General features: G+C 41.0%; 2 protein-coding genes and 1 long non-coding RNA gene across 10 annotated transcripts; 2 read left to right on the top strand and 1 right to left on the bottom strand.

The window, feature by feature from the left end:
* The first annotated feature begins 46532 nt into the window (after positions 1-46532).
* On the top strand, positions 46533-92568 carry MBNL3 (muscleblind like splicing regulator 3). 6 transcript variants are annotated; one of them, XM_072122926.1, is made up of 9 exons: positions 46533-47334; positions 63895-64059; positions 68506-68706; positions 69997-70233; positions 75778-75831; positions 81474-81624; positions 85386-85480; positions 88035-88102; positions 91026-92568. In XM_072122926.1, exons 1-9 carry the CDS (start codon positions 47161-47163, stop codon positions 91036-91038), a joined length of 1158 nt encoding a protein of 385 aa, XP_071979027.1. In that variant the 5' UTR covers positions 46533-47160; the 3' UTR covers positions 91039-92568. The 6 variants fall into 6 exon arrangements, with proteins under 6 accessions (XP_071979027.1, XP_071979030.1, XP_071979032.1 ...); XM_072122929.1 differs by lacking the exon at positions 75778-75831; XM_072122931.1 differs by lacking the exon at positions 88035-88102 and having other exon boundaries at positions 91026-91161.
* LOC140076403 (uncharacterized) lies at positions 90788-121283 on the bottom strand. 3 transcript variants are annotated; one of them, XR_011849594.1, is made up of 4 exons: positions 98822-98886; positions 97347-97535; positions 96824-96905; positions 90788-91157 (listed from the first exon to the last, which is right to left on the bottom strand). It is a non-coding gene; the product is annotated as an uncharacterized lncRNA (long non-coding RNA). The 3 variants fall into 3 exon arrangements; XR_011849595.1 differs by lacking the exons at positions 96824-96905; positions 98822-98886 and adding an exon at positions 121180-121283; XR_011849593.1 differs by lacking the exon at positions 96824-96905.
* On the top strand, positions 121257-135776 carry RAP2C (RAP2C, member of RAS oncogene family). The gene is made up of 4 exons (XM_072122932.1): positions 121257-121408; positions 125964-126446; positions 129879-130196; positions 135639-135776. The coding sequence occupies exons 2-3, from the start codon at positions 126174-126176 to the stop codon at positions 130155-130157; spliced, it is 552 nt and encodes a 183-aa protein (XP_071979033.1). The 5' UTR covers positions 121257-121408; positions 125964-126173; the 3' UTR covers positions 130158-130196; positions 135639-135776.
* The last annotated feature ends 8403 nt before the right edge of the window (positions 135777-144179 follow it).

The following is a 144179-nucleotide window of genomic DNA, read 5'->3' as shown; positions in this document are numbered from 1 at the left end:
CAGCTGCCAGGATTTTAGTTTCCTCATTGGCCCCTTTTGAAGGCTATAAAATTTTCGCTTTTTCGTTATTGGGGCCATGTGATGCCATTTTTTTTGCGGGATGAGATGCTTTTTCCAATGTTACCATTTTGGGGTTTGTATCACCTATTGTTGAAAATTTAGGAACGTTTTTTGAGGACAGGAGTAGAAAAGCATCAATTCTGTACTGGATTTTTTACTTCTTTTTTTTTTGGTGTTCACCGTATAGACTAATAATCATGTTATCTTTATTCTATGGGTTGATACGATTACGGGGATACCAAACATGAATATATTTTCTTACGTTTTACTAAATTTGTCAAACAAAACCCTAATGTGGGGAAAAATCTATCATTTATGTATTGCCGTCTTCCAAGTGGCATAACGTTGTTACTTTTTTGGCTACGGAGCTGGTTGATGGCTTGTTTTTTGCGGGACATGTTGTACATTGCACCAGTATCATGTCGCAGTACATATGGTTTTTTGATCACATTTTATAGCATTTTTTGTGGGATTGAAAAGGTAAAAATCATAATTTTTGGAGGGTTTATAACAGTTTTTTTTTACGGCGTTTATCGTGCGGGTTCAATAATGATTTACTTTTATTCTACGGGTTGTTACGGACGCGGTGATACTATATATGTGGGGTTTGTGTTATGATTTAGACTTTTTTTTGAGTTATATGTCTCTTTATATGTTTTGGGGGTTTGGGGCATTTTTAGTGATTTGACTTTATTTTTTTATTGAATAACTTTTTTTTTTTACTTTTTCACTTTTATACCATGGGACATGAAGAAGCAATCATCTGATTGCTTCTTCATGATAATATTCTGCAATACTCATGTATTGCAGAGTATTATCAGTGTCAGCCTATGCACTTGCATAGGCTGGCACTGTGCCAGTAAGATGACGTCACAGACGCCATCTTACTGGCAATTCTTGCAGGTAACTCTGGGGTCCAGATCGGACCCCAGAGTTACTATAGCAACGATCGGCGCACCCCGAAAACGGTTCGGGGGGGCCGATCGTGGGGGAAAGATCCCCCAGATACATGTTAGATGCCGCGGTCGCGCTGACCGCGGCATTTAACGGGTTAAGCACCCGCGATCGGAGACAACTCCGATCGCGGGTGTTACACTGGGGTGCCGGCTATCAGTCACAGCCGGCACCCCGTCTTTCCCGATGCCGGTTCGGCTCAGATCTTGAGCTGAACCGGCATCAGCTCAGCGTCCGATATATCGGACGCTGAGCGCTAAGTCACTGCGCTCAGCGTCCGATATATCGGACGCTGAGCGTTAAGAGGTTAAACACCTTGGAGACCACTATATGACAATATACAGGCAGTCCTCGGGTTAAGCACAATATAGGTTCAATAGGTTGAAACTGTACATTTTATAATTGTAGATCCAGACATAACATTTTTTGCCCCAGTGACAATTGGAGTTTCAAAATTTTTTGCTGTAATGGGACCAAGGATTATCAATAAAACTTCATTACAGACGCCTTACAGCTGATCATTGCAGTCTAGGACTATAGTAACATCCAGAGAGCTTCGCCAGAGGTCAAAGGGCAGAGGGGTCCTCAAGTAGGGGACTGCCTGTACTACTATGACAGTATGCTGAAGAACAACGAGGAGTCGTCCCGTTCTGGAGGCGCTGTCACACTCGGATAATAGACTGGGATGGTGTATCCATAAAACCAGTTTTAATAAAAAGTAAAAGGTAAAACACTACTGGGGCTGGAGCCTTCGTCAGGTGGATAATTACATCCACAACGGGACGACTCCTCGTGGTTCTTCAGCACACAGCCAAGTCTGTCAACTCTGGTTTGCCCGGACCTGAGTCCCGTCGGCAGCAGTCCCTCCATCTATTTTACGCTCTATCTTTCACTGAACCGGGTGAGAGACATTCTATTATATATTTTCCTTATCAAACAACACACTTGAATCCTTTGCGCTTTTTGTCTCCCCCTCCTATTAGCCACGTTGACGCATACCTGTGGATCCCCACATTAACGCATCTAACACCAGCCCTCCATTTGTTACTATGACAGTATGTCACTAAATGAAGGTATACCTCTATGCTTTATGATGGCATTCCACTGTATGACATTATATATCTATACTATATGATGGCATGCCTCTAAATGACAGTATATAACGCTATCTGAAGGTATACCTCTATACTGTATGACAGTATACGTCTATACTATATGATGGGACTAGGGACACAACTCTGCATACAGAAATCTAAACTTTGATGTAACTTTTGAAAAAAGCTAGTTTTACTATAAAAACGCTTTGGCAATGCACACACTATTTTCTATGGGGGCATGGGAGAGTCAGAAAAAGAGCTCCTGATGACAGGCTCCTTTTAAGACCGTAATACCGTAATATACAGGTAAAATAGAGTAGATAGAATAGATAAAAATACAATAAGCCATACAGATTTTTTTTTTTCTCCACTAATAATCATTTCGTCAGCAACTTCTGCTTTACGCCAATCTGTGTATGAACTTAATCACTATTAATTATTGACCTGACTTGAATCTTGGAGCTGATTCCTGTGATCCTAAAAAATATATATCCCACTCCAATATAGAACTTTGGATCTTCTTAAATGTGTGCTCCAGCTATTTTTTTTTTCCTTAATCCTACTATGATGACATTACTTATAGTTTAGTAATGGTTGGGGATCACCTTACATATCAAGCAGGAGTCAATTACACTACATGTTCTACCTGCTATTTGATCCTGTAATTAAAGGGAAGCAGCCACTGAGTCTTATTCACACTGCTGAACGTCTCTAAGAGCCTGCCAGACCTCTCCCAGACCTGTCTGCTACTGACTAATATATATCTCAAGTTTGATTGTTATCTTCTAAACACAGGATAGGGGAAAACATTTTGTTTGTTGGAGTTCAATCCGCCAAAATTAGTGATTGTATGCTCATATACTTTTAGTTAATGGAAGTTTGATAATTCCCGAAAAAACATAATAAATAGATGGACCTCCAGCTCCGAATGCCAGGTCTCCGCACACATGTACAGTATACAAGCCTTTCAATGAAGGTCCTCCGAAGCTCCTTAAACTTCAAAACTTAACATGAACAGAAGGGATTCCCCTTCCTTCCCCAAGAAGCTTAGTTCTTGTTCTGCATGTGTAGGCAGTAAATATCAAACCAAGACCCACCACCATCTTAATCTGCCCCTGCCCACCAATCCCCGTTCTCCGTAATTGAAAAAGGTGACAGGTTGAGCATTTGCAACACCCCTACCAATGCATAGACAAGGTGGTTGTTGCGAATAGCACCCTCTCCTTGTCAGGATCTATCTGGTGAGCCTGCGCAACTCATCCAGAAGCTACTGCTAGGTAAATTTAGTAATTGCAACTTGAAGCCACTGCCTGGTAAGGCAAGCATTAAGCATGCCAAATGTTATTGTCCAATGATATTCCTTGTAATAGTGTAAAGGAAGCTGGTTGGAGGATGCTACCACCTGACCAAGGGAGTATAAAAACCCCTGGTGGGCAGGAGCACAGGTCAGAGAGAAGTGAGAGACTCCATCTTGGAGCACATGTCGGCAAAGCAAGCAGAGGAGAGTGCAGCTCCTACAGAGCCGAAGCAGCCAGTGCCATAATACCAGGAAACAGAGGTGCCTCGGGCAACTGCCTGGCACCCAAGGCAAGTCAGGAGACTAAGCCCCAGAGCAGAGGTCTAGGATTCGGACTCCATCTTTACCAGCCCAGCATGAAGTTATTACCAGGCTGAGAGCTATCCTTTCTGCAGACCAGCCATCTCCATCAACCTTCCTGCTCGCTGATTCTGCTGCTACTGTTAAGGCCGTTGCCTGCCGTTTGGAGTTGAATAAAGATCTGTAAGTTGTTATTGCACAACATGCCTCCATGTAATCCCTGGATGGAGCTGCTTCACCATCACGAGCTCCCCATCCTCCATTATCCTGGGACTCCTATATATACCTCAGGGTTTGCCCCAGGGAGAAACCTCCTCCATCAGCCTCTCCCTTTACTTTTCTTGCACACACCACCTGCTGGAGACCTGCCAGGCTGTAGGCCCATCCTCCCTTCCCAATACCAAGCACCGTGACCATAGCGTGCTCAAGGCCACATAAGCCAGCCACTCCGGTATTCTGGGCTCCAGCTGTCTACAGCCACCAAAAAAATGCCAGGCCCCGGTGGGGGATGTTGAACATTCATTCCTCCATGCTCTATTCACTGGCTATTAGCGTGCCACGGATACTTTGAGGACATCTACCACCAGGATGAAAGACTGTATGCAAATTAGGGGCTCCAGGTTGTAATAAGTCTCAGGCTCATTTGCACACAGTCCTTCATCCTGGTGGTAGATGCCCTAATGCACTGTGCTTGGCAATTTCCGACACACCCATAGTATTGAATGGAGCGGCAGAACACCATGGTAGGCATTTATCATCGCCTTTCAAATGGAAAACTGGAGGATTTTCTTTTCCCTTGCTGCGCCTCTTGCGCCTTATTTGTGAAGTGTAGGCGCCACAATTTTGGTGGCTTTCCTCACCTCTCGTTCCACGCACCATTTACGACTTGTTCTTTTTTTGGCTGCAAAATTGTGGTGCCGATTTGTGAATTCATCTAGATATTTCAACTTCTTGAATGTGGAGTCAGTTCTTAACCTTTTGGTTCGTGTGCCAAATCATTAATCCCTTGCGCTACAAACTTAGATTTCATTGGAAAATATAGCATGTTTCCAACACCAACCTTGGCCCAAATTTGACAAATGCCCCACCTTGTATGTCTTCTATTAGTGAGAACAGGACCCTCCTTGTGATTGGTGAGGATCCATTGTTTTGATTGGTGGGGTCCCAGCAATCTGATTTAAGTTTTTAGCTCCAGGGGGATAACAATGGAATGTGGTACAGCCCCTTTAAAGGGTTTTCCAGACAGTAAACCTGGAAAGCAGCTAAATGATAGACAAAGCTCTCTGTTTCAGTCCATTCTGGCAGTACGGGTACAGGATTAAGAAGTTCACTTATTAGTCATCTATTCTAGAAAACGGTGAATAATAGCTAAAGCCTGCAAAACTCATTTAATACAGAAAAGTGCCATGAAATACAATTTTTCATACAAATCGGCACCCATCTATCCCTGTTTACCCCATATGTTTTAATAGTTTTTCCATTATTGATGTTCATTGACGTTGAATTGTCTGTGTTAAAGGGGCTTCCTATAATTTAGAATTTCATTATGTGGTCATAATGTGTGGTCATAATGTGGTCAATCACCAGATGAATTACTGCAGCAAGATCCAAATGGAGCCTCTGATGTAGGTATGGAAAAGCCCTATCAGTATACAGCTATAGATATAAATATAGATATATAATATTTGTTTATAATCTGGAGATTGATTTTAAGACCTGCAAATTACTGTACTTCCTGTTTAGGAAATATCAGAGATATCATTCTGTAAAGCAGACATCTTCCTCTCCCTTATCTATGTGGAGGGCCTGGTTCCTGTCTCACATGCTGCATGTCTTAAGCTACAAAGCTCTGGACCAGATGTGACAGGATCTGTATCAGCAAATAATGTCACCTAGTTCATTGCTGCAGTGTCTGGCAGACTGGAAAGAGGAGCGATTTTTCCACCTGGATTATCCTATACATAAATGAAATGTTGAGAATTTGGAATATTTATATAAAGCCATCAGTCAAGTAGGATAGCAGACATAGGAGCTGCAAGGGAGCCATAGGGGCCCGACAGCCTAAGGAGCTAAGGAGAGTAGAACAGAGCCCCTGGAAGGTAGGTAACCACGTAACTCAATTGATTTATAAACAAAAATGTGTGAAGAAATCGAATGATCGCAAGAGGAGATATCCCCATGCTTGTATGGTATCATGAAGAACATTTCATGGTTTATTTGCATGTAGATTTGTATGTTCTACAGACAAATAAAAGCCTCAGAGATGATGTCTGGATATCTGAGAGTCCAGACTATGACAGATGTCGCCACACTTTGTTAAAAACCAATATATAATATAATATATAACCAATATAATTTCACCATATGCTAACGTAACCTGTGACAGGTTGCAGTCCACAATTCAAGCACTGGGTGCCCCAATTAGACTTTGATAGACATAATATTGCAAAATCGCATCTTTATAGTATAATCTATAGTATGAGTCATTGAGAACCATTAGAGATCTACGTATGTATCTACTGGATGTATGGTTTGCTTTTTTAACTACCAGATACAAATATACTAGGGTTACATTCCATCAACCACCAAACTGGGTTGTCTTCTGCTGGACTCTGTTAACAAGACACTTTGCTTGACAGATGTAGTCTGGAGGGATGAAACTAGTGTCCAGACGGCGAAAGAGCTGCAGACTCTGAGCTAACCTAGTACCCCTGTGTACTTGCCAGACCCTGTGCTAAACCACAGGCGGAAACTGGATGACAGTCCCTACTGATTATGTGATCAGAAGAGAGGACAGACCAACAGAATAAATTAGAATAACTGGGTCAAAACCAAGATGGCGGCAAGGTACAGAATCTAAAAAAAAGGAGTTAGATAACAAGACAGGGGTCCAAAAACAAAATAGAGATAATAGCACTACAAGAAGCAAGAGACTATTATAACCAGGCATCTTATGAATTGAGGAGTAGGTATTTGTGGAGTTCATAGGTACTGGCGCACCCTGTGTACTCCACTTTTTGGTAAATGTGGACCATTATGTTCATCGATTTTAGAATACACACATCAAGTGATCTATCTTCCAGGTACTGAAACTGTGAATTATCCATAGTTCTAGTTCTTTTAATACTGACATATCTTTGCATAGGAATTAAAGATGCATTTTGTAGTCATTTAGAGTCAAGAAACGTGTGTGCAAAGCAGTACAAGAATCTGGAAGTTATGGCTTTGATCAGAGCTGCCTGAGCCCATACATATTTTAATGAATTTGTCTGGATGTGGCTGAAACTATAAAACAGAAAATTAGAGGTTTTCTCACTATTGCAAAAACAGGATTAATGATAATCTAAATTTATATAGCCCCACCATATTCTATATCGCTTTACAAATCATAGGGGGCATATACAAATAAAATTAGAGTACAAACGGTTATTTGGGGGTGTGACACAAGATCTTACCGTCTATGAGGATGAGGGGATGACACAAGAGCTTACAAAGTCCAAGGTTAATGGGACTGCAAGGAAGTGTAGAGCTTGGTTTCTGGTGATTGCCGTATAACCGACATGTGGAGGACACAGGATGGATTAGTAAAGGGAGAGTTGACGTTTCATGCAGTTAGCGAGTGTGATAGGCTTTGCCTAAAGAAATGGGTTTTAAGAGCATGTTTGAAACTTCAGAGGTTGAGTATAAGTCTGATAGCTTGGGGCAGAGCATCCCAGGGAATTGGCACAGCTCAGGAGGTTCGAATTAAGGTACAGATTAATCTAAGAAATTATAGTCTGTGTCCACGGCAACCAATCACGGTGCTGCTTACATTTTTAAAGAGCCGAATATGAAATAAAAGTTCCATTGTGATTGGTTTCTATGGAGAATGAAGCCAGACTTTCATAAATTCCCCCCCCCCAATCGCCTTAGACCCCCCTGTTAAGTCTCATATTCTTCTTTGTGCGTTTGTATTATTGTTACATGTACATGCGTGACATAGCCTTTCTAATACTTGACATGATGGTTTCCATGACAACGATTTTTACGTATGAGACAGATACCTCGGTGGACCCTGCGTTTATAAAGAATTTCTCTGTTTGTTGTCAAGTATGTCATTTGATCAGTGATGTAATGGGCCGGAGAAAGAAGCATTGTTTGTCAGAAGGAGAAATCACTCTGGAGGTTGATGAATGCCAGGTCTACATACTGTGTCATGGAATTACTCTACCACCGACCTCAGAGTACCAAGACTTTTATAATGTGTCTATAGTGTGTCACATGTGATATCCAAAACTACAAGATGTTTCAGAATGTAGGGGGAAAAATGATGATCTACAGGACTAGGTTAGTCAGGGATAGCCTGACTAAGAGTCAACACTTTACCAGTTGATGTATGGGGAAACTTTTTGGAACATGAAAAGATATTTCAATTCTAGAAGCATTTTTGGTTCCGATATAAATTGCATTTGGGGGTCTTCGGAAGCCTATCTATCCAATTACGGTAATAACATACACAGTCACCTCATCCATCCCTGGCTTGGATGCCGCCGCCAGTCGCTGCCTCAATAGACAGGATAAAAGGTACATGTAAGTTATCAGAATCGGCCAGAAGAGCCCTTTGTGCTCTGGCTTCACAGGCTGGTACACTGTGCGGCATCACCTCCCCCCCCCCCCCCCCACTCCTACAACTGTATGAGATTATGGCAGGCAACGAAAGGGGGAAGTGCTGAGGGAGAAGGGTCGAGGGGATACAGGTTAAGTCTGTGAAGCTATTGTACAGTGGGGCTCTGATAACACCCTATAGCCCTTCTAGCTCATTAGCATAATCTGAAAGTTGATTTTAGAAGGAAGAAGGCCATGGATAAAAAAAAAAAAATTAAATTGAGCACAGTCATGGTGCCTGGATCTCTGAGTGAGTGTCCCTGGTTTATCATGCTTGGTTTTGGTCTAACCAAAGAAAAACGTTAAGCTATATATCAGCGCTCTGATACCATTTTCACTAAAAAGCAGAAAGAAGGGTTAATTCCATTTTGTTTCTATGTAGTACCCATTACTTTAAAGGGGTGTTTCTTGGATCTGTCACAAAGACGGGTCCAGGTAGAGGGCAAGTAGTACCAGGGGGCGCTGGTGTGCAGGGGGCGCTGGTGCACACACTTTGATGGGACATCTGGGACTTGCAGGTCTACAAGTCTGGTGATCACTAGGGTCCCAGTGGTCAGAGCCCAATATATGGGTCCGACCATTGATCAATCACTAAAAGTATCATATGTATCCAAACTCTTATAAGCTCCCTACACAGATCTGTCCATAACATTGTGGCAATATGTGGTACATTGCAGTGAAGTTAATGGAACTAAAGTTGGCTCTAGTTCCTGACTGATTAGAGTGTCACTGTGTTGTTTGCTACGGCAATGTGACAAGCGGTTCATAGGACCCTAATATTCAAGCATTGATGATCTATACCAAGGAGCAGTCATCAATGTTAAAGTCCGGATAGGATCGATCAACAGGCATCTTACATCTATATATTTTTTTTTTTTTCTGTATTGGTAATTAATAAAATGCTTATCCGCCCCCTTGTACACCTTGGATGGTAAAACCGGCCAACTAGATTAACTAAGAACGGAGAGGGCGATTGTGCTGCTTTTGCTTTTAAACTTGGACAAAAGCCAAGGTCAAGGCAATGTAGAATTGTTTGCACACATCCTATAATGCCTACTTACCATGAGCATTTACCAAACCTATAAACAGCCCCCCAGCTGGTTATATTATATCTAAAAGACTATTGTTAGAGGATTTATCTGGCGCTTACAGCTCTATAAAGGCCTGCCAAGCCAAGTGCGAGGGTCACTGTGCAACTGCAGATCTGAGAGTCTTCTCCGGCTTTATGTCGGATCAAAGATTCCCCAAGTGGATCACCCAATTAATAGAACTGTTTGGACCGCCTTCAATAAGTAGGATATCCTGGCACCAGTAAAGAGGTCACCTCAATGTAAGTTTTTGCTCTTTGATAATATTATTTGCAGATTTTCTTGGCGAGCTTCAGGATCTTGGAATAAATATATTCCTAGTTGACAAAAATGTGTTTCACATGTGGCAAATGGAGAAGCAATATATAAAGAGACCTGTTTTTCAGCTGTATCTAAGGGAAATGATTCACGCAGGAATTCAGTTAATTGTTCTTTTATTTTACAAAAAATTTTCAATGGTTTTATTTTTATTTTGTTTACTTCTCTGTATTTCTAAAAAAGAAAAATACTTCACTTAGCATAAGAATTTATGGATATGTTACAATATTGGTACTAAATCAATGTGATATTGGCATCACAGGTTCCATTGAGGCTGCAATGGCGGATCCCATAATTCTGAGGGTTTCGGGGTCCTCGCTTATCAGAAAGTGATGGCATTAATAAGCAGCATCTCAGAAATCAGCATGGTTGATTGTAACAAGGGAACCTTCTAATGTTTGGGCAACATGAATCCTCTGAAAAATTGCCTTTTAAAGGAGTTTTGTAAATTTATTTCAGATCTACAAATGATACCAATAAGCCCTAATAGACATTGGTGAACCACAAATTAATATCGGACCACCTCTTCAGCACCCATGGTTATCATGATTTATTCTAAAATCATACAACCCAGGGTGCCAGTCAGGTGGTCAACATCTCTGGGTGCATAAGTAAGAAGTAATTTTTGAGCAAAACCACTCAGATTAAACAAGATGTGTTTCTGCATCAAAGTTTGGTTTACAATGTATAATAACAAATGGTAGATTTCCTTGAGGTACTTTACCTCATGTTGTTTGTGATTCTGTGGGGGTAAGTAAATCAGGTATTTAACCAACATCTATTTTAATGTCTTGCACCGCTTTCTTGAAATGTAAAGTCCAATGGTTCAGAAATTGTGTTTTTCCTCATCGGCTGCCATTCCTGTTGATAGAATGATAGAAATGGAGGATCAGCTCATCTCAAACTGGACATGACCGATCTACCTTCCAGGACCTTAACAATGTATTCAGGAATTCTAAAATAAGGTCCTGAAAGGTAGATTGGCTGGCACCGAACTCCACATTGTACATCCGCCATAATCAGGAACCCCATGTGTGAATGTGCCCAGGTAAAACAACTTTCTCTTGGGGGGTGGGTCACACAAAACAATTGGAGTCCTTTATTCTTACTAGTCGTATTTTACAATAAATCTTCCGTCACTGGGAATGAGTACAGCAAGCATAGGGATTTCATGCTTGCCTTTAAAAGAACTCATTCCACAGTATAGTATTTATGGAAAGGGATTGAGTGATTTTTTTCCAAACCATAAATGAGGACAAATACATGATTTTCCCTAATTTAGAAGATCTCAAAATAATCATGGACGCCTGTAAAATTTATATATAGCTTTATTGTTTCCTTGTCTGTCAGTGTCATGCTTCCCTGAAGTGGGGACATTACACAGATGTCTGTTTCACCTCTGTAATTAGTGTCTCGCATATTTCATGGTGGATATTTTCTCTGTTATAGTCTTATGGATAAGACAGTACGTGCTCTTCAGTAGGTTTTTTATTGGGATACATAAGTTGGTAGTTTTAGTAGATGTGTATCATTTTTCACATGTTGGATGATGATTTCCACTCCTGACCAATCAAAGTTTTTGCTCATTTTGAACATTTTTGATAGTTGCCTCCTATACAATAATTTTGTAATAAAGGACTGCTTACAATAAGGAGACTTTTCTTTCATTTATTTCGGGGTTACAAAGCTCCACCATATTCCACAGATGTCACCTTCTTGTATTGTCCCAAGTGGGGTTCACAGTCTAGAGCAGAATAAGTAAGCTCTCCTCAGTACAGTGGTGACTTGGGGGCGAGATCTCCTCAGTACAGTGGTGACTTGGGGGCTAGATCTCCTCAGTAAAGAGATGGCTTGGGGGCTGGATCTCTTCAGTACACTGGTGACTTGGGGACTGGATCTCCTCAGTACAGCGGTGACTTGGGGGCGAGATCTCCTCAGTACAGCGGTGACTTGGGGGCGAGATCTCCTCAGTACAGCGGTGACTTGGGGACTGGATCTCCTCAGTACAGCGGTGACTTGGGGGCGAGATCTCCTCAGTACAGCGGTGACTTGGGGGCGGGATCTCCTCAGTGCAGCGGTGACTTGGGGGCGGGATCTCCTCAGTGCAGCGGTGACTTGGGGGCGGGATCTCCTCAGTGCAGCGGTGACTTGGGGGCGGGATCTCCTCAGTGCAGCGGTGACTTGGGGGCGGGATCTCCTCAGTGCAGCGGTGACTTGGGGGCGGGATCTCCTCAGTGCAGCGGTGACTTGGGGGCGGGATCTCCTCAGTGCAGCGGTGACTTGGGGGCGGGATCTCCTCAGTGCAGCGGTGACTTGGGGGCGGGATCTCCTCAGTGCAGCGGTGACTTGGGGGCGGGATCTCCTCAGTATATCAGCTTGAATCTGGCCCCTGTCACATGGTGTATTGACACACAAACTGTTAGGCAGCAAATACCACACGACTTCAAGTCAGCACATCATTACAAGAGCAACTCTTCATAGTCTTAGAAAGGGAGTTGAGATAAGATAGAAATATCCAGAACAAAAATACATCTGTGTGTAGTACATATAGGACATCTGCGAGTACAATGTGGCTAGGTGGTGGTTAGTCTGCAGTCTGGCACAGCAATGCTTTCTCTATCTACAATGTTTTATTCAGATCTATAGATAAGGCAGGTTTCTTTTTGCTCACACTGATAAGAGTCAAGGTCATTTATGAATAGAAACGCAATAGAAGCAATAAGTCACAGCCCATCCGTCAGGGTTTATAACTACAGCTGGACGTTATATTAGAACAGGTGAAAGCTTCACCATAAACCATGACCCATAATGACTTTTGCCCCACAACCTTTGATTGTACATAGTCATACTCTTATTATCTCTACACGGCTTTCTCTTATCTAGAAAATGTATGGAAGTAGAAAAGTCATGACAACATATGTTTAGATTGCTTTATATGAGCATTGAATGTTGGTTAGTACTGATTATTAGCTTATACAGGGCATATTTAAGTATCTCTTACCTAGCCAGGTCTGGTATTGTGCATTATTGTGTGAATGTCAGGCACCGAATCAAATCAGAATATTTTCTGATTCTTTTTTTACACGCTACACTACACTTCACACTACATCCATTATTATCATTTTAGCGAAAACTAGGTAAACGAGATATAAACTTTTTAAAATATATATGTGTTTTAAATTAAATCGGTCATTAAAATTCATCATGATAAACCAGAGACACTGACTCATAGATCCAGGCACTGTGACTGTGGTAACATTCTTATATTTGTTATTCATGGCTATCTTCCTTCTAAAATCAACTTTTAAAAGTATGCTAATGAACCATAGACTCTGGTGGGTGTTACCACTGGCTGTGGGGCAGCACAGCGGCATAGTGGTTAGCATTACAGCCTTGCAGCGCTGGGGTCCTGGGTTCAAGTCCCAGGGTCAACATCTGCAAAGAGTTTGTATGTTCTCTCTGTGTTTGCAAGGGTTTCCTCCAGGTCCTCTGGTTTCCTCCCACACTCCAAAACATACTGGTAGGGTGATTAGATTGTGAGCCCCATTGGGGACAGGGACAAGCGCCGTGCCGTGCTGCGTAATCTGTAGGCGCTATATAAATAAAATATTATTATTACGCTATACACCGGTGGGCAACCATTTGGTTTTGGATTGAAATTTCTTTAATCGGACATTGATAAAATAATAACTAATTATTACGCTATACAGGAGCTCTTCCCCCCCCCCCCCCTCCCACTGTGAGCTGAAACTTCCTCTACTGTAGTAAAATTGCATCAGGCTGAGGGAGAAGGGAAGTGCTGAGGGGGGAGGGTGAGAAAGTGTAACACCCTGTGAAGACAGAGAATGGAGGGGCTCTGGTAACACCCCCTGGAATCCTTCTGGCTCATTAGAATAATTTTAAAAGTTGATTTTAAAGGCCGGAGGCCATGGATAACAAGTATAATATTTCCACATTCGCATTACCTGGATCCATTAGTGAGTGTGAAGGTTTATCATGCTGGAGTTTAATAATAATAATAATAATAAGAGTTTGATAGATTTCCTTCCAAGGACTAGACGGGGTATATACCAATTTCCAGGACAATCGATGCAACGTCATATCAGAACAAAAAATATTCTGACACAAATCAACAAAAAATTTGGCAAAGCTTCAGAGTAGTGAATCCTGAATGATTTGATCATCACTGGCTGTAACATTTCACCTGTTATCAGCTCTGCTTTTGAAAATGTTACAGACCCTATCAAATGGGCTGGCAGAGGGTCTTTGTAGAGTAACAAGAAATTACCGTATTTTCCGGACTATAAGGCACACATAAAAGCCTTGGATTTCCTTACAAATCCAAAGTGCGCCTTATAGTCCGGTGCGCCCTATGTATGGCGCAGGGCAGCGGACCCTACTTACATAGGTCCCCGCTACCGGAGACAGCAGATCTCCAGCGGGAACTGCAGACCACGCGGCACGAACAACTTCTGCCGCGTCGGTCTGCAGTTCCCGCTGGAGATCTGCTGTCTCCGGTAGTGGGGACCTATGTAAGTAGGGTCCGCTGCCATCCTCCACCTCCCCCTCACCTTCCCTGCGTTCCGCGTCTCGTCTCGTCCCGTCGGGTCTCCGCTCCGCCCCCGGACCTCCGCCACGCCCCCGACCCGCGCCTTATAGTCCGATGCGCCTTATATATGGAATTATTACATATATAAGGCGCATCGGACTAATGCGCCTTATATTCCAGTGCGCCTAATGGCCCGAAAAATACGGTATGTAGAAAATTCCTTTAACCTTGTAGCTTTCCTCCTTTTAAGGACACATTTACATGGTGTGCTTTCTGTTTTGAGATGCAATTTTGGGAAGCCTTAGGGTTGCATCTCAAAATGCACGGTGTAAACGTGGCCTTAAGGGGGGTGGAAGCTACAAGGGCTTAAAGGAATTTTCTATATAATTTCTTGTTACTGGAATTTCAATCCTAAAATCTGACACTAATAGACAGGAAGTTCATATATAAATGTTGTATAAAGTTATAAAAATTTCATAACAGTAAACACAATAAATACAATATATTGTATGTAAATGTTATACATGTATTGCGTGTATTGTGTGTGTATATATTTAAATATTATATTGTTATATTATTTTAAGCATATTTGTATTGAGTTGTGTGTATAATACAATAACTTTTTTGATTTTCATTACTCATGGCAATGTTTCAGACCTGAATCATTCAGAATTATCATGCAGTTTGTATCTGAAAAAAGTTCCTGATTATCGGAATTTGCGGATTATCAGATGCCAAAAGTATTTTAAGTATAAGTATATTTTAAATATGTCCCAATCCTTTCAGATATATAAGAATACAATATATGTCACGTCTGCGATCTTTTTCCGTAATGTGAAGTTTGACAACCTTAGTCTTTGTTCACACTTGAGCTGGTTATACGCGTCCCTCCCCTATACGTTGCTGCGTTCTATGGCTTTGTGTGCACTGTATAAACACTAGTCAATGGTTAAGATTTATTTTGTGGCTGCCTAAAAATGTATTCTGGGTAAAGCTTGTATTTTATGGCCGCCCCTGGATGCAGAAGGGGAGAGAGGCTGTGTAATTTGATCTGTTCTTGAAAGCTTTGCTGAGGGTAGCATGCTGCAGACCTAAGCTGTGTCAATAGGAACTCTATTCAGTCTGAGCAAACAGCCTCGTGACCCATGCTTGATTGGCAGCCTGTCTAAGGGAGGGCCTTTCTTTAGAAAGAGCTCACATTTTGGCGGCACTTCTGACTGATTTCCTGACTGCTTACTTATTTTCGCCTTCTCGGACTGGGGAGACTTTGTGCACGCTTGTATATCTCGCTTTGGGGAGCGATCGCTGGGGATACGGCACGTTGGAGTTTGCAGAAGATGGTGGTTGCTTTCTGTTCATGCTAATCCCCTGGAAAATGCTGCTTTGGCTAATGAAAGGTTTCCAGTCGGAGAAGAGAATGAGGTACGGGGTTTACTTTAGGTGTCCGGTTGTTGCTCAGTCGTTGCCTGGATTGTGCGAGAGCTGAGAGGGGCGAAGGATTGTGAGTGTGGAAAAAGTATCTGAGTTATGGAGAGATTTCTTGTGCCTGTGTTTGTGTGTGTTCTCGGGCTGCATAGACCTCACCTTTACTACAACACGCGCTCATAAAGCGTACGCTGGACTGCGACGCAGCTGGAACAGCTCTGTATATGGATTCTATACCATATGCCGTATCATACGATATATACGAAACTATATCAAATCTCAAACTTAGAAACCCTCAGACCGTACAGTAATACGAAACCCAGACATGCCTTTAAATCTATTCTGTATGTTCTTGTATATGTATATTTTTTAATGTATCATTTCTACACAATTACGTAAAAACAGGACCGATTAGTGATCCAATATGCAAGCAAAAAAGTTACCCATGATCCAGTGTCGCTTTAATGGACGGATTGTGCAGGCTCCTGTATAATTCCAATATGGCGTAGGGCGGTAAAAAAGTTGCAAAATTCGGAACCTCTAACCAGCTGCCTTCCTGATGTTAAAAAGAAAACCTAATTTGTAACCGGCGCTGAAAATGGGGCAAATACATTATTTTTATGGAGAATGATGCAATTAAATAATTGCGGCAAAGCGTCGTTACTAAATATAGTAAAAGCGTATGGGAGGGTGTGGGAGCTGGGGCCACAACAGTTGTATTATACGTGCCTTGCGCAGGGCGTTCAGTCCAGCTGTGCAAACGTGCGAGTCTGCGGTGGACCTAGATATCATTAACCTGTTTTAGTGCGTGAAGAATGAGGAGATTGTGTGCAGACAGGGCTGGGCAGGACGGAGTTAATCACAATCTGCTGGGAGAGGTGCTGGGAGAAGCCGCCTGTTATTTATATGTTTACTGTTGTGTAGAAGTGAGGTCTGCAGGAGGAAGTGCTGGGATCAGCGTGAGCGGAAACGTGTGTGTGTGTGTGTGTGTGTGTGTGTGTGTGTGTGTGTGTGTGTATTATATGTGTGTGCGCGCTCCTGCAGCTTGTCTGGGAGGCCTGAACTGGGATATTGTTTCTCGCTTTCTCTTCTGTTTAGTATTAGGATCCCTACACACGAAGTGATCCGTGTTTGCGGTCCCTGTGTGTTCCGTTTCCAAACCGTCTGTTTTGTGGATCCACAACAGAAACGGAAAGCGATGTCATTAGCTCATCCCAACCTCCTGAAGGGGAACATGATTGTGTTAAATAGCAACTGCAGTGCAAATACTGACCGCATGCAGATGACACCAGTGTGTCACATCCGTATTTTTCAGTCGCACATAGGAAAGAATTTCATTGCTTCTACGCCAGGCGTGGAAGCACTGAATTAATCACAATTTGTTGAACACTACAAGTAATTGCGATTATTTTTGCGTCCACCTGGGAAGTAGGCCAGCACCGGACGTTCCCGCAGACGTAGTTTTGCCTGTAGGCGATGTTGCCCGACGGATGCACGGACGTCTTGATGCATCCACTACGACGGGGGGGGGGGGGGGGGAATCCCCTTTATTATAAACCGGCCCATTAAGTTTGGAGCCACAAACCTGGGCAGAAAGTGGACCTGCTCTGAGATTTCTACACTCTCCTAACGGATCAGGGAAACGCACGTTTCTGTACAGAAGTCCATTGAAACCAATGGGGCACTTTTACTAAGCTCCAGTTTTCTGTCGGACTTTGCAGGTTCTTTTCTGTTCAAACTTCTTGCACAGGTATCTAAGAATGGCCTGCACCACATTTGTCATACATGACCCTTTTGTGGCGCAGCTGCGCTGTTTTTCACGCAACAAAATTTTGTCCGTGAAATCGGCATTCAGGTGCTCAGTCTGACAGTGGGCCATTTTTAACATGCAAAATCTGAGAGAAGTTTGTAGAACGCCCCATGTTAAAGGTGCCCAAAGAAAGGTTGGTGCACTCTGTCGGCGCAGTACAGGGAGCGCCAGATTCGTGAAGAATGGGCGCCACAATTCCTGAATCTCACTCTGCACATAGTACAGTCTGCACTGGTCTTTGACACATTGGGGCACATTTACTATGTGCTCTCAGTTAAAAAAAAATGTATAGAACACAGACAAAAACAACATTTGAGTGTATGTATGGTTATTCATAGTTATTATTCTGTCCGTCTTTGTATTGCATAAAATGTAATCTCTTTTTTTCACTTTCACATAGTTTGTACCATCTTTGCAAGAACTGTGATACAGGTTTCATTGCTGGTAGACGTGATAGAAATTCTAATGATAGCACAGCCTAAGGGCGGCTTCACACACATGGTCCAAGATGTGCACATGAAGTGCGTTGGGGTGTTTTTAGTCTTAGAATGGGCTTTACATTTGACGAATTCTGTCTGTGAACCCACAGACTGTGCAAGGTCCTCTTCACGGATGAAATGTACTCCTAAGGACGGGACTCCCAGCACCATTTTGATATATGCTACACTCTAATGATTACGGTGTTGGCTCTGCTGAATATCAGGGATGCAGGAATTCTTTGAAGCGTATATCACTGTGATGCTTCAAGTTTGCTACTCAGGAGTGAATTTGACCCATGAAGCAGGACCCTGCAAGGTCCGTAAACTCGGCAAGTGTTAAAGGAAATCTACCACTAGGATGAAGGATTGTAAATCAAGCACACTGACATACTGGTGCATGCCCCCTTAGGCAAGATCTGCTCTTCTTTAAGCTTCTTATGCCATTGTTTTTAAGAAAAAATTGCTTTAAATATTATGCAAAGGAGTCTAAGGGGCTCCAGGCTCCATTACCACCTATGAAACCTGAGGCCCCCAGATTCTATTTGCATAATTTTAAAAGCCTTTTTAAAACCAAAAAAAAAAACAAAAAAAAAAAAACATGGCTAACGAACCTTAAAGAAGAGCAGTTCCTGCCCACACATCGGTATGTCAGTGTGCTTGGTCTACAGTCCTTGATCCTGGTGGTAGATGTCCTTTAAGTCGCCCTAAAACTTTATGCAAATTAAGTGCAGATGTTGTTTATCTCAGACCATGTGGTTTCTGGATTTCAGCATCATAGTTCTATATGATACAAGGAGCCCCTGCCTTCCCGGGGAACATTTGCGCTGAACTGTGGTCATGTTCACAGTACTCTGCTGTGGCAGTGGCTCCTTGCATCATGTATAACTATTATAACTATGGTGCTTGAAGTCCCATCCCTGGCACAGTGTTTAATGTAAGAAATGTAGCCATTACACTGTCTGGGATTCGCAGACTGAGCATGTTCATGTTAGTAGCCTAAGGGCTTATTTACATGGGCAATGATCTCGTCCAAGTCCTCTTTGTGTGTGACAGAACTTGGACTGAGCGCTGATATAGTCAATTCTAATGGTTTATTCACAATCCCAGTCACTGGCCCGACAGACAGTGCACGACTGATTGCACTTAGCTCCACTAAGCATTCACAATCATTGGAGGTACGAGCCTATATATCTGAGTTTGGTTTCCCACCAGAGACTCTGATGGCATACCAACAGCAAGTAGTTGGACACAAATCCATATCTGTGACATAGACCGGTGACATTTTACCTACATTGTAATTCAAGCATTCATATAAATATGAATCTGGACATCACCTAACATGGATCTGTGGGATCATACACTGATGGTATGTCCTTCAACAAGTCATCAGTGAGTTTGGTGGAAAAACCCGGACCACATATTCCCTGAGGGTATATCTTATTTGTATATGGAGTGCCTAGCTCTTCCCCTACAGATGAAGATATGGAACAATGGATCAAGCAATAGATCAATTTCAACATGTCTGTCAGTTTATTTATAGAGAAGCTGAGCAGCCGCCTTACTTCTATTTCCCCATAAAGAGCATTACTACCAATATTAAGAGCTATAGAGATTGTGCCAGTACCAGTAATCTTTCCTTCTGCACTTCATGGCGCTCCAGTAAAGATTACAGATTAACTGGACAAGACCTAATATTGTGACCGCTCCTCTGGGCGAGACTGTGAGTCATCCAGTGATTCATGCAGATTGTTATTCGCTTCATAGACCTCTATGGATTCAACAAGTTGTCATGAATGACAGTCTTGTAGATTGTTGCTGAATGTTTCTTCTGCTACTGGAATTAGAAAACACAAATGGAGACCCAAAAATAATCTGTGTTATGCATAGTAACCACAATGTATCATGAACTATTGAAAATCAGATCATTTGGAAAGTACCTTATGGTGTAACCCGGTCAACAACACATGTACTGGCAAGAGCGCTTGATTTTCGGTACTTTACGGTTATATGTGGCACAGGTTGAAGCAGTACTCATAAAAACGTCTCTATCTAATCCTTATGGATGCAACAAGATGTATAGAAGCTACATTCATACAAAGACAATTGTCACATAAGGAGGTAGACCATTATTAAATGCCAGATGGTAGGGGCCACCATTGTAGAATTTTGATTTTTGGCGAGACCAAAGCGGCCCTATGAATGAAGGGGCTACTGAGCTGAATCAGGACATAGGTTGGGCTTCCACCAAGTATAACCAAAATCGAAAAAACATCATCAACAACATAGAAACTTTTATGTAGGGCCTAAAGAGAGAGCCCAGTCTTGGTCAGACCAATTTTTTTTTTGCAGTGGAAACCTGTGAAGAACTCTCTTATCCATATGCAAACAAAAAAGTGAGGCACTAGCACCATGGAAAGGAAATGTGGAGGGCAAACAAGGGCAAAGGAAAGTTCATACTGTCAGACGAGGCATGGAAGAGAAAAGCATTAAGCTCTGGTCTACTCATCGCTCTGCTCCAACAGATGTGACTACAGTCGTAACCCAGAGATGTACACATGTGGCTGGCACAATGGCTGCCTCCGCTATTAAATGTAATGTATATTGATTTTTCTTAGAAAAGGTCAGTGTAAAAAAAAAAAAAAAACCTGGTCAGAAATTAGATTTCTGGCTATTTTTATAATCAAATAAAAAGTTTGATATGAACCATAAATCCAAACTCTTCTGGGAATGGTGGGGAAGGAAGTACAGTGTAATTGGGCATCGAGGCTTCGTATTATCTCTCGCTTTCTGATTTAATCAATGTGTATTGGGAAATATTTGTTATATATCTAGCTATCATGATCTTTCTATTCAGAGGTTAGGCAGTAACAGATTACCGTCTGGAAGATGTGAAGTATCTATATTACTATGGTGCCCTTGAGCTATAGACTTGGAGAGGTTGTGTCTAGATCAAGGTATAGACAGCTGATTGTGGCCAGCTATGTTTCCTCTGCAGCCGTATAACAAATGTGGCATCTTGTATCTTGGCTGTAATAAGTCTGACATGTGTGGGTCAAATCTGATTAACCTTCCCCATCCTATTTCCTCCTTGCAGAGGAAAGGTAGTTTGTCTGACAGTAATGGCAAGGAGCTGTCTAAAGATACTTAAAGTAGTTATTTATGTTATAATGTTCCATTCCGACAAAACTAAACTAAGTTGAGTTTTTGGGGCTTGCAAAATAGATTATATATCTAAAATTTTAAGTTGGCCGATCCAGTTTTTGAAAATCTTTTAATAGTTCTTAGAAATTAGTCAAATTAAATGGTTGTAGTGTTATTAGGGCATACAATTATCCTGAATAAGGGGGTCCCCATGCTGGGGACCACCCTGCAGGCAAAGCAAAGGTCCATTAGCAAGTGGAGACTCTCGCTCTATTCTACTAATTTATTATTGCATTTTCGAGGATAAATGCAATATTACATCTATTGGCCACTATACAGAAAAAAATCAGCCAATGGGAACTTTCCACTGTAGCTTTCTTATTAAACAACTTGTCTGTGATGAGTAAACTTAATTATAAGACATATTAGATATGTAAAATGATCATTAGAGATGAATCTTTTTGGATGGAATCTGCTTATTTTCGCGGCCTTAAATCAAATAAAAAATTATATTTTTTTTCTGACTTTGCTTTGGACTAACCAATGTTGCTCCAATTATCCTCTAAGTAAGTGTATAACCTTCTTTTTAATAAAGGGTCCATTTTGTTAATTTTCTCTCATTAACTTTTTTGTTAGGTTTAGCATTCGGGTTAAAGGGGTTTTCCCACCAAAGAAAGTTGGGCCTTATCCTATCACCGTCAGCTCCATAGAGATTAATAGAGCAGAACGGTCATCCGCGGCTTTCTGCTCCATTAATCTGCAAAGAGTTTGTATGTTCTCTCCGTGTTTGCGTGGGTTTCCCCCGGGTTCTCTGGTTTCCTCCCACACTCCAAAACATACTGGTAGGTTGTTTAGATTGTGAGCCCCATTGGGGACAGGGACCAATTTGACATGCTTTGTGCAGCGCTGCGTAATCTGTGTGCGCTATATAAGTAAAGAATTATTATTAATCTGATGGAGCGATGAGGGGTCTGACGGACCCCACGTTTTAGTTCTGCGGGGGTCTCGGCAAGTTAGGCCCCATCTTTCCTTTGTGGAAAAACCCCTTTAATCCTAATTTAACCCCTAGCACTAACCCTAATTAGAAAATTTGTTGAAAATGAGTGAAGCAATATATCAATTAATGCTTTAGAGGACTGGAGGAGTTGATATACCAATTTACAGAACAATTGGAGCAACATCCAGATTCGGACTCCAAAGGAATCTTCTGGAAAAATTCAACAAATCTTAAATGCTTCACTCATCTCTAGTGCCCATGAGCCTTGGCTACTTATAAGAAATATTTCTATATGAGAAAATTTGACCTACCCACACCAAGCACATATTCCAAAATTTCAAAAAACATTTAGATTCCAAAACCCCCTGAAAAACACATTATTTGTCATGTTTAAAGTGAAGCCCATGTGCAGCTCATTGTTTGTAATATCAAAATTTACATATGTATTGTGCAAGGACAATAATGTAAGAGAATAGCGGGATGTGCATTTTCCTTGTTTCCTCATTCCCCTCATGTACAAGATCTCTGGTGACATTTTCAGGATTGCCAGCCAAAGACGTAAGAGAAAATTGGAAAACTGAATAGTCTTGAGCTGAGCTTGAGCAGTCTTTCTAATTCCTTTATCAGTTCAGTCACGGATGTCATGTCACCAAACCTTTCAGCCTTGTTGCTCGTCCAGCTGGGCTTTGTCCAGGTTTATTATATTTGGCTTCCCCATTCCCTGAGTACTCAGTACATCCCCTTAGATAGTCTCTACTATTATCAACCCCACAAAAGATTTTCATTTGCTCAACTAGAATTAAAACGTCTTGAAACCTTTTAAGATTTTTTTCTATATGGGCTCTTTTCATGGGTCAAGCAACTGTTGGGCCCCCAATGACATCTACATTGTATTACCAACATTTTCGACAAATGCATTTTGGTATAATTGTTGTATTAGTAATCTTACTCTTGAGTAATTTAAGGTATTTCTGATAGTATTTTATTAAAGGGAATGTTTCTCAATTAAAGAAAATACTGTATTTAAAAAATCATAGAAAATCCTGCAGAGTTATAACATTTACTAATATAATATGGCGCCACCTAGCTTTCGATATGTGTAATCATGTGCACGTCCACATTCTGAGCTAAATGCTGCAGGACAGGCATGCTCAGTAACATTCTATATAAGCAGATGTCTGAGTAGTAATCCTCTGTTTAATTCAGAGCAACCAATAGAAATAGCTATATGCCCTGCTTGTCAGGAAAGGAGCATAGTTTATGTAGTAGCATGGCAGTGTAGAAGAAGACTGGAGTTACGGAAGGATTTGAAAAACTGTCAGATGGTGAAAAAGACTGATTCAGGTTCGAGCATACTCCCGGTGAAAATAGTAGACCAACATTATATGTGAGATATGTTTGAATACAGTTTTTCCGACTGTATACTGCTACATTGCCTTGTATAAGTACAGGCAGTCCCTGGATTACTTACAAAATAGGTTCTGTAGGTTTGTTCTTAAGATGAATTAGGATGTAAATCTGATCTGTATATTTTATAATTGTAGCTCCAGGCAATTTTTTTTCTTTGGTCTTTTTGAGAGTTGTATTTTAAAAATGTTGGATTGTAATAAGAACAGGGATAAACAATAAAGCTTCATTACAGACCCCAATGATAACTGTTATAGCTGATCATTGTAGCCTTAGACTAAAGTACAATAAATTACCAACATCCAGAGGTCTGTTTTTAAGTAGCGGACTACCCTTTTTGCATATTTTTTCTCTAAGAAGGAAGGTAAAATGAGTCAATTGGGAATGGGCAAAAATTTTCCTTTTGGCCCAATCCTTAAAAAAGCAACTCTAAATTTTCATAATAAATTTACAAAATGATGAATTGATTTGCTAATCTCTTAGGCAACAAATTGAAATGTGAATCTTTTCTGATTCACTTTAGATGGCTAGAGGGAGAGGGATGGGCTAAGGAAAATTCATAAATTTTGTGAAAAAAATGAGATCGGAACACTTATGAAAAATCTGTGTTTTCAGATGACTAAATGGGGGTTATACACTAATATCCAGGACAATTGAAGCAACATCAGTTCAAACCGAAGAAATTTGGACCCAAACTGATTCATGAAAAACTCCAATAAAGTTTTTATGAATTGAAAATTGGAGGATTTGTTCATCACTAACCAAAAAACAATTTGCGTTACATTGAAGGATGACTTTGTGCATTACAACCTGTTACTAATAAAAAGTTCTTGTACTTTGTAAAGTGGCGTGTTGAAATATGTGCTGGTGATCGAAATAGTGTTGTCAGCAAGCTGGAAAAAATTATAAATGATGATCACGAGAGAAGCATATTATATTACAAGAATGAATGGCCTTGAGGAAAAATCTAAAAAAAGAACTAGTCTTTAAAAAAAAAAAAAACTTTACCAAATGGTTTCAATTTCATGTTCTCAAGATGGGCTTAGAGATGAGAACCTGTTTCCCCCCCCACCACACAAGGCTTATTCAGACGAGGTGTTCTAGTGTAACGTGCAGGATTCTCAATACACAACTGAATAGGCCGATTGTTACGTTTTGGACAAGGTTTTGTATGTGTGGCAGCTCGTACAATTGCAGAGAAAAAAAATTTCAAAAAGTTACCAACGGTTTTTAGTGTCTCTACCATGTAAGGTAAATGAACTCAAGGTTATTGTACTAGTTCAGTAGAATGAAATGTTTAAGGGAATCGTCAGAATAACGAATGTAAAATGTTGGAGAGGAGATCACTTTTAGCCTTGGTCTTGTATGAAGAATGTAAGGTATGCGCTGAAAGAATGCCGAATCGGAACTATGACAATTGAATGTGGAATCCGGCAGTGCAAGTAGAGCTGTATCTAGGCACTTCCTAATCCCTACTGGGAGTTCTTCTACGAGCTGCAGAGACCCTTGAATATCACCTCTTTTTATATTTCTGGTCTGACATCCCATTTTCTTTTTAGTAATGGTGTTCATAATGTAAGATCTTATTTTCAACTTCCTTTTTTTCTCTCTCTGTTAATAAATCCTGTTTTCATGCTTCTCTATTGCTAGGGTTATTGCTAGAGTGTTGACCTATTCCACTGATTGGTCCATTGACGAGAGTTGTGGTCACCACAGAGGCTCAGTCTGTTTTATTTCACTGTCTAAAAGATTGCTGAGCTCTGTGCCGATCCATCAATTAGAGGCGGTCCCCTACTTAAGGACACCCGACTTACAGACAACCCATAGTTACAGACAGACACCTCTGAAGCTTTCTAAATGCTTTACTATAGTCCCAGACTGCAATGATCAGCTGTAAGGTGTCTGTAATGAAGCTTTATTGATAATCCTTGGTCCCATTACAGCAAAAAATGTTTAAACTCCAATTGTCAAAGGGGCCAATTTTTTTTTTTTGTCTGGATCTACAATTATAAAATATACAGTTTCGACTTGCATACAAATTCAGCTTAAGAACAAACCTCCGGACCCTATCTTGTACGTAACCTGGGGACTGCCTGTATATTCCGCCCCATCAATAAGTGAGAACGGCTCACCTGGTCTAGTGATTGGTGGGCTCTCCACAGTCGGACCCCATAAATCAGATTTTTGTCTCCTATTTTGCGTATAGGTTAGGCTACATTCATACGATGTATGCACATGGAGAGGAGGAGGGGATGAGTGTTGCTCACCATCTCTCCATAGCGATATATGGCCGCGGTACCTTATTACGGGGAAACATAGGACATGTCCTATCTTTCTCCCAGCTACGGAACAGTACGGTGTCCCCCGTACATGGGGGGCATATATACGTTGGACGTATATACATCCCCTATACGTTCGTGTGAATATAACCTAAGTCTGTAACTGTGTTTCTTTTTTTGGTGGTGCAGGAGATATTTTCTCTTTATCCCATATAATTGCATCCAGCGGGTCCTTTTTGTTCCATTTTGTACACTATCCAGCAAAGTCATACAGAAAATTATTTCATGCAAAAATTTTTTCTTTCCTGATGTGCTGCATCACAAATGGTGCACTGGTTTTCCTCTGGAATGAAATGTGACCTATGCGATCACCGCCTTAATGGAGTTGATCCAAGTCTTTTAATTTATAGCCCATCTGCAGATTAAGGTATAAGAAGGGTAATTGAGAGGGTCGGACTGATGGGACCCGCATGCAGTCTGTTTTCACTAATTGGTGTGAGCATATGTCCTTCTGCTAAATGTCATTGCCATTCTTTTTGGACTCTTACCAATCACCTGGATATCCCCTGTCAAGTGGATACTGTAAAGACTTGGACAACTCTTCCAGGTTATTGATATTGGTGACCTACAACAGTAGTAGTGAACATATGGCAAGAGTTCAGGAGGTGCCACTCTTGGTGCCGTTTTAAAGCAAAGCATCCTTGGCTATCTTGGACAGAGCTGAATTATCATTAGAGCTCCTGCTCTGGACACTACTTTTCTTTTCTTTTTGTTCAGGGGATGCTGCATGAATGCAACAATAATCTTCTTTCTACTCTGTTGGTGTCCTGGAGACAGTAATACGATTGATAGCTGTGAGAGAACAAGGAGAAATAAGTTACCACTTAAACTGCCATGTCGGCGGTTTGCTATAAATAGGTAGGTTTGGTTTTAGTTCATCATTGACCTACAGTATTCTTAGCACTAATGGGGGTCTAATACCTGGCACCCCTCTTATGTTAGAATAGAGAAGAGAGCTGGGTTTCTGCTATTCATCTGTAATTGAAAATGAATGTCATCAAAAAGAAATCCAGTAAGTCAAGAAGCTCAGTGCAACATATCCTGAGGGGTGGGAGGAATTGGCGTTCTTACGTGCACAAGGCTAATTTTTGTTCTCGTTTCGATTCATGTGAAGCATCAGACTAGAAGGTCACATTTCACACAAATGCAGAATTTTCATAGGCAAATCATAGGGATGGGACCTTTGCATAAAATAGTATGAATACTACAGCACATAAATAATGTAAAAGATATCCCCTTATATACTGCTCTTAGGATAGGGCTCTCTCATGACTTGTCATATAGCCATGGCATTACTTTCTTTGTGTAAGCCAATTTGCGGGTTGATTGCCCCTTTAAAGACATGAGTCACTGAACCTCAAAGGAGACCAAGGACCTGTATTTGGTGTACACTGATGGAAACAAAGAAGACTGTAGTGCAAGGTAATGCATATAGAAAAAAAATCCATCAGGTTCACATTACTTTTTATATCCTACATAAAAAGCTGATTGATTTTTTTTTTTTTTTTTTTTTTTCTAATATGTTGCATCATTCTTCTTGCTCTGATCTTGACAAACTACTACTGTATTATAATCCAGAGCTGCAGTCACAATTCTGCTGGTTATTGCTGGAAAAGGTTAACAAGCTTTCCATTGTAAAAGCATAACTATCATGATCACAAATTGTGCCATATAGACTACTTCTGGGGTCAGTAGGGTTCCCATTGCGGTGCCCTTAAGTTTGATAGGGAGGATAGTGTTACCTACTGTTTTTACTATTGCAATCCAATATGATAGAGTAGTTGACTGAGGTTCTGAACAAAGTCTCTGCTTCTCAAAGAACTCTGAAACTGAATTGGGTCACATATTTGCCAGCACCTTGAATGCAATTATAAGTGAACTGGTATTATATACCGGGACTACTTGCATAAAATGCAGATGCAGTGCAAGATCTATACAAAGATTGTATCTCTGAAGCCTGCTGCAGCTATGGGCTATAATGCAGATTACTATGGATAAGTCAGAAAGCAATGGGCTTTCTAACATGTTTCCAATTCTGAAACTTACTAAATGGTTCTACAAGTAGGCAGGATTCTATATGTCACAAACTGTAATTCATGTTTGTGTCATGGATCTATATACGTGCCATGTGCTGCTCGGTTGATAGGACATTGAGAGGGATATATAATTTCTGTTGCCTTGTATTATTTTGAAGACCTACTTCTAATAGAGATATTAGTAGGCACCCTACTAGTAGGGTCTATGGGATTCACTACTCCCCCTCTCCCCTGCATAGATCTTCTGTGTAACCACCTCGTTGAGCTTCTGTCCATCTTGCTAGTAAGACAGAATTCAGCTGGGTTAAAAACCGATAAGAAACGAAGAAGGGAGTATAATATGAGCCAAAGTAGGGAGAACAAGAAGCACAATGCTTGGAGATAGATAGAGATATATATATTTATATTTTTGGTATTTACTTGAACTATTGATGTAGAATGTAAATTAAAAAAATTTGTTATAAATGTTTCAAGATCTCCCCAATGACCTTCACGGACGAGCTGAGATGCCATTTATTATTGCCTTGTATTATGTTTATATTGGAGCTGTGACACAATAGAAAATAGCTTTGCCCACCACGTGTATGACTGCAACACACCTGAGGGCACTTGGCGTGGCTCACGTGTACAGTCTTTGGTCTTTGCATAATGTCTAGTGACTATTTGGACGAGCAAGAACGCTACATATAGACATGTAACTTGACTCTTTTAACCATAACTCAAATTTCTAGTTGGGAGATAACATGGAGACGATTTCTGAAGAGGACGGGTGAGTGTGTGGTGCCTTTCAGAGGTAGATGAGGATGATACATTTGTACTTACAGAAAGGAGTTAATTTCAATACCTTCCAACAAGATTCAGATGCGATATCATCTGCTCATGAGCTCCGTTTTTTATCTCTTGCCAAACCTTTGAGTTGGAGATATTTTGGCCTTTGTATAAAAGCAAGGAAATTCGCCCAGACACAGCGCAAATCCATATGAATTTTTTTCATTATAAGACCATAATGTTTACCCTAAAACAACCAAACTTGGAGTGAAAAGGATGGACTCTGAGCTAATAAAAGAGAACACTGTATGGAGTATTGGGCCAGCGTTGAGAATACTGACCCTATCACTAAATAATGTGTTAATGTATGTTAACAATTTAACACCACAATGCAAACTTTTGTGCAAAAAAATGTAATGTACCTCACAGCTCCGCTGTACATCATACAGTAGTATAAATGTATAATGTAGGGTATAGCATATTAAAAGTTAATGGGTTGTACTGTTGCTTCCCATAATACAGAAGCAGTGGAAACTGATAATGTTTACTGCACACACAAAGCTTCTACTACAGTCATGGCCAACTTTTTGAGCTCGGAATGTGAACATTTTTGTAAAAAAAATAAATAAAAGTACGAGCCAACTAATGTGGTATATCTCTTCTAGAAAAATATATCATTTTGTGATATTTGTAGCTCTTATCACAAAAAGTTCTCTTCCCCCAGTATTGCTGAGCGGTACCTGTGGTGGGTACTCTGACAGCAGGATGAGATTTTGGTAGCTGCTTTAAGATGATGGTTGATGTGTAAGCAGCACACGCGCTTGAGATGACTCTTCTTTTCCCATCTATAGTCACCGGAATGGACCTTGGTCCAGTCGTCCGCTGCTGGCGGGGCAACTGTTCTAATGGTCCCAGCTGTCAGGGTGCAAGTCCACAATAAATTTAGCGGTGGACGCTCTGGCTTCACTACCTGATTTAATGCCTACACTAATAAAGGGAAGATGGCCGCCATTCACTCTCAGCAGGAGAGTTCCCACTCCTCAGGAGACGGACTCTGCCTGCTGCTCTGGCTTCACTCCTTGACAGACAGTGTCAGCATCCGGTAGTGTGGCAACTGACCCGTTGAGACTATTCACACGTCTGTATATGGTGGCTGTGAGCTAACGGCAAAAACGGCAGCCGCCATACGGAGAGGGGAGTAGGGAACAGCACTCACCTATCCACCTGGCTAGTGGCTCGCGGCTCCTGTTTTACGGCGCGAACATTGGCTATCTTACCTCCATTAGTTCTCGACAGGAGCGTTGCCCGGCATCCAGATGCTGTCAGCCCTTATACTGCAGATCCATTCACGGTAGTTAAAAAAATAGAAATTCAGACATAATATTCTAGTAAATAAGATTAGAAAAAGACATCAAATTGTTGAATGGAAGCCAAAATCAAAAATATTTCAGCCTAGACCAGTATAATGGAAACTTATGAGTCTTGTTTAATATATGCATCTAGACGAGCTTTCCGAGACATACGGTAAATGTATGCAGTGTGAAACGTACTTGCGCATTGGTTTTATAGCTACTTGTCTCACTGCATCACACCCTTGTCACTTGTAGATAGCATCATGACCTTGACAATTAACTATTATTTTAAAATATTAATTATAAAACATTCAGACTATGTTCATTAATACATTATGTAATCAAATTTTATCTACATGAGGTCAAGTAAAACCGCAATTGTCCTTTTCAGACTTGTCTTCTTCTATCACCGTAGATATCAGATGTGTCCACTTTGGAGAGGTCCACGCTGATACCGCAATGTTCTCTGTTATCGCATCTAATCTAATGTTACTCTTCTCACGTTGCACTATTTAGCTCTCACTCCTTTTTCCCTGAGCTTTTTGTGCTTTTTGTTTTGTCCTAATGCCAGGACATTTAACATTGGCCATGTCCTCGTTTTCAGGCTGAGCTCGATATACAGTTGTACAAAGTAGATATTCTTTGATGCAATGTATACTGTGATGGGTATAAGTAACTTTTATAACATGGAGCTATTGCCATTTCGTCTGCGTTGGGGAGCTATCGGCACCTTCTGCTGACCGGGTTGAATCATTCCACAATCCCCTGCAGATTCAGCATCTTCAGTTTTACTAGACACAAGTCACCCGCCCAAATCTATTTGGGATTTGCAAAGTAAGCATGTTGCTCACATAACATATTCGTGGGAAAAACTGTAGAGTAATCTGTAACGAATACTTGGAGAGGGAAGTCCCTCCATCACAATTTAACAGAGAGACTAAAAGGAGAGTCTATTGCTTTGGAAGACCCAGCATGTCTATACATTACACTTTTAACTTCAATAAAAAACTGTGTAATACTTCACTTTCCCTGTAGTGGCGCTGTAGAGGCTGCTGTGAGTTCATGTAATCAGATGTATGCATGTTGTAGAGTTTGCTAATGTTAGGAGGCTAAAGGACCTGTGATGATGTCACCCTGGTCACATGACATGCTGAGAAGCATAGGACATGGGGAGAAGTAGATGGGAGGGGTCGGTCGAGCAGGACATGCCCCCTCTGATGCCAAGTTAGATAAAGTTGATTTATGTGGATGTGATGGAAACCGTTTTCAGCTAAAAGAAGGGTGTCAGTCGCTTAATATGGCTCTATAGCGGTATATAAGAAAATGTGGTGACCGGTTCCCTTTAAAAATTGATAATCTTATAAAATGGAAAAAGCTATTTTTTAATGCACATGAATTTTTTTTTTTTTTTTTTTTAGTTTGTTATGGTAGTTATTTAATATAATGAAATAATCCTCCTAAAGGCTGCACAATTGATATAGAAAGCAGTAGTAAGCACGTAAGCCATTCCTATATCCTCCATCAAAATCTTTGAAGACTTTGACCCAGGCCCCACAAATGCATAGAGTAAGTGAATTATACATTGTATAGGCATTTAACCTCCTATGGGAGCAGGAAGACGAAAACTATAATGCTATTATTGTGAATTCAATGAAAATAAATGACATGCAGTACTTGTGGCTTGGGCTGTAGTATGTCTAAGAAACTATTACATGTCTTAGATAATTATCCTAACTGATTTGAGAGGAAAAGTGGACCCGGTGGCTTCCATATGTGAGCGTTGCTTTTGCATTTTGTTTCTTAATTTGATATGTCTCGCCAAAATGTCATCTCAGTCTGGCTCATCTGTAGTCTGAGAAACAGAATAATGGAAAAGAAATAGACTGAATAAGTTATTGATTGCTCTGAATACGAAATGTTAAAGGGATTGTCAAATATACAAAACCCATTTTCAAATACTTGGTAGCGGAATTACAGGCTAATAGAGGGGAATGTTCTATTTCTAGGACTTTAGGCTGTTATCCAGAGAACATAGTGTCTACAAGGCATGTGTTTTACTTTGGAGGATCCAGCATGTTCTTACTATACTTGTGCAGCCCACTGATGGTTATGGGAACCCTGCAATACTTCATTTCATCTGTGGGGGTGCCGTAGGGGTTATTCAATACTAGCAGACAGCTTCCCCAACCGCTTGCAATTAATTATTCGGTTACTGACTAATGTTGAGGGTCCCTTTTAATAGATAGGAGTCGAATGCTGACAACTTTACAGTACGTTTCTTTTACAAGGAAAGGTAAAATTTCTTTTAACACATGGTTTACAGGGGAGATTTGTCAGGGTGGCGTACAAAGGTATTCAGGAAGGAGAGGAGATTTTCTTTGGATAAAATTGGTTTACTAATATCTCAATAACGCAATATGTTTTGTTACATAGGACTCCTTTATCAAGTGAATAGGGACTGGAATGACATAAAATTTAAATAAAATAAAAAGAACATGAGCAACATCAACCCAGTTATGGTGGAGGATGGAGGTGAAGGTCCTCATGGGGTTAAGTAGATGGACAGTTGGTAGTAGATTAGATAAGTTGATAAAAGGGAACCTGTCACCAGGAGACCTATTTTTAGCACTCCCCCAGTCCCCACAGAGCATAGTACATACGCTGCCAAAGTGTTTTTGTATTAAAAATTGGTTTTACAGAAAAAAAGATATGTTATATTGTACCTTTCATTAGCATCTGCTGTGTGACTAGGCAGTTGCCAAATGGGAGGGGCTGGAAAGGAGCAGTCCCCCCCCACCCTTGGGGAACAGCTACTCCATGTGACCTTTTCAAATATATGAAAACACCCATCACTTGGCTTAGCGACGCCCCCTGCTCCTCTACAGCCAATTCATATATTTGAAAAGGTCACATGTTTCCCAAGGGTGGGGGGGGGAACTGCTCCTTTCCAGACCCTCCCATAAGGCAACTGCCTAGTCACACAGCAGATGCTAATGATAGGTTTTTAATACAAAAACACTTTGGCAGTGTATGTACTATGCTCTGTGGGGACTGGGGGAGTGCTAAAAATGGGTCTCCTGGTGACAGGTTCCCTTTAATGGTCTTTCCTTTTGCCTTGTTATACTTTTTTTTTTTTTTTTTTTTTTTTTTTTTTTTTTTTTTTTGGATCACCCATACAGGTTAACTTAACCTAGAGGAGTTGGTTCCTTAAAGATCAATGTCCTTGGTGCATCCATGAAAAATAGCAAAACATATGCTCCCCATATATTATATCAGGGGTCCCTATAATTTTGAGTATTTTAGTATATAAAAATAACACAAAGCTACTAGTTACAAAATTTCCAAGTCAAAAAAGGGACCCATGTATGACCCAAAAAAGAGCCTTGAAACAGGAATGGAAATATTAATATTGCTTGTTCAAAGGCCCTGAACTTACACGCTAGTGTTCTATTTGTTGCTTTCAAGAAACACTCAATATTGTAAAGACATGAACTTATTATTTAATCTCCACAGCATTGGGTACCAGGTTCCTACTTCCCAGTGGTTGGCAGGCTAGAATGTAGCACAACTATTTTGGCTACTGCCAAAGTTATTCATTAGAGTCTGAAGGACGGCCTGATAAATTATTTACAGGGAATCCAAAAATAACCTTACCTTATGCCATCTTAAGGCTGTTTGAAGATCTGTATTGCCCCAGGTACTGAAATAAAAAAGCAGCCTGCCAAGAAGTTCTTTGCACAAGGTAGACATTACTGTTGTCAGGGTAGACATTACAGTTGTCAATGTGTAAGTTGTTTTTGTGGTCGCGTAGATACTTTTCAACTCATCATACAATTTTTGGATGTTCATACATGCCGCATTTGTTGGAGAAAGCTCTGTTTTCGAAAAAAACCTTCCCTCCATGTATTTGAATGGGGTTGCTTCTTCAGTATGTTCAACAATCCCAATCTAGATGTAATATAGGAGAGCTATTTGACTGGTTGCTATAAAGAGCATGAGCATGCCATCCTAAACCAATACAGGATTGAAGTAATCCCAACTATCGGTGAAAGTGAGCTGTTGAATTTTTCTGAGTTTTTCACATCTTTTGGTATTTTATATTTTTATAAAAACATAGTTTTGTAAATTCTGGATTGAATACGAAGAGAAGAAAATCCAAGAATATCAGCATCAGCTTGATTCTCCCCTTACTGAATGGGATTTGTAGACAGATGCATTTGTTTGCTATTGAATGGAGCGTGATTTTCGAGGTGCGTGGTGAGAAAGGATCAGCACTTTGACTAATATTAGATTCATTCTTCCGTTGTGAAGTGTGAGGGCCCAGGATTGTTACAGAAGAAGGCACCCCACCTACTGTAGCTTGTACAGACTTGCTTCAGAAGCTTCATTCATTTTCGAGTGTGGATATCATGGTGTTTTATAGCATAATAGGTGGAACGGCTTGGAAGATTAGCACATTCACACATCCAGGAATCATGTTGCATTGACTGAAAACTCACTTTTTTTCTTTACCTATAAAACAATGTGAAATGTACTTGGTATTATATTTTTTTTGCAGAGGATTTTGGATAAATAGGAATGAGCAGAACCCATTCAACTTTGGAATAGAGAGCAAGGCCAGTGCCTAAATCATATTACATAGATGCCACGTAGTAATACTCAATCTCTTAAAGGAAACCTACTTCTTCCAAGGTGGGTATAAGCTGCAAATGCCGAGCACCCTCTCTGGGTGAGCTGGTGCCGGTGCTTATTTTCGTTATGTTATTAAATAGATATAAAGCGTTTAAACGCTTTAGTAATCTTTATATAGGAAGTAGCTTCACCGCACCATGCCCGCCACCACTTCCTATTCAGGCGCACAAAGTGGTCACCGAGTACGGACCACGGTGCGGTGAAGCTACTTCCTATATAAAGATTAATAAAACGTTTAAACGCTTTTCATCTATTCAATAACGAAAATAAGCGCCGGCACCAGCTCATCCTGAGCTGGTGCACGGCATTTGGAGCTTATACCCACCATCGGAAGTGGTAAGTTTCCTTTAACAATGGCCTAGCTAAAATGCTTCTTAGAGGTGAAATGCACTCAAATGTTGTTAGAAAATTAAAGTAGAAAAGTCTGACTGATTCTACCGATTTCCCAAATTATGAAGCTGTGAAACCCAACTGATGTTGGTCCATCATCAATTCGAGAACACTGCTAAGTAGTATGGATCATGTGTGAAACAAGTTGCTGGTGATCATAACATTATGAGTATTTAGAACATGTCTTTAAGATTGTTTCTATCTGCATTTGTCATTTTAGAGACTGGACCATACTAGTGGTTTCATGTGACCTTTGCCCTGTTGGTTACTTGGAAAGTCTCATCAAAGGAGGATTATAGGTGGAAACTATTTAAGACTTTAAGACTGTGGTTCTGGTGGGTCCATTTATTGGGACCCTCAAAGTCCGTAGAGTGAAGGTCCCAAATTCACTGTTCCTAATCTGTGCACAACAGTACTGAATGACTGGACTAAGGTGATGCAAGAGTGAGCTTGGTCCAACTTTGTGTCTACAGGATTAGAGAACTAGTACTGATCTGATAAATTCAATTTTGTCCAATGAAAATCACTTGTGTATCCCAAGCCTTAGGGAGATGGCTGAGCACAGTGATCTTGACAAATTCTTGGTGGACTCAGGACACCTGCTAGGGACTAGCGGGAATCCCGGTGGTGTGGTCTCCAACAATTGTGCCTGTACATCATAGGAAAACTTACTTTTTCCCAGTAAGAATCTACATGTATACATTGAGAATCTTTCCTGACACTAATACACTGAATATTGACCCACATGTAGAGGAAATCTAAGCTTGGAACTGGAGCTGTTAGATCATTTTGGTTTTAGATGAAGAATTTTTCATTGAATATGACTAGTCACCTCCCTCAAGCTTTTATTTTTCAGTCTTTCTATTCTAGATATTGACCAGTGACCCTGGTAAAACTGTTGCATTTTTGGGTTTATTGAGATCCATTGCTCAATTTTGACCGTTATACTTCTGCTGTTTGTCTTAAAAACCAGCAACTTCTCACTTTTACAATCTGCAAAGCAGATGTTTCCTACTAGACTATCAGTGATGACAGCCTCTGATGTGCATATGGGAACGACTTGCTCCATGTTTGGGCTTCGGTCTGTAACATACTTTATCTAAATTACAAAAACGCTTTCATGATGGCTCAGTGCCACAGAATATCGGATCATGGAATCATCCAGAAACCTGGAATATACGATTCTGTTTAATGGTGGCTTCAGAACTAAACATGGTGGTCATAAGTGGACCTCATTCCTTGCCCTAAGATACGGGGAGCCTCCTGGGTTAAAAAAATTGAGGAATCACAATTTTATTATAATTTATGGAGACCAACTTGTTTTGTCCCGGGCAATTCTCAGACCTTAAAGGGGTTTTCCCATGAACTAAAGTTAGGCCTTATCCACATTGCCCACAGATCGCGAGAATGAGGGCTCCATCGGAAATTGTCGCACTCACCAATCTGTCTGCTCCATAAAGATTAATGGAGCAGAAAGGTCATGTGTGGCCGTCTGTTCCATTAATCTGACGGACCCCTCGTTCTCGCCAACTGTGGGTATCTCAGCACTGAGACCCCCACTGATCAGCAAGTTAGGCCCTATCCCATGGATGGGGCCTAACTTTAGTTTGTGGGAGAACCCCTTTTAAGCATATACTTTTATTAGGACTACATAACACAATGCCTCCAAATAACTTGTATAGCTTGTATTTTATCAAAGTATTCTTCCTTCTAATGGTCATTTCTAGGGTGTCTAAGATGAATCAGGAAGATGATATACGGCACCACAGTTATTGATGAATCGGTAGAGGCCTTTACTAGATTTATAAGCAGTATATTTTATCGATTTTTATACATGGAATATTAGGACCAGCTGCACAGGGTTTTATAAAATATTAGTGCAGTCCCTAAGATGTTTGGTACTTCATCAAGTAGACAACATTCATGGTCCAATTTTGGTATATTTAAGATTGAGTAGCAGAATTGGTATCTAGTCTAGATGTAAAGGTCTAACATTGATTTTGACTGGCATGTTTTCAGCAATGACTTTGATTTTCTTTATTTCACTGTTTGCAAAGAAGAACTTCTAGGTGAAGAGTATCAGTATTGCAATGTGTTGGCTTCTCTTGTGTAACACTCTTGTAGTCTCTGTGAATATGGCCAGTTCCAGTCTAATGATTTGCACTGCATGGGAATCTGGCTGCAGAGAATACTTGCCTCTTCATCCGAATGGGTAATATGAATCTATTGAGAAGACTTGGCTCCTGAAGGTTTCGGCTTATACTAGATGCTGGATTGAGACCAAATGCAGATCTAGACAGAGAAGACATTTTTAGACATATTTATCATCCAGTCACCAGTCTGTGGTTCTTTCAGGTCATTTATCTGTCTGCGGTGAACTGGAGGGACATGTGCCTTGGGTGATGGGTATGCGGATGCCATAGCACTTACAGCCAGAAAGTGTATATATACTATAGATTGCTGCTAGGTTGGTGCAGGGCTGCCAGCCAGTAATAGTCAGTAGGGCACATTGTCATTTAACCATATAGGAACCCATGCTTTTGGTCCCCTGAGATTGGGTGGGGGCAACTTTCAAGCTCATTGCATAAATAAATGTACAAAAAATGTGGCGCTGTGAAACTTTTTTTTTCCTTGTGAGCCATGCCTTTTGCTCCGCCCCTTTCCCCGCCCCACAAAGTATATTTTCCCCTTTCGTGCCCCCACCATCTCTCCCTCACATTATGGCTCCCTCATTTTCTGGCCCCCTTATATTATCCCCCCAGCACACCCCTCTCATATGATCCCCCCCATCCCCCCACCGCTGACCTCATGTTATCTCCCCTGCACCCCCCCTCTGTTATTCCCCAGCACCACCCACCTCAGGTTATCCTCCCAGTACCCCCCCCCCCCCACACCTAATGTTATACCCCAGTGCCATCATCTCCTGTTATCCCCCGAGCACCCCTCCTCTTATCTTACCTCCTGGTCCCAATGAGCGCTCCTTGTCGGGACCCGAAGGCGGGATGTCAACATCTGCAAAGAGTATCTCTCTGTGTTTTGCATGGGTTTCCTCCGGGCCCTCTGGTTTCCTTCCACACTCAAAAAAAAAAAAAAAAAAAAAAAAAAAAAAACTACTAGTAGGTTGATTAGGTTATGAACCACATTGGGCACAGGGACTGATTTGGCAAGCTCTTTGTATCGCTGCGTAATCTGTGTGCGCTATACAAAAAAAGGAATTATTAAAGTCGGGATAATCTCACATCCATCCGGGACGGCGGGACAACTGAGATACCCTGAATCTGGGACGGTTTGAGGCTATGCCTAAGGCCACTCAAACCACCCACCAAATTTTATTCTATACCTTCACCCATGAAATCTTCGTATATATGTTCCTGCTCTCAATACACATGTACACAAGAGCCATTTCTAGAGAAATCGTCCAAAGGTCCTGAATCCACAGATTAAAAGCAGAAGGGGCACATCCTCCATTCCCCAAGAAGCTTTATTCTAGTACCTGATGTAGGAAGGGAATTTCAGACTCCTAGGGGCTACAATAGTCATACAACCCAAGACCAATGGTGGTCTTAATGCACCCCTGACCATGCCCATACAACACCAAAATGCTCAATTTCTAACAACCTAAAATTTCTCAGCATTCAGATCACATATTTCCTCAAAAAAATGATTAGGATGTGGTACACTTCACCTATAATACCATATACAGTACTTTATATGGACTGGGGGGGGGGGGGGGGGGGTGATAAACGACCTTTCACTCATGTACAACTACTGGCTTTATATAAATACAGAATTTCTGTAAAATATTTGTAGAAGTGACTGATAACAGGAAAATAAATACATGGAAATTGAAAAGTCAATAAATACAGACTGGATAAAACATGTCCTTATGTGGCGTATCTAAAAAATCCTTGCAATGTGTGGGAGCTCCATTCCAAGCATTGCAGCGGAATGAGATTGTATTGATCCAGGTGTTCTGGAAATGCAGAGTTCTCATAGCTAAGTACACACAGTAGAAAGGCTCAAAACGGGATTGGGATTGGGTAACTAGTTAATTAATAGTGAACCTGATGAATATGTGCCCATATTTAACTTGCTACACACTTGCCCTATCACATGCTCTGCTTTGCACACATAGGGGCACTTTTATTATTTTGTGTTGCAAGGTCCGTTTTTTTTGGCGCACATGTTGTGAGGTTTTGTTGACTGTGATTTTAGATTGTGTTGCAAGGGCTCAATAATTTGGCATGTGGTAGAAAGTGTCTGAAAGACTCCACATTCACGTAGGTGCTAAAGAACTTTGATTTTTGTAGGTTTAATTGTGCAACACAAATTGCGCCAGAATAAAGTGTCGCTAAACCAGAATTGCACATGTCATAAAACAGGTGCAAACAGGAGAATAAATGCGCCCCAGCGTGCTTACAGGTTCATAACGCATACTACATAAAACTATATCAATGTGCTCAGCTGCTCCTGATGCTCTATAACAGTGATGACGAACCTTTTAGCGACCGAGTGCCCAAACTACAAACCCAAATCCACCTCCATTATCGCGAGGTGCCAACCAAAAGTAGAGCAGTATCTTATTGCTCCCTGTTCTTCAACAACGTTCAATCTTACTGGCCTCCTGAGGACAGCAACACAGTAGAAAGAACACATCATTTTAGCTTATTTCCAGTGTCCCTCTGTACACAGAGAATCATGGTGTCAGCAGGAGGTCTTCCAAAGATAATTCGGCCCTGTCTACATACTCTCCCTCTTCCTACAGTCCTAAGTAGCCAAGTAAGTCACTTTAAAATATGACTGAAAGCAGCATGTTTTAAGTTGCTTGGAACTACAGTAGAATTCTTTGAGTCCTGTCTGGTGTGCTGGGGCGATGGCCCGGGTGCCCACAGAAAGAGCTCGGAGTGCCACCTCTGGCACCCGTGCCATAGGTTCGCCACCACTGCTCTATAACATACTGTCTTCAGATAAGACACCATGGACCATCTACTCAGCTCCTCTTGCTGTATACCACCCTGTCTACAGCTAAGGCACTATGCTCAATCTGTTCAGAGACTACTTATAGCCTGAAGATGGTACACTATGTATAATCTGTTCAACTACTCCAGCTCTGTTGCAATGCCTGCAGATAGGACACTATGGACCATCTACTCAATTTCTTCATGCTCTATAACATGCTGCCTGCAGATGGGACTTTCTACATGACTGCACAGCTACTACTTCTCTATACCATGCTTCATGCAGCTAGGGCACTATATGCTTAATCTGTTCAGACACTACTAATTTATACCATGCTGCCTTTAGATACTATGTACCATCTACACGGCTCCTTTTGCTCTATAACATGTTGCCTGAAAATGGGACACTATGTATGATCTGATCAGCTCCTCCTGCTCTGTAACCTGCTGCCTGCATCTAGGGCACAATGTACAATCTGATCAGCTCCCCCTTCTCTATAACATGCTACCTGTAGATAGGACACTATGGACCATCTACAAGGCTCTTCTTGCTCCATAATATGTTGCCTGTAGACAGGACGCTGAGTATAATTTACTCAGCTCCTTCTGCTGTATAACATGCTGCCTGTAGGTAGGGCACAAAGTGCAATCTGCTCAGCTCCTCTTGCTCTATAACATGCTGCCTGCAGATAGGATACTATGGAGCATCTACTCAGCTCCTCCTGCTCTATAACATGCTGCCTGCAGATAGGATACTATGGAGCATCTACTCAGCTCCTCCTGCTCTAGCCACCATGGGATAGACACCATTTCTAGAACTCTTTAACCCCTTAGCGCTCTGCGCCGTAGCTGTACTGCGCTGAGTCCCGCGAATAGCGCTCAGCGCAGTACAGCTACTGCGCAGAGACGATGCCGGTTCAGCGCTGTATAGCAGCCGAACCGGCATCGTTAGCCGCGGGATTTCAACGGTAATCTACCGTTGACATCCCCGGCTAACACCCGCGGTCGGAGTGGGCTCCGATCGCGGGTGTTTAACCCGTTAAATGCCGCGGTCAACGCGACCGCGGCATTTAACCTGCCTTCTGGGGGTCTTTACATCACAATCGGCCCCCCCGCACCGTTTTCGGGGGGGCCGATTGCTGTTTTGGCACCTCTGGGGTCCGATCGGGACCCCAGAGAAGCCTGGAGGCTTTACCTTTAAGATGGCGTCTGTGACGTCATCTTAAAGGCAAAGTGTCAGCCTATGCATCTGCATAGGCTGGCACTGATAATACCCTGCAATACATTAGTATTGCAGAGTATTATCAAGAACAAGCAATCAGATGATTGCTTGTTCATATCCCATGGTGGATCATGTAAAAAAATGTAAAAAAAATGTTTTTCAATAAAAAATTACTTTATAAATCACTAAAAATGCCCATAAGCCCCAAAACATATAAAGAGACATATAACACTCAAAAAAGTCTAAATCATAACACAAACCCCACATATATAGTATCACCGCGTCCGTAACAATCCATAGAATAAAACTAAATAACTATTGAACCCATATGATGAACGCCGTAAAAAAAAAACGTTAAAAACCCGCCAAAAATTATGATTTTTACCTATTATATCCCACTAAAAATGCAATAAAAAGTGATCAACAAAACATATGTACTCCAGAATGATATTGTTGCAAAGAAAAACATGTCCCGCAAAAAACAAGCCATCAACCAGCTCTGTAGCCAAAAACGTAACAATGTTATGCCACTTGGAAGACGGCGATGCAAAAATGATAGATTTTTCCCCACATTAGGGTTTTATTTGGCAAATTTAGTAAAACATAAGAAAAAATATTCATGTCTGGTATCCCCGTAATCGTATCGACCCATAGAATAAAGATAACAGGATTATTAGGCTATACGGTGAACACAAAAAAAAAAAAAAGTAAAAAATCCAGTACAGAATTGATGCTTTTCTACTCATGACCTCAAAAAAAGTTCCAAAATTTTCAACAATAGGTGATACCAACCCCAAAATGGTAACACTGGAAAAAGCATCTCGTCCCGCAAAAAAAATGCCGTCACATGGCCCAAATAACGGAAAAGCGAAAATGTTATAGCCTTCAAAAGGGGGCAACGAGGAAACTAAAATCCTGGCAGCTGCAGGGTGCTCCTTCCCTTCTGCGCCTTGCTGTGCCCCCATAACACAAGTAATGTCCACATGTGGGGGGTCGCTGCACTCAGGAGAAATTGTAGAACAAATTTTATGGTGAGTTTTCTCTTTTTATCTTTTGGAAATGTGTAAATTTTAGGGCTAGATGAACGTATAACCGACAAAATTTGACCATTCTAAATTTCACCGCTATTTTGATTCAATTACTATGAAGATCTCAAGGGGTTAACAATCTTTGTAAATGCTGTTTCTGATAGTTTGAGGGGTGCAGATTTGAAAATGGGTTGGTTATATAGGTGGTTTTGTTGCTAAATATGTAAAATTTGATTTCAAACAGTATTTATCCCCAAAATAGTCAATTCCGAAAATACGGAAAAGCGCTATTCGATTTGTAGGCCGCGTGACGTCAAAATAAATGATCCAAACATTTCAAAAATTATGAAAATGTAAAGTAGACAAATGGGAAATGTTATTCTGCAAGTTATTTAGGTGGTAAATCTATCTGCCTGAAAACGCGGTGATTTTGAATTTCGAAAATGGCAAATTTTTCTAAAAATTCATCACTTTTTTCTTTTTTTTGTAAATAAACGCAAAACGTATCAGCCAAAATTTACCACTAAAATGAAGTACAACATGTGGGGAAAAAACAATATCAGAATCGCTTTGATAAGTAACAGTGTTCAAAAGTTATAACCATATAAAGAGACGCAGGTCAAATTTCAAAAAAAAGTTGCGAGCCTTAACCTGCAAACAGGCTGCGTCCTTAAGGGGTTAATACTCTTAAATACTCTTCTCACACTATTGAACATGTTTACATACTGACTCAATACAACAGTCAATAGTTATTGCAAAACTTCAATACCACAAAGCTAATTACTTGGCAACTCTAGACGTTTATCATAAAAAGGGTCACACACTCCATGAATGGTAATCTTTTATTTCTGCTGTATTTCAGCACTGGTCGCTCTTTATAAATTCCAGCTCTTAGACGTGTCCTATCCTGGTAAGAACATGGTCTGAGAAGTCTCTTGTGCTCTGCATGACACACCCCAAAATGGCGTTGTTTACCCTTGCTTCATAGACGGGGGCTTTAAGTTCCTGTTATTTACAGACCAGACCTATTCACAATGCATTCTACATTTAGGAAAATTTAGATTTTTCTCCAACGGCGTCTTATCATTCAGGCGGACATGTTGGCCGATGAACGTGAAACTTTCCTCCAGTGCTCTTAGGACTCACAGTGTTAAGAGAAGTCCAGCTTCCCTCTGACACATCAGTGCGGCCGGTGCCAAGAAGCCATGAATACTCTGAGCAGAATTGTGTAACCTTGCATAAAACACATCATTCTCAAACAACAAGCAAAGTATGTGAGAGCACATTCTCTGCCAGAGATATTTTGCCAGCCTGCTTGGCACCGGGGAGTCTCGGGGATGTATTAGTTAAGTAGTGACGGGCCTTGGCATCTTTTGCTTTTCCTTATAAGAATATTATTCTGAAATGTAGCTCTGCTGAATGGAATGTGTGAGCATGAAGCCAGACACTCACTTAAAGGTGCAACACCCTGTAAATATGGACCCTCTATTCTTCATACCTACAGCTTTCACTATATACCACTAATGTCTTGCATACTCTTTATTAAGAGTCCTTCTTAAGCCACATTCATATCACGTCTTTGTTATACTCGGCGTGTAAATTACCAACACTCCCAATATATACACTGAACATCTTGGCAAGCTACGTCTCTCTATCCTGCGCCCTCCTGCTGAGCAGCATATACACTCAGCAGAGGCCATCGAATGCAATGGGTGACGGATGCAAAGTATTACATCCCTACCCAGCCTCTGCTGAGCATACATACTGGGAGGTCCCCAGTGATGTCACTGTCTATTTTTAAGACTGTGACATCACTGGGGAAATGCCCCTGAATATCAGCAGAAGCCAATCACTGTTACCATTAATGTTCCCACTTTCAGGTGGAGGGTAGGAACAGGAATACATATCCCATTTGTATTTGCATCCAGTGGGATCCGTACTAGTCCTGCATTCTAAGGTCATGTTTAGGATGCACCCAACGTATCCTTATAACGGCCTGCAAAATTGTGGTAGAAATGTAGCCTTATACTTGCATACAGTATGAGATGGATAAGGGTGGCCAAAGCTAGTAGCCAAGTGTGCGTGTGTACTGGTACAGAGAGAGGTATAACATTTCTGCCAGTAGATTATTACCATGAGAATAAAAAATTGGGGAATGATAAATCTCACAGCCCAATCATCTTTATTTCCCCTACACCAACATGACGAAAGTTGTGAGTTCTCCCAAATTAGTTGACCAGTCTGACATAGATTGGTGGATTTAACCAAAATTTGCTTATATATCAGTTCTGAAAGGGGTTTTTGACTTAAAGGAAATCTACATTCTGAAGACTCCACCTCACTGAACAATCCCCAAACAATTATCTTACTTGTATATAGCGCTTTGGTTAATTAACTTTAAGTACTATGCACATTATCTGCAGAGGCTACTCTGGGCATGGAGTCGTCTCTGGGGACAAAGGCTACTATATGCCCCCAGTAACCTCTGTAGATCTGCCCCCCCTGCTTGTCCTTTCCTTTTGTAGATGTGGCTGCGGTGTCCTGCGCAGGTGCAGGAGCTGCTAGCACTTCACTGGCAGCAGGGGAGCTCTGCGCATGTGCAGTAGTTGCTGTTCCTCTCCCGCCGATGTACAGCTCACCATGGGCTTCAATAGAGCCACTCCGCGATGTACAGTGGCCCTGTTCAAAGCAGGAAAGGACGAGTTGGTTGGTGGACCTGAAGAGGCTACTTGGGGTATGTAGTAGCCTTTGGCCCCCGGAGCTCACGGAGGCTACATAGTAAAATAAAGTTTATTTACCAAAGTGCTTCATACAAAGGGAAGATAAAAACTGTCTGGGGATGGTGCAGTGAGGTGGAACTACAGAAAGAAGATTCCCTATGGACGATTTTTATTAAAGACCTCCGCTTGCTACTTTATAGGGCATAGAACTCCAAAACATGCACTGTTGTTACATCTGTCCACAAGTTACATAAGGAATAGCAACTTATCTCCATTCACTTCTATGGAACCAAAATGTTGTCCCAAAAATCAGTCCATGGACAGGTTGTACAATTTTTTTTTTTTATTTACCAACGTAAATGTATCTGACAGCGAAAAGTCCGAAAAATGGGAAAATAAATTGTGCACAAGCTGGTTACATCTACGTGACTGCAGCAGCCAATTACTATCCTGCTGCCACACGGGTGTACAGCATGATATTATGTATAGGAGTAAATGGAGGCTAAATATGAGAGTTGAGTCTTTTTATTAGTTTACAGTTTTTTTTGTTTTGTTTTTTTTTTTTAAATCCCTGACAACCCCTTTAAGATCAGCCATATTTTTCCATTCCTGTACAACTACTATGAATCACTTGCCAGAGACGCAGCAGTTAATTCATCTCCCTGATCCCTTGGCCACGCTTTGATAAATAATTCCAGATGAATAGTCGTAAGAAAAACTATCATGGGTATAGGCGCCCCCTATTTATCTAGAATTCTCTGTTCCTGCTCATTAGAGTCAGTCCTATTAAATTCTTCACTGGATATAATGGGGTTAATATCTGTATAGTGCTGCTGTGCACTCTTCTGCCCCCCCCCCCCACCACCATCCCGTGGCACTCGGCCACCAGCTGAAAACCAGACTTTGCTCAGGCAATGCTTTCACGTCGTTGTAGCCTTTGCCCGCCGTCCAGTTCTAGCAGAATATCGCTCCTTTACAGTTGCAGTCATTTATTTCAATCAATGTGTAAAAAACATCCCCGAGCACATGTCAGACACCAGGCGTTCTCGCAAGAAAAAACGTTCTCCTGCCAAATTGCTGTCTATGCACCGAGCTCTGTTATTGGGCGGCAGCCCAGACCCTTGAGCTACAGACAATGTCATTGGATACTCCCTGTCTCCACCATGTGCAGATTCGGGTAGGAAATTCCCTGTTTCAGTCTACAATGGCTGACTGCACTTTGCCGTAGTGTCAGTATCTTGGAGGAGTTGCTGAAGCTAAGATTTTTCTTTTGCGTTTTATATGATTTGAGATAAATCTGTGAACTCTTGACTTTCTTTTACTGATTGTACTGACTGTTTCTTTTCCTCTTCTTTTTTGCAGGTTGCTGAAACGTGCCTTTTTTTCCGAAGCTAACGCTGCTTGGATTTCTGTCTAGTGCTGCCTCCCCCCTTTTCCTTCCTTTTTTTTTTTTTTTTTTTTGTTTTTTTTGTTTTGTTTTTTTGGCTTTGCCGTTGCTTGCAGGCCAAACATATACGGCAATAAATTTCAGCACTCAAAAGAATAAATCTCAATTTTTTTTATTCCTCGCCACGCCTGTGCCCATCCTTACCCTTGTTTAATTCATCAGAAAAAGAGGACATTTTTGGCAATTGCTGTAACGTCAAGCCAACAACTACGGCCATTAAGTTGAGAGCACAGAATTGTTTTCACGGTTTGCATAGGCTACTTACCCCTCCCCCAACTGCAAGTCCAGAAGTGGCGTAAAGCCGACACGTTCAGACTTTGACATTTGCACTTTTAAAGAGCTGGCCTCTGGTTAGATTTTATTTTTATTTTCGATTTATCTGATAAAACTTCTATTTTATGGTTGGATTTTTATGTTTTATTAGTGTCTCTAAAACAGAAATTGACTTTAAGAGAAAAAAAAAAGAAAACATTAAAAAATAAACCTTAAGTGCTGACAATTTTTTTTAACCAAAGTGATAAAATAGTTCTTTTTATTCATTTAAACTTGAAATCCACTTTCCCCACTCCCCTCGTGTTAAGAAGAGAACGATTGTAGTACGACGGAGGTGTTATCTAAGGCCCGGGCATCTTGTCTTTAAAAATGGCCGTTAACGTCTCCTTGGTGCGTGACACAAAATGGCTGACGCTGGAAGTATGTCGTGAGTTTCAGAGAGGCACTTGTTCGAGGTCCGATGCAGAGTGCAAGTTTGCACATCCGTCACGGAGCTGCCACGTGGAAAACGGGAGAGTTATTGCCTGCTTTGATTCGCTAAAGGTAGGAGAAAACTTTTGATCCTTGACTTTATTTGAAATGCATCCAAGTTACTGTTCTGTAAGAGGCATCAAAGGGGACAAAGAGCTTACAAAAAGTGCTGGCGGCCATTTTGCAACTCGGTCCAGTCCAGTGCTACTCGGAAAACATCAATACGATTGCTTTAGATGAACCATATGGGTAGCAAATTAACGGACATCGTGAATTATACAGTAGATGAAACAAACTTTTATAAACTTTTTGAAGTGTTTTCATCAATCTGAGATGTAAGTACCAAGAGCCCCCAGCAATTGCCGAACCAAATGGGAAGACACGCTCAGCTTTTTATCTGTGATCTAATCTCCTTGGAGGATCAAGGTTAGCTGTAGATGGGTTTACAGACCAGTATGGGATCACCTTCTGCTAACTCTGTATGGAAACCAAGTCACCATCAAAGAGGCGTTATGATTGGCTGCAGGGTTGGCTCCAGAATTCAGTAGACGCCTGGGCGACAGAGCCACAGTGGGCCACTTTACAATGAACTTACTTGGCGGCATTAAAAATTCAGAAACTAAAACAGTCCCCTTCCCTAAAATATTACCTAGTTTATAATACAAAACAGCCCCTTATGGTTATTTCTTATATGCCCCCCCCCCCTCACACCCTATGGATTCCTTACATACAGCCTAATGTGGGCCCCCCAGTAGCTCTGTCAGTGCTGGCGCCGGCCCTGATTGGCTAATTGCTACTTCCTCTTGATTTCCACAATTAATGAAGGGGAGCTTTCTCAATGGCGTTGAGATCCGGCAGGGTGTGCAGGAAGAGGCAGGCTTCCATATTTTCTGAAAACGGCCCGCGTCAATTAACAGCGCGCTGGCCCTTTTAAATTTAGTGAAGTCGGCGCACGCGCTTTCTAGGAGTCGGGAACGTGCACGGTGGAGGGAGTTGGTACAGGAGCCGGGGCAGTTGTATGGGTAGCGGGCCCACCTGATATCATATATGTATGTGTGTATATATATATATATATTATATTATATGTTTTATAGGTTTGTTCTTAAATTGAGTTTGTATGTTGGAACAGGTATATTCTCCATGTGTAACTCCAGCCAATTGTTTTTTTTTCTTCCTGTAACAATTTGGATTTTTAAAAATTTTGTGTTGACAAGGGAATAGGGTTTAAAATAAAGCTTCATTGCAAAAACCTCAAAGCTGATAACTGCATCACAGTGTTCAGAGAGGTCCGTTTGTAACTAGTTGTTGTCTGTAAGCTGGGTGTAATATACACATATACAGATATAGATAGATATGTATGTATGTATGTATGTGTATATGTGTATCTCAACTTTTTTAATTGAGTTCATTTACAGGGTGTCTGCCGTTTAGATCCCTTATAAATCCTATTTTTCAGAGCATGCCTCTAGCTAGAAGTAAATGAACAATGGGAACAATAAAATAATATTTTGTTAGGTTTATATTAACCTTGGAGGTAGAAGAATTATTAATGTGTTCTGTTTCGAGAGGAAATAGTCCAAAGCAAAAAGAATGTTCTATATACCTGGCAATAACATAATGAATTATAATGAAAGGGTAAAGTGTACCATTGGGCCTACTTTACCTCTAAATTTAACATCTGCGCCCTGGGCAGTGTTCTCATGAATAGACCCTGTGCTGATAACTAGTGTTACAAGAAGAACTGTGAAAGTAATGGAGATGCAAAATTCCAAAAATGATGTGCACCAACTGCACTGAACAGATCCCATTGACCATAACATGATCATTCCGGTCTCTATAAGTAGCTGGCTTTTGTCATACAAGCCTCCCACCGCTCTGCCTAATGGATGGATATCTTAAACAAGCGATGACCCTACAATTCCACGAAAGGGTATTAGGCAATGAGATTTATAAACCAGATTATCCCTTTACGTTTTTTGTCTAATTGAATTTTTTCATGTCAACAAAACGTTGACTTAAGCGTAGACTACAACAGATGTAAAGGTCTAATCTATAGACACTGTAGGTAACAAGAGCCTGCCACCGATATTGTACAACCCCTGTGCAGGTTCTGTCATGCTGGCAGGGGCCGTCCAGACCGGCTTGACTTGAACGTAGAAAATATGGAGGATTATCCGTTGGTTGAATTTGACGAGTCAGGCTGGAACTTGTTGTCCTACAAAATCTTAGGTAATTTACATATTTTGTGTCCTTTTGAGTGACTACTAATTACTGAATTGGACAGAAGAAGAATTGCGGCTTTTATTTTCTCTCCTCCTTCCTCTACAATTTGATGGACATGTTGATGATTGAGATGGAGACGTGAAAACCAGTCATAAATTTATTATGCCTCCCTTGTTTACAGGATTGGGGACATGTGGCTGATACGTTGGGGTCTGAATGCTGGAAGCCTCATAAAACATAAGAATGGGGGACTAAATAGAGCAGCCGAGCTGCAAGTCTATCAAACACTGGGACTATCGGAGATGGCCGGTGCAACTACTTAGCTAGACTAGTCATAAGGACCCCTGTACTTGTAATGGGTTTGATTTCCCACACACAAAATATGTTGACTGTTGTACTAAGTATTATTGTTAACATCTATCCTCAGGATGGGGGAGAACAATCTGATTGGTTGGGCTCAAGTGATGAGACCCACAGACAATGACCAGATGAGACCCCTAATAATATGGAGAACTCTATTGGAACATCGAAAATTCTCGAACACAGCAGGACTATCATAAACAGTAAATGGGAGTGTTGGAGGTGGCTGAGTGCTGGACCGGTTGTATAATTTAATTTTTGAAAACAGGATCTCAATCTTGTGATCAAGGTGGTCTGTTCTTGTGATTGGTGGGGGTCCCTCTGGAAGCTGTTCATAATGTACACGTTATATGTAGAAGAAGGAGCCTTACCCACTTGACAATACTTTACAAAACACAATGGAGGAAGAGTTCCCCACCTCACACCTTCTGTAAGCCACCAATGGCACACAGTGCTTTTATACAAGATTAATTCCCTTGTTGTATGAGCAAACATGGTGTCCTGCCAGCCACATGATTGCAAAATAGATCTGACAGATCTGAGCAGAGGTTCCGTCCTTGAGACTTGAGATCCGCACAAGCTCAAATATTTCCAGGGAAAGGGCTAATGTGTTTGCTTAAAGCTTTACCAATAACTTCTGGACCTGAAAGTAGTGCGGACTGTGATCAATCTAACCCTAGAGCTCAAAATATGTTCATTTCCCTCGATCGGGTCTAAAAATGGGAATTTTACTTGGTGTCTGTCAGTTGTGGTTGTAGTTTTGTGTAATATTTTGTGAAGTACTAAGCACTTAAAGGGAATGTGACGCATTTAATACAGTTTGTTATAGAGCAGGAAGAGATCAGAATACTGATATTTATTTAGCTCTATGAGAAACAGATAAAAAGAACAAATTTATGAGTTTACTTATTAATTAAAAACCCTTATGTGTCTACACTTAGGAGCCCAGTGGCCAGTTCTAATAGTTAGATGGGTTTTCTAGGAATTGGGGTCATAGGCGACCATAAAAAGTGCATTTACCCTCCAGTCTTAGTCTTTGCCTTTGACGACAGAAGTGCCATACAGACGTGTGATATCTGTGTGCAGTCTGTATTGTATCCACCGCTGTTTTTTTAAAAAAACTTTTGTATGGCATCCGTTTTTTTTTTTTTTTCACGTCTACAAAAAAAAAGGATGATTTACCAATGTATTTTCTGCACCGCCCAGTTGTTGCCTCATTCGATGGAGGTCCGTGGTCCGTATGTGAGAAAGAAAAAAGTGCATAAACAAGAATTTCTCCATTCGCTATAAGCAATCACATATTTTAAAAGCAGCAAGTTCAAATAGGAAAAATATTATAAAATTGCAGTTTTTATATTACATATCCTATTTTGTTATCAGGGGTTCACGTATTTAGCTACTAAGAATTTCCATATTGATGAGCCAGCCATATCTTAGCATTACCTGTGGTTCCTTTGATGTTTTGCATAGTCACGGTATAAATATTCTGTTGGTAGAGTTTTAGATGATGTAAGTAGATGCCCTTCTTCTCATTGATGTTGCACTTGCTGTGCCCTCCCCAGCTTCATAGATCTGTATTTGTCACTGTATGGTAAGTGCATCCATTAAAACGTCAATATAGTTGGTGGTCGATGTTGTTGGCTTTGTTTTTAGATCGCTATTAAGACAAAGTAACTTCTTGAAGCCTATGGGAGTTGCATGATATAAATCCTGATACTGTTTGTATCACCATTCAGCATAATCCATCTAAAACCATCATGGTAGAGCAAGGGCAGCATGGTTCTGAGAAAGGTCCACTGCAACGTTAGACCAACTCCCACATCCTAGCAAATTTGGATTCTTCTGGTGTTCTAGTATGTTCCAAATTTGGATAGACCATGATTTATTGGTCAATGAGATCTGATAGACATAGCTCTTTAAACCTTAAATATATGGGCCATAGTGTTGGTTAAGCCACACTCAAACTAGGTGATCAGACTTAAAGGAGTTTGTACGAAGTTTGTTCTTCTGTATCCTGTGATAGGGGATACCATCAGTAGGTCTCATCAGTAGGAGTCCTATGGATACGATCTCCTACGATCACTGAGCGACCTGTTCTCATTAATTGATGAAGCGCTTAGTTGAGCACACATACTGCCCCTACATTCAATCCTACGGGAGAGTGAGAAATTGCCAAGAACAGCGTTTTTCTATCTTCTGTACTCCCAATGGGAGTGTCAAAGATACCTGAGCACTGTGCTCTGACACTCCCATAGTATTGAATGGAATGACAGCATGTGTGCTCAACTGGGTGCTTCATCATTTTAGTGGGAATGGACCCCAGTTCTCCTGCTCAGTGTGGGTCCCAACAGTCCATTCCCACTGATCAGATGGTTTCCCGTATCCTAACTTTCAAACTTGGTACAACACCTAAAATTTGCTTATAACTTGTTTGTCCACTACAAGGCATAATATTCTGCTCCATGGGTAATAGCAGGAAGAATGTGTGGCTGTTTGCAGCTTCCCATGACCACATCAGTTGATCTCCAATCTGGTTTTCAGATGTTCAGCTACTTTTCTATCTCTATGGGGAATTTCTGCATTTCCCATAGACTTGTATAGAATGTATAAATAGCTGCATCCTCTGTAATTCACCATTCAGGACACTTTTACAAACAATACGTGGACGTGGGCCACCCATTTCAGCATAAATACCACTTTTTAAAGTGGAATTTGTAAAGATTTGGGTTTTTTTGCCATTTTTATATTCATACAATCAATTTCCCCCGTGTTTTACTAAAGTTGTGTGAATTTTTTTTTTTTTTCAGTAAATTTTCAAGCTCCCCTTCCATTCTTCTGTAGTGTGATAAAAGTCACGGCACAGCCCCGGCCTTTCTGTGCTCCTGCTTCACTCATGTCTCAGATATAGAGAAACGTTCTTGGCAGCAAAGAACAATCTTTTTCAATCACAGTGATGGTGGCGGTGCAAGGTTCACAGGAAGGCTTGTATGTTTATTGAGGTCTGCATGTAGCAGGTAGACACAGGCGGCTGCGGTTACTTGGCACGGCTACTGAGCTTTGCTCTGGCACAAACAATGGGAATGGTGCCTGTGTGCTATTTCACGTCCCCTGAGCTAGAATCTCTACCAGCAAGGTAAATCTGTCAGGAGTATTCACCTTGGCAGCAGATGCTAGGTAAGGAGACAGAGGAATCCTTGCATGACCAAGCACCGCATGAGCAGGCGCGGGGCAATGTCATCAGGGACTGGGTGCAATTTGTCTTGCTGCATTGCACCACCTCCATCCCAACTTGCTTGCAAGTCTTTGGGGACAAGCCTCACTGTGATGTATTTACTCTATCCCTACGTGCCCTACCCTAAGACCTAAACCACCAACCATCACAGTCCTCTTACTTACAACCTGCAAATCAATATCATAGTAAAGTCCTATTCACATCAGGACCTGGTATTGATTTATGGGCAATTTCCCAACCCTTTGCTAATTATGTACATCCTTTGGAGTCCATCAGGAAGTAGATGGCAATAGAGGATTGCACTACTGGGCAGCCGATACACTACTGAAATGTAGTTACTCCCAACAGTAGTAAAAGTGGGTGATCAAAGGAACCAGGTGTCTAATCCCACATATCAGCTATTAATTAAATTGACCATAAAGAGGTAATTAATGAGTTTGGTTTGGAAAACCCCATTAAGCTCCCGTGCATACGACAAAGTGGGGGTCCATAATCTGTGCCTACAGTTTGAAGCAAGTTTTCCATTATACTTTCTATATCAATCTTTCCAAATTTTCAAGATTTCTGTTGGTTGTTCTTTAGAAAGCTTCTATCTTTACGCCCAGTGGACAAAAACTGGTCCCACAGGTGCACAGATTGATATATCCCTGGTCATGTGATGTCACACAGGTGCATGTCTCATTACAACACACAGCTCTAATTACTCTGTTAAAACAAGTAGTGCACCTGTGTGAGCTCACATGAGCAGGGATATACCGAGCCGTTAACCTTTGTGACATCACGTGACCAGGGTCAGAATTCTATCAACAGGAAGTTAACAGTGAAGCTTCCTATAGAATGACAGGAAGCAGAGCTCTTGCAAACTGTGAGGGATTGATGCAGAAAGTATATTGGAAAATTGTATAACTTTTCATTATACATACAATAAAGTTTATTTGCTGAAATGGGAACACCCAAGTGACAGCTCCGTGGATTCTTTTGTCAGACACTGGATGAAAAGAGAGGGGCAGAATAAGTGGTATCCTACCTTTTAATATTTGTCTTGCATATCCTCATGTAGGTAAAACTGAACAGCAGTGTATAGCCGCCTGTGTCTCCATTTTGAAGACTACTGAGTGTAAGACTTACCTGTTCATAAACATTAACGACCCTTTTTCATGACAAGGTTTTCAATATCTATTTTTCACAGCCAAGAAGGACTAGATCATGAACATCTAGGCTGAGCTTGTGAAATATCCTGTATAGAGATGAGCAAACACGATGGTCGGGTTCGGGCCGCCTGACCCAGACATCTTGCCGGATAACCAACCGGGCAAATTGGTGCCCCATGGCTATGATTAACCCGGGGCAGTCCAGATTGCCGGATTGGCTGTTCAACCACTAATCCGCCAATATGTCTGGGTCAGATGCCTCAATGACTCTGCTCATCTCTAGTAAGGTAGTATCCACAATGCCTGCCCTCGTCTCGCCCATCATCCACCGTAATATTCCTATATTATTAGCATGGGCTAGCTTGCCTTTTGTGGACTTGCATCTACTTGAATGATCCCATAGTTCTAAAGTGAGTCACACAGCAGCCGAGCGAAAGTTCTCCCCGGTGACCATTTTAAGTGATGTTTCTTCTGAACGTCATTGAGTAAGCAATGAGACTGCAAAATCTCTAGTAAAAAAAGCAACAGAAGCTCTTAAATATTTTATTATTCCTCCACTTTTATCCCTTTATATCTACGCAAATGTAATTGTAGCCGTCGGTGTTGTCCACTGCTGACATAACAGGGAATATGGTGAGCGTTTGGATATTTGAAAGGTCTGTGACCTCACTGCTGGTAAAGAGTAAAAATAGTCAGGCTCATCCTATATTTTTCTTGGTGTATCGATCCGGATTAATCCTTTTTTGTAACCTAGGTTGGATTTCATTGCTGATTAATCTCTCTAAACTCATCGTTATTTTTCTATGTTCATATCTGAACATCTATTGAAACAGAGCTCCAAATCCCCTGCATAGACCTAGATACCAGACGCTTACACATTGACTGTGTACAGTAAACCCACATTAGAAGTGGCTGCAGGCGGCAAGTATTTTAAGTGGAAAAATGTTAGAGATTTTCCAGGATTTTTCTATTGATTATCCATTCTTGGGACCAGTGAGTAGTATTGATTATCTCATTACAAAGGCAGCTGTCAAGAGTGTGAATGTATTAGTCAGTGACCAGTCAGTTCTTGACATTAATGTGTTGGAAAAATGGGTAGTCGTAAGGATCTGAGCAACTACAACACAAGCCAAAGATTGATGGCTAGATGACCAGGCCGAATTATCCCCCCCCAAACAGCAGGTCTCGTGAGTTGTCCCAGGTAAACCTTGGTTAGTAGTGAACAAAAGTGTTCAGAGAAAGGCCAACCAGTGATTCACGTACTGGGTCACAACTTATTGGTGTGCATATTTGGATCAATATTATAGACTAAAGTTTCTGACCAGTCTTTTTTTTGCGTATCCAAGTGTAGTGAAGCTGCAGTAGGGCCTGTTTTTTGCAAAGTTTCCACGGGATAGGGCTTAACTTTCTGTGGGGGTCTCAGTGCTGAGACAAACGGACCCCTCGTTGCTCCTCGGATTAATGGAGCAGATAGCTGCGCATGTCCGTTCTGCTCCATTAATCTCTGTAAAGGTGAAATTGCCATTGGGGATTAGTAGGAGATGGGATGAGTAGGATATATGTAAAGGAATATGCAAATGAGCTCCTTAGGGACACACCCCCTTAGCCAAAATAAATGGTAACAAAGTAATAAAATAATGCAAAGTTATAGGAAAGGATGTTCTAGATTTGTTAGAATATGTGGAACACACTGGGGGGAATTCATCATTACAATTTTTCTTGATGATACAACTTCAGAGAGAACTAAACTGTAATCGAACCTAAAACTATGTGTGTCTATGTGTGTTTTATATTTTGGTTTGTCTCAGAATACTGTTTTTTGTGTGTTTGTTGCAAAATGTTCTTTTTTTTTTTTTTTTGGCCCACATGTCCCTCTAAGAAGCAATTGGTCTTGATAAATTTTTTGTGGCATTTCTGAACCAGGGTGTCACTGGACTCATTTTGCGCCAAAACATGCGCCAAATCACAAATCATGAATTTGGTTTAGTATTGTGAAAACTAGTCTAAGCAAATAATTCTAAGCAAATAATGAATTTGGCGGGTTTTTTAAAGAGACTTTACACTGTCCTATGTTCATTTGGCGCAATGGAAAGCTGCAAAACAGCATTTGTACCAGAACTGCACCCAAACAGCACCCAAACATAGACAGAAATGACAATGATGAATTCCCCCAATTAGTACATAATATACGATATGATTTTATATTATAATAATAATTCCTTTATTTATATAGCGCACACAGATTCCGCAGCGCTGCACAGAGCTTGCCAAATCGGTCCCTGTCCCCAATGGGGCTCACAATCTAATCAACCTACCAGTATTTTTAGGAGTGTGGGAGGAAACTGGAGGACCCAGAGGAAACCCACGCAAACACGGAGTGAACATACAAACTATTTGCAGATATTATAGGACAACACATTCCATATCCTCCTGTAGAAACAATAGTGTATCTCTTGGATGATGTATAGTAGGTTTTGGGTGGGTTCTTATGTCCTCTGCGGTCCTAGTGTAAGTCAATGTTATTTTCCTTGACATTTATCATGCAGAAATATTCTTTGCCCTTATCCCTCCCAGACAGCAAGTGTATATATTAAACTCTGTCTGACCTTATTAGCACTGATAGTCCCTCTAATAATAACTTGCGGTGTAAGCAGGCCATCTGCTCCAATATTATAGACAAACTTTAAAAAATGCAGCTGTTTCCTTCAGGTCCTGACAAGGTAATGACTCTGCATTCTCCTTCACTATATAGAGCCGTGTAGGGATATGCGTCGGGGCAGTGTCCGGAGCCCCCATACACATTAGATAGTGAATCCAATGAAATTCATTTCTGGGTGAAGGCTAGTATAGACTTGGTTTTTAACTGCATGAAGACGTTTTGTGCCAAGTGATCCAGGTAATGTAAGATTTTTTTTTCCCCACAAAGGCACTTTATTGCATGTGTAGGGCGATGTCTCGTGTGGACAGTAGGAGGTTGACTGACTCTGCAGGAATCTGATATCTGCAGCTTCTTGGTTCAGCAGGGCTGGAGCTGCACAAGTTTTCCTCTTTCTATGCTGCCCACGACCACCATCTACTAGCCTTTAACACAGTGACTGGTCATCCATTCCCTTATCTATCTGCAACACCCCCCACCGGGGCCTTGCCTTTTCTTATGGCTTGGAGGCAGCCGGAGCCAAGAAGGGCTGACCTGCAGCCCGGCAGGTCTCCAGCAGGGGTGTACAAGAAATATGGAGAGAGGCTGATGTACTGGTTCTCCCTGGGGCAACCCCTGAGGTGTCTGTAGAATGTATCCCTGGGTGATGGATGGGCAAGGCCATGGTGGTGAGCAGCCGTATCCAGGGACCAGGCGGAGGCAACATTGTGCAAATAGACTAACCATTCTTTATTCAACAGCAGGCAACGACCAAATGTTAAATCACTGTTCTTGCTTGTGGGTTATCTGGGAGCTGACACCCTTTAAATGTAGTTTTCGTCTAAGATCGTAGTATATAAGTTTGAAAAAAGACATCCAACTTTTAATTATTTTTTCTCTCCTGAAAGTCATCCATGCCTCTCTTGAACATGTTCATAGAGACCGCTATAACAACCTCCTGCGGCAGCGCCGTTCACCCCCGCCATTCTCCACAGTAATATATGGTGCACGGTGCCGTATTCCGGAGAAAGATGGGTCACATCCGATCTTTCTCACGGCTACGGAACTGTACGGTGCCACATGTGTGTTGCACCGTACCGCTCCCGTAGGGCTGTGTTCGCCCATTGCCGCGTATGGGGATCTTATATACATCGTATATACGTCGGCAGTATACAAGTCCCCCATATGTCCGTGTGAATGTAGCCGAAGGCCGTGTTTTTTTTTGTTTTTTTGTCTTTGCAGGACACATGACCCTGGTTCTTGTGATCCTTGAGGGACCTTGTGATGGAATCTGTAGTGATGAGACACTTCTGCCTTATGCTGTGGATAGAGGATGAGTGTTAATGGGAAAACTTTTTAATAGTGATTTGATAAGTTCTAAGTTATCTCTACAAAGATGATCAGAACCTTGGTAAATATCTAGTTACAGTCATCTCTTCATGGTGACTTGAACCTTCTCAGTAACAGACTAAATCAGTGGTGGCGAACCTATGGCACGGGTGCCATTTCTGTGGGCACTCAGACCATCATCTGAGTGCCCCAGGACAAAGTTCACCAAATAGGACCAAATCTTCCTGCAGTCCTAGGAAACTTAAGCGACACTTCTTTGGAACTGTGGGAAAAGTGAGAAGGGGTGGACAAGGCTGCATTATCTTTGGAGGTCCTCCTGCTGGACCCTTCATTCTTTCTCTACAGAGAGACCCTGGAGAGAAGCTACAACAAGAGTCTGATTTTCCCTCCTTCTTTCAACTATGTTGGTAGCCTGAAGGGGCCGACACGATTGAAAGATGTGGAAGAACAGGTAGAGATAAGTTACTGCTTAAAATGCCATGTTGGCACTTCACAATAAATAAGTGGATTTTGGTTGTAGTTTGTGCACTCTGTCATCACTGGACTATAGGGTCTTTATTTGCAGTCTGGGCACATAGATGGATTCATACCCTGAGAAAATGCTGAGATATGTTTTGTGTCATCATTAATATTTTTCTTTTTCTGTTGTCACACTTATTAAATTCAGTTTATGGGCCTGGAGGAACGTGTTTGGTCATGTTAGGTTGTGATGGTGCCGCAGTGGCCGGGGTATTAGGATAGTAGACGCGTTGTAAAATGTCACTAATTAAACTGGCGTATTAAGTCTAGAGTCAATGCAGCGTGACTTTGTGTCCTCTGAACTAGAGTTATGACTGTCCTGCTGTGCTTTGCGGTGCGGGATGATGGGAGAAGTCACAGTGATGAGTGTAGGGTGAATAGGATGGACTACAGCTGCTTCAGGAATGACTATTTAAACATAATAATGTAGGGTGAGTAAAGTCTAAAATGTGCTCAGGGGATTACTAGTGCACTCTCTGAGGCAGGCGATACCAGAACAGTGATCTGATGTACCCCTGTCGGAGCCGTGGACACTGCCTGAGATGACCGGAGCAGCCGGCTGTGCATGGTAAGACTGCCCCGTTTATCTCTATGGATCTGACGGAGATTGCTGAGCGCCGTACTCTGCAATCTCCATCACATCCGTAAAGATGAACTGGGCAGTCCGACCATGCGCAACCAGTTGCTCTGCTCAACTCGGGGAGCAACCCTGGTTCGACCAGGGTACATCGGACCCCCATTCTCTTGATCTGTGGGGGTCTCATCACTGAGACTCGCACCGATCAGCAAGTTAGGCCCCATTCTGGGAATAACTTGTTTCGTGGTCACCTCTTTAACACCTGCAACATCCGTAAATGGGGGTTTCTGACTTAAAATAAAAAAATGTTGTTTTCTCCGTAGTTTAATCCCTCGCCCCTTCTATTGCTGCCGCTCCAGTCCTTCCCTCTGTCTTCCGTACATTTGGTTGCAGCGATGACATGCCCACTAGGAATATTACCATAAACTAGGTTATCCTGCTAGAAGTAGATTAATGAGCCTAGCATAACAGGTTATTATTAGACCTCTCCTACTGCTGAGGAGAGTGATTCCTATAGTAATGATAAGACACTGGGAAATTGCTGATGCAATTGCTTAAATTTGTTGCCTGATTTCTACTTCATTAAACTACAGTGGAGCCTTGGATTAGGGACATTTGTTCTGGGGAGATACTTTTAATCTAAATCGCTTGCATATCAAAGCAAGTTTTCCCATAGGAAATCACTGACACCAAAGCAATTGGTTCCACAATCACAGAATACCTTTGATTCGGAGGACGATTAAGACTGCCAAAGCCCTGTGCTGTATGAATATTATAGGCCCTAAAAGTCCGGAATTCACCACTACATATGGTACTAGAATGGGCTTCTTGGGGAGTAGAAGATGCGTTCCTTCTGCCTGCTTCCAATTTGGTTTTCGGACCTTTATGTGTATTGAGAGCAGGAACAGATGTACAAGAAATTCATGGGTGAAGGTCCTTCTGATTATAAAATTTGGCGAGTGGTTTTGGTGGCCATGGGTCACCCCTAGTGCTGGGATTAAAGGGAAAATTCATGTTCAAAATCACTTGTATATCAAAGAAAGTTTTCTCATCATATGATATTTAGTCGTTTAGTGTCTAGAAGCATAATATTGGTGTCATATTAAAGATAAGAATTTCATCTTTCATATTGTCGTCAGGATTGTGGTTCTGGCTAGAGAACCGGAGAGCTCATGCAGTTAAAGAACTAAGAATTGGATCTGGAATTAGATCTTTATCTGCATCTCACATTTTTCTTTCTTTTTTTTAATTTTTTTTTTTAATTTTTTTTTGTAAAAAGCCTTTATTACATTTTTTTACAATATTCAACCAGAAACAAGCAAAGCTGTTAATTTCTGGGGAAAATATTTTGAATACCAATGGCAAATTATTCCAACAATTTTATATATACAAAATACCCTAATCATTAACTGACAGATCCCAGAACCATGGGCCAGCTGCAATTTCTATTTTGGTGGCTTAGCGGTAAGCACTACAGCCTTGCAGCACTGGGGTCCTGGGTTCAAGTCCCATCCAGGTGAACATTTGCAAAGAGTATGTAGATTCCTCCGGGTCCTCTGATTTCCTCCTACATTTCAAAACATACTGGTAGGTTGATTAGATTGTGAGCCCCATAGGTACAGGGACTGATTTGGCAAGCGCTGCGGAATCTGTGTGGGCTATATAAATAGTTACTTTTATTATTTGAATATGACATGTATATTATGGTTATTGTAGGTGCCAAAAAACTGCAGATAGGGGCATTGGAGGTGACTCTCTCCTGCAGCCTCCTAAAAATGACTCCTCTCAGGCAATAAATGACTGTTCTCACCGCATTTTCATATTCGAGGTGATATATATTTTTATGGCTAAATGGGTGAGATTTCATATAAAAGATAGAATTCTATAAAGAACATTTTATACCCTAAATAATCTGGCTGGTAGTTTAACGGAGTAAAATCTGGGGACAGAGCTTCGGTGTAAAGCTTAAGCTGTACAGTCCCTGACATGTGGCTTGTGGGAATATCTAATTACTTATACATTGATTATATATGGATTTCTGCCTAATTATCTGGATATTTTATAGTCCTTTTTTCCCTCTATTGACTAGCAGTGACGGCTTTACCCGGAATCACTATACAGTAGAAGGGATCAGATATTGGAGGGGGTTACACAGTTGTTCCTCTTTGTGTCTTTTCCAGGGCACTGACATATTAAACAGAAGTGCCATTGTGTGCCCAAGTGCTGGATTCCTTATCCAAGCCAACATCTGATGCCAACCAATTATTGCACTGAAGACGACAGCTCTTGCTACAGGAAAACGCATCGCCAAGACCTGGCGCTGGGGAGGGGCAGGCGATGTGAAAGCTGTATTTTGTGACATTCATTGAGGAACCCTTTTATTTCTGAAACACAAGCCTGGCACAGGCTATAATCAAGCGGAGTATATAGACTGTAGGAAGCCTGTCATTTCATGCGTCCCTGTTAGTGTCTGAGTGTAAAATAATGATGATAACATCCATTTAGGTATTATTGAATTAATGCCAGCCAGGATCCTGCTATTTAATGCAGTAATAGATGTGGAGACGTAGGAAGACGCTTTTGTCACAAACCTTCCCCCTATTCTGCGCTTTCTCATTGAGCTGCAATTACAGTACATTCACTACAGGACATTTTTTTTTTTGTAGATTTTTACACTATTTGTTTAGCGTTGGCAATACCATTTCACTTTTTTTTTTTTTTTTTTTTCCCCATCGTGTCTACATTTCCATGGATTCTGATCTATTATTCAGTGGCGCCATCTACTGGAATCCGGTCCAGTTTTTCAGCAATAATGACTGTTTCCTATGCATCCAAGAAGGTAACACACAAATCGCATGTACCAATCGATGGTTTTAAAAGCTTATTGCTAGTGTGGAGCGGACACAAACCACCAAGTTCGGCTTCACAGGTTCAAGACCAGAACTTGAATCTGTACTTCAGCCAGAAGTTTGGGTTCGGCATTCAGGCACAACCCAGAAAAGCTAGTTGATGGGCTGCGTAGCATTTAATGATCTGTGAAGAGTGGAGATGAGCGGACCCGAACTTTGAGTTTGGGTATGGGTGCCTCCTGCACGACCCAGGCATATTGCAGAATTGATGCCCTACCTACTAGCCATGGCTGTGATTGACCCGGGGCGATATGTACCCGGACCCGAACTTAAAAAGCAATCCCACTCAATCTTGGTGAAGAGGGTGCTTGGACTGAATCCTCTTTAAAAGGGTTGTCCTAGACCTAAAAAAATATGCTGCCAGGAGGGGTTCCTGATGACGTCATTGGGAGTAACGACCCTAGGTTGAAAGCGCTGGCGGCTTTTTAAATGCATGTTAACCCACGCACCCAAACCAATGCAATGTGTATATCCTGATATTTTTGTCCTTATTCAAGCATCCAAAAAGTTGATGTTGAGTTTGATAGGGTTTTTAGATGGCAGTCCATCATTCAGTATCTTGTGGATGGAGATTTGGATTTCATCAAAATTTTTAGAACATACCAATATCATAATTGTTGTTGGTGGTTAAACTGTGGATGTCCTGCAAGGGAATTATAACCAAGCGAACCCTGCTGGATCAGCAGCATTGACTTCTCCTCCGTTGTCACATGACGGCTGCATTTCGTAAGTGGTTTGAAGTGTGCATGAGAATCACATGACTTGCTCATGCACCCATCATCGCTGAGGTCAATGATTAGATGAAGAAGTCACGGGATGTCATCACTTCTGGTCCAGCAACGATTGAAAACCCGGATCAGAATATAGAAATAACATTTTTATGCTGGCAAAATCTGTAGTACGCAAAATAATTTACATATGTTAATTTAAGCCATTCGTCAATAACTGCTTGGGGAGGGGGTGTTGCACAACTAGAGGTTCAACCATGAGCAGATATGTCTGAGGAGTTGGGTGAAGGCTTGTACATTTGGAAACACGTTAACTTTGGTTCTCATACAGACTATGCAGCTATTGTCAGAGGTCCTTGTGACGGGACAGATAAGAGAAAATAAGAAACAAGGTCTTATCATACAAAGACGCTTTGTTCAGAAAATATATAATTTATGTGCATGTAGCTTGTATCCTTCTAATCAGGCTGACCCCATAAGCATTCACAATATGATATCCATCAGTGCTCAAGGCATGTGATGATGACTAGTGGATAATAGAAGGATAGTTAGAGCTCGTGTGTCTGCTATGGGGCCAACGGTGAGGCACAGCGCTGGTAGGTCCCTTCCTTTGCTGTTTGATGGGGGACCCCCTGCATTGTTAGTAGGCAAGAGGTGGCGAACTGTACAAAACTTTATTTACTAGACATAGAGGTCACCACAAACGCCAAACCCTTCTGTCCTCTTAAAAAGGGGTCAAATATATCTCCCCTTATATGTAGCCTTTGCAGTTTTTATGCCACCCACCAAAACGAACCATCAATAAATCCCAGAAATTATCGAACAGCAAAAGCCAAATCAATGCACTTGTCTCTGTGTGTACTTGTGTTTTTTAAAATATTTTTTTTCTATTCTGTATAATGTTTAGATTTTCATCCCCACAACTAAACTGTCTCTGTTACTCCGTAGGGTCGATGTACGAGAGAAAATTGTAAATATCTGCATCCTCCTCCGCACTTAAAAACCCAGCTAGAAATTAATGGACGAAATAACCTTATACAGCAAAAGACAGCGGCCGCAATGCTCGCACAGCAGATGCAGTTCATGCTCCCCGGCACCCAGCTACAGCCAATCGTAAGTAACCGGTCTCTGCGCGGATCTGGTGCTTTTTTTTTTTTTTTCTTGGACTTTTTATAGTTTTATAGTTAAAATCGCCTTCTCATTCCATGTTCTGTGTTCTGCATTCCATGTTCTTCTGTGTTCACATCTAAACCCAGATCCCAGATTTTAAACTAGTGGACATACATGAACAATATCGCACTGTGGCTGAGTGGGCAGCACTTCTGCCTTGCAGCGCTGCGGTCCTGGGTTCGAATCCCACCCAGGTCAACATCTGCAAAGAGTTTGTATGTTCTCTCCGTGTTTGCGTGGGTTTCCTCCGGGTACTCCGGTTTCCTCCCACACTTCAAAACATACTGTTAGGTTGTTTAGATTGTGAGCCCCATTGGGACAGGGACCAATTTGACATGCTTTGTGCAGCGCTGCGTAATCTGCGTGCGCTATATAAATAAAGAATTATTATTATTATTATTTATTATTATTATTATTTAATATCATTCCTATGATAGTTACATATCTAGAAATAAGTTATAGAATTTATAACAATCTATAGAGCTGTGTATTATATTGACTTGTGCACTTTCTCATAACCTTCCGTTTGTGCTACATTTTCAGACTTCTACAATGTGTCGGGCTGTTTTTAGATCTAACCGCTATCTTAGACAATGACAAGAGACCACGAGTTTCACAAGTATTCCCCCATCTATTTAATATGGAAATAGGACAGATCTACTGGGTTTTTGTGGTTTTTCATTTGTGTTCGGATAAATTCTGTGCACCCTTTCTGTTCCTACTTGTGTCTCTTGTAAGTGTGCGGTGATAGCATGTTGGGAGGTTTTCCAGCCGACATTATGAAAATTCCTAAGAACCTATAAAATCATTAGTCAGAATCTATCAAATCTTGTCCTTTATGTAATAAATCACCCGCAAACAAGTGTGCAGCATATTTAACAATTCTTTATATACACCAAGTTTAAAGTTTACTAGAGTAAGACTGTAATAGGGTCACCCATATTATACTTACCCCGGTAAACTTTCCCTAGACTAGGGGGTCATTACTGAATGCCATGTACATCCGCCAGGTACATAGGAGTGGTGTTCATGGAGGCTGTTCATGTATACAGCAATGAACACACAATCCCCCTATCTGGGAGAAGTCCATAGAACATCACAGGAAGTCCTGAAAGTGGCCAGCAGCTCCTCTAGGGAGTAGTTTACCAGGGTAAGTACAATATGAGTGACCCCTTGTTCCTACCCTGGTAAGCTTTCCTATATGTGGCCTGCTCCTTTTGAAAGTGGTCAGCCAAATGTTTGTTTGTTTTTAGAGCTATCCTCCTGACTTCTCCATACACATGCACACTTGGCTAGGCTGAGCATGCATATGCTCTCAATGGGGAGAGAGGAATAAAAAGTCCTGGTGACAACTTATATCCAGAAAGAACAAAAGGATCAGGCAGTGTTTGCATCAATGATGTACCGTTCTGCTCTTGGTATAGTTACAAAACAAATATAATGGGAGTCTATATACAATTAAAACTTATTTTTTAACAGAATTCATTAAATGTTAATAGACCCCAAACACATTAAAGGAAGTCTATTGATTGATGCCTGATAAACCAAGGACACTTAACCACAGTCATGGTGCTTGGATCTATGAGTATCTTTGGAAATATTTGCCTCTTTCTTCCTAAAAATCAACTTTTATAATTATGCTAATCAGACAGAAGGGCTCTACAGGTTGTTAGTGTCTCCTTCTCTTTCCTAATCCCCCTCTCACAGGGGGAAAGTGCTCCTGCAAAGTATAATCAACTGTAAAGCTTTCTTCACATAGGGGTCCCCCAGAGCCCTTCTGGCTCATTAGTATAATTTTAAAAGTTGATTTTAGAAGGAAGGAGGCAATGGATAACACATCTATAAAGATTACCATGGTCACAGTGCCTGGATCTATGAGTGTCTTTGGTTTATCATGATGGATTTTGATTTCCTTTAAAACTGCAGATCACTATGGTAACAATAAGGTAAAACAATGATTAATTCAGGCTCTGCTTGCAGGGGTAAGAGGTATTGGGAACCAGCAGAAACAGGAGGGAAAGGGACAGTTAACAAAAACTGTCCCTAGTGAAGTCCTAATTTGCACAACCGGCCCCTAGGACTGTGCAACAGTTTAATACAGAGAGTAAAGAGAACAGCAGTGTGAGGACACTAGAGGAAGCTATAATCCTGGAATATAAATCCATTTTATTAGTTAATCATAGCAACTTACCTGCACAACATAATTATATAGGGAATATGTCTTGGCAAAGTTCAATTCAGAAATTGTGTAGTTGTTTTTTACCTGTGCCCGTAGTATGAATGTATGAAATTCTAGTATAGATGGCTCCAGACTAATCTCTAGACTGGGGGCGTAGAAAGCCAGCCACCAAGTATTGCCTAATAAATGCGAGTTAATAGGGAATGTTTTGGCTGCCACAGTCCTGCTTACCATGAATAATCATGTGCATGGATCCCACTTAACCTCAAAACCCATCTGGAAGGCGTCTATTATTTCTAAATACTGGCACTCAGACACAGGGCGAGGCCTCGCGGAAAGCCTGAGCCATCACACATAATGTCACTAAGTGATAAGTTACATGTACCGAGCCGCCGTAATTAACAGATGCTGAATTCATTTCACATCAAGCTAAAAAGCTGCGCTTTGCATTTATGAGATCCCCGACGCTTAAGTTATGTGCATTTATGATGATCATTTAACACTATATACTGGAGCCACTCAAAGGGGTTCACCCCTGTTACATGATACATGATCCGGATCCACTTAACATATTTGTATTGGTTAACACAGGGAATAACACCGCCCCCTTAACTGGACCCTGGCATTGTTGTCAAATATACTGCTAGGAGTCCCTGCTTCCCCTCAGAACTATAGCTAAATTCAGTAGCCATAATTTTACCCTTAGCGTTATGTATGACTATGATGCCAGAAAATATGGCTGCCACATGGTCCGGGTTTTAAGAAAATGTATGTACCCGAGCGGGTTAAAGAGAAATTGGAAGTACTTTGGGGGTCTACCTATTTTCTCAAGCTGCAGCAAATGCCTTGAAAAGATACACAAAGATAAAGGGTTTTGGTGGCGACACCAGAGGAAACATGAGTAGAATTGGCATGATTCCTAAAATCTAATCAAATTTATGTACCATAGCTATTATTGGGCCTATAGGGATTTACTTAGCCCTGGCTGGCCAATCAAAATGAGTTGCAACAGCATATCCAGGATGACTCTACTAAGTAAAAAGGTACAAAACTTTTAGAAATTACAAAAAGTAAGAATAGGGGAAGTAGGTAGGGAGAGTTAAGTGTGATCTATAAAGGGTTAAATTATAATACAAGAAATGATAGAAAATCACAGCACAAATAGGTTGATATCCTTCTAGCTCCTCAGGGGCTGGGCTAATGGAATTTTAGTGTTGACTTGCTGACTTCAGAAGGATCACCATCCAATGCTACTTGATACAATGTAACAAGTGTCAGATAACTCACATTGTTTTCGCTCTCTCTCAGGATGCAGTGAAACACTGTATCCAGAAAGGAAATATTGGTGATGCTTTTTTACTTTTGATCCAGCATTTCTGTGAAATGTAATACAATAATAACACGAGCTGAAGGTCTTATGACCCGGATGATAAGAGCTCCTGTAACTACTACCTTGGTATCTAAGGGAAAAAAGAGGTCAGGAGTATAAGTGACGGAGCAGGAGAATTCACAAGATAAATAAATGGCGGATCCCAGCACAGTGTATGACCTACTTTAAGTGGTGATAACTCCAAAATCTATCACCAGCTGGAGTTTTAGTTAAATAATGCTTAGAACCAGGTAAACCACATGGTAGGAAGATATAAATAGTTACACCAGGGTACGAAGGGGGATATCACTGGCATTTATGGGGTATAAGGTGACACGTAGGATGTTGTGGTCGTCACCCTTACAGGATCTGTAACTTTAAGGATGCTTTGTGTCGCCCTTATAGGGAGGGCTCTGGCTCTGGCTGTCGCCCTTATAGGGAGGGCTCTGGCTGTCGCCCTGACGGGTGCTGTCAGTCTTATGGGAATACAGTAACATTTCCAATTTTTCACTTTTGCCGTTTTGATATTTAGATTATTCATTTTTTTGCATAGTAAAGAAAACATATGAATAAAAGATGAGTAGCGAGTGCTTATAATAATGATCCCAGTCTCCAGGAGCAGCTGACGCGTCGCTTATGGCTGTTTTTTGGATTTGCAGACATGACTCCGGGTTATTTAGTCATCCTCATGTGAGCACTGTGTGATCTGGAAGGATTTCTGTGGGATTTTACAGACATGGTGTATAACAACAGTACAGGCGTATAATGATCAGAGAACACCATGAGAATCCTTAGTATAATACATTCATGTCACTTATCAACTTCTCTTCCTTCTTTACAGACGACATTCCCTGTGACTCCATCACTTGCAACAAGCCCCTCCATGGCTTTTAGTCCCTACTTGAGTCATGTCTCCCCAGGCATGGGTCTGGTACCTGCAGAGCTTCTACCAAATACCCCTGTCCTGGTTTCTGGGAATCCAGCGGTTACAGTACCTGGTGGCTCTGCTGGTCAGAAACTGGTGCGCACAGACAAACTGGAGGTAAGTTTATGAATCTGATCATGGCCACTACTTATCAGTCCAATGATGGTTACTGCTAAGATTTACTGTAAATTTACATGATATTCTTCCTAATTCAATGGCAGGGGAAGGCATTGGTTATTAGCTCAGGCATAATGTAATAATAATAGATAATGAGTGGCTTGTAGGAAATGATGGGGTGCAGAGCGACATGTAATATTGTTATGGACATGTCACATCCTCCAAGGATTGCCTGGTATCAGAGAACAAATGTGCATGTGAAATTTGTTTCCCAGTATAAAAAAATATATCTTTTTAGTCTGTAAAATTAAAGGGATGACTCGTATATCCTCTCCAGGATACTCATGTTATTCCTTCTCCTCTTCCTCCAGAGCATCCACGTGAGCTGCAACGCAGGCAGCGATTTATGGACCTGTCCACTTGCCCCGGGACAGCTCTGCTCTTAGGCCGGCGGCACACGTGGCATTTTGAACTCGTTTTTGGACCGTTTTTAAGCTGTCCGTTAAATGCATGCATTTTTGAAAAACGCATCAGTTTTTGACCAATTGTCTTAATTAAAACAGGGCAAAAACAGATGCTTTTTTTAACGGGCTGCTTAAAAACTGGCAAAACGGGTTTAAAACCCCACGTGTGTCACCTGTGCTGCATCACCTCTATCTCACAGGCTACGAGAGTGTGGCCTGTAACATTGATGTAGAGCAGTGGGGTATTGAGCTAAAAATGATTGAGAATAGGGGGATAAAGGTTCCCAGGGGGCCCCTCTATCTTGGCTGGACCCGTGACTGGCGTCCCAGTATCCCCCCTCCCCCCTTGATGGCAACCCTGACTCTGTGAATTATCACCGAAATGGGGGTTTGCAGTGCACAACATTATCAGCAGTGCATGGGAGGTAGTCATACATGCACATTACTTCTTGCTTCACATAGGGCACTTGTAGTCCCTCCATTTTTGGCTTCCTGCCATTCAATACTATTGGAGCATGCCGGACCTGCCACTCTATTATTGAGAATGAACCCCCCTCCTCTGGGGATCCATTCTCATGATCTATGTGGGTCGCAGCTATCAGACCCCCACAGATCAGCTTATTATTAACTATCCACAGGATTTAACAATCACTAATAACCACTTAATCAACAGGGAGATGTGAACATCTATGACCCCTTCACATACCGAAAAATCACAACTATGTGGGATGATCACTTACAACAAGACAGTCGGTCACACCTATTTGATAGTTTCACTTGTGTTGTAGAATCGAATCTAACTTTTATTCAAATCCCATTCCCTTAGGTTTGCAGAGAATTCCAGCGTGGGAACTGCACGCGTGGTGAGAATGACTGCCGCTATGCGCATCCCATAGATATTGCCATGATTGACACCAATGAGAACACTGTAACTGTTTGCATGGATTACATCAAAGGCCGATGCTCTAGGGAGAAATGCAAGTACTTTCATCCCCCTGCACACCTGCAAGCCAAAATAAAGGCAGCTCAGCACCAGGTGAACCAAACAGCCGCAGCTGCTATGGTAAGGGCTTACCCTGTCTCCCTCTCTCCGGAGTCTTGGTGCCATGGGGCTAATTAACATACTTAACTCTTGCAGGATGTATACTTCTTCAGATGTGTGTATTTGTCTTCTTAAGCTATTTACTATGTGTTCAGAAGTGATGTCTTTTTGTACTTTGATTTCAGCAAACCTTACAAAAAAAGTAAAAGGGAACCTGTCAGCGGGTACTGACCTAATAACCCACTACTAGTATGTTGTCCTGCAGCTAAGCGCCTTCCAGATGATGTTTGTTTCATGGTCATGTAAGGTGGCATCATCCAGAAAATCAGCTTTGATGTGAGATCTGATTTAGTTGTATAAAGTCAAGGAGGCCGGAGAATTTAGCACTGGAGTCAAGCTCTCCCTGCCTCACAACATCCCCTTCACTGCATCCAGAAACATCATCAGGCTGATCTCCTGAAGTCCTGTGCATTATGTCAATCACATGGGAGGATGTGGGGAGAGCTTCAATATTAAACTCTCCGCCTCCTTGACTTTATACCAGTTTACATCTCACTTCAAAGTAGATTTTCTGGATGATGGAACCAACTGAGCCATGAAAGAAACATGATTTGGAAGGTGTTAAGCTGCTTGATAACATACTGGTAGTGATTTTTTGGGACCATTTCTGATGACAGGTTCCCTTTAAAGAGACTTACATTAGTCGCAGAGTGGGCAAAATCCTCCACTTTCAGCAAACAATTAGTATGGTTTGTGCAATGAGAAGTTCTGCAAGTTTCCAATATCACTTTCTGTATCAATTCCTCACTTTTTTCCTCACTGCTGCTTGCTGTCATTCTATACAAAGCTTCATCAGCACGTCCTGTGGATAAAGACTGATCTCTGGTCATGTGATGTCACACATGTGCAAGCTTGTTATATCCCTGGTCATGTGATGTCACCCATGTGATGCAAGCTCGTTATATATCACGAAGATCTGATTACTCTCTGTGATCTTAAGCGCTACAGAATTTCATGGCTCTATATAAATAAAGATAATTATTATTATATAAAAAGCATGCTCCTGTGTGACATCAGATGACCAGAGATATAAGGAGCTGTGCTCATGTGTGACATCACATGGCCAGGGATATAATGAGCCATGCACCTGTGTGATATCACATAACCAGGAATATATCGAACCGTGCACCTTTGGGACATCACATGACCAGGGATATAATGAGCCCTGCACCTGTGTGACGTCACATGACTATGGACCAGTTTCTATCCAGAGGAAGTAAAAAATGAAGCTCTTTAAAATGACCGAAAACAGAGATCAGAAAACTGTGAGGAATTAATGCAGAAAGTATATTGGAAAATTGTTGCACTTTTAGTTTCACAGACAACATCCTATTATTTGTGGAAAGTAGACGGCCCCATTAAAAGCTCATGCCACGATCATGAAAAAAGACCGAATCTTGTGCTCAATGCCAGACTTTTTGATAGATAAGTCCTCACTTTCATCACTTTAACGTACCGTGCAACAGTTTTGTTAAAAAGTAGTTTCGTAGTCAGAACTATTTTTGGCAGATAACCGAAACTCTATAGTTTAGAAGGGTTGATCAATAAAAAAATTGGATTCCACAAGGATGTGACTTATGGAAAACATATGTAAAGCTCTGTTTTTCATGGCTAAGAATTGGCTAAGCGAAGGTGCAAGTCCTGAACACGGATTACTCGTAGATCCAGACACTGTGACTGTGGCAATCTTCTTATATTTGTTATCCATGGCCTCCTCCCTTCTAAAATCAACTTAAAAATTATGCAAATGAGCCTGAAGGGCTCTGGAAGGGAGCTTTACCGGAGCCCCTCCTTGCAATTTTTTCAAATGCTGTCAGTGTTCAATGAGCACTTCCCCTCCCACTGGGTACTGGAACTTCCTCTGCTGCTGTGAGATTACATCAGGCAGAGGGAAGGGGAAAGTGCTGAGGCAGCAAGTGGGAGTTGGAAACCGTGTAACAGCCTGTGAAGCTGCAGCATGGATGATCTCTGAAGCATAATTTTAAAAGTTGGTTTTAGAAGCGCGGATACGAAATATAAGAAGGTTACCACAAACACAGTGCCGGGATCTATAAGTATGTGCCCCTGATTTATTATACTTCATTTGGATGGTAGATTTAATCAATGTATTGAATAAGTTGTAATTTTGTTTAATAGCCTTTTGCTTACAAGGCACAATTTCTGCAAATTCAGCAACCCACGTCTGCACCCAAGGACATGTATATGTTACTATTACAGTAAACTTCCCAAATGTAATGTATTTTGTAATTGGGTCTAATGAAAATCTACCCTAATGTGTTTGCACCTGTGCATTTTCTGCCTTTAACCACTCATGTTAGCAAGAATGAAAACTCTGGTTAAAATTGGAGAACGCCTAAAAAATGTACATTAGAAATAAAGTTTATAGCTACTGTACTTGAATCCTGTTTTTAGGGTACAAAAACTAATATATAATAAATATATATTAATATATATTTTTGTAATATATTACATAATGTATTATAGGGCCCCAGCATCTGGTAGTGTAGTAACTGAATACATAAATTTCGGGAGAGATCTTGCACTTTCAGGTTATTTCTATTAACTAAAATGTATAGAATTTTTTACTGATTGATGCATTTTTGTAGTATGGGAAATAATATTTGTTCTGTCTTTTCCATCATCCACATGAAATATCATCCCCTGCACTTTTCAGTAGCTGTTTATCAGCAAAAATTGCTTTTCACGCAACTCAAAAGCAGCAACCCACCTCCTCCCATCATCAATAACTAGGGTTACGTTCAGTTCCTGACCACTGGTAGAAGAGGCACAGCTACAGGGGTATTACCATTTAAATTAGTCATTTAGAAGAATTTTTGAGGCTTATGAAGACAACCCTAAGGTCGTTAGGGGTTAACGACCTGTCCAGAGGGGGTCTGATTAGTGGGATCCCCACCGATCACAAGAATAGGGGTCTTGTTATCACTAATTAAAGAAGCAGTAGGTTGAGCATGTGTTCTATTGGATGTCATACATTCAATACTAAGTAAGTGGAGAAAATTGCTGAGCACAGTACTTTGGTATCTCCAGTAGTCTCATAGACTGGATTGAATGGGGGTGCTAGAGATACCTTACCGCTGTGCTCATCAACTTTCCAGGGCTCCCTTAGTATTACGTTTTGCAGCAAAACGCATGCATACTCAACCTGTTGCTCCATCAGTTAGCGCAAAAAGGATTGGTGGGGGTTCAAGTAATCGGCCCCCCATGATCAGATTGATAGAAGCCCAAAATATGGTGCAATCCCTCTTTAAGGGAACTTGTGGCCTTGAAATCTGCAGCTAAGAGCTGATCAGCCCATAATTTGTCACCCTTATTTAATGCGCTTAGAAGTCCAGTAGGTGGTTTTACTGTTTTATGCCACACTCCCTCCAGATTGGACTACATTTTTAATGTGGCAGATTGCCTTTGAAGAAAATCTACCATCATGATAAACCAGGGACACTTACTCATAGATCGAGGCACCGTGAATGTGGTAATCTTCCTATATTTGTTATCCATGGCCTAGTTCCTTATAAAATCAACTTTTATAATTGTACTAAAGAGCCAAAAGGGGGTGTTACCAGAGCCCCTCCGAACTGTATCTTCACAGGCTTTTACAGTGTGCTAGGAGCACTACCCCCTCCAACTGTGGGTTAAAACTTCCTGTGCTGCAACAAGATAACATCAGGCAGAGGGAGAGGAAGTGCTGAGAGAGCAGGGGGAAAAAGTGTAACAGCAGGTGAAGCTGCAGCATGGAGGGACTCTGGTAACACACTCCTTCTGGCTCTTTAGCATAATTTAATTTTAGAAGTTTACTTTTAGGAAGGAAGGAGGCCGTTGATACAAATATAAAAAGATTACTAGAGTCACTGTGCCTGGATCAGTAAGTTTCCCTGGTTTATCATGATAGATATTGATGGTAGATTTCCTTTTAACTCCATTATTTACCATGTATGTTCCATATCTGTCATGGAAAATTCTACTCTTCCTTATCAGCTCTTAGCTCTAGATAATGGAAGGAGGTCCCTAGCAGGGAACCCACTTTATCACATTCATTTTCCCCAATAAAGTTAGTTCCTACAGCTTTCTTAGGACTCCATATTCCAAAATTGGATACACATGAACTTCAGTGCTCCAAATCGTCATCACAAGTCATGGAACATGGTTCCAGGGGCGCCACTAGGAGAGGGTGGGCCCTATAACAGAATTGTGAATGGGGCCCACTCTCACCTTTAAAAATATACATATATGTATACACATGTTTATACAATCACACACATTTTATATACTTATGCGGTATGTGTGTATATGCTGTATGCATATAACGATATATACTCTATACACCCACCATATATGCATACATACGGCATATACACACAAACTGCACATACACGCCTATGCAACATATACATGGACATACAGCATACACACATCACATATGGAGCATGTACTGTACATATCACCATATACACACCCAATACCTGAGATTCTGGGGCCCCCTGACACTGTTGGCCCCATAGCAGCTGCTATGGCTGCTACCTCTGTGGTTAATAAAACCAACACAGAGGACATACAAATTGCATTTCTTCTTTTTGGCTGTGGTCTTCAAGATCAGTACTTAGGAACTGAATTTGCAAAAATGATCTCCGCAAATGAAAATATGTTTAGCGTGGTTATTAGGAATCTTTTATCGGATATTATTAAAGTGTATGCTCCTCTTCCAACATAACGTTTTAAGGATGCAACGGTAAAATAATTTACATACAAATGATGAGTTCACACGTCAATGACATTACATTACCTGTCTTGTACTGATTTACATGCACTGTATTATATTCCTGAGCTGCATTAACTTTTCTATAGGCTTCAGAGCTGAAATCCCCAATACATTGTTGGTTCGTGGTCTGCATAGACAGTGGTGTAACTAGAAGATGATGGGCCCATTGCAAAGACTGTGCCAGGCCCCCGACTATAATGTATGCTTTATAGTAATAATCTTCTCATATGGGAAATTGACACCATAAGGGCCCCCTAAACCTCTTGGGCCCAGGAGCGATCGCAACCTCTGCACCCCCTCAAGTTACGCCCCTGTGCATAGAGCCAGGAATGAGCCATGAGACAATGTACAGTGATTCAATAAAGTTGATCACAACTCGGAATCATCAGTACAAGACAAGTGATACTATGTAGAACTTGGTTATAGTTAAAGATGGGCCTACCCTTTAAGAGATAAGGAGACATACCGTATATTTGATAGTTTGGGTTGGTGCTTTTCCGAAATCAATAATAAAGGCTGTTTTATTTTATTCTAATGCATTAACAATAGTCGTCATCACGTGCATGTGTAGTGTTAATACGATATATAATGCATTCTTTTTTTTTTTTTCTTCTTTTCACCTGTCCACAATGTCGCTGTTCTTATGACACGCCTCTGCTTGCTGTTTATGTTGTTGTGCTTGACCCCTTTTTGGCCCATTGCCATCATGTGCTCCCTGCCTGCTAATTAAGACTCAGCCAGCTGTCACATCACTGAAGCGACCCCTCAAGGCCACCCTTGACCTGGTACTTGGACCTATGACCTTCTTGCTTTGCATGTCACCATCTACAAATGCATGAATTCCAGTTACTTACATGTTTGTGTTATCTACATGAATATAGACAATAACCTGTCTCCTGGTTTGCAGCTTATGTCTGGATAATTCCATTACGGTCATCAATATTTTATACTTTTACACTTTTGAGTCTTTTTTTTTTTTTTTTCATTTACAAGTTGTTCTGCCTGTGTTTTCTTTTGATACGAGGAATATAATAACAATTCGAATTAATGGTGCATGTAAGATGTAATATGTAAAATATTGGATGGATATGAAATCTATATCCTATAAGTAGGTGTAAAAGTATAATAACTAGGTAAAACCCTATGGGGGGGGGGTATTTATCATACGCCGGTGCACAAGTGCCGACTCTGTCGCAGCCCGTTACATTGAGGCTTTGGTAAGGGAACACCCAACACCAACCCATTTCCCGGTTGGCCGCTCCCTTCTTCACGCCCCTCTGTCGTGGAGGTGGCAAAAAGGGGAAAATAATTGCAAGTCCTATTAATACACTAGCATTTGTGATTATTTCAGGGGTTCTATGCCACTTGAAGTTATAACCCCCACCCCCTATATCTCCAATCTAGCTAGTTAGATAGCTTCTATCTATCTAGCTCATATCTTTCTATTCTATATAGATGGCCAGTTCATATCTTGCTGGCTCATTTTTTTTCTATCTAATATCTTTTAATATATAAATATATGATAGCCAAATAAAGTCATATGTATAATGATTTATTTGTATCCTTAATAACTATGTAAAATTAGGGATGGGCAATCAGTTAAATTAAATAGATTTATTCACCCATAGAGAGGAACAAAATTCTGATTATTAGCAGAATTGCAAAATTGATATCTATCAAGGGTTGAGCTACCAGCTAAATGGGAATGAAGTTAACATCAAGCATCAAGCATCAGGCTCATCCCAGCTAGATGGATGAGACATGGAGAAATAAATAGGGGGCAACAAAGGGAGAAGAGAACCTAGAGAACAATGGGGGGTAAAATTGGGAAATGCTAGGAGAGGGTGCAGAGAGAAGGAGGCAGGAACCATAATGGTGGGGCAACATTGATGGATGAGGACAAAGCGAGGTAAACCTGGGGGGGCAGAGATAGAGGAACCTAGAGAGATGGGGAATTAACAAGAAAACCAAGATTCAAATTGAGAACTTGTTTGAAATACTTTTAAGATTTTAATTCTTAAAATTTAAGTTTTAAGTTTGAATCCCCCAGACCTAAAAAATCTATCTAAGAAAGCGGCAGCACTCCGAAATAGTGAAAAAAACTTGTGGGAGGTGGAATAAACACCAAGTTTTTTTCACTATTTCGGAGTGCTGCCGCCTTCTTTGAATTGATATCTACTGGACTCTGACTGGTTAGAGTCAAGGATAGCACCCATTACCACTACTTACCAGGACTGTACTGCTGTTTTTTTGATTATTATATCTATCAATCTATCATAGACGCATTAAATATTTCAAATGTATTACTCAAGCTATATTTATATATAAGTAATACCAATCCATCACTTCTCTATCTAATGTCTATTATATATTGTCTGTATCTATTATACAGCATTTGACTGCAAACCAGAATTTTCAACCCCTACAAGAAATACCCTACAGTTTACATTTGGTGTTACATCTATCCCTTCCCCATATCCTACTGTGTCTGTGTATTAGAAGTTCTCTATTGGTCCTGCACTAGGTGATCTGCTTCTATTTACAGCCTCTAGGATGTCTTCTTTAAAGTACTGAAATATTGTCTGACAAAAACAATTTATTGATATTTTTTTTTTTTATCATTAACCCTTTCAGGGAAGTCATATAAAACTTAGTGCATGCCCAATACATTCGTATATATCTGAGAAACATCTGTTTGTGGGCCACAGGATATCTATGTAATAACAATTAAAGAGTTTGGCTATTAATGTGAAGGACCTATACCCAAAAATACCGCATTATTTCAAAAAGATCATTGTAATACTTAGATTCTCCAGTGGTGGCACTGCAGGAGACTTGAACACTTCATTCGATCAATGGAGATCTAAGTGGCAGGACCTTCTGTCGTGTTATTAGCAAGGGCTCTTAGTTTAAAGGGAATTGAGGACAACCACCATTCATGATCCTAGGAATTGCAGTCTACATTGTGTCAGAAATGGTTAATGTCCTTGAAAATCAACCTAACAAAAGGACAAACTAAAAATTCATTTAGAAGGATGAGGAGGTGTCTTCTCACTAATCCACTTTGTAATGACCTACATATTATTTCTCCTATTGTGTGGGACACCGAAGTAATATGAGCAGCATAACGCAGAGCACAGGATTTTGGTGCAGTAATCAATTCTAGTCCCTTATGAGAATGTAATATTCATTCCTAGTAGCATAGGGTATAATACAGAAAATGAATATGCATCATGTATCGCTAGTATTCTGCAAAGTGATCTGGCCAACAGGAAGTGCTATGTGCCAGCAAGATGTCAGAAAGATGCCATAGATATGTCCAGTGAGGTGTCCGATCCAATTACTAATGCTGAGCATGTCAGTCATGGCAGGTCCCATCATATACGTCTAATATAACCTATAGGATCATCTTGTATGCCTGAAAACAGGCGTGCAAGCTGAGATTATGGGACACATTCACTAAGGGTGCGTGGACCTAATTTCCCTCGGATTTTCCGACTATTTCCGATTAGCGCCGCATTTAGTTTTTTTTTGGCACACTCAATCGGATTTTGGTGCAATTGCGCCAACTTTCATGCGACACAAATCGGTGGGCGTGGCCGTCAGACAACCCAACTGATTCGGACTAAGCGCGGGATTTAAAATTCAAATTGTGTCGCAAGACATGCACTTACATACCCCGGGAAGAAGAAGGTGAACTCCGGCGGACCTCAGCGGGGAAGCGACACATGTAGGATATCGCGCGCACGATCTTAGTGAATCGCGCCGGACTTCATCCTCTTAGGACAAAGCACCTCGGGGATTGCAACAGGACCGGGTAAGTAAATGTGCCCCTATGTCTGAATTCCCGGCGTAGAAGCCGGAAATTGCGACTTCTGCCCCCATAATGCTAGCTGGTAGAGGGAAAGAACACTCTATAGGAAACCTGAAAACTCTCATCAAGTTAGCAGATATTACTCCATTTCCTTTGCTTCCCCTATACTGGAGCCAAATTAAAACAAACCACATACACTTTCCTGTCCATATTTCCATTGGGTTCACTTACATTTTCTACCAGTTTTGGTCCTGCTGTAGATTTTTAAATTTACATATTTACTGGGTAATTCTGCTGACTTGTTTCCGAAAACTGCACCATAGCTGACCTTCCCACACTATGAGACCCATTGTGACCAAGCAGCCATGATTGTTGTGACCTTCAGCATATAGTGAGCTACATAACTAGGCATTTATTTTTTTACCAGACATTCAGCTTCTTAAAAAATTTAACGATAAAGCTCTGCTGAGAAATGATGTGAAATATAAAAGCACAAAAACAAACCTCCCCTTTAATATTTCACATTCGCTTCAAGCTTCTTCCCAAGGTCAGGATAATGTTTAGTGAAAACATCCTTTTCCTCCTACACCCATTATTATTTTGTGTTTCCATTAAACCTGTTTACATAGGAGAGGACAGATGAGCCAGGTAATAGATTGTCAAAAGCCGGATGACGCAAGATGGCCGCTCCGCCTCAGATCCAAGGGGGCGAGCGATAAAAGGCTTCACCTTTTACAGTACTTCATCAACATCAACCTTGACAATGTGCCCAAATAAATACCTTGAATTTTTGTATCTAACATAGAATTGTCCCAAAATTTGATTAATTTACCAAATATATCATTGAAGGACAAGAGCAGTTTCCGTAGATGATAGATTTTATCATATCGTAGTAACCTAACCTGTGTTTGAGTGAAGGTCACCACCTCAATTACCCATACTCAGATAATGGGGGCACAGACTAGAAGCCAGGTGCTTGCTAGGAAACCTGCCTTGAAATTGAAGTTGTAGGCCCAAAGCCTTAGTCCCTTGCATTCAAATAATTTAGTGCTACAAATTTTATGCATTGGCCTGCATTATTTAGTGATGTAGATATTGGGGCACATTTACTAAGGGTCCGCGGAACGCATTTTTGTTGGGTTTCCCGACCTTTTACAGTTTTGCCCTGAATTGCCCCAGGTTTTTGGTGCACGTGATCGGATTGTTGTGCGCCGGCTTGCATGCGACACAAATCAGGGGGCGTGGACGCCAGACAACCCAACTGACTCGGACCAACCACGGAGTTTAAAAACGAAATTGTGTCGCAAGTTCAGCACTCGCATGCACTGGGAAGAAGGTGATCTCTGGCGGACCTCAGTGGGGGAAGCGACGGATGCAGGAAATCGGACGCACGAGCTATGTGAATTGCGAAAGATCCAAATTCTCATCGGACAACGCACATTAGGGATCGGGACAGGTAAGTAAATGTGCCCCACTGATTTATAGATTCCAGAATTGTTGGCATTCCAAATTTGGGGGAATTGCTTTTCCCCATTTTTATGTTAGCAGATGATATTTCAGTCATATTCTATATCCAGTGTCGGACTGGTCCTCCAGAGTACCAGACGATTCTCCTGTGGGCCGAGGGTTCCATGTCATGATGTGCCACAAAGGAGCAGGAGAAGACAACCCACTTTGTAGGCTTCTAGGGTCTAGGCCACTAGTGTTTTATTTACCTGGTAGGTCAAAAGAAGAATTGCCAAAGAGATTTGCTATATCCGATATAAAATGACCAATATCCCAATGAATGTGGATGCATCTTACCAGGTCAGGAGATTTTCCCACTGTTCCAGGACTCTTCTAGGGGGACCTGGAAGAACAGCTGACAAGAGTGTAATTTTAGATGAGCACCTACATCAATGCAGATAAGCAAATCTATTCGTTGGTTTGTAGATTCAGTTCGAATCTGGCATTATTCACTCAACTAAACAAATCAGAATTTTTCTAATCTGCGTCACAAATATCTTAGTAAAATGCAATCCAGACATTAGAGAGGAGGAAGGGAAAGTTAAAAAAAAAAAAAAAAAAAAAAAAACCCTTTAGTGGGTGGGGAATATATGCCAATTTCCAGGACAGTTGGTGCAACATCGATTCCCGACCAAATAGATTCATACTTGAGTTGAATCTTTTGAAAAATTTGGTGAAGCTTCTACGAAACGAATATTTGATAATTCGCTCATCTCAAAACTAAATCCACACAAGACGACTTGATAAGAATCGCTATATGTCATCCATAGTATACTTATTCTATAGGGACTGTTCTTGCCAAACGATATCCTGCTGACCTCAAACACCTGTTCCAGAGACCCCTCTCATAATCTGTAATCAGCTTTGTGAAACGCCTTATGTTTCCAGACAAGGGTCCTCTTGGTTTTACTTCCAACATTTTGTGATTTTTTTTTTTTTTTTTTTTTTTTTTTTTTTTTTTTACTTTAATTCTTTGGTGATATTCCTTAATTGTATTTCCTTCTGAGAAATGATCCATTTGCAGGTGATTATGTATACTGGATTGTATATCTTGCATGTTTTTTTTTTTTTGTTTTTTTTTGCAAATAATCTCTTCCTAATTCATAGGCGCTGCAGCCTGGAGCACTTCAACCTTTACCAAAGAGGCCAGCACTTGAAAAAAGCAATGGGGCTACTACGGTGTTTAACCCCAGTGTTTTCCACTACCAACAGGCTCTAGCAAGTATGCAGTTACAGCAACCTGCATTTATCCCGACAGGTAAGAATCATTTCAAGACCTAAATCTGAAATACGAGGTAGACCTTATCTCAATGGGCAAAATAGGGGCAATAATTCTGTTGTTGGTATACGGCAGTAACTATTACTCTAAATATGTATATATAATATCTCAGCAAGATATACTGTCTACACATCTTTCATCTTTTTATATATAGCTTTTTCAGTATTATTCATTTCGGTCTTAATGCAGAACCCAGTGTTACTTTTAAATATGGTTAGTGTTTAATGCAACACTCCTGTATTTAAGTTTAGGTATGAATACTGTATATGTTGAATATTTGCTTTGTTAGACACTTAAAATATAACTGGAAACCGTTTTGATACTGGGGATTCTTACTGCTTCTTAAAGGACAACTGCCACTGGGATCAAGTATTGTAAACCTAAGCACACTGACATACTGGTGTGTGCCCCCTGGTACAATCTCTTCTTCTTTTGGTTTCATATTTTTGTGGTTTTAAAAAAATATATATATATGCAAATGAGCCTTAGGGACTCCAGACTCCATAGGTTTTAATGGAGACGAGAGCCCCTCAGGCTCATTTGCATACTTTTAAAATCCTAAAAAGAGCAGCTCCTGTCAGGGGAAAACACGTCAGTATGTCAGTGTGCTTGGTATAAAATCCTTTATCCAGGTGGTAGATTTCCTTTTAAAGGGTTTATAGGACAGGACTTTAAAGGAAACCTACTATTTCAGATCGTCGGTATAAGCTGTAAACACCGAGCACCAGCTCAGGGTGAGCTGGTGCTTAGTTTCGTTAGTGTTATAAACCGCGGTATCGCGGTTTTAACACTTTTTAAACTTTATAGCAGAAACTGCTTCGGCGCTGAAACTGCTTCAGCGCCGAAGCGGCTTCTGCTATAAAGTTTTAAAAGTGTTAAAACCGCGGTTTATAACACTAACGAAACTAAGCACTGGCACCAGCTCACCCTGAGCTGGTGCTCGGTGTTTACAGCTTACACCGACGATCTGAAATGGTAGGTTTCCTTTAAGTACATTATAAGGAAGGAGAAACGTGTTTAAGTGTCCAATTTACGGGCAGCATGTTATAGATCAGGAGGAGCTGAACAGATTATACATAGTGTCTTTTCTGCAGGCAGCATGTTGTAGAGCAGGAGGAACAGAAAAGATTAACATAAAGTTTTGTGGGAAGATAGTATAACTTGTATTTTTTTTTAATTAATATGTTTGCTCTTGCTATGCTCAGAAACTGATGTCTAGTCATGGTAGACCTATAAGTGATTATCGGGCCTTTCTTTTGGGAAAAACCTATGTATAAAATGGAATAGGTGTTTGGGTTTTTTTTGCCTTTGGATAAGACGCAATAAGAACATCATGGGTTTAAAATGATAAATGGTTCCAGAGGGTGCCCAGAATTAGACAAAATATCTGCTTTTTTATTCAGCATGCTTCTTGCTTATCCATGGTTTATGTCTTGTGTTGCAGTTCAGCCCCTATATAAGTACGCTGCTAATGCTGGTAGTACTCTGCTCTGATTTTGCAGCTTTAATCGCCATTTCCACCAGATAGCAGAATTAAAAATTAATGTACATTCATGAAGTTTTGGGGTGCAGCTTTAGCTAATAGTTGCAGAGCAGGGGGTCTTCTGGATGGAGTACTAGCCAATAGCTGAAGAGCAGGGAATCCGTTGGGTGCAGTTGTAGGCAATAGTTGAAGATCAAGGCATTGTGGGGTGAAGCTGCAGTCAATAGCAGAATATCATATGAAAATGCAAGAGAAGAAGACTTTGTTTTAAGCAACTTCTCCATAACATCGCAATAACACCTTATGTTTTGTTATGTCCTGGGGCATTTACAGACCTACAGTGTACAGGGGTCCCTGAATCCTTGCTTACAAGTCATCAGAATTATAGTATATCTTTGCCGTTGGTACCTCCATTTTCATCCAGGCAGATGACCAGTTTATATATCAACACTTCCCTTTCTTCTTCCTAAGTGGCGATGGAAGGATATTGGCCTGGTTACTTTAATTTGCACAAGTTGTGCCAGGTTAGGTGTTGAAATATTGCAGCATTACTCTTTCCAAATAAGAATAAGTTTATTGCTTTGACCCTACTCATAGACCCTGTAGACTCCTAAACCCTGCTGAAAGACCCCGTAGACCTATAAACCCTTCTCATAGACCATATAGACTCATAAACCCTACTGAAAGACCAAGTATACTTATAATCCCTACTCTCTGACCTTTAGACTTACTGAACGACCCTGTAGACTCATAAACCCTATTCATAGACCATAGACTCATAAAGCCTACTTAGAGATGCTATAGAATCATAAACCCTACTCGTGGACCCTATAGACTCATAAACCTTACTCGTGGACCCTATAGACTCATAAACCTTACTCGTGGACCCTATAGACCAGTGGTGGCGAACCTATGGCACTGGTGCCATAGGCGGCACTCGGAGCCCTCTCTGTGGGCACCCAGGCCATCACCCCAGCATGATGTGCACCAGACAGGACTCAAAGAATCTTCCTATAGAATCTTCCTACAATGATGGGCGAATTCTCCCTCCTCCTTTTAACTGCATTGGTGTCTTTAGGAGGCTGAACAATTGAAAGTTGTCAAAGAACAAAGAGAAATACATTACTGCTTAAATTGCTGCGCTGGCACTTTGCAATAAATAAGCGGCTTTTGGTTGAAGTTTGGGCACTCCAGCTCTAAAAGGTTCGCCATCACTGCTATAGACTCATAAACCCTACTCGTGGACCCTATAGACTCATAAACCCTACTCGTGGACCCTATAGACTCATAAACCCTACTCGTGGACCCTATAGACTCATAAACCCTACCCGTGGACCCTATAGACTCATAAACCCTACCCGTGGACCCTATAGACTCATAAACCCTACCCGTGGACCCTATAGACTCATAAACCCTACCCGTGGACCCTATAGACTCATAAACCCTACCCGTGGACACTATAGACTCATAAACCCTACCCGTGGACCCTATAGACTCATAAACCCTACCCGTGGACCCTATAGACTCATAAACCCTACCAATGTGTTGACAATGTATTTTGCAATCGGTGTGTTACTAGTAACCCCACTGTACCTTCATTACAGACATCAGTCTGAAGGATCGGGCTCTGTTCACATCTTATGTATGACCCCAGCTGAGCTATATATCAGTGCATACCTCATACACAGGCCTCCAATGTATGCACAACCATTGACTTCCAATGTTTCTGGGCTCCTCGCTGTAGATTACACTCCACAGTATCATTAAATAATGAATTCCAATGCATTTCGGACCAAAAAAACAGTATTTAGCAATGGACTTGGTGAAGGATATACATGAGGATGTGAACAGAGTAATCCAAACTTTATTACAAAACTCTGTAGACTATAAGTACGGTATAGCTTCAACTCATCCATGTATATTCAATGCAATAGGGGGTAGTTGTGTATCTGTCTTAAGGTAGCAGTGACACATGTATTTGCTTATACTTGTATTGTGTTTGAAATGTTTTAGTTTCCTTAATTATAATTAGCTTTTCCCTTTTCTCTTTTTTTTATTTTTATTTTTTTCCCTTTTGATAACGCTGTCTTGCTTTGCACTGTGATTGCATGCCGCTCCCGGTGTAACCTTCATGGTGATGTCACATGGCTTGCTGCTGTGATACCTACCACGCTGCTCCAAATCTACCATGTGTTGCAATGGTTGCCATTAACCCTCCACCCTCCTGTATGTCGCTTCCATGGTTCCCTCCTGAAAGTACCCATGATGCACGGTGCTACGCCCACCACTGTGTCTGCAGCAACAACACCCGCCACCAGCGTGCCCTTCGCTGCAACAGCTACAGCCAATCAGGTTTGGCCCTTTAAAATAGCTTTATTGCACATGTAGAATCCTGCCATAATGTACAAGTATAGTATTTCTTATAGTATTTATTATATGCACCTTGCGGATAGGTGGTGCTATTTTCATGTATAGATATTCGATGATGTTGACTGATTTATGTATATCTATACCAAAAAATGGCACCACCATAACAAAGGGTTAATATTTGTCACTTGTCCTGAGGTGTATATATGTGATGCTTATGACCGTTCTGATTTTCGAGCGATAGAAGGGGTGATTGTATGTTCTAACAAGAGCGACATGGCAGAGTCAGTGATCATGTTGTGTTATTTGCAGAGTCCTTCCTCGAATAGACAGCTTATTAAACCCTATATAATACTCTAAGTAAGTCATGTAGTCATTAGATATTATTAATTAGTCAAAAAGTTACATGTTTCTAGCTTAAACAATAACTAACATAGGACAAGTTGCCCCGCTTCTGCCATGATGTAATTCATGTCAGGCTTGCATGTGTCCAGTAGGCGTCTATTTGCTGAGATTATAATCCTATTACAACCCATTTATATGTCCTGTAAGTCATTTATAAATGAGAATTGCGCTACTATTGTTCATGCACGGCGTGTTCTCTAAAACACGCCTAGAATTACTATTCAATGTGAAAACCAGCAACAGGCCTTGTTCTCATAGTGCATTTTGGGTGCAATTTTATTTAACTTTGCAATCGGCAGTCCTGATGTTAGAAGTCTTATTCTTGCCGGTGGTACCGAAGGCTGTACCCCCTGTGACCAGACATTTATCACCTATCCTTAGATAGATAGAAATGTCTCTAATAATAGATTCCTGTTAAAGGGCACCTACCACCACATATCTACCTATAAAGGTAGATGGGGTGGTAGGTGGATCTATAGGATGTGAGGCTATCCATTTTAAGGGCTAATCCTCACGCCCCTGCAATAGTTTGGAAACTTTTATTGAGCAAATAAGTAAATTTTTAACGCAACTCTGGAGTAGCCAGAACTGAGGCCACACGTCGCCCCGGTAGCCTCTTTGTTCTGCCAAAAAGGAAAGAAAGACTTCCAGTTTTTGCAGAGTTCACACCAGCGCCTGGGGCTTCCCACATAATCTCCACTTCAGAAGAGGGTAATGGAAACAAAAGACGCAAGGTTCATGGAAAGTCTTCCGTTTCCTTCAGACATTAACGTAAGGCTACATTTACACAAACATATGCCCGATGGGCCGTAGCCAGGCAGGCATACGTCATTCGCCATGGAGAGCAGGAGGGTGACCTCTCTCCAAAGAAATGCACGGCGTATGGTCCCTAACACAGGAAAAGATAGGACATGTCCTAACGGTTTCCCGTTTATGGAGCGGTACGGTGCTACACGTGTGCGGCATCATATTGCTCCATGCACCCATTGCCATCTACGGGGGGACATATGTAAGGCTGCAAGCTTGCACCCATACATGCGCCCCCCATACGGTTGTGTGAATGTAGCCTAAGGGAGGTTTCCTTTTTATTATGTTCCCGTTACTTATAGCAGAAAAAATGTATGCAGGCGCTACTTTGTGTTCCACTATTAATAACAGAATGTGTAAAGGAAACTAGCAAATGCAACTGTAAACTTGGCCTTGGGGTCCTTTCAGTCTGGGAAATACGGACCCAATGAATGCCATATTACCTATCTTGTATGTAACCCGGGGATTCCCTTGTATCACGATCTATCACATCTGAACTGTGCTCAGTTCGCTTCCAGGGACTGGCAGGAGACATTGGGGGAGATTCATCATCAAGTAAAACCGTTCTAGTTGCATCAGAGCTCAACTTTAATTTTATAAACAGCTGTAGGAAAATGAAAGCTGGGTTCTGATTGGCTACCATGGGGCAACTGGAACAGTTCTGCTCTGACACTTCAGATAAATCTCCCCCATTATTCCGGGAAGTCCCGTAGAAGAGAATGGAGCACTGGTTGTTCGTACATTTGGGGCACTTTGTAATGAACACCTGGATCCCTGTGATGGGAGCAGCAGCAGAAACCTGTACTAATATTGCACTATATGAACAAGGTCTAATGCTACTGTATCTATAGGAACTATATAAGATGCACCTTACCAATATTACCCATGATGCTTCTGCAGCAATCACCTTTCAACCCTGATCTTAATGTTTTATATTACTATAAAAATGTTGCATTTACCTCTAGCATTGAACCTGTTATTTGTCTCCATGTGTATAAACCTAACATAATATGGCACCCTTGGTTTTTTTTTAGTAATATGCTGCTAGATGCCACAAAATGGACCAGATGTACCAACTAAGTACTGCCTTAGCAAATAGACCCGACCCTAAGCCAATGACGCAGGGTTGACTAGAACTCATGCACAAACCAAATTAAAATGCTTGCCTGGTTCCATATCCTAGACCCCCACCCCCTTCCTCACGGAGGAAACCCACGGCTGTGACTTATTGATCGCAGACCAGTTTTCCATTCACCACCATTAACGGCAATCATAAATAGCATTCTCTCCAGAAAAACCTTTTAATTTGAAATCTTTTCCACTGTAGATGTCCCAATTTTCACTAGATGAACTGAATAACAGCATGTATGTATCACAGATCTTACCAATAGAACAGTAAGTTTGTTTTCATCTTAACATTAACGTATTAACTGATTTCTGATATTTGGAAAAAAAAGCATATTTTTGGGACTACTCATATAATTACTGACCTAGAGGAGACTTCTGATATATTCTCTATGTAATAAGTGGCATTAGCGAAGGCTAAGAGTCAGGACTAGATGAATGTTACCATGAGACAGCACAGCTTCGAGGGGTTAATGCTGCATTGCTGTTAACATTGCAAATATTGACTTGCAACAAATTTATATGCTTTTTGTACCAGAACATTGCAGAACGTTGCTTCCATAATATGTTGCTTTGTGTTGCTTTCCATGTTAAAGATGGACCTATTTTGCTAGATTCCAAATGTTTGTTTTTTTTGGGGGTGGGGGGGTTTGGGGGTGGGGGGGGTTCTGTTACATGTGGAAACCAGGTTTTTATTTGTAGAGTTTAATATCCGGAATGCCAACTATTTGACCGTGTAGATGTGTTTATCCTGAGATTCTATCCCATGTTTGGTCTGAAAGGGCTTTGTGTATATTCTACAAAGAAAGTATATTATTACAATATTAACAACGGGAGAGGTTTATTTCAGAAATGGAATCGCATGTATCAATTCAATGTATTATACACTACGCATATTGCTCAAATTCTATTGGTCCTCGACAGATATAAATATATATAATGATAATAATACTTAATAATACATTTATTAAATTAATATATTTTATAAAATAATATAAAACTGAAATTATTTCATATTTTACATAAAGTAGTTCAAATTTGCAAATTTTTAATAGATTCTATTAAAGCTACCAAAAAGTTTTCCAAAAGTAAAATATAAGTTATCTCCTTTTTGATTTCCAACTGCCACAATGACAACTTCCTCTTCCCTTTTAAACAAACAGGAAATGACTGCTTAGCCAATCGCTGGCTGTGGTGGGCTGTGATTGGCTGAATGGTCACTTCCTGAGCATCAAAAAAGATGAGCAGGGACCTGGGAATTATCAGGGAACAAAAGCAGCAGGGGAGTAAATTGATTTTTTACCTTTTTAAGCCATTCTGAACTATTTATAAAGTGGCTCTTCAGTGTCTACGTTTTTTACAGACAACAATTAGGGCCAACAATATTTTTTTCTTTATAGTGTCAGACGAAACACCTTATTTTCACAGGAATGGGCAACAATCTGTAGTCCCCACAAATATCATGGGAAAACAAGAATTGTAGATTACAACATCCTGTTAACCAGTGTCCTAAGGGGAAAGCTGGTGCCAGAGAACACCAGCGAGATCTCCTCTCTCTCTCCTGCATGACTTTTGGCGTCGCTTGCAAATTTTTCCAGTATTTGCCTCACACCCAGAACCCTATTCACATGTGTGAGATTCACGTTATTATAGGCTTTGATTTGGGTTTCAGCACCATAATGTACATATGTCATACCCATCACCTGCACGTGCCCTTACATTTAAATTAAAAATTACATGAGAAAGTAAAAAGTTTAAACCTAAATTTTTGTAACCTCACTAGTGTTATCCCTCAATGAATTATTACAAAGACTTTATGCTGTTCACTAGTAGTTTGAAAAGTCTTTGCATCATTTCAATGAGGTTAAGCCGCAATAATTTCTATTCCTGTTAAAAAAATAAAATAAAAAAGCAACAATATTTATTTTATTTCGTCCAAGAAATGTATATAAGCAGTGTTTTTTGTTTTGTTTTTTTTTTCAACTTACATTTTATTGAATAGTTTTAAAGTTTCACAGAGGTTACAAATAATGCAACAAAATCAATTTGGTCATGGAAAGTGAACATTACAATCTTATTAAATTTCAATAAGACCTTTACAGCGAAAGTCGGAACATATATAGCAGGTAGACAACATGGTGTTCCAACAAGCAAACAGATGTTCTTATGGAAAATATAAGCAGTGTTTTAGGTAATTGTGTAACTCGCCCTTTAAATTATTAAATTACACCTGTTGTGAAAGGAAGACACCGATTGGAGTAGAAACCTCAAGTGAACTTTTGGCTTTATGAGAAGTAAAGTAAACCTCAGTACAGTTTTTTGCGTAATTAATCTTATGCCTGGGAAACGGTGACATCTCGGATAACACAATTCACATACAACTATATGACGTTGCTTTGCACTAAAGTCATTTTTACATGTGTATTCTTAAGATCAGGGCTATGAAAAATACATGTGCCAGGGGTCATCAAGATAAAATGTGGTCCATGGGTGTTGCTTAGGTTGCAATAAATACTGTATAGAAGTAAAAGAATAAAATACACATTCAAAGGGAAGCTCCACCTTAGATCATATCATGAACTTTTTAAAAACATAAACTTGGCAATAATGTAGTAGATATTCCAAGATTGGTAAAAGAGAAGTTGCCTATTTGGTGCCAACATGTTTTCTCTATATTGTAATGTGATTGGGTTCATATTCTTAAGGAGACCTCCAGCTGATGTAGGGACCTCTTGCTTCTAGAGGAGGGGTTGTTCGCATACATTTTGCCAGCGAGCACTGGGAGTAAGAAAACTGCCTCTTTGGTTACTTTAAGTTGATAAACTCATTGAGCTCACACCTCTGTTCCAGCATGAGTGAAAATTGGATGTAACATTGGTTTGAGTTCAGCAAGATGGGTCCGTATGGGCCTCTGGCACATGCACAGCGAGTCGGTGACGATGATAGTATATGTTGGTGTGAAAGAAGCCTAAGATGGCACTTTATTACCAATATGGACAGTTGAATATAACATAAGGTACAGAAGCTACTTTTGGAAAATGCTATTTCCTAATATAAAGTTCAAGATGGACACAAGGTGTAACTTCCCTATCCCCTTATTCCCGACATTATGTTGCCTTAACAATGACTGAATTTGCCCCACTGGTTCCTCGGTGTCATAACTTTCTGTCTTTGTTTCTTTTTCCTTCTCTAGTAGGCCATGTTGAAATTCTGAACAGCAGAATTGTGGAGTACCAGAATTTCTCCGTGGGAAGTTACACATGGCCTTTCTGTAAATATCCATTACTGGCGTCCTCTACCACCTCGACAGTAAGCCTGCTGCAGTCTACATGTTAACCAAAAAGAGAAAAAAAAAAATTATGGGAATGTCTGAAAACAGCACTATGGGAAAAAAAACAAAACATAAAAGTCATCATTGCTCTCTGAAAGCGGTTATACACGTAGGATACTATACTAGACTTTTCTAACACATTTACTTTTAACACATGTAATCATTCTGCGTGTACCATGTTAGATGAGTGCACCATGCGGAAGCTTTGTTTTGCTGCATATTATTGGTGGATTCACATTTTAAAGTGTTATCTTAACTGTTTTGTTTACATTGTAGTCGATTCCATTTTTATGCGTGTATCATTATGATAAGTATACTCGAGACCATCTTTTGCATTGTGATTAATTATTACATGCATCGTTGTTCTGTCATATTCTTAGTATTATGCCAAACAGGGGCAAAGTGGTTCCGAAAAGAAGGTCCCTAAGAAATGAGCTCAAAATTTTTATATTTTTTTAAATTTTATTCAATCCTTTAATTATTTTTACCAAAAAAACATCACCATCTAAATCACAAATTCATCTTCACGGTAATGTTGCCACCATTTTTTTAAATTATTTAAAAAAAAAATTTTTAATTATTTTAAAATTTACTGGAGTTAACTGAACAAGTTGATTTTGAGCCTTCCTACAACTTTTACTAAATGCATTGCTGAATCTTTGGCTTCCATCAACTAACTGTTTTTTAAAAAGTTTCTTAACCCAAATGTATATATGCATGCTATCAGCAAGGTGGCATGCCCCAGCTTCATTCACCTTATACCCAGGCATGATTACAATTTGCTATCTTTATGTACAGTACACGTTGACATGTTTATTGGAATACCAACCACTTGGCCATCGGTCAATAGTGGTTTTTATTTTTAAGGGTCATGTTCAGGGGTCGAATAAAACATAACTCAAATCTTTGGGCACAATCAGAAGATGAACAATAATATCATATGTCATGGGAGAGAAGCATCGTCAATAAATTTAAACATGCCCCATCCTTATTTCTTCCTTATCCCAATTCTGTACACGAGCACACTTAGCCAAGCTGTGTGTGCAGGGGTGCACCAGCCATGAGGTGAGTTGAGCCACTTGCCTGCCTCAGTGGCTGCAGCTAAGTAGGGGGCAGTATCAGGGGTGCAGTTATCTGCTACAGAGAAGACTTAAAAATATTGGAGCAGATTTACTTACCCGGTCCTGTTGCGATCCCCGCTGTGTGCTGTTCGTCGAGGATTCGGAGCTGCCGCAATTCACGAAGGTCGTGCGTCCAATTTCCTTCATGTGTCGCTTCCCTGCTCAGGTCCGCTGGAGTTCACCTTCTTCTTCCTGGTGCATGTAAGTGCTTGATCTTGTGACACAATTTCGTTTTTAAATTCCGCGGTTTGTCTGAATCAGTCGGGTTGTCCGACAGCACCCCACCCCCCGTTTTTTTGGGGGGTTTTTTGTTTGTTTTTTTTTGTGCTGTATGCAAGCCGACGCCATTCTGATCGCGTGCGCCAAAAACCCAGGGAAATTCGGCACAAAAAGGAAATATTCGGGAAACCCGACAGAATCACGGTCCGAGGACTCTTAGTAAATGCGCCCCATTGTCTCTTTACACCTGATGTCCACATGGATTGCGAGACACCACATACTAAAAAATAACCTAATACTTTACTATTGGATGGTGCGGAGACGGCGCCCTTCTATAGCTCACCCTTGTGTGCATGGGGAAGTCTATAGCAATAACTATTACAATGAGCAGTGTGTGTTTGGGAAGCCTTAGATGGAAGCCAGAAATGAAGAATAATGCATTTAAAAAGTAACAGTAAGGCCATAACAATAACTAGAAATAAAAAATTTTAATAATATAAAATCTGAATAAGCTGATTTTACTAAAATATAACATGCATAATATTGTGATGATATGAACTTACAGTACACATTTTACTCTCTACCTTCATCCCATGCCTAAATTATTTGTTATATTTTAATGCAACTGTGTCGTAGCCCACTGGCACAGTCATTTTAGCACTTATTATTTATACACACCCCTCACCCCCAACGTGAGGGAAATGAGTGGGCGGGGCCTACAAAACGGAACGAAGCATCACAGGGACAGCAGGAATAATGGACATACAGGATCTCGGCTTTGTACATATGGACATTGGCTTGATCCAGCCATATATACAAGCCAGCAGAGGAGATAACTTTAAGTGAAGTCGTGAGAGAACAATCGTATATGCTATAGCTTTAAGAAATGGGTGTTGCCTAAACACGGACGAGTTGCACTTGATTTTGAGCAGTGGATCTCTAACCACTTTGGTTCCTGTTTTCCAGAATACTGCCACAATTAATGTAATATGTGGACTAACAAGAGTGTTTTTAATTTGAAAAATTTTTTTTGTTTTTTTTTTCTGTTGAAAACTATTTTGCGTTACCTGAATGAAATTTTGCACAGTGCGTGCCAGTGCCTCAATGGTGAGAGATGTGACTGAAGCAGATCTGATACATTCACATGGTATATGGCTTTATGGATTTAATGGATTTAGATGTAAAGATGGAATTTTCAGTGCTAAATAGTTTTTGTTTTTTTTTAATTTTGTATATTCTGACACCTTATTGTAATCCTTTTTTATGTATAAATATATACATATATTTTTAAACATCTGAGAGATGTATATAGAATGTAAACATAGGGGGTTTATTCTTCAAATCCTTTCAAGGGTCCTTTTAAGAGGGTCCTTTTAACCACCCGCAGTGAATGGTAGATTTTGATTGTTGAAGATACATTGATCTTTCTGCTTCGTGAACAAACGCCTTCAATTCCTAAAATTTTTAATCTGCATTCACAACTTTACTACCCCCCCCCCCCCAAACTGATTTCAGCTATTGGGTTTTCAGTTTTCCCAGTTATGAAATGTTTTACCTTTTATCTTAGTCCATGCCATGCACTTCAATGATATTGTCCACTGTAAAAACCTGTATATGAAATCATGTATCGATGGGAACACTATTGAAAATATGATATAACCGTAACCGGGTCACCAATTGGCTCAGTAGACTTACAGGTTATATGGTATTTCCCTACATTTATAAAATGTATTAGATAGCCACCTATGTTAGTTTTAAAATTGCCTCAAGTTAACTAATGTTTTGTAATATGGTACAGAAAAATGGGGTGGTTACCATTTGGTATTTGGATACTTTGTGAAATTTTAATGGGATTGAAAACTTTGGATCATTTACACTCTCAAGTCTAGCCTGGATAAAGGGTCAACATATCCCAGGATTGCAGTGGGGCCTCTCGAAAGGTGACCTTAACTTGGAAACTTACATCCACTTTAATAACTGGTATAGGACCTCCCTTGCCCGTTCACCGAATTGTTGGAAAACGCAGGGATGGGGGAATATACCTTAAACTAGCCAGACACAAAAATTTAAGTTGTCTGTACCCACCGACTTGGGCTGGACTAGCCAACCATCTTCTTCCTGAGAGAAGTTGGATATCAACATCTACGAGAGAGAAGGTTGCTGACTCTAGCATGAGTGCAAATGTCCAAAAAAATATCAAAATTAATAAAGAGGAGATAATTGTTTCAGATCAATACATAACTACAAATAGGGTTACATGATTACAGTACATTCTCTAATCCAATTCTAACAATCTATAAACAAGATTGCTTTTAAATTCGGAAATTCGGGTTTCAGATTAGATCGGATGACTAAAGGTGGACATAGATGTGAAGATTCCTGAAAACATATACACAAAAAGTTCATCCATTCACCTTAAAAACAGTAGCATTTTTGCAGGAACCTGCATGATAAACTTTGAAAAATTTCGGCATATGTTAAGTTTATTAACATTGTAATATACTAAACAGATTTCTTTTTGTTTGACTAAAAGAAATCATCCGCCAACCACAAGAAGATGGTTGCTCCAAAAAACCAAACCCTAGTCAACTCCTGGAAGGAATCAATACATCTATGGTCGCCTTTATCTTTGAATTCTTTGTTTAAAATTTCTCTTGGTGGATATCCTAAAAATGTATTATTAATTGCTTAGATCTAAGAAAATATATTTTGTAAATCTGTACACCTAGAAAACAAAAACATTTTCTACCAAATGTAAAAAAAAATGTTATTCTCCATTTAATACTATGGTAAAAAATGTTTTCCTTTATTAATACTAAAAGGAGTATTCCACTATGGGACAATCCCATTTTTGTTAAAGGGTGCCCTGACAAAAAGCTGAAACCACCAAACCACCAAACAACGAGATGTCATCTTTGAGGAAACCCCAACTGTTCAATTTCACTGCAGCGCTACACAGCGTATCTGGTGTAGTCTAAAGGGGCAGTTCTTTACGGCAAGACCTCCCTCTATTAACTTGAATTGAATTTTTGTAAACCCGACTTCCCTTTAAACATTTATTATATTCACAGAAATATTAGGTAATTACCATTTTGTAAAACTCCCGAAATAAATCAAAGAAAGAAAAAAAGTCTAATATTGCAGTATCACTATAACATGTGGTGTGCAATGGCTCCGATTTTTTTATTTTTTTTTGTTCTGCGAAAAGAAAAGTCAATGTCGACAGACTCTAAACGTCCTGTTAAGGTTTTTCTTTTTCTCTTCTTTTTACAGTCACTGTGATAGTGACTCTAAACAAAGTTATTGAGTTTTTTTCTCACTGTATATTAAAAAAAACCTATGTATTCCCTTTAATTCCAAAAATTAAAGTCAGCCATTTTGTTGGTCCAAAACTAAAAGGAAAAATGTTGACCATGGAGGGTGTGAGTTCATTAAGAACAAGTAACATCACTGGAGTGCCTTATTTCTCAGTGTTGTCACCCGTTCCTAGTGATGTGATGTGGTGTCGTGCTCTTTCGTGAATGTTGGCTTGGACTACAAAATGGCTGTCTTTCGTTGAGGAGATAGTAGGGTTCTCGAAAAAAAAAAAATCGCCCTATGTTTTTTTGTTATTTCCTTTTATTTATCCAAAGCTATTTCTGTTAGTCCATTTCAATCAGCCTTATGCAAATAATATGCAACAATGCTGAAACTTGGATGTAACGGGTCTATAGGAGGGAAAGTTTTATACATTTAACATGTTAGGATCTTAGAAGTTAGATTATTTTCTTTTGAATGATAATGTAGTTAGATGTAAGGGAGTGAATGAAAAATAATATAAAAATCGAAAAAAAAAAAAGTACAGTGTTTTTTTTTTTAATTTGTGAAATATGATTTCATAATCAACCATGTTATTCGTTTTTGTTTTTTTTAGTTTGTAAAATGATTTTTACTTGCACCAATATTTTAGTATAGACTATAAGAAAAACATACTAGTGTAAAGACAAATTAAAAAACTGGAGTCTTTAAAAAAAAATCCTAATTTTTTTTTTTTCTAGAATTTATAAAATGTTAATAGTGAACTTGTGGGATAATTTTTGGTTTTCTTTCTAAAGGGTTTTTAGTGTGTTCTGCTCTTTGTTTTTGAAGTGTTATATAATATACATTTTGGTTTTCTCAATTTTTTTTAATTTTTTTTTTTTTTTTTCCTGTTATCACTTGCGGTTACAGTGTAGTCCAGATATGTCTGTCTTAATCATGTGATGTCTTAAAGGAATCACAGGAATGACTTGTATCTATAGATGTATGCTAATAGTTTGTAAAGGTCTTTTTGAACTTCACCTTTTAAGTGGCACTTGGATATCATCCCAATGTTACACGTGAGCAGAGATTTTCCTCTCCTTTATTGTCCATCTTCTAAGATCTGCATATTTAAAGCCATTAGTAATTTTTTGAAATTTTTGGCACATATGTGGCTTGTCAATCTATATAGTTAGATTTGACTTTTATTCCCTTGATCCCTACTGTCATACCCCTTCCAGCAGCTGAATGTTAATGTTTCTCTCTATGGAAGCAGAATTTCAGGTACTGCTCACCTGGGGAATGGAAATGGATAAAGCCAAGGAACAAGTCCAGTAACTTTTTGGCACTATTTTTAGCAAGCCCTATTGCATTTGCAGTTGTAATTTCCATTTCTCCATTTCTCCTTTTCATTACTAACAGATGAATTTTACAGAAAACTTGTATAAAAACAATGTGGACCCACCATAGTTAAATTCTTTGGCCAACAGCTATCCCTCTCATTGCCCTCTACATTCAAAGAAGTGTGTAAATGGGGAACATCTCTGGTGGCCAATCATCTTACCTGCGTACAAAAGGTTCAGGCATACTGAAATCCATCAGCCTATTCATTATCTTTCCTACCATATTTCAACAGGCGACAATCAGGAGGCCTACATGCTCGTCACATGGTTTAACGGGCTTTGTAGAAATTTGCAGGTTTAGTCGACATTAATCACGGTTTCGGTTGGATCGGCTAATGATCTTCTTGGTCCTTCAATGACATGGAAGGATGTTAGTTAGACATTGAATTTCAACATGCCCAATTTTTTTGAGTTCCAAGAAGAGAACTCATCAGAGTTAAGTGAATCTTTAAAATATTCGATTTGTAGAAGCTTCATCAGAAATTTTCTAAAGATTTGGTTCAGGTCGGAATTGATGGAGTTCCTCCAATTGTCGTGGTAATTGGTATATAAACACACACGCACACGCACTTCAGGAAAAATTACTTGACTTGATAAATCTTTATTCCATCCCCCAATGCTGGGATTAATGAAAGTGGTAGCTGGCCGCCAATTTTGAAGGATTTGTCCGAAGCAAATTGGAAAAGATATGGATCCAATTTAGGGCCTAAAAATTACAGATTCATACCAAATCTACGACCCAATGATTAGATTTGCTCATCTCTATATCCATAGTTGGCCAAGCTGAGTAGTTTGAAGGACATAGCTGTTGGCTAAATGGGAATTCACACCACAGTTATCTGTTGTGCACGACCACTGCAAGAGTAGGCAAAACATGTCCAGAAGTCAAAAATTTATGAGTTCAGGAACCGCAAATTGTCATTGAAAAATAGGAGAAATGGGAATTATTCATATCCATAACCTGCAAAATTTTACTGGTGCCCTCAATGTTGAATTCCAAATTATGTTTGTTTTTTTTTTCCGGTATGAGACCACTTTTTAAGCATCCTATCAATTTGTGCAATATTAAACTGAATTTTTTGAGCTACTTTTTGCCTTTTAATCAGTTCAGCCTTCTGCTCCAAAATATTAATGTGCCACTCACTAGAAAGCCTTACAACCAGATACATACGCGTCATATCTCATATTTAGACAAGTCAGTATTGCTGAAGACTAATACTTAGCCCCTTTAAGAAAACCAAAAGAGATATTTCCAAAAACACTAAAAACACAAGCCCATGACATTCAGCATGAAATATGGGAGAGAGATCTATTTATAGAGTCAGTTTATCAATATAAGGACATTGTAGCCACAGCCTGAGCTGACTTTCTATTTCACGTATAAGCTGTACCCTTAGGTCAGCCTAGGCTGCGGCGGCCATGTCAACCGTAAAACTTTTACGATTTCAGTGTAAATATACAAACTATATTAAGTATAAAACTACATTACTGTTGGTCATTAACGTAACGAATCATAGCACATACGTTTGGAAAGAATTTCTATTTCATCATAATCAGTTTGAGATATTTTAGTAACTATTGAATTTGAAGGAGAGACCTTTAGGTGACTTTTTAATACATATATACCATAACTTACGGAGTTCTAGTACTACGGTCTCCATAATGAAGCATGATGAAGATTATAATTGCTTTATGGCGTCATATACAGAATACATAAATATTTGGATGTAAATGCCTACAATGATAGATTCATTGTTGTGTTATTATAATAAGTTGCTATGGCAACACAAGACTACAACATGGCTACCTTTTGTACACATTCTTAAATTTTCACATGTAAAATAAGGACCGTGTCAGTAAGAGCTTAATATTGATACAGTTCATCACCATCGAAATAACAATTTACTTTAAGATTACAATCCTTTTTGCAGGTTTGACTTTCGGGTACATTTAAAGCACTGTAGATTAGGCATCTGAATTACCAGCTGAATATTTGATATACCCCGTATCCGAATGAAAGATCCCAGCATGCCTTAGTGACCAATAGCCAGCGTTGTGTCTTCTCACATCTCCAAAAGCTGGAATAGACAGTTCCACCAATGGGGTGATGTCTATTTCTGATAATCATCGAAGGAAGCTATTGAGGCTTATGTGTGTAAGTAAGGGAATCTGCTCTCAAGTGTAGACAGACCTCTAATTGTAGGTCAATAAGGTCAAAAGAGAAATCTTAAGATTTAAACACAAGTTGCTGGAGGTTATAGAAGTCAAATTAGACGACCTCTACATGTTCTATGCCAAGAAGAACATCATCCTTTCAATTTCTATGAGATTTGGGTAGTTATACCAATTTTACCAATATTTACAGCCACTCAAACAAATAAGAGTTGGTCATATACTTAAAGGAACTATAATGGGAACATGTACAATTACGGTAGGCATATATATGGTGTGAACCTTATAGAATCGCCATAGTGATTTCGAAGCTCTAACAGAATAATTTTCTTAAAGAAGATCTAAGAAAAAAATTCCCATACCAAATTTTCAGTCCCATACTTAGGTTTAAAACAAACCCTGTAACCCTCCTGCAAGAGCACCCCTTTAATTTCTACGTTCCAGAAAGTTTAAGATCACACGCACAAATCAGAACCATCTTGCCGACGAGGAATCGGCATAATGACCAAATTAATTTATTGCTTTATGAGACTTCTGATGTCATTAGTGAAATAGTCCTTATCTAGGTCATACCATGTATTTGATTTATCACGAGTAATAGAACATAAGCCTTCGTTGCTGACATTTGTTTTGTCCTCTTCATAAGTTATTATGATTTATAAATCTGTAAATGGGTCAGAGGCTGAAAAAAACGTATATATTCCTTCGACATCGAAGGTCAACCTCAACAAAACATGGTCAACATCATGTTTTGCCAATATGTGCCACCCCTAATGGCTTGCAGGGTGTGGTAAACTATTAATATAGCTGTACAAACCTATGGTCACACAGTGGATGAGGCCATTAGTACATTTTTAAGGGTTTCAGAATTGCCCGACATAGGTGAACGTGAAGGTCTGTCTTCAAGACTTCAAGATTTCTGTTGCACTTGGTTTGTTCAGGATCAAACCCCATCTTTGTCATAAATTTCTGTAAAGGTTTTGATTTTATGTCCTTTCCCGGTGAAGCTGTTTCATACTGTACTGTATAGAAGCCAAGTAAGGAGGTTCATCATGGCCTAGGTGTTTGTGTGCTCCAAGTTTTTCCCACAGTATTTCAAGAGAGGAGAGTGAGGCATATTTTTTAACAGGCCTTAAACCCATTTCATGTCTATAGATCGCACACTCACTTTCAAAAACGAGTTCTGCCTACAAAAAATGTTTTAAACAAAGGAAATATAAAACTGCTGGGATATTTTAATACTAATTTATATAAGCAAAGTCTGTAAAAAATTGTGTGGAGTGATCTCTAAGCTGCGTTTCATTTAACAAATCTCTTATTTCCCAGCCCTACTCAACATATGCTGCAGTATGATATATTCCTGAGTGATCCTAAAATTCCTTTTCTATGGGTTATTTCTTGGTCTAGAGAAGGACGGGGCAACATGTGACTTCTCAGCTTCTAGAGCAGTACAAGTTCCATCGTACTAGTACTTGAAGTATCAATCTAGCTTGAGGACCACTGGTTGTCTTCCACTGATCTAGTGCTTATGAAATGTAAGCTTTCATTGAAGATACTGTATGTCAGCCTATATGTTAAATTTAGTGAAATGAAATTCGGTCGGTGGTATAAAAACCAAAATGAAGATGGATACGTTGATACTTTGTCATTGGGTTGTAACAAATAATGGAGGTTAAAAGAACCAGAGCAATAAAGGACAATTACCATCGGGATCAAGGATTGTAAACCAAGCACACTTACATTCTGGTAAGTGTCCCCTCTCGTAGGATCCTCCTTTGCTTCTTTTTACCAAAAAAAGCTTTTACAACTATGTAAATGAGTCTAAGGGGTTCCATGGAGCTCATTTGCATAATGTCTTAAAACTAAGGGCATAAAAAGTTTAAAGAAGAGCAGATCATGCCAAAGAGGGCACACACTTGCATGTATGTGTGCTTGGTTTACAATCCTTGATCCTGGTGGTAAATTTTCTTTAAGTAACCTCAATAAGGTGGGGGCAAACTAATGTCAAGTATCATCCGAAAGTAGCAAGTGAGTGAGGTTCCCTGTCATGCCTTATCGGGGACTTAGAAATCCAGCAACAGCTGGAGTACAGGGAAGATACCTACCCCGACTAGAAAGTTTTGACTTTTACTGTTGTTGAACTAAGCTCCCAATAAGGCCTGTGGCTCAACATCTTAAAAAAGTAGCCACGAAAGGCAGATGTAGTTGTAGGTCCATCCCTAGTTCTAGATACTTAGGTTCTAAAGATGGATCAAGGCTCTTTGTCTGTCTATTCTTGGTATGAAGAGGATTTGTTATGGCATTCGGAGTGCTATAACTTGTGTTGTGAGTTCATTATGTCCGTGCTCAAAGGCCACGAGAAGTGAGAGTCTTTTTAAGTTTTTATTCTTTTTCCTCCCTAAGCATGATATGCTGCTTCAACAGTGTTGAAGATACAAATATGCTGCAGTTAAACTGATTCAGTTAGTGTACGAATGTGTGAGACACACCTTTTTTGCACTTATGTACATAGTCCAAGAACGGAAAAATAATATGTAAAAATTTAAAAAAAAAAACTAAAAAAAAAACTTGGAACATATTTTGAATATAAAAAAGTCCTTAAAAACACAGGAAAAGTTTGTAAAAGAGATAGGTATAAATAAGGCTTTGAAGAGACAGCATTTTGCTATAAAAATAATTTTAAAAAAATTCCAAAAAGCATGATGTTGCTTTGCAGTTGCAAAAGCTTTGTAGGTTGCCATAGCTTAATATTCAGCACTGGTAAACTCCAATTTGCAGCATAGAGCATGCAGTGAAATAAGTATCCTCATTCTGGAGAAGAGCTCAGGGTAGGGCTATTATTAGCTAGTTTTCCCGACTTTTAAAAATTACTAACCCATTATCTTCTATAAAGCTTAAGTTACATTTTGGATTTTTAGGATTCTTTCAAAAAGTTACGACTTGACTCCTGTAGAGGTAATTTGAGGGATCAGTGCACATATGGTGCTACCCCTGTATTCATTTTCCGCTCTTTGGTGTATGGTGTCTTGCAGGCAAAGTTCAATGAGAAAAAAATCGGCAAACTGGCTCTCCTCCAGAAGAAGGAAAACCGTCTCTCTAGTATCTTCCAAACGGAATCTGTCTTGTAGGTCAAAGCTGATGTATTTAGTCATGTTTCCAGGCCCTTCTATGGTCCAGAAATTGACCTATAGGTTGCACTAGTCGTCTTCCTTCTGGAGGAAAGCCATGTTGCATACCTTTAATGTGTACGGTCTTGCGTTATTATGAAAGCACTTAGAGCTCTTCTCCATTGTAAGGTACTTGTTTCACGCATGCCTTGATTTAGAACATGGTAGAGTTGACACGTGAAGACCGTTACCTGCCCTTTAATCAATGCTGCTGTCCTATCAAGGAAAATTTGCCTGTACATTGTAAATCTTCCATGTGTTCTTTTTATTCCAACTTTTTTCTTTCGTATTTGACTTTTCTTTAGACTGGCAGTACAGGCAGTCCCCGGGTTACGTACAAGATAGGGTCTGGAGGTTTGTTCTTAAGTTGAATTTGTATGTAAGTCGAAACTGTATATTTTATAATTGTAGATCCAGATGAAAAATTTTTGCCCCAGTGACAATTGGAGTTTAAACATTTTTTGCTGTAATGGGACCAAGGATTATCAATAAATCTTCATTACAGACACCTTATAGCTGATTATTGCAATCTGGGACTTTAGTAAAGAATTCAGAAAGGTTCACCAGAGGTCAGAGGGGTCTGTCTGTAACTATGGGTTGTCTGTAAGTCGGGTGTCCTTAAGTAGGGGACCGCCTGTATACTCTAAACCCACCCCACCCCCCACTGGACAGTTGAGCAGCCATGAAGACCGATATAGTGTCCCATCGCAATCATACGGAGGTTTGATTTGGTGAAGCGTGGTTAAATGGGTATTCCCATCTGGACATTTACATTTAAATAATTTAATCTGCCATATACATTTTTTCAATCGGACCTGTGTGGAGATAACTTCCCACAAATGTAGCCATGTTGTCCCTTAGAAACGAGACATCTGGTCATATCCAAGGACAGTTTCTTTTTTTTTTTAATTTTATTTTATTATTACACAATATACAGCTGTTACTAAATTGCATTGTACATGTTATCCACCGATGTAATTGGGAAATTTGGATAACATGTACAATGCAATTTAGTAACAGCTGTATATTGTATAATAACAAAAAATAGTTGACTGTCCTTGGATATGACCACTAACGCACTCTGGCTACTGAGCCCCGTCCGACCTCCTGGATTCATGCAAAAACAATTTCTTTGCTCAATGATTTCAGCTGCGGTGGTTGTATCCAAGACAGCTGTCCATATGACTGAACATGAGACAAAAATACTAAGGCTTGTAATTCAGCTCACCTTCTATGTAGCTCTGTGTTCATTAATTGAAGTGGCCATGCTCATGTAGCCCATCTGATCCGGCTCCAGACATACTAGTTTGCAGACAGAAAAAAAGGGCACTGGCTTGGTGATTGTGAGGCTATAATTTCCTATAGAATCTATGTGATCTACGTATATGTTAACATGCTTCAATAAAGAACATAAGTTCTATATCTAGATAGCTAAATGAACATGAAAGGGGACGCGTTTCGAGCCCTGTTTTTGTCTTTCCATATGACTACATTTATGGGGAATTATCTTCACACCGGTGCATTTCTTTTAATGACATACAATTGAAGAACTGTATCTATATGGCAGGTGAATGAAATGAAATGTCAATGCCCACCTGAGAATACCCCTTTACGTTTACCTCTGAAGAGGTTTATCTCTTTTAGAAACATAGGATGGGACATGCTAAAATTCAATAGCCAAATCAGGACACTTCCTACACATAAGATAGAAAGCTGATTACACTATGTTTACATCATCGCCTCCAGCTACAAAACGGCAACTCCTTGCGGTATATAGAAACCGATCCAGCATTTGTCCTACCAGTCCAGTAAGAAACCATCCCCAAGCAGTACCCATTCTGTGCCACTGAGCACTACAGAAACTATGCAAAAAGGGTTTTTTTCCCAAAATTTTTTGATTACACAATTACCAAGAGCATAGATTTACATCCAGGCAAGCATTTTCCTCATTAACCTGATAGATATATTTGCAGTTGTGACAAATTGCACCCTCCCGCCTCCCCACCACATGACAATCGTTTTGCACTATTAGTATTGTATGCATTGAAAAGCAGCTTGTCCTCGCCTAGCGGTCTTCACTGTGCCCCTCTCCATACCTCTAAATAATGTCTCATTCTGCTACGAGAGTTGCGGAAACCACATGTATGTGAAAAAAATCCAGCTTCAATTTATTTAATTTCTTATTTTTCGTTTGACTTGATATTTACGTCACACACACAATGGGATGAAATAACCTGACATAGAAGTTCTACTGTACATGGGAAACAGCTCTAACGTAAAGATCTAGAGCCATTTGTTGCCATGGCTCCTTGTATCCTAGCAGATGAGGGGATGACTAAACCTATTGTTTGTTATAGGGATTGTTCTGCGATGATTCAACGCATAAGTCAACGTGTAGTGATAAGATTCTAAACTGTATAATTTCATCTGTAAAATGAGCAATTCTTGAAACCATATTGTAAGTAGTCTTAATACTCTAGTTCCGATTCTGCCGGAGATGCCACAAAGTACAGTATTCGCATGTCAATGACCGAAGAAGACCTTTTACTTTGGGGCAGTGGTGACTTCTCACAGAATATTGTGATCGGTATTGAACGCACTGTTACCTGATAAGGTCAGGAAGTGTGAAAGTGACCCAGAGTGTGTTTGGCTCCCAATAGATTGTGATGAAAGTTTGGAGAATTCCAAGGTGTCCAGTAGTTTTATATACATATCATTTTGCATTACTGCATGGAATTGGAATTTTTTCTACATTGTTGATCCTTTAAAGGGATTTTCTCAAATTTACTGAAACTTTCCCACAAAAAAAAAGTGTACTCACCTCTTCAACCTGTCTTTGCTCCAGCACTGGTAGCGCCATGGATCTCTGATTACTACCCTATATTCCGGAACTTGACCAAAGAGGCCAGTGATTGTTTTGGTGACCACCTAAACCAAAGGCCAACACGAACCACCAAAGCAGTGGGTGGTCGGAAAGCTGAGTACAAACCTTTTTACCTTTTATTCCATTCCAAATAGTTTTGACCAAATTTTGGTTCCACCTTATTAACTTTCCTCAACTAGATGTCAAAATCAGCTGAACACACATATTTTAAAATCAACCATCGTTCTCATATAAACGGAGACCTCTTGATTTTCCCCAGATGTTTGGGGGTGAGAGGTAGTGGTCATGTTGGGTTTCTAGAGAGTGGAGTTAGGTAATGGCCAAATTCTTGTTTCACCCATCTACAAAAGAACCAGATTCTAACGAGCCATAGACATATTTCATAATGCAATATTGTATATAGATATAAAACTCTTGGACCCCTGTAAAGGCCTGACCTTATAAAAGAAGCATTGGCTTTTGGTACTGATCCTGAGTACCCAGCCTGCAATTCTTCTATTGGTCAGAGCCTAGATGATAGAATACTAGACGGTGTACTGTACTGACTATAACGCCCACTGTGCTTCGCAGAATCGGCTACTACTACTTTACTACTGACACACAGCCTTGGATTCAGACAGCTCAGACCTGTTTCTCAGCACTAGAATGTAATAAAGATCATTCCCTCAACTGTTACCAACAGGATGTACTTTTTTATTTTTTTTTCTTCCTTTTTTTTAGCCAAATTATATCGCTGTAGTGCTTGTATGTGCTTTAGAACCGTGCATAATGCTACTCATTTTAGTATGTTACTTCTATATTGTTGTTTATTTTTTGATCTTTTAATAAAGTATATTAAATTCTTGGTTACATTCTTGGTGTTATGTTTTTATTTATAAGTTTTGTGTGGCTGATAACAGCATGTACACATGGATCTCCTTGCTTGTCATGTGACTGCATTTGTACACAGGGGGTGGCATGTTAGAAAAGTTTGCGGAGCATTGAAAATCATTTAATATAATCAAACAAAATTTCCAGGGATACATAAGCCAAATATGTCATTAAACGTGTCTTTTTAGATTTACTGAGCTTCCATAACACATAAGTGGGACAGTTACAGTACAATTAGTTACAGCTAGCTGCATGGGAATAATGTGCACAGCAATGTCACACAGTCACAGGACAGAGTTAGTACAGACAGGGATAATAAAAACAGTCATGTCATAATACAGGGATAATACATACAGTGATGATCCTCAAGATGTCATGAATTGATGACGGTGGTCCTACCTTTGTAACCCCAACCTATCACAGGAATAATATGGGGAAAATTATAACCTAGACCAGTGGTGCACATCCATTGATGCAAGGGCTGCATTGTCATACTGCTCATCTTCAAGGCGCCACACTAGTAACCATCAAACCACAGTACAGCACTACTGAAGATACTCCTGTTCAAAACTATATTACTGGAGAGCCTCAGACGTATCATACCAGAGACCCCAGAGCAGATTAATAATACTGTGACTTTCGGAGCTCGCTACAATACAGGAGAACTCTAGATTAGAAATAAATACTGTACTCCCCTGCACTGGCTCCTCTTCTCTTTCTTACTCTGTAATTGACATTATCTTCTTTCCTGCTTTGGCTTCTGATGCTGGTTCTATGTTCCAGCGTCAGGACCCAGGTCAGTGCATGAGAAAAGACCCAAAATCAGTGAGTACAGTGGAATCTACAAGTACTTACCACACCAGTGGTCCTCTCTTGCTCAGGGCACCGCACTGCTCTGGGTACTAGGGCCGGCATGTAGAACCTGCGTTAGAAGTTAGAGAAGAGAAGAAGATATCCGGGAGCTACCCAGCCTCCTGCACCAATACACTCGTCTCTACAAGCCGCAGGGGGGAAGCCGCAACCCAAAGTTCTGCTATCTGCATGTGGCCCGCAGGCATTGGTTGTGCACCCCTTGCCTAGAGTATACAGTTAGAATTCCCAGAGCTGAATGGAGAGCTACTCATGCTTGATACACTGGGGCACATTTACTTACCCAGTCCCGTGGAGTTCACAAAAGTGCATTGTCCGACGATCATGCACTGTGCCGCAATTCACTAAGGTCGTGTACCCAATATTCTGCATGTGTCGCTCCGCTCCACTGGAATTCACCTTCTTCCTCGTGCATGAAAGTGCTTGATCTTGCGACACAATTTGAAAGTTAAATCATGCGCTCAGTCCGAATCAGTCTGATTGTCTGACGTCACGTCCCCCAGTTTGTCGCATGAAAGCCAGCGCAGCTGCGCCACAATCCGATCGCATGCAACACAATCCCATCGAAAACTCCTCTTAAATACCTGTCTAAGCTGCGCTAATCTCGAAAACCATGAACAGTCTGACAAAAGTGCGATAAGTAAATAAGTCCCACTCTGTTCAACCTGGCTTTGGGAAGGCAGTCAGCAGACCCTGTTCCCGGGTAAGGTGCAGGTCTCAAGGTTAGGACCCACATATATATATATATATATATATATATATATATATATATATATATATATATCACACATAACCTGTGGATGTCGTAAAAAGTCTAGATGGTAAACCCCTTTAAATTTGGTGGTTTATTTCTTTACATTTTTCCAATTCTTACATCTTTTGAACTGATGTTAGAAGAAAACAGACACCAAACTGATCAGGGGCACAGCGTCAATCAAGTATCTACATCTGTTCAAGTTTTTAAGAGATCACATGTCCTCTCTTGATTCCACTATGAGGATGCCACTATCAGAGAAATGCTCTGGGCCTAGAGGCTTGAACATCTGAAAATAACACCTCACCTGCATCATAATATTGGATCTACTCAATGTCAAAATCATTCGAGGGAGTTTACTTTGGCCCTTGGCTTCTACTTCAAAGAACACCAGAAGGTACTACAGTATATATAATACAAAAGATCAGTGGTCCCAAAAGTTTGGGTTGTAACCCCTCTTTCCCCAGGGGAGTCAGTTGGATTTAATGGCTTGTATTCATCAGTCCTACTTTGGCAATATGGCAGCTGATAGGGGGGAGAGGGTCATTTGACCAGATCTGTCTGTAGCCTCCATTGAATAATACTTGAGCTTTCTTTGCTGTCTGACATACCACATCAGTATTATTCAATGGGAGGCTACAGAAACATGAGTTGGGTCACATTACCCTTCATTAGAGGCCATAATGGGAAGGTAGGACCTTATCATTGTACAGCTGTCAGAATATTGGTGAAAATGAACTCGCAGCTTCGGTGCATTTTGGTACTGATCCCAGCAAGTAATAAAAGACTACCTGCACATGAATGTGGCCATAACGCTGGCGATCTGCTCCCGCTGACATCCGCTTTTCGCAGATCCTCAAACACTATTGCCTACGAGTGCTCTGTGAAAAGCGGTCCAAGACAATCACACTATCCGTTAAGATAACAGCATGGTCACTGGTTTATTAAAAAGTACTGAATCCTGGACAGACTTGGAATGTCTTACACAGTTGTGTACATCTGCCCTTAAAGGGATTTTGTGGAACATTACTACTAATGACATTTCAATGCAGCAATTCCTTCTGTCTGCTTTCAGTCTGCAGTTTTAGGACCTTCAAAAGTCCTGAAATGGCTCTTGTGTACATGTGTATTGAGAGCAGGAACAGATGTACGAGGATTTCATGGGTGAAGGTCTTTCTCAATATACAATTTTGTAGGCGGTTTGGGTGGCCATCGGCTTGGACCCCAGGCAACTGTCCAAACCGCCTATATTGTAACCCACTACTGTGTAAGGGATTTTGGTAATTGTATCCATCCTTCATTTTTGTAATCCTCTCCTATATATTTAGGTAGCATTTTTTGGGAGCTCCAGATGCACATCCTTGTCTGAATTCCATAAAACCCGTCTTTGAGGGCACCGCACTCCCTCTTGACTTATAAAGTTAATATTGGGGGGACGCTAAGAGTCCTGTATAAATGCAGACAAGGAGACAGGTAATCCCCATTGTGTTACTCCTGCCCTCAGTATAATGGCCTCTCTGTCCAACACAAGTCTTAGTAGCGCTCAGTGCGATGCTGAATCAGCTCTCCATCAATATTTAAAGGTAATCCTCCTGTAAAGAATTCTGCTAATGACATTAACCACTTAACCCCTGGCATTACCAGTCAAGGGAAACTGCTGTTAAGAGTTGGAGCACATGAAGGACACCGCTGCCTAGTGGCTGTAGGTCAAGACAATGGAAACTAATCCTGTCTTGAAGATTGGGATTTAGAGGAGAGGAAATATTGGTCAATGAAAACCATCAATAGAAAAATGCTGAGCGTGCAGATCTTTCAATTCTCTCTTTCTGTATAGCTTGTATGTTATAGGGTTTATCCTTCAAATGATCACTGGAACCCCAAACTATCATAAAAAGGAGAATGTAATCTACCTGAAGTTCACTGTGTGCATGGAGCGCTGGTATTTATGCCCAAACTGTTCTCCATTAAAGGGGCTGTGCCAAGTTACATTATAATCCCCTATTCTATAGAATCCTATCCTAAGAATCGGTAGCGGTGACTGCTGGGACCCCCATTAATCATGTAAACGGGGATCTTTTTCTCAATGATCAGAGTGACAGGTCAGGCATGTGTCCTGCTTATCCATTCAATATTTTAGGAGTATCAAAAGTTGCCCTCCATAGTTCTTGGTTATCTCCAGCCATGGCCGGGTGCTGTACTGAGTAATTTCCATCACTTCCATAGTTGGGAGCAGCAGGAGGGATGGAGCACCAGCCACTCCATCCATTAGTGATCCATTAGTGGTCCCCTATTCTGGTGATCGGTAGGGGTCCCAGCAGTCAGACTCTTACCGATTACAGTGTTGACGCCCTGTGTAGAGGGGATAACAACTGACCTTGGTACAAAAACGTGAACTTCTATATACCGGATCCTATCAGAACTGATGAATTCCAGCATAGTCATGAACATAATAAGAGCACATTATAAATGCTGCATATTTCATGCCTAAATAGCAGTGGATCTAAACAGAGGGAGACTTTGATCATCTTCTTTTTTGGCAATAAAAAAATGTAACATGGATATGAAGCATGATGTGAATATGCCTCTAGGACAGGAATTGAAGACCAAATTGTTATTATTTTTTGAACAGTTTTTTTATGTCCATTAAATAATGTTCTTAACTGAAGAGCCCTTAGGCTAGGTTCACACCGTGGCCCACATTTACTTATAGTGCAGTTTTCCTCACTATGGTAGGGAATACAGGGCAGACTGGAACGCCCCGGTACACCCCATTTCTGTGCACACTATTGGGTCACCACGTGTATAGTGCAACAGCAACACAATTCATAAATACATGTGCAACCAGTGTGAACATGTATTTATGTGCAATCTACGCCTGAAAACTGGTGCAAATTGCACCATAAGTGTGTTTAACATGTGCTTACATTGAGTTAAATTCACATTTACGCAATGTAATGTGTGACCTGGCCTAAGAGGGCAATCACATACTGGCATTTGATGTTCCTCTCCGCACCCAAACTAGGGAGGGATTTAATAGTAAAGGGAGGCATGAAGCTGTCCTTAAAGGGGTTGTACCAGTGTAGTGCCGGATAAGAAGTAACAAACTGGTGCTGGTCCGACTGCCTGGAATCCCACTGATCATGAGAACAGACCCCCCCCCCTGGCAATCCGGAGAATAGGGGTCCCTTTTGCACTTATGGGTGGAGATGCTTGGTTATCCGTGTCATGCCCATTCATCATCTATAAGAGCACCAGAGAAAGCTGAGCACTGTGCTCCGCAATTTCAGACTTATACTTCTAAGTGAGAACCGCACCCCTGTTGTCTCAGTTGCTGGGCGTCTTGTTCTCCTGTATAGTGGGGGCCCCAGCAGCAATTTCAAGAGTGATATTTGTATGCCCTAATAGGGCATCTAGAAGGGGTATATCCATTTAGTAAAAATCCCTTCTTTCTTGATTAAAGCGGCATCGATATTGCCCAATATTGCGATACGTGACTGTAAGTCAATGAAAACAATAACAGCAACTCCTGGTTTAGAAATGGTTAAGCAATTACGAGAAAATAACACGATTCTGGGAAAATATTTGCTGATGTAAAATAAGCATAAATCATAGCAGGGATTTTCCTCCATGAATCCGAGGAGCGCTGTTTATTGCACATCCTACACTGACACCTGCTGACAAGATGCGATGCTGTTTACTGCTCCATCTTTTCCCGTCTCACGATTTCTCAATTAAACAAAACAAGATGGAGACGCATAAAGGGAACTGTGTCTTAATTAAATTCTAGCCCCGGTTGACGAGTCCTCTCCGGTCAGCGTGGATTGCTCTATCCGTATTGAATGATGTGGGAGAAGTGACGGAGATCAATATGTTATTTGCTTCACATTATTACAGAAAACCTTCGCCAAAAAAAGGGGAATTAACTGCGATTGATTCTGAGCAGTCAATTAGCAAATTAAATATTCATTACCATTAGCCAAGCGACGGTGCATTAGAGATCGTAAATCGTGTCACATTCATGTACTGGCAGAACGCTGCTGCGTGAATATTGCTGCCTGGGTCTTGTCTCTCATGATTTCATACCGCGGCATTATCTATATAGGTTCTGCTGAAAGCACATTTGTTTTTTACAGACATCATTATTATCCATCCTATTGTATCTTATATCTTTGAAAACTGCATATATACAGCATTTCAACAATCCCTATATTGTTCCTCCCCATACCTGTCATACCAGTATATTCATATCCCTCCAGCTCATTACCCGCCTTCCTCAAGAATGATGGAGATGTTGGCTGTGTGACTCCCTGAAGATAATTCCTGTGGGAGGGGTGAATGAAGAGCTGATTTCTCTTGTTAAGCGAGGTCATTTACTAAGGGCCCGAATCGCTATTTGTCGTTGCGTTTCCCGAAAATTACAGCTTTGCGACGAATTGCCCCGGGTTTTTGGCGCACACGATTGTGGCGCATCGGCGCCGGCATGCACGCGATGGAAATCGGGGGCGTGACCATCGGAAAATCTGATGCATTCGGAAAAACCGTCGTATTTTTTTTAAAAAATGTGTCGCTTGACACGCCCTTACCTGCACCCAGCCTAGGATGGTGTACTTCAGTGCACTCCGACGGAATTCAGCGCAGCAGCGACACCTAGTGGACATCGGGCGCACTACCTTTGTGAATCGCTGGAAGACCCGAATCCTCCACAGAGAACGCGCCGCTGGATCGCGACAGGACCGGGTAAGTAAATCTGCCCCATTGTGGTCTGGCATATGAAGAAAGCCTTGCTCTCCAGATACATCAGGAGGCTTACTGGAGACCCCAGAGCAAACACTAACACTGGAGAATCCAAGAGCAGATAGTATTACTAAAGACCTCAGAGCAGACCTATAATAAAGGAGACCCCCCAGAACAGATGTATAATAGTGGAGACCCCCAGAGCAGACATATAATTCTGGAGACCCCCAGAGCCAACTCTAATACTGGAGACCCATAACGCAGACATATAATACTGGAGACCCCCCCAAGCTGACCTTTAATACTGTAGAATCTGTACTAAGCAGACACTTATACTGGAGACCCCCAGAACAGGCAATAATATTGGAAACCCCCAGGGCAGATACTAATACTGAAGACTCCCAGAGCAGACCTATATATAATACTGTTGAACCCCTAACCAGACACTAATACTGGAGACCCCCGAGAAGACATATAATAGTGGAGCACCCCACAGCAAATATTTAATACTGAAGCCCCCCCCCCTCCAGAGTGAACATATAATACTGGAGACACCCAGGCAGACTTATGATACTATTCTGGGGCTCTATAGTAGTTGTGTCTGCTCTGGGAGTCTCAAGTATTATTTAATTGTTCTGAGGGGCTCCAGTATTAAATATCTTCTCTAGGGGTCTTCAGTATACGGAGAGGCCCGGCATTCACCATGTGCCAGCGTATGATAAAAATAGAGGTCATTGTACAGGGAGGGGGAGGAGATAAGCTGTGACATCATCTATTGTCAGTAGTGATGTAATGATGGGTCAGTGTTATCTATATAGAGGTCATTGTACAGGGAGGGGGAGGAGATAAGCTGTGACATCATCTGCTGCCAGTAGTAATGTAATGATGGGTCAGTGTTATCTATATAGAGGTCATTGTACAGGGAGGGGAGGAGATAAGCTGGAACATCATCTATTGTCAGTAGTGATGTAATGATGGGTCAGTGTTATCTAGATAGAGGTCATTGTACAGGAAGGGGAGGAGGTAAGCTGTGACATCATCTATTGTCAGTAGTGATGTAATGATGGCTCAGTGTTATCTATATAGAGGTCATTGTATCAGGAGGGGGAGGAGATAAGCTGTGACATCATCTATTGTCAGTAGTGATGTAATGATGGTCAGTGTTATCTATATAGAGGTCATTGTATCAGGAGGGGGAGGAGATAAGATGTGACATCATCTACTGCCAGTAGTAATGTAATGATGGGTCAGTGTTATCTATATAGAGGTCATTGTACAGGGAGGGGAGGTGATAAGCTGTGACATCATCTATTGTCAGTAGTGATGTAATGATGGGTCAGTGTTATCTATATAGAGGTCATTGTACAGGAGGGGGGAGGAGATAAGCTGTGACATCATCTATTGTCAGTAGTGATGTAATGATGGGTCAGTGTTATCTATATAGAGGTCAATGTACAGGGAGGAGGAGGATATAAGCTGTGACATCATCTATTGTCAGTGGTGATGTAATGATGGGTCAGTGTTATCTATATAGATGTCATTGTACAGGGAGGGGGAGGGGGATAAGCTGTGACATCATCTATTGTCAGTAGTGATGTAATGATGGGTCAGTGTTATCTATATAGATGTCATTGTACAGGGAGGGGGAGGGGGATAAGCTGTGACATCATCTATTGTCAGTAGTGATGTAGTGATGGGTCAGTGTTATCTATATAGAGGTCAATGTACAGGGAGGGGGAAGAGATAAGCTGTGACATCATCTATTGTCATTAGTGATATAATGATGGGTCAGTGTTATCTATATAGAGGTCATTGTATCAGGAGGGGGAGGAGATAAGCTGTGACATCATCTATTGTCAGTAGTGATGTAATGATGGGTCAGTGTTATCTATATAGAGGTCATTGTATCAGGAGGGGGAGGAGATAAGCTGTGACATCATCTATTGTCAGTAGTGATGTAATGATGGGTCAGTGTTATCTATATAGAGGTCATTGTATCAGGAGGGGGAGGAGATAAGCTGTGACATCATCTATTGTTAGTAGTGATGTAATGATGGCTCAGTGTTATCTATATAGAGGTCATTGTATCAGGAGGGGGAGGAGATAAGCTGTGACATCATCTATTGTCAGTAGTGATGTAATAATGGGTCAGTGTTATCTATATAGAGGTCATTGTACAGGGAGGGGGAGGAGATAAGCTGTGACAACATCTATTGTCAGTAGTGATGTAATGATAGGTCAGTGTTATCTATATAGAGGTCATTGTACAGGGAGGGGGAGGAGATAAGCTGTGACATCATCTATTGTCAGTAGTGATGTAATGATAGGTCAGTGTTATCTATATAGAGGTCGTGGTACAGGGAGGGGGAGGAGATAAGCTGTGACATCATCTATTGTCAGTAGTGATGTAATGATGGGTCAGTGTTATCTATATAGAGGTCATTGTACAGGGAGGGGGAGGAGATAAGCTGTGACATCATCTATTGTCAGTAGTGATGTAATGATGGGTCAGTGGTATCTATATAGAGGTCATTGTAGAGGGAGGGGGAGGAGATAAACTGTGACATCATCTACTGTCAGTAGTGATGTAATGATAGGTCAGTGTTATCTATATAGAGGTCATTGTAGAGGGAGGGGGAGATAAGCTGTGACATCATCTATTGTCAGTAGTGATGTAATGATGGGTCAGTGTTATCTATATAGAGGTCATTGTACAGGGAGGGGGAGGAGATAAGCTGTGACATCATCTATTGTCAGTAGTGATGTAATGATGGGTCAGTGTTATCTATATAGAGGTCATTGTACAGGGAGGGGGGAGGGGATAAGCTTTGACATCATCTAATGTCAGTAGTGATGTAATAATGGGTCAGTGTTATCTATATAGAGGTCATTGTACATGGAGGGGGAGGGGATAAGCTGTGATATCATCTAATTTCAGTAGTGATGTAATGATGGGTCAGTGTTATCTATATAGAGGTCATTGTACAGGGAGGGGGAGGGGATAAGCTGGAACATCATCTATTGTCAGTAGTGATGTAATGATGGGTCAGTGTTATCTATATAGAGGTCATTGTACAGGAAGGGAAGGAGATAAGCTGTGACATCATCTATTGTCAGTAGTGATGTAATGATGGCTCAGTGTTATCTATATAGAGGTCATTGTATCAGGAGGGGGAGGAGATAAGCTGTGACATCATCTATTGTCAGTAGTGATGTAATGATGGTCAGTGTTATCTATATAGAGGTCATTGTATCAGGAGGGGGAGGAGATAAGATGTGACATCATCTACTGCCAGTAGTAATGTAATGATGGGTCAGTGTTATCTATATAGAGGTCATTGTACAGGGAGGGGAGGTGATAAGCTGTGACATCATCTATTGTCAGTAGTGATGTAATGATGGGTCAGTGTTATCTATATAGAGGTCATTGTACAGGAGGGGGGAGGAGATAAGCTGTGACATCATCTATTGTCAGTAGTGATGTAATGATGGGTCAGTGTTATCTATATAGAGGTCAATGTACAGGGAGGAGGAGGATATAAGCTGTGACATCATCTATTGTCAGTGGTGATGTAATGATGGGTCAGTGTTATCTATATAGAGGTCATTGTACAGGGAGGGGGAAGAGATAAGCTGTGACATCATCTATTGTCATTAGTGATATAATGATGGGTCAGTGTTATCTATATAGAGGTCATTGTATCAGGAGGGGGAGGAGATAAGCTGTGACATCATCTATTGTCAGTAGTGATGTAATGATGGGTCAGTGTTATCTATATAGAGGTCATTGTATCAGGAGGGGGAGGAGATAAGCTGTGACATCATCTATTGTCAGTAGTGATGTAATGATGGGTCAGTGTTATCTATATAGAGGTCATTGTATCAGGAGGGGGAGGAGATAAGCTGTGACATCATCTATTGTTAGTAGTGATGTAATGATGGCTCAGTGTTATCTATATAGAGGTCATGGTATCAGGAGGGGGAGGAGATAAGCTGTGACATCATCTATTGTCAGTAGTGATGTAATAATGGGTCAGTGTTATCTATATAGAGGTCATTGTACAGGGAGGGGGAGGAGATAAGCTGTGACAACATCTATTGTCAGTAGTGATGTAATGATAGGTCAGTGTTATCTATATAGAGGTCATTGTACAGGGAGGGGGAGGAGATAAGCTGTGACATCATCTATTGTCAGTAGTGATGTAATGATAGGTCAGTGTTATCTATATAGAGGTCATTGTACAGGGAGGGGGAGGAGATAAGCTGTGACATCATCTATTGTCAGTAGTGATGTAATGATGGGTCAGTGTTATCTATATAGAGGTCATTGTACAGGGAGAGGGAGGAGATAAGCTGTGACATCTATTGTCAGTAGGGATGTAATGATGGGTCAGTATTATCTATATAGAGGACATTGTACAGGGAGGGGGAGGAGATAAGCTGTGACATCATCTATTGTCAGTAGTGATGTAATGATGGGTCAGTGGTATCTATATAGAGGTCATTGTAGAGGGAGGGGGAGGAGATAAACTGTGACATCATCTACTGTCAGTAGTGATGTAATGATAGGTCAGTGTTATCTATATAGAGGTCATTGTAGAGGGAGGGGGAGATAAGCTGTGACATCATCTATTGTCAGTAGTGATGTAATGATGGGTCAGTGTTATCTATATAGAGGTCATTGTACAGGGAGGGGGAGGAGATAAGCTGTGACATCATCTATTGTCAGTAGTGATGTAATGATGGGTCAGTGTTATCTATATAGAGGTCATTGTACAGGGAGGGGGGAGGGGATAAGCTGTGACATCATCTAATGTCAGTAGTGATGTAATAATGGGTCAGTGTTATCTATATAGAGGTCATTGTACAGGGAGGGGGAGGAGATAAGCTGTGACATCATCTATTGTCAGTAGTGATGTAATGATGGGTCAGTGTTATCTATATAGAGGTCATTGTACAGGGAGGGGGAGGGGATAAGCTGTGACATCATGTATTGTCAGTAGTGATGTAATGATGGGACAGTGTTATCTATATAGAGGTCATTGTACAGGGAGGGGGAGGAGATAAGCTGTGACATTATCAATTGTCAGTAGTAATGTAATGATGGGTCAGTGTTATCTATATAGAGGTCATTGTACAGGGAGGGGGAGGAGATAAGCTGTGACATCATCTATTGTCAGTAGTGATGTAATGATGGGACAGTGTTATCTATATAGAGGTCATTGTACAGGGAGGAGGAGGAGATAAGCTGTGACATCATCTATTGTCAGTAGTGATGTAATGATGGGTCAGTGTTATCTATAAAGAGGTCATTGTACAGGGAGGGGGAGGAGATAAGCTGTGACATCTATTGTCAGTATTGATGTAATGATGGGTCAGTGTTATCTATATAGAGGTCATTGTACAGGGATGGGAGGAGATAAGCTGTGACATCATCTATTGTCAGTAGTGATGTAATGATGGTTCAGTATTATCTATATAGTGGTCATTGTATCAGGAGGGGGAGGAGATAAACTGCAACATTATTTTCTGTCAGTAGGTATGTAATGATGGGTCAGTATTGTTGGGGTTTACACATTCATTACATTTGTTTTTAGATGTTAATTATTTTTGTGACTAAAGGTACATTCACCCACATGTATGTCCCCCCCCCTTCCATAGAAAACAGCGCCGCCGTGGCGCAGACACGTTGAAGGATAGAGCATGCTGTGCACGGCGCGGAACAGTGCCATATATGTGTGGCACCGTACTGCCACCGGGCCACCATTGCAGTTGTGTGAATGTACCCGATCTATATGAACATCCACTAGTCTTCTTTATCTTGTTTACTTTAGTGAGGGGGCTGCTGGACATTTTATTAGTGAGGGGTGGTCACTGCTGGGCATTTCATTAGTCAAGGGGCTGTTGGACATTTTATTAGTGAGGGGAGGTTGCTGCTGCAGAATTTATTAGTAAGGGGAGGCTGCTGCTGATGCTGGACATTCATTGGTGATGGGGCTTTTGGACATTTTATTAGTGAGGGGAGGCTGCTGGACATTTCATTAGTGAGTGGAGGCAGCAGCTGGATATTTTGTTATTGAGGAGAAGCTGCTGTCGGACATTTTAATCAGTGAGGGGAGGCTGCTGCTGGAGATTTTATACGTGTGGGGAGGCCACTGCTGGGCAATTTATTAGTGAGAGGAGGATGCTGGACATTTCATTATGGTAGGGAAGCTGTTGCTGGACAATTGATTAGTGAATGGAGGCTGCAGCTGCTGGAGATTTCATTAGTGAGGGGAGTCCACTGCTGGACATTTTATTAGTGAGAGGAAGCTGCTAAACACTTCATTAATGTGGGGAGGCCGCTGCTGGACATTTCACTAGAGAGGTGGAGGCCGCTGCTGGACATTTTATTAGTGAGGGGAGGCTGCAGCTGAACATTTCATTAGTGAGGGGGCTTTTGGATATTGTATTAGTGAGGGGAGGCTGCTGCTTGACATTTAATTAGTGAAGGGAGGCTGATGCTGGACATTTCATTAGTAAGGGGAGGCTGCTGCTAGACATTTTATTAGTGAGGAGGTCTTTTAGACATTTTATTAGTGAGGGGAGGCCACTGCTGGGAATTTTATTAGTGAGAGGAGGCTGTTGGACATTTCATTGTTGTGGGGAAACTGTTGCTGGACATGTTATTAGTGAGGGGAGGCTGCAGGACATTTCATTAGTGAGTGGAGGCAGCTGCTGGAGATTTGATTAGTGAGGGAAAGCTGCTGCTGGACATTTTCTTAGCGAGGTGCGGCTGCTGCTGGACATTTTATTAGTGAGAGGAGGCTGCTAAACATTTCACTAGTGAGGTGGAGGCCACTACTGGACATTTTATTAGTGAGTTGAGGCCACTGCTGGACATTTTATTATTGAGGAGAGGCCACTGCTGGAGATTTGATTATTGAGGGGAGGCTGCTGCTGGACAAGTTATTAGTGAGCGGAGACCACTGCTGGACATGTTATTAGTGAGGGGAGGCCATTGCTGGACATGTGATTAGTGAAGGGAGGCTGCTGCTGGACATTTTATTAGTGAGGGGGATTTTGGATATTGTATTATTGAGGGGAGGCTGATGCTGTACATTTCATTAGTGAGGGGAGGCTGATCCTGGACATTTCATTAGTAAGGGAAGCTGCTGCTAGACATTTTATTAGTGAGGGGGCTTTTGCACATTTTATTAGTGAGGGGAGGCCACTGCTGGGATTTTATTAGTGAGAGGAGGCTGCTGCTGGAGATCTGATTAGTGAGGGGAAGCCGCTACTGAACATTTTATTAGTGAGAGGAGGCTGTTGCTGGACATTTTATTAGTGAAGGGAGGCTGCTGCTGGCCATTTTATTGATGAAGGAAGGCCATTGCTGGACATTTTATTAGTAAGAGGAGGCTGCTAAACATTTCATTAGTGTGGGGAAGCCACTGCTGGAAATTTCACTAGTGAGGTGGAGGCTGCTGCTGGACATTTTATTAGTGAGGGGAGGCCACTGCTGGACATGTTATTAGTAAGGGGGGGCGGCACTGCTGGACATGTTATTAGTGAGGAGAGGCTGCTGCTGAATATTTTATTAGTGAATGAAGGCCACTGCTGAAAATCTTATTAGTGAAGTGGAGGCCAGAGTTCACCTTCTTCTTCCCGATGCATGTAAGTTCATGTCTTGCGGCACAATTTAAAAGTTAAATCCCACGCCAGCTGCCCATACCCACCAACCCCCAGCACCGATTTGTGTGGCATATAAGCCAGCGCCAATGCGCCAAAATACGAATGGGTACAACACAAACCCCTTTTAAATGTGGCGCAAAGCGGACATCGTCGGAATACCCGACGAAAGTGCGTCCGCGGACCCTTAGTAAATGAGCCCCAAGTGCTGAAACTTTCTCTGCTGCAGTGAAATTACATCCGGCAGAAGGAGGGAAGAAGTGCTGAGGGAGCCGGGGGGAAATGAGGGGGGCCGACTCGTGTTGTTCACATGAAAGAGCCGGCTCTTTGCAAACAACCCATTACTAGAGGGAGGGGGATGATGTGGGGTAGAGGAAGAATGCACAATGAAGGCACACACAGGCTACAGCTGCTCCCCCTTGGGACTGACCACACACTGCTGGCAGGGAGCAGGTAATGTGTATTACACTTATATTAAATACTTAAAAGATTCAGAATGCCGACAAATGGATTTTTAAAATCACCACAGAATAGGCTATTGGAACCTGTCAGCAGCTAAAAACATTCCTGATGTGAATTTTCTAAGCAGAAAATCATTCGTGCAATATAATAGAAATTGTAAATGTCGCACAAATCCCTAGCACACAATTCTTTAGCTTCCCCATACTTGCATGATCTGGGGTCACGCTAAATATTTCCTATTCATTGTTACTCCTCTCCCGCACTAACGCAAACTACGCGGGTGCTAAATGTAAAACACATTAATTTTGCATGTTTCATGTGCAAAATTAAAAAAAAAGGTGCGACTTTTTTTTATCCCCAGCAGAGCATCTTTCTGCGATAATGCACAGTAAAATAGCGCATCGCACTACCGCAACGTGTGAACCGCGCCCTCTACACATCGCAATGACATCCGTCTTCTCCTTTTGAATCTCCCTCTCCGCCTCGCACACATTTTGCTGACGTCACGGGCATGTGATCCGTGACGTCAGCTGCTCGTAGAGGATAGGAACTAGCCGCTACCCTTCCACATCCGCTGGAGCAGTGGTTTGTACTTCCGGAGCTCCGGAGGATCCGGGACCCACCCTGAGCGGAGGAGAGGTGAGCGGTGCGGGGGACACATCCTTACATGTGGGGGTGCTCGTCATGTGCATGCTGCTCTGCCGTATCATTACCCCCCCCCCCTTCTCCCAGTCTTGGTATGGTCTCACCCTGCTCTGTGTATTACAGCTCCCAGTGGTACTGCCCTGCTCGGGGGGTGCACACATTCTAGTGCTGTATATTGCACCCCCTCTACTGTACTATCCCTCATGTACATCGTGTATATATACACATAACACCCTCCCCTCATAGATATCCCTGAATTACACAAGCCCCTCAATTCTGGGGATATTTTGGGGGTACACTCCAGTTTTATATCGATCCAGCAGACTAAAATATACATGCACACCCCTATTTTGCAGTCTGTGGTACATTCTTGGTGTCCCTCACTGATATATAGTACATGTGCATAGGGTAATACCACCTAGTAAATATGGGGGGGGGGGGCAGAGGCCACATTATAGGGACATATAAATTGCAGAACAACTGTCACCTCTCAGACTACAACAACATGGCTGCTGCAATGTGCATGTTACAGTACGGGGGCTGTAGGACATGTATGTGGTTGTAATAAGTGACTTCATAGGTGATAGGCTATGTGAAAGGAAGCTCATTGCCGTATAGCCCCAGCCTATTACATATGATGCGACATACATACTACACGCCCCTCTATACATGTACTGTACTCCACAGATGTTACTCCGATAGGTTGTCAGACAGACTGTACATCTTGTATATGAACACATGCGACAAGATGGCTTCATAGTTCTTTCACCGTCTTTTATCATGACACTTTCTGCCATAAAGGAAGCACAATATGTATTATTTTCTCAGTTGTACGTAGCAGAGGAGTATAATGCTGTCACACTACAATGAATACCTCCACTAATATGACCCCCTACACATAGGATACACTACTAATCCTACCATGTACAGGAGACTCTCTCAATGTTGTCCATACGTCTTTAGTAGTTGCCAGCACATCTTCAATCTACAGATATTGCTGCCATCTTTGACATGACACCACTACCAGTTACCTCTGCCAGCTTATGCCCCACTATTCTTCAGATATCAGTGGGTTCCACCATCTTTTCCTATACAAACACATTCACACCTGGCATTTGCGTTGCCTTTTCATCCCAAAAGCTCATCCAGGGGTCGAGTGTTGAAGTAACATTGCGTACCCATCGTATTTAATAAATGCAATGTGACCTCCACACATGATCGTTTCAAAACGCAATGCAAACACGGCCTGTATGTATGGACACCTTTCTCCTGCTCGGCCAGGGCTCGCACCTATGCACCATATGGGCATGAGCCGTGCAACATCTTGTGAGAGATAATTTGGGTATTTAGGGGTAAGAATTGGGGCTCGTTTCATCAGTTTACTATGGTGCCGTTGAAGTTTCAGTGCCTGGCATTAGTAACAGACTAGTAGGGACTCTAGGTGCACATGGCCATGTCATGTATTGGCAAAGGAAATGTCCTACATCAGACTGGTACATATACCCCTATGTATACCATGCAGAGTTTAGGCCTGAGTAAATTCAATGGACTGTGGATTTGCATTTTCCACATGAAAAAAATTCTATGGTAATTGGAGATTTGGTAAAATCCTTTCCTGTTGCCTTTACTTGTATAAATCTGCAGCTTTCCCATCCCATGTGGACTTACTAGTAGGCTCTGACTTGTTGTTGTGGTCAGGATCAATGTGCAATGACGCCACAGCTCACCCTATCTGTTTCCATTTTACTCACAGAAATTCTAAGAGCCTTTCAGAAAAGTGCCTGAAGGGAATGACCTCAGTGCTAAGACGCGGCCTAATGGCTCTTTCACAGGGGTGTAGTGAGTGTAAAATACGGAGCGTATGGAAGCTGATAAGCTCTTGCAAACCTTAGGGGCTATAGTCTCATGAAGACTTTAATTCTTGGAGACTGTGCAGTGTGGCTGTCCTATGGCCAAAATTTTACAGACTCAATCTGCCTGTACTAAGGGGATCGTATACTCCTATTCAGAGCCACCAAGGCTAGCAATCATTCCAGGAGGTAAAGTGTATACCCTCCAGAAAAGTCCCTCCAAAAAGACTCATTCCCCTGTTATACTCTATGGAGGCTGTGTGAAATTGGGCGGTCTACTCAAAGGTTTCGCTGTATATAGGAAACAGGTTCTTGTTGTCCCAATGGATTATAAATAATACAAAAAAATGACCATAAACTTGTAGTAAGTGACCTCTATAACAATCCATTATATGTATCTACAATGTGAAGAGAGTCCCCTAAATGTTTCCATTCGCTTGCCGTCCACTGGTTCTGCTCAGTCCATCGCTTCCTCTTTCTCTTTGCTGACTTTTTGCTTTGTAGGGTGATCTGTAAGATTCTGCAACTTTTCTTTTTTTTCTGACTAGCTATTTTGGTCTCTGGCTAAAGGTCAACCACACAATTTTCCCATTTTAAGCCACATATAACTGACATGGACCCATGGTAAGTGTGGGTTAAAAATCGTGGTATTTTAGCCAATATTAGGGAGGAAACTGACTCCGGGACGGTTGTCTACAAACGTGGTCCTGTCTGTCTACTCCTTAGGGCTTATTCACACAAGCTTGGACAGTATGGTGGCCACATATCGTATATGGAACATACATTGCTGCAGAAGTGGGACTCCAAGCGTCATACTTATATATGGTACAAGGAGTCCCCCATTACTGTGGGGCTACCGCACTGAACTGAAAATGGCGCAATGGTCCTACTGTGATGCAGGGACTCGTGTGTCATGTATAACTATCATGCTTCCTGTCTTTGAGAAGGTCCCGATCACTGTGATATACACCTACCAATGGAGCATTCTCATGTGAATAAGCACTTAGGGTGAGTATATGTGTGCTTAAGGAGTAAACAGAAGGAGCCACATTTGTAGATGACTGTTCTGGCGTCTGTCTGTTTACTCCTTAGTCACACACATACTCACCCTAGGGGCTTATTCACACAAGTGTGCTCCATTGGGAGCTGCATTTCACGGTGATTGGGACCTACTCGAAAGACGGAAGCATGATGGTTATACATGATACAAGGAGTCTCTGCATCCCAGTAGGACCATTGCGCCATATTGGTCATGCGGGGACTCCTTGCATCATATATAAGTATGATGCTTGCAGTCCCGCTTCTGCAGCAGTGTACGTTCCTTATGATATCTGACCACCGTACTGACCGAGCACCTTCCTGTGAATGTGGGCGCCCGCATACGTTGCATCTCGTCTACAGAAAATCTGCAGTGTAATACAGCAACAGTGTGGTGTACTAGATCTATTCAAATCCTGTACATTCACACCTGAAAATATCTGCTGCAAATACAGATTTCCTTTTCAAATTTAAGATGCCTAACCTGTTGCAGAAAGTCCTTCCCCCGCCGCCAGATTATTTTATCTGGATTCTGCAGGATCCACAACTTTTATAAAATATATATTTTGCTATCATCATAAATAACGTTTAAAGTGGCAGTGCATCATAGTCAGGCCCCAGATAGTCATGGGACCTATCACCCAGCATGTCTGAGTGACTAGCAGGGATCCGTACAAATATTGGCGTGTACATTGTCGCCGTGGTCGGCACTGCAGCTTTTGTGAGCTTTGTTCCTGAACTATTTAGGGCCGCACCCTCATGACCAACATACAGCAAATCTCTGCTCAATCTGTTTAGTGAACGCGCCTGGAAGAGAAGATCCCAGGACGGATACTTTCTCCTCGGGTGTATGAACAGCTCCATGGACCACATGGAGGATCTAATTCTGTGCTAGGAAAATTTGGGTAGGAATAAGTATTTTGGTTCAAGCTATTACATGTGTTGTGGCCTGCATGCACTTTTACGATGGGTAGGTGATAACATAGTACTATCTCTTCATTCATCCGTGGGTACCCCATATTTAAAGGACATCTACCTTCAAAATCAAACATGATAAACCAGGGACACTCATAGCTCCAGGCACCATGACTGTGGTAATCTCCTTATATTTGTTATCCATGGCCTTCTTTCTAAATTAACTTAATGGTGGTGTAAATAGAGCTCCTCCATGCTCTGGCTTCACAGGCTGTTACACTGTGAAAGAGCACTTTGCACCTCCCACAGTGTGTGACTACATTAGGCAGAGGGAGGGGGGAAGTGATGAGGAAGCGGGGGAAGATGAGAAAGTGTAACTGCCTGTGAAGCTACAGCACGGAAGGGCTCTGATAAGGCACTCGCAACCCTTCTCGGTCATCAGCATAATTTTAAAAGCTGAATTTAGAAGGGAGGAGGCCATAGAAAACAAATATAACATATAGGAATTTACCATCAAAACCAAGCCAGGGGCACTTACATATATATATGGTTTTGATGGTAAATTCCTTTAAGTTTGTGAGGCCCCCTCCAATTTGTGAATCGGAGTGCCAAAAGGTTGGCATTTTGATCAAACTGCATTAACCCCCAATACATATTTTCATATTAAAATAAATCAAATCCCCTTCCATGTTCTGCATTGGTGAAAAAATGTTTCAATAACTTATTCTCCTTCTCTTTACATGAAGTGAGCCCTGGAATCCGGAGGGACCCCACAGCTGCTCCTCTCCTGGCTCTACTTGACTGAACTTGGACAACCTCCCACCTTCTCTGCCCATCACTCCACCGCCAGAAGACACTTTTTGGTACAGGAGGATATGACCACCTTCAATCTCCATCTGGCACACTAGCGCCCTCCTTACCCCCGTTGTGACAAAGTGCATGAGCGGTTTGCCTCCATGAGGGAGTATAAGGTGGTGGTGTTGGGCAGCGGAGGGGTTGGGAAATCGGCCCTGACTGTACAGTTTGTTACGGGCACCTTCATTGAGAAGTATGACCCCACCATTGAGGATTTCTACCGCAAAGAGATTGAGGTGGACTCTTCCCCGTCTGTGCTGGAGATCCTGGACACGGCTGGCACAGAGCAGTTTGCCTCCATGAGGGATTTGTACATAAAGAATGGGCAGGGATTCATCTTGGTCTATAGCTTGGTGAACCAGCAGTCATTCCAGGTGAGTACAGAACCAGACCCAAACACCTGTGGTACACCATGTTCGATTCTCCCAACATCAACATTTAGGCCTCTTGCCCAAAAGCGAGTGCAGTCAGGAAAAATCACTCCGTGCATTGAAGGGATCTCCTGACCCAAACTTCTGATCACTGGAATAATCTGACCTAATGAGGTTATTCCTGTGATCAGAGTTTTGGGTCGGGAGAAGCCTTCAGAGCACGGAGCGATGAAGTCACTCGTGGGCAAGAGTCCTTGGAAAAGGTCTTCAATATCAGGTCAACAGGGACCTGTTTCCTGGCATACCAACAGATTGCAGGGTCCACAGCATTCTGGATGAGGGCACAGTGTTTTATACAGTTCAGAATAGTGGCCACAAATGGTACTGCGGCTCCATCCAATACAACCAAATGGACCTGTGGTCTCTACTCCGCTTTATCAAACACCTAATTGGGGTGTCAGAAGTCAGACCCTCATACCATGATATTGACAAATTATCCTAAAAAGTTTTAAAGTCTGCGGATCACTTTAATTTCTGCAGATACACAACATATTTGAACATTTTCTTTTAGGAGTTTGCCATGAAATGTGATTATACTGTAGAACCGGTGTCTGTGATTGGCGAGTTGATAATAACTTACTTTTCTGTGTTATGAAACTATGATTGTGACGTTCCCTGTAACACTGCGATCTGTGTTTGGGATTTGTATGAATCCTGATTCTGTGTAACGTCCTTGTAGTCATATGAGTCAGTGGGGAAAGTTCGTTTTGGGTTTTCTAAATTGGGGGAGAGGGGGGGGGGAATTAAGAGATATTCCCATGTCAATTACTTTAATCTTAATGGCTGCATAAGTAAATACACAGCGGGTTTGTACGTCAATATTCTTGGCATTTGGGGCATATTCCGTATGGTTCATGTCCTTTGCTCTGTTTGTGAGCATTTTCCATCGGTTGCACAACTTCTGCTTTGTATTTCCCTATTGGTCTGTCCATGTGGTTGATGGCATCTCCCTGTGTGACTGACTCGCCTCTTCTCTTTACAGTGAAGGCAATGGATCTTGGTCATCGCCTCCGTAAAATGTGGACTATATGATGACTGTAGTTCCTGGATTGAACACTGTGGTCTCCTTCCATCTTATGTGCCCTGTATAATATTAAATATTGTTGGTCTGTAGTCCTGATAGGAGTGCAGGGGATCCTATCCTCATACAGTTATGTCCATTCTACGATCAGAGATACAGCTTTCATATGGTCCCTATTTTTGTGATGAGCGCCCAACACTTTGCCCTCCAAAACGACTCTATGACGATGCACTAGATGCAGCAGAATCCATAGGTGGTAGTAGGGTTTTCCATTGTGGGAATGTGTTTGCTATGGAAAGAGTAATCTCTAGATCTCTTTGGGGGAGAAACAAAATTTGGGTGCATAATGTTCCACTTTCTGTAGCAATTTCATGTAAAATTTTCCTTAAAGGTAACCTGTCACCACCAAAGTCATAGTCCCTCGGGTATGAAATGACCTTTCTAGAATTCCCTACTATGTGAAATCTGACTCTTTTTACCTATAACAAAAAATCTCCCCCAGAAACAGTCAAATATGACTCTTCTCGGCTCATTTTCACATGAGATGATTGAAGTTTAGTGAGTGCAGGGGGGAGCATAACTACAGAAGCCCCCATCTTCTGTTCTATAGCACCTAGAAACAATTGTCATATTAAAGATCTGTATCTGTATCTTTCAGATCACAGAAAGCTTATGGATTTGTGAGCTACAGTATCAGTGAGCTCCAGATCCTGCCTATTTTTCAACTGCCTGTAATGTAAAGTTCTGTAGCTCACAAAACCATGAGCCTAATGGCATCTTAGAGATGAGATTCTTATCTTTCATATTACATGTGTTTGCAGGTGCTATGGAACAAAAGATAGGGGCTTCTGTATGACACTTGCCTTGAAGGCACTAAACGACTCATCTCGTGTGAAAATTAAAGGAGAAGGGTCATGTTTGTTTGACTTTGGATATTTTTTATTTTTTTTACAGTTATACATCACATTCTCCATAGAGAAACATGACGCATGGCACCATATTATGGGGAAAGATAGGACATGTCACCATACTGCTCCGTACTGCTCCGTACGGCACTGTACATTGCCAGCCTATGGGGGACGTGTATAAGACGGCCGTATATACATTCCCCAACGGCCGTGTGAATGAGACCTTAGATGGGGAATAGAACTTGATCAAACTCCTTTATGGGAGGAGGGGTCCACCTCTTTCCTTGCTGATATAACAATGAATACCTGGTCAATACATTGTCTGTTCCTAGATTCTGGGTCTCCCCTTGTTACATTTGACAGAACAATGATAATGATATCGTGAGCGTCATAAATTGTTCATGCCTGTGGTTACAGCAGTTTGTGTTCTGGAGCGGCCTCGTAAACCTTTCATTTCCTTAATTTGTTGGGTTTGGCTGTGACGCCTGTGACGCTCAACCTACAACCTTCAAACAGATAAAATGCACATAGACGCTTGAGGAACGAGAGGCCTTTGTAGTTAAGGAGGATCGTAGTGAGAAGATCTCCGCGAGAGGGGAATGTTTCCCTTTAGCTTTGTGCAAAAACTCAAGCTGCCAAATTATTTCTGAAATTATGGATATTGCCAACCTAGATGAACCTAAAATACAATAAGTTGTACTTATAGGGGTGGTGATTGCAGAAGGGAAGTGAAAGGAACCCCCATTCTCAAGATGGATTAGGGGATCCAGCTTTTGCAGGTCAAGTGATCACACAGATAACTTCAAGCTAATCTGTCAGCAGGTTTGACTACTCAAAGCTCCAGATAGTGTTAGATACTAGTCCTGGTGACCTGTCTTGACATACCTTATGTCTGTGTGTGTGTGTGTGGTGTTGATATCATTTATATTCCAGGATTGTAGCTGGACTTTAACTCTGGTGTGAGATCTCTTCACTGTACTTCTGCACAACCCCCCTGCCCTGCTGGAGCAGCTTCTGTTTGAATACTACAGCAGGTGCTCAAGGGGTGGAGCTCTGTAGTAGTTATTTAGGTGGGGGGGCTGAGCAGCGTTACAGTGAAAAGCTCTTGCACACCAGTTCACCGAATCCAGCTCCAATGCTGGAATTTGAATGCATTTTTCACAGTCCTGGTGCTACTAAACGGCACACACAAAAGTATGATTATACAATGCCAATACCTAACACTATAGACTTATGTGGTCAAAACCAATTACAAATTCCCTTTTAAAATTAGGAGAATACCCCTTTTAGGAAACTCTGTTACGACACCATCCTGAACCAGGATTTTCTTGAACGGTGGTAGGATCACCATAAATCCCTATACCCTGAAGTTGTGGTTGTTTGTTTTGTAAGAACGTTGATCTTGTATAACTTATGAACTGACCTTTTTTTGGGGTTTTTCTCCAGGATATAAAGCCGATGCGGGACCAAATAGTCAGAGTCAAGAGATATGAAAAAGTCCCTCTTATTTTAGTTGGGAACAAAGTTGACCTGGAATCTGAGCGAGAAGTCATGTCTACAGAAGGCCGCTCGCTGGCTCAGGAGTGGGGCTGCCCGTTTATGGAGACCTCTGCCAAGAGCAAGACAATGGTGGACGAACTGTTTGCAGAGATCGTCAGGCAAATGAACTATGCGTCTCTGCCTGAGAAACAGGATCAGTGTTGTACAACGTGCACTGTTCAATGAGAAACTCAGAGGGACCTCACACATGGCCATAAAGAGCAGGTTGGTATAGAGGCTCATCCTTGGCCTGCATCCAGCAGGAGATGTATGTAAGTTCTCACCAATGGCCAAAAATTATAACCCCTTTTTGATGGGATTTCCTGGCCAAGACTCATTGATGACCTATCTGTGAAAGTGCAAAACGGTGGGGCCTGCAGTACAGCGGCTACACTACAGAGGCTGTTTTCTGCTAGCGGCTCTGTCCATAGTGAGAAATGGGTAAACCTCGATTAACGACCATCATTTGTAGATTGACCATTTCACTATGTTTATTCCGTAATGAGCTTTCCTTATCTGTATGCAGATCCTACTATTTTAATGAACCGATTTCATTAAATTTCGTTGGGTGCTCAGATGTCCTCCGACTCTTTAGAAGCGTGCTTGTATTTTAATTGGCATTTTATGTAATTATACCTAGTGTCTGAGATCGGGAAATTAGATTGTGAGCCCACGTTGGGGGGACAAGGATTGATGGGAGTCTTTGTACATCGCTGTGGAATATATTGGCATTACTTGAGGTGCTAGAAATTGAGATGTTAGTTGCTGGGCGATGTTACTTTGTTAGGTCCAGTAAATGGGTAATCTTGTCCAGTTTGCAAATACTTGAGCTTTAGGCAGATTCATCTTATATCATAAGGTCTTGGTTCACAATTGGTGTAGATTTTCTTTGTGTAAAGCTACATTCAGATGACCGTTGGGGGACGTATAAATGGCCGCCGTATATACTTACCCCATAGGCTGGCAATGGGAACACGGAGTGGTATGGTGCAGCACACATGCAACACCGTTCAGTTCCGTACCTGTGGCAAATATGAGGCATGTCCTATCTTTCCCCGTAATACGGCGCTGTGTGCCATGTATCTCCATGGAGAGGGTCGGGGCCGAGCAGCGCTCACCCCTTCCTCCTCTCCCGTACACGTTTGTCAGAATGTAGCCTAAATGAGATTTTATATCAGATATTTATCTGGACTTGTCTTAGTTTGGAGACCTGTGGAGATAAAATGTTGCTGGACCAGAGGTATAAGTAGCAGGAGATGCTCCTGGTAACCATCTGGTCCACACATCTTTGGGTTACTCTTGAGTTGAGGTCAACTCCAGAAGAATAAAGTGATTCTGCTCTTATATGTGTAGCTCTACGAGTAGGATGTTGCTGTTGTATGTTTCCATAACTCGCATTATTTACAGTATAAAGTAGCTACTCCTGCAGTGCTCAAGTTCCATTCAAGATGAAGAAGCAGAGACATTGTTCTTCAGGCCTGACAGTGAGTACCTACCACTGATGTTACCTTTTATGGCATATCATGTGCCCTTTGTAGACTTCCAATAAGGATAAAGGGGACTAGTCTTTGGAGAACAAGGCCAGCTAACCATCTTTTGGGGGATGTGGTTGGGCAAGTCTAATTCAGTGTGGGGCAAGAAGAACAGATACTTGGTGGATCGGCCACTTCTTCAGGTGTTACGTTCGCCACTGTCTTCGTGGTAAAACTATACACGTTTGCCTAACCGAATGTGTGTAGACAAGTCTGGGAAAAATAGATGTTGACCAATGGCTTATTCAATGCAAAAGGTCCTTTTAGTAGGTGCTCTCCATATACTGAACTGGTGATAGGGTTTTCTAACATAGACCACCCATTTAAGAAAGTCTTAGGACTGATAATTTAATAGCATTGCTATGAAAATTAGATTTGGGGAGGAATGAGCAGCCTGTTGACTTACTGTCACTTCCAGGTCTTTTCTTTGCAACAAGAAAACATTCTGCCTTTCCAACATGTCCTACTTCTCTTACCTAATCTCTATTTTAAGCCAACCGTAAAGCTCAGTCCATTATAAGTCCTCTTCCAGCTAGAACTTTAGATCCTTACGTCAACACTCCCGGTCAACTTAGCCAAAAATTCATATCACTATGGAGAGCAACAACTTAACCCTGCCAGGAAGATTAAAGCTGCCTATAGACATTAGATGGTTGTTTGTACTCAACAGGGGGCACTTGGCTTATAACTCCTGACTCCCCCTTACACATGCACAACAAGCCCGACTATTATCTTGCTTGATTTCTCCATACACGAGCATAGTTAAGCGTGCACATGTTCTAAATAGAAAGTAGAATAGTAAACCTCCAATATTGGAAGAAACGCAATAACCCGATTCTTCTGGCACTCAACATCACCTGTCAGGGTAGAGTTGGTAGTTGGTAGAGAGGTGGTTGCTTGGTTTGTCTGATGTTAACCTGGTGTTTATGGTCAGCATTACCTTCTAGTACAAATAGCTTTATGGTTACACCAGTAACTATGATGTCTACTAATAGACTAGTTTTAAGGTTAAGGTTTTATGGTGACATAGCCGGAGCGACCCAGACTAATTAGCATAATTTTTAGAACTCTATATTGCCATGATCACGGTGCATAGAGTTATAATTAAAGAAGTCCTGAGGATCCTCGTTCCTCAAGGAACGTCATGGTAGGACACCTCTAACATTAGTAAAACTGATTGCTAGATGTCCTTTAAGGTTCACTACAAACTTTGTTTTGATTGGGTTGACTGTCTTCTAATTTGTTAGCGGCTTGTAAGAGCACATGACAGATATGTCAATATCACACAAAGAATGAAAGGCGTGGATCTGGTTTTCGCCCAGTTTCTAAAAGCGTCATGACTGTCGTATAACCAGTTTCTCAGTAACCTGCCCCGAGCTGCTCTTGTTACCTGTGGTGGTGTTATATGTAATTATTGATGTTAGTATGTGATGATCACCTACTTTTATCTGAAGGGACCTGTGATTTATGGAACAGACAATATCTTGCTTGTCTAGTGGTGGCCACACACTAAGAATTTTACATGTTTATTACCTTGTATTTATGGTTTGTTTGTGAATGTTGATATTTTGGAAAACTGTGCTATCAAGTGACTCCACAAGTTGTAGATTAGTATGTGGCGTAAACTGTGGCACGGTTTTGGTGTCCTTCGATGGGTAATGTAGATGAAATGTCTGCATCCCAACCTTGATGAAATCCATATTTTGGTGGCATCTATCGCTCTTAATTTACCATACCCAGGTATGATTGAATCTCGCATTTTAAAGGTCTCCCATCGACATTGTCCTCTTTTTGTATCCTTATGAGGATGGATGATATTGGTGGGTGAGCCATATTCTGCCTCTATAACCTAGGCCAGCGTTGGCGAACCTATGGCACGCGTGCCAGAGAGGGCACGCAGAGCCCTCACTGCTGGCACGCGCCCCATCCTCCCAACCACTGCCATCTGCGGACAACCACTGTCCACACCTGGTTGTCATGACTGTTAGCAGTATCGGAGCTGCGCTCCAGCGCACAGAACGGTAAGCGTCCCAGCGCTGGCAGCGTAATGATGTCAATATTTTTTATTCAGGACATCCACTGGGCATAATAGATAAGCAGGAAGGCTGATTTCCTGCCCGCTCCTGCCCCTCCCCTAAAACTCCGCCCGCAACCGTCCCGAAACTCGCGGCACAAACTGCGCCCGCTACCACAAGGTTTTGGGTTGCAGTTTGGGCACTCGGTCTCTAAAAGGTTCGCCATCACTGACCTAGGCTAACCCTGGTTGCCTGAGGCCGTAATGGTGCCCCTACACAGTAGACATTTGATAAAATTGGACAGCTTCAACCATAAGAACTGGTTTGCAGATAAAATTTAATAATGGATAATTGTTTGGCAAACCAATAACTTTCCCTCGTAGACACCTGATGGGTTAAATTAGTTCTATTGGTTTTGCAGGAATCATTGCCAGTTGAATTGAAAACTGGCTAAAGGATCGTATCCAGAGAGTTGTGGTCAATGATTCCTACTCGGAATGGTCACCAGTTATGAGTGGTGTACCTCAGGGTTCTGTGCTTGGCCCACTACTATTTAATATATTTATTAATGATACAGAGGTAGAAATGAATAGCACTGTGTCTATTTTTGTAGATGACACCAAGCTGTGTAGTGTAATACAGTCTATGGAGGATGGGAGTAGTGGTACAAGCTGTGTAGTGTAATACAGTCTATGGAGGATGGGAGTAGTGGTACAAGCTGTGTAGTGTAATACAGTCTATGGAGGATGGGAGTAGTGGTACAAGCTGTGTAGTGTAATACAGTCTATGGAGGATGGGAGTAGTACAAACTGTGTAGTGTAATACAGTCTATGGGGGATGGGAGTAGTACAAACTGTGTAGTGTAATACAGTCTATGTGGGATGGGAGTAGTACAAACTGTGTAGTGTAATACAGTCTATGTGGGATGGGAGTAGTACAAACTGTGTAGTGTAATACAGTCTATGGGGGATGGGAGTAGTACAAACTGTGTAGTGTAATACAGTCTATGGGGGATGGGAGTAGTGGTACAAGCTGTGTAGTGTAATACAGTCTATGGGGGATGTTCATTGGCTGCAGGTGACTTGGACAAATTGAAGGTTTGGTCATCCACTTGGCAAATGAGGTTCAATGTGGATAAATGTAAGGTTATGCACCTGGGGGCCAATAATCCAAAGGCAAAATATGTCCTTGGGGGGAGTAAATCTGGGAGAGTCCCTTGTTGAGAAGGACCTGAGGGTACTAGTAGATCATAAATTGAATAACAGCATGGAATGTCAATCAGCTGCCTCTAAAGCCAGTAAGATCTTGTCATGTTACAGAAGTGTTAGACTCTCGTGATAGGGATGTAATATTACCACTGTACAAGGCATTGGTTCGGCCTCACCTGGAATATTCTGTGCAGTTCTGGGCACCGGTCCATAAAAAGGATGCCCTGGACCTGGAGAGGGTTCAACGTAGAGCCACAAAAATGATAAGGGGTATGAAGGGTCTCGTTTATGAGGAAAGATTAAAACAACTAGGGCTTTTTTTACTATGTGAACTACCAATCTGTTGGAATAGCCTGCCTCAGGCGCTGGTCACAGCAGGGACAGCAGAGAGCTTCAAGAAGGGTCTAGATGCCTTCTTACATCTGAATAACATTGATGGTTATGTGATATAGAATTGTTTCCCGTCAAACGATCCCTTCCCTTCCTTGGTTGAACTTGATGGACCATGATAGATAGCAATTGGTCAAGCATTCCAATCTACTAACCGTCCAACCTAGAGTGGAAATTCTGGACATTTACATAGCATTCTGAAGTATGGAGCTCCCCTCAACTATGATTAGACGTACTCCAGTCCATGGGACATCTACGTCGATTAACCATATAAGCCAGAATGTTTCTATATTTTGTTGATGGGCCTTACACTGGCTCCAATCATCATTAGGATAAGAGTTGGGGGTCAACTTCAGTTCTTATGGCAAGGATATGTCCTTCACCTGATGTTACGGAGTTGTTGGCCACAATGCTGAAAAATGTATCTGGTTACCTACAAAACGTTCACCCGATGATCTTTCAGTGGATATTCGACCAACTGATGGACTCTCCATTTTATCTTTTTTCTCTTTCTTTCCACAGATAACTCAGAGGAGATTTGCACAGCTTCGGCTTTGAAGACTTTACAGCCCAGGTTGCAGTTCTGAGCCTTGATAAACCTGTCTGCACAACAGCACATCTGCCATACTTGTCAACGACCACTCAGAGACGGTGCCCCGCCCGCCATCAGCAGCTGTTCTTAGCACGTTTACCATAAGTTAAAAGAAAATCTTTTTCCTTCTCCTTTTTTCTAGTCTCCTAAGTTCCTATTCACGGCTAATATGCAACAGTTCAGTCTTGTGTTTTTTTTTTTTTTTTTTTTAAATTTTTAATCGGTATAGTTAATAATTTTTTGGAAACCGTGTATTTATTGAATACTTAACCTCAGTATTACCTACTTAATGCCTTTTTTTTTTTTTAAAAAGACGGTTTTAACAGAGGATAACTTTGAGCCTTAATCGAATGGTTAATTATCTTGCGTTACCTCGAGTTTGCTCTTAACCCCTTCAGGGTCGGCTGTGAGATGGCCAGAAGCTTTCGCTGCCTGCCGCCCCTCTTGCGTTCATTCTCTTCCGTTTTGTTTTTTCTCCCGGTTAAGGCTTGTAAATGCTTTTTTGAGATTATGTTTACGATTTTTACGGTATCATTTGAAGCTGCTTGAAACTACATTGGACCTTTCCACCCCTCATGAGGTCTAGACTTTTTTGGAAGCTTTGGAGGTGGATGAACAAAGTCTTTGATGCGTCCTGTATTCTATTGGCAGATGATTTTTTTAACATAGTGTTGAATCCCCCGTAACCTTATGAAATCTGGAAACTGCCCTTACTTTGGGAAAGTAGTGGTTGGGGCTTGTGTGGGCCCATTGTGGGAACCCATGGTTAGGACTCAAACGTATCCTGTGTATTTATATCAAATTTTCTCCCTTCAAATGTTGATAATCTGCCCATTATTTTATAAAAAAATTTTTAATTTAATTTTTTTTAGAGATAATTTAGTAGTTACGGGTTGTTAACTTCCTGCGTGTCTCTAATATTAATTACCCAAGCTTCAGGCAACTTTTTTCCGTCTTCCCACCTGTGCACATACAGATCTAATACAAAATAAAATTATTTTATGTTTTCTAGTTCATTATAGTTGTGTTTTTGAATACACTTCTTATTAAAACTTTTTTTTTTTTTTTTAATCGTATTCACACTTGTTGTTTTCTGCTGTCATTCACCCATTCTTTACCATTGTCATGTGACCACATTTCCCTCCACAGATTAGCCAAATGTGCTTTATATAGCCAAAGTCTTTCATGGTATATATGCCCCCCTCCCCCATTCCTCCCATACCGGACATGCTTGAACAGTAAAACATAAATTGACGATGCATTAACTTTTACAATTTACAGCTTCCATCCATTGCTTGTGGGGTTGAATTTTTTTTTTATTTTTTTTCTGGGCATTTACTATTTTATTTTTTATTTTTATTTTTTCCCCCCACCAGAATTGTTTCATTATTGTCAAAGTTTTTGTGAAAAGGATACAGGGCAGTTTTATATAAGCTCACTGTAACATTACGACAATATCACCAGTCACATAACAGCTATGCTGGATATAATTCTTGCTGTCAAATATAAAGAAAAGTACAAATGAGCTCCTGCCGCTGTATTTAAAGGGGATGGCCCTCCCTCTCAGATTCTGATATTTAAAGGACCTCTATCGCCAGATCAAGGACTGTAAACCAAGCACACTGACATACTGGTACAGGATCTGCTGTTCTTTTAGATTCTTATTCCCTTGTTTTTAAGAAATAAAGGGCTTTAAAAATTATGCAAATGAGTCTGAGGGGCTCCAGGCTCCATTTAACTCCTATGAAAACGTGGAGCCCCTCAGACTCATTTGCATAATTTTAAGTTTTTGTTTGTTTTTTTTTTTTTCCCCCATAAAAACCAGGACATAAGAAGCTAAAAGTGCCTCCCACTTCCTGTTCTTTAGTTCACATACAGGAAATACTCAGCCAATCAGTGGTATCGGCAGTGACGCAAATCAAAAAATATGTTATACAGTAAAATTTGTTATTGTTTCCGTATACCATTACTTGTTTTATTCTCTAACTTTTGTTAATTTTATTTTTCTTCTAACGATCCCTAATTTGTACAACATTTGGCCATTTCCCGTGTTTATTATTGTATTATAGTCCTATTTTAATGGATCTGGGCTACAAAAGGATGAAATGGGCATCTGTGTAAAAAAAAATGTTTTTTTTTTTTTTGTTTTTTTTTAATTTACCTTGTATGAGTTACAAAATATTTAAAATCCAACTCCCCTTTGAGTTTTATAAAAGGGTAGAGAAACTCAATGTGCCACATATGTCACAGTATTACATAAACGTGCCACAAGCACAGTCACAGAGGTTTTCAGGATTTATATATAATCTTTTTGGATTTTTTTTTTATCTTGTAAAATTCTCATAACTGCAGACTTGCCCGCTTTTTAAGAAGTAATTTTTAAGAAATTTTAAAGCGAAGATTTGTTTTTGCCCAAATGGATATACTGACTAATGAGCTATCTAGAATAAAGCATTGATGACCCCCAAAAGCGGTACGTTATATATATACCTTTTTGAAACTTACAGAAAATATAACCAGTTTTTGGTATACTTGATTTATTGCCTATATTATGCTGTAGGAGGGGCAGTGTTTAGCAGGGGTTGTCTGTGCTAAGGAAATATTTTTGTTGAGTTAATCCATTGTTAACTGTAACTTTTTATAATGTCAGCCGCTCCAGTAATATAGAAGGGGCGAGCTCTTTGCACCACATTCTGATTAGAATGATAAAAAATTGGAACATGAAAATTATTCAAATCTGTTATGAATAATTTGACAAATGGGTGTAACCCGTGAGAGATGTTTTCTTACACAGCCTTACACTGTTCAGTTTGTGCAACCAGAATCGGACTGTGTAGAGACTGTATGTTTACTGCAGTTGTCAAATTACTATTGTGCACTGAACAGCTCTTCCCTATGACGCTCTTGTGTTTTTAAAAAGTAATAAAACCTTTGAAGCAAAGTTTTAATTTAGAAATGAATAGAACATTAAAAGCTCCTCTGCTCCTTTTTTTCTGCCATTGTTCCTGTAGTGAGCAGTGTTTTGGAAAGCATTCAGTGGTTCATCAACCAGATAAGGAGACTTATCAGCTTTGTAAGATTAGAATATCCAGTGACTGTAAAGAGTTAAGTCATTAGGAACTTTATCCGGTTCCTTTTATCTTTCAGCTGCCAGTGGATACAGAAAGATGATCTACACAATCTTCCTAAAGGACACTTGTAAGGGCAATTTGGGACACTAAACCACCCACAGGTCATTACCACTGGTTGCCAATTGGCCAGTCTCTCTGTGCCCACTACTAACATAAAAACCCTCTATACTTACCTAGTTCTGAAGCTCCTGCAGCCTCTCCCATACACCCCTGCACAATGACGCAGGTTTGTACAGCTCCAGCTTCATTGAATCAGTGCACAGGCACAGGGAGCACCAGAGATGGGTCCAGTGCACCTCATCGGACCCACCTCTAAGTGAGTATAAAGGTTTTTCTTCCTTTTGCAAGAACAGTTAAAGGGCGATTTGGGACACTAAACCTGCGGTCCATAAGGACCTAAGGGGGTTTAGTATCCCAAATCACCCTGACGGGTCCTTTTTAAATGAGGGGGAAAAAGAACACTTTTGTACACTTTATAAACAAAATCTGTCCCAAAGTTTACTATTATCATCTGAACTATTGGTTTTATACGTATTTTGAAAGTTTAGTTCCGCTTTAAGCGTAGGAATCTTAGCGTACTGTTATTTCAAATATGGCTCATGTATGTTATCAGAGGAAAATTCCTCCTGTTATCAGTCTTCTCCAGCCTGCTACGCTGCTTAGCCAACTGCTTAGATCTGTCTTCAGTAAGGAGGAGCATGCGGACCCAGAGGTCTTGTAGCCATTGGCTGTAAAATAAAACTCCCCATTGCTTCATTTACTTCTACTTTGCTGCTAAAGCCTCATGGAATATTTCTATAAAACTGCTGGATTTCTACTAAAAGCTTTCTGTTCTCTGATTTAGGTTGTTTCTGTTTACTTTTTAGGCCTCTCTCACATAGACGTTGTGGAGACAAAAGCTAATTTGCAGCCGGATATATGTCCCTATAGATGCTTTTGGCACCAGGCCAGGGTCCGGTGAACGGGAAAAGATGGCGCATGCTCTATCATGTCCTGTGTTTACGACCGGCACCATGCCTCACTGTGCAGAGGGGAGGGGTGAGAAGTGCTTAGCCCGGGGGCGGGCATACGTCTGTGTGAAAGAGGCCTTAGTTGGCTACGACGGGTTCTCCTCCTCCCTATATTGACACATAAGCTGAAGACAAATCTGAGCAGTTACACAGGCCACGAGCAAGGCATTACTTCTCTGGTAAAATTGCAATGTTACTTATATATTCACCTGTTTTGTTTTGTTTGTTTTGTTTTTTCTAAATTACCTTCAAATAATGTTTTTTTTTTTTTTTTTTTTTTGTTGTTTTTCTTTTATTATTTCTACCATTGTCAATTAAGGAAATGTGTTGATCTGCATCAGTCCATTTTCCTACTACAAAAGTCACTATTTGTCAAAAATCGGAACAGATAATACCGGTAGTCAAAATTTCCTTAGAATTTTCTATTTATTTTTATTTTTTTGCTCTGGTATCGGTTTCTGTCGAGGAAGAATGGAAAGTAGACGGCTTGTCAATCCTATTGGTGCTTGAAGGAGGTGCCTTCTCTGCAAGCACAATTTTATTTTATTGGCCATTTTTGTAATTCACATGGAGCCTGCACTTTATGACTTGAAATGGTTTTTATTCTAAATTGATATACACTTTATTTGTATTTTTTCCCCCATTTTTTTTTTATCTCCTCGTTGGTTGAGAAACTAATTTTTCATTCTTTCATCTCTGGCGTAAAAACTAAAAAAAAAAACAATTTTTTTCTTCTTTCTATGGCTTATATATAATCAACAAGCTATCAAGTAATGTTGGATAGGATTTTTTTTTTTGTTTTGGTTTTTTTTATTACATTCAGGAAATAATGGTTCTGTCAGCACATTGGATCGGACGTTTGGACAAAGTCTTCAAGCTTCCCGATCGACTTGCATGTTAATGTTGCGATTACAAGCTGAAAAATAATTTTCTGCAGCAGAGGTCTAAACTGTGACGGCGCATTACAGAGCAAAACTACTTGACCAAGGCTCAGACTAGGACATTGTGTTGTATCTCTTGTCGATCAGGTAGTAAACGTAATGCAAAATGAAGGTATCCGAGAAATGTAGTCGGCTTTGGAAAAATCTGAGGAATACTCCGTTTTGGCATTTTGTAAAACAACCCAAACATTCACCCGTTTGTAAATTTATTTTTTTTATATATATGAAATAAATATGTATTAATGACATTAATGTGTGTGATTGCAATATTTTTTTTATTCCTTGGTATTACTGTAGTGTCTGGGGTGGGGTCTTCTGCAGTACCATTGTGTGCCCTCTATTATTAACCTCTTGACGCTCAGCGTCCGATATATCGGACGCTGAGCTCAGTGACTTAGCGCTCAGCGTCCGATATATCGGACGCTGAGCCGATGCCGGTTCAGCTCAAGATTTGAGCCGAACCGGCATCGGGAAACACGGGGTTCCGGCTGTGACTGATAGCCGGCACCCCAGTGTAACACCCGCGATCGGAGTTGTCTCTGATCGCGGGTGATTAACCCGTTAAATGCCGCGGTCATCGCGACCGCGGCATCTAACATGCATCTGGGGTGTCTTTCCCCCACGATCGGGCACCGATCATTGCTACGGTATCACTGGGGTCCGATCTGGACCCCAGTGTTACCTGCAGGAACTGCCGGTAAGATGGCGTCTGTGACGTCATCTTACTGGCAGAGTGCCACCCTATGCAAGTGCATAGGCTGACACTGATAATATTCTGCAATACATAAGTATTGCAGGGTATTATTATGAACAAGCAATCAGATGATTGCTTGTTCATTTCCCATGGTGGAAAAAGTAAAAAAAAAAATTATTCAATAAAAAAATAAATAAAGTAATAAATCACCAAAAATGCCCAAAAGCCCCAAAACATATAAAGAGACATATAACTAAAAAAAAAAAGTCTAAATCCTAACACAAACCCCACATATATAGTATCACCGCGTCCGTAACAACCCGTAGAATAAAAGTAAATAATTATTGAACCCGCACGATGAACGCCGTAAAAGAAAACTGTTATAAACCCTCCAAAAATTATGATTTTTACCTATTCAATCCCACAAAAAATGCTATAAAAAGTGATCAAAAAAACATATGTACTCTAGAATGATACTGGTGCAAAGTACAACGTGTCCTGCAAAAAACAAGCCATCAACCAGCTCCGTAGCCAAAAACGTAACAAAGTTATGCCACTTGGAAGATGGCAATACAAAAATGATCGATTTTTCCCCACAATAGGGTTTTATTTTACAAATTTAGTAAAACGCAAGAAAATATATTCGTGTCTGGTATCCCCCGTTATCGTATCGACCCATAGAATGAAGATAATATGATTATTAGTCTATACGGTGAACACCACAAAAAAAAAAAGTAAAAAAACCAGTAGAGAATTGATGCTTTTCTACTCCTGCTCTCAAAAAGAAGTTCCTAAATTTTCAACAATAGGTGATACCAACCCCAAAATGGTAACATTGGAAAAAGCATCTCATCCCGCAAAAAAAATGCCGTCACATGGCCCCAATAACGAAAAACCGAAAATTTTATAGCCTTCAAAAGGGGCCAATGAGGAAACTAAAATCCTGGCAGCTGCAGGGTGCTCCTTCCCTTCTGCGCCTCACTGTGTGCCCATAAAACAAGTCACGACCACATGTGGGGGGTCTCTGCACTCGGGAGAAATTGTAGAACAAATTGTATGGTGGGTTTTGTATTTTTATCTTTTGGAAATGTGTAAATTTTAGGGCTAAATGAACGTATAACCGGCACAATTTGACTATTCTAAATTTCGCCTCCAATTACTATGAAGATCTCAAGGGGTTAACAATCTTCGTAAAATCTGTTTCTGATAGCTTGAGGGGTGCAGATTTGAAATTGGGTTGGTTATATGGGGGGTTTTGATGCTAAATATGTAAATTTTCATTCAAAACTGTATTTATCCCCAAAATAGTCAATTCTGAAAATCCGGAAAAGCGCTATTCGATTTGTAAGCCGCGTGACATCAAAATAAATTATCCAGACATTTCAAAAATGGTGAAAATGTAAAGTAGACATATGGGAAATGTTATTCAGCAATTTATTTAGGTGGTAAATCTATCTGCCTGAAAACGCAATGATTTCAAATTTCAAAAATGGCAAATTTTTCAGAAAATTTATCATATTTTCTTTTTTTTTTGTAAATAAACGCAAAACTTATCAGCCACAATTTACCACTAAAATGAAGTACAACATGTGGGTAAAAAACAATCTCAGAATCGTTTTGATAAGTAACAGTGTTCAAAAGTTATAACCATATAAAGCGACGCAAGTCAGAATCCAAAAAATGGAACTGAGCCTTAAGCTGTAAAATGGCTGCGTCCTTAAGGGGTTAATTGCAGGGGGTCTTTGTTACTGTATTATTTATTTCCTGGTCCAGGGTGTACAATGGTTATTGTCTAAATGCAGTATTTGTATTCTGAGGTGGTATTTGGTGCTGTACTTTCATATTTATAACTTCTGGGGGGCAATTTGTGTTATCTTGAGTAGTGTGACCTTGCGACCCCCGGACAAAGGTCGTCCACTCCTGTTCAATACAAGTCCCTGCAGGTATATTTCCACTCCACTTTTTACAGTGGGCATTCAAAAGAAAAAAAAATGCCAGGTAAAAACTTAACCATTAATTATTTCCTATGCTGCCCCTCATAATTATTTCCTCTGCTACCCCTCGTAATTAATTATTTCCTATTCTGCCCCTTGTAATTAATTATTTCCTATTCTGCCCCTTGTAATTAATTATTTCCTATTCTGCCCCTTGTAATTAATTATTTCCTAAGCTGCCCCTCATAACTAGCTATTGGTCCCCAGTCACCACAATCTTTTTACTGCCCTTTAATAAAAAAATAAAAACCCTGTACTCACCTAAGTCTTCTATCTTCTTGCCGCGTCCGGGAAGGAAGGGGTGCGCGGCAGCGTGATGACGTCATCGCGCAGCCTAGTTCATGGAGCGATGTGCGCCGGGGTTGTATTCCGGCCACATCGCTCCAGTAATAGTGCTCGAGCGGCCGTATCGAGCACTATACAGTGACGGGCAGGAGCTTCCTGTCCAGACGGACGGAGGCTCCTGCCCGACTGTTGCAGGCCGCGAGGGCTCGGCGCTGCCGCGCAAAGTGTCGGGGGCCGGATCGAAACGGGCCGTAGTTTGGGGAACCCTGCTCTACACCTAGAGGAGAGGAGGTTCTACCATAACCATAGACGGGGGGCATCGTCTACACCTAGAGGAGAGGTGGCTCTACCATCACCATAGACAGGGGGCATCCTCTACACCTAGAGGAGAGGAGGTTCTACCATCACCATAGACA

The sequence above is a fragment of the Engystomops pustulosus genome, chromosome 9, assembly GCF_040894005.1.
Source record: "Engystomops pustulosus chromosome 9, aEngPut4.maternal, whole genome shotgun sequence".
NCBI classification, from domain to species: Eukaryota; Metazoa; Chordata; class Amphibia; order Anura; family Leptodactylidae; genus Engystomops; species Engystomops pustulosus.
Note: the sequence above shows the minus strand (reverse complement) of the source record. Positions and strands in the feature narration are given on the sequence as shown.

Excerpts from the sequence above, each read along its gene's own strand:
- MBNL3 (XM_072122926.1), top strand. The coding sequence starts at position 47,161 with ATGGCCGTTAACGTCTCCTTGGTGCGTGACACAAAATGGCTGACGCTG. Across the intron at positions 47,335-63,894 it reads CCTGCTTTGATTCGCTAAAG|GGTCGATGTACGAGAGAAAA; the intron begins GTAGGAGAAAAC and ends GTTACTCCGTAG. Across the intron at positions 70,234-75,777 it reads AAACAGCCGCAGCTGCTATG|ACTCAGCCAGCTGTCACATC; the intron begins GTAAGGGCTTAC and ends CTGCTAATTAAG.
- RAP2C (XM_072122932.1), top strand. The coding sequence starts at position 126,174 with ATGAGGGAGTATAAGGTGGTGGTGTTGGGCAGCGGAGGGGTTGGGAAA. Across the intron at positions 126,447-129,878 it reads TGAACCAGCAGTCATTCCAG|GATATAAAGCCGATGCGGGA; the intron begins GTGAGTACAGAA and ends GTTTTTCTCCAG.